A 143,320-nucleotide genomic window follows, 5' to 3' on the forward strand; every position below is an offset into this window, starting at 1 on the left:
AAGAACGAAGCTGACAGACCACAGAGGTGTAAGGTTTCACGGACATCCCAGACAAGGCAGGGCGGCAGAGGCGGGCTGTCAGCAGGGATGAGTTCAACAAGAGAAATGTCTTCACTATCTCAGAGACAAGGGGAGAAAATAAATGTTTGTAACAGTCTCTCTCCGTCTTCTTTATGTACATAATTAAATCGAGTAAAAAGCCCAAATGCTACCGTCCAATTTTTCTGATGAGTTTCAAAATCAAGCTCAAGGACATAGGACACAAAGGCACCAAGGGGTCATTTACTCCTCTTAGATAACTGAGTCTCTTCTCCTCTCTCTCTCTCTCTTTTTATTCTTAAGTCCTGTGCTGCTCCCTGAGGAGGTGGTTACTGGCATGCTGGAGCAGGGAGGGGTCTGGAAGCCTTATTTACCTGCCCCCTTCACCAGAGTCCCAGGGGCCTAGAGGCCTGCTCCCCTCCCCTAGGACAGGTGCCTTTGCTGAGAAAGGACACCCCATCCCTGCAACATAGCTCAAGTCCATTTACGTAGAATGAATGATTGAGATGACTGACATTTAACTTAGAGCCTCACTATGCAAAATTGCTCCCAAATTTAGGCCCTTGCTGAAGATGATTAAGGGCTCCCCAGATTTAAGTCATTAGCATTGTAAACTTTATTTTCAAGCCCACCAAAGATTATAGGACATTTGTGCTCCTCTTTCTTGTATTTTCAAAATCATAAAGCAAGTAAATACTATTTTTGTCATACAAACTTTTTTCAACACCTTAGTCTCAAATTCTACCACATAAGCAAACCATTTTTCTCCAAACACGATTGAAGAGAGTAATAAACTATGCATATTTCTCAACGGTTTTGTAAATTAGTAATATAAACTGTAGTTGATCCTCATGTGCCCTAAAGAGTACACAACTGCTGATCATACAGGGCAATGCTGCCTTTGACAATGACACACCCCCTCCATCCACATGCCCTAGGGAGAAAGAATAGCCTATTTGAAATGAGAGCTAATAATTTTTAAATGTTTGCCATGTGCCAGGGGTACTCTAATTGTTTTGCATAAACCACTCCCTTAATCTGCACAACACTAGCACTGGGTCCTACTCCCATTCTTTCTCAAGGATGAGGATAGGAAATGGTGCACCCAAAACATGAACCCAACCCATCCACACCAGAAAAACTCCTAACATACTACCCTCAAATTCCTAGTGTACCCTCTTTACACAATGGATTATTTTTAGAAGTTTACCTCTTTAATAATGACCATGAAAATGTACAAATTGGGACTTTGAAAACTCTAACTGAAAGATCTTTTCATTTATGAGAGTGGCCTCAATAAACTTCAAGATAATTAATAGGAATACGAAACATTCCAAGTAAAGCTCAACAAATCTCTGCTTAAAATAAAAGCTCAACAAGTCTCTGCCTTAGAAAATTCCCTTTAGGAATGCCTGGATGGCTCAGTCAGTTAAGCGTCTGCCTTTAGCCAAGGTCCTGATCACGGAGTCCTTGGATCAAGTCACACATCAGTCTCCTTGCTCAGCAGGGAGTCTGCTTCTCTCCCTCTCCCTCTGCTGCTCCCCCTGCTTGCGTGCGCTCGCTCTCTCTCTCTCTCTCTCTGGTAAATAAATAAATAAAATCTTTTTTAAAAAGAAAAGAAAGAGGGGTGCCTGGGTGGCTCAGTAGGTTAAGCCTCTGCCTTGGGCTCAGGTCATGATCCCAGGGTTCTGGGATCGAGCCCCGCATCTGGCTCTCTGCTCAGCGGGGAGCCTGCTTTCCACGCTGCTTGTCTCTCTGCTCACTTGTGAACTCTGTCTGTCAAATAAATAAAATCTTTTTTAAAAATAAAGAAAGGAAGGAAGGAAGGAAGGAAGGAAGAAAATTCACTTCAAAAAAGCTGTGTGCTCTACTGAAGAGGCAAAAGTCTTATCATTTCACATCCCTAGCCCTAGACGCTAAGTGAAATAACATTACTTACTTTGTTAAAGAATTATTTTCAGCTTTATTTAAGTATAATTGACAGATATAATCCTAAGATAGCTGAAGTGTACATCATGATGATTTGTGGAACATACACTCTATGAAAGAAAGATTTCGTCAAATTTTAATGATAAAAGTGTGAGGTATTGACTCCAAACTGGGCAGAGATTCTCAGATGATCTTAAAATAAATGATACCATATGCTATGTTTCTGTTTACATAATGTGATAGGTAAACTAAAATGAGAAACGGATATCTGTATTATGTAGAATGACAGCAGTGATCACCAGAGTAACAGCAGTGACTTGAATAGTGTCTCCCCTCAAAATTCATGTCCACCCTAAACTTCAGAATGTGACCTTATTTGGAAACAGGATCTTTGCAGATGAAATTGGTTGAAGATCTTAAAATTAAATCATCCTGGATTTCGGAATCTCAGCCCAATAACTGATGTCCTTACAAGAAGAGGAGGCACACAGAGAGAGACAGAGAAAACACCATGTGAAGACAGGTCTGCCGAGACAGGACTGATCCTGCCATGAGCCAAGGAGCATGGGGACCCAAAGAGGCAAGGAAGGATTCTTCCCAGGAGATTTTGAAGGGAGGGAGTGTAGTCCTGCCAACACCTTGATTTCAGACTTCTTGCCTCCAAAACTGTGAGAGAGTAAATTACTGTTGTTTTAAGCCACTGGGTCTATGGTGATTTGTTACAGTGCAGTTAACCAAACTAATACAGAGAAATAAAGGTGCAGTTACTATTTAACAGAATTCCTAAAGGCAGTTCTTCGGCTTTGTACTCACTGGGTCTCTCCTCTTTCATAACACACATGGATACCGATGGAAAAGAAACATCCCCTTTCAAAGGCAGAAACATTGGCTATAGACAAGAACAGCTAGCAAAGCAGAAGAGAGACCATTTGGATGAGAAAGAAAGCTCTGAGGGACCTCCATCTTTCAGGATCCTCCAGTCCTCAGTACAAGGGTTGGAATATTCACTTAATTATAAGCTGTCACTTTTGTTACTGTCCTGGGAGCACCAGCAGCCATAAAGCCAGCATCTTTCAATGAATGTCAATCTAGGGTGACACCCCATGGCTGTATGTCCTCCTAGAGATGCTGCCCAGCTCACCACCAACAAAAAGTGCCACCACCCGCCTTCTAGGGATAACTCGCCACCTAAAGTTGTTGAAACACAGCCCACCAAAATTAGAGTGGACACTCTAACAGCACAAGAAGGAAGGGGTGGTGGTGTGAAGGGGAAGACTTGCCCCCTCCTTGCCCCTAAAAAACTAGATCTAAACAGAGACAGTTTGGAAACACCCACTATCCCTACTACGTAAAATCCAAATCAAAAACTCTAAGTGGTAAATTTGACTGTATACAAATATCAAAATACATCTAAACAAAATTTAAAACAAATTGGAAATATTTACAAACCAAGTTTTCATATAGGAGACCTGAGTGTCACAGAACAGCGAAAGTTCTACAAAGATGGACACCAAGTGAAAAACTGGGCAAAAGACAGGGAAAAGCAAATAGCAAAGTCCAAAATGCCCCTAAAAATATTTTTTAAATGTTTCCTAGCAAAGATGTGAATAAAATTCAAGTGTCAACTTTTGACACTTGGGCAAACATCTTTTAAATAAACAAGATTAAAAGACTATCCCCATTGTTGGTTAAAGATTGGGAGACATTTGCCTAGAAGGCAAACTTTCATGTACTTTCAGAGAGCCTCAAAGTGGGCATTTCCTTTGATCCTTCAATTTTCCATGTAAGATTTATTCTAAGGAGTCAGGGGTGACGTCTGTTAATCTAAACATCAAACTGTGAGTTATTTTGCCAGAAAATGGATTTAGTCAGGGGTAACAAAGAATTGCAGCTTGGGACATTCAAGCCATGGCAAAACCTTAGACAAATCCAACAAACAAAGGAGAGGAACATGATTTTATGGAGAAGGAAGTTGGGAGGGATTCAAAAGTCCCTCTGAGAAAGCAAGAGTTCAGGGTGATGACTCTCTCATGACTTGAGTAACCAGGGTGGCCAGTTTCTTGTAGGAGAGGCCATGCACATCTTCCCGTCTTTGGCCCATAATTGATCATTCCTTCCTGTTGACACTCTTCTGTTGGGGAATCTGTAACCGACACTTCTGTTGGAGCCTGTAACTGAGTTGAATGACAAGGGCTTCCCCTTCTAGCCTCAGACCTACTTTAGCGACTTTTCCCTTTATTAATTTTCACACCTTAAATAGACTCACTTCTAGGGACATTGAACATGGCATTAATACATATGGGGGAGAGAAAAGGAGCAGAAGGCGGAGAGAAAGGAAAAGTAATATAAATGTTCATTAACTCTGCCTATGCAGTCGCTCAAAAGTCCTATGTAGTCATTAAAAATCACCTGCAATTCCATCATCTAGGTGGTTTTTAATTTTTCTTCGTAATTCGCTGTACATTCTAAATTCTATGCAACCAACATGCATTGCTTTGGGATGAGATTTTCTTTCCCCAAAGAAATTCATCTCTATGAAGAGAGATTAACGGGAGTGTTCTGCTGTCTGTTCCTTTCTTCTTCGGGAAGAGACGACGAGTCTATACCCGCCCACCTGGGTCCACCCCCTACCCCGGGAACCTGGCGTCTACACCTGCTCGCGCCGCCTGGCAGCCCACCGGGAGTTGGGTCCGCGCACCTCCCGGCAGGGAACCGGACAGACAGGCGCCCTGGGCTCGGATTCAGAACACCAGCAGGCGGGCGAGTGCGGCCGAGAGCGTGAAGGGACAGCTGCACGGCCGCGGGATCCGTTCGTTCGCCCCAGACGCGCCCGCGGCCGCCGTGGGCCGCGGGAGGTTCCGGAGCCGAGGTCGCCACGCTCAGCTCAGCAGTGCGCAAGCGCGCGGCCCTCGCCGCCCCGCCCCCCGGCTCGGCCGGTCCCAGCAGGCGCCGCGCGCGGGTTTCCAGAGCGACGCGCGGGACCGGGAGGCCGCGGGGTGGGCGCTGCCGCGGAGCCGCGCGGAGCAGGTAACGGCCCGGCCCGGCCCCAGGCAGAGCCTCCCGCTCAAGCGTCTGGGCCTCTCGGTGCCTCCGGCCACTCAGCCCTGGCCCCTGCCCGGCTCGGGCCGCGCCGCCTGGCTCTCCCTGGAGTCGGTAACGTAGCGGGGCCGCCGCCGCCTCTCCCGCAGAGCGCGCCCGCCCGGCCCGCACCGGGGGTCTCCGCCCTCGCCGCGCCGCCGGGGCCCCTGCGCACGCGGCCCGGCCGCCGGGGCGTTCTCGCAGGGGCGGCCCGCCGCGGCCCGGGGACCCACGGCCGCCGTCAGCGCCGCCCCCGGCCGCGGGCTCCGGCCGGGGCTTGGTGGGTGCGTGAGGCCGCTGTGCGGAGGCTCGCGCCTGCCCGCCCGCTTTGGCTTCGCTCTGCGTCTCTCCTTTTACTCTTCTGTATAGCGGCTCGGGTCCTTATCCCCAGCCCGAGAAGGGGTGAGTTCCCTGACATCTGCGGCGTGTCGTTTCCTGCCACCCGGTGCCAGCCGGGGACGTAAGGCCCGCGTTCCTGTGCTGCGCAGCCCGGAGCCCTGGTGTCTGCGCCCGCTGCCTGTGCATGCGTCCGGCCTCACCGGCTCCGAACCCTTCCGAGCGCCCGCGAGCCCGAGACGGGGGTCTCCAGCCCCGACCCCCTCCCAGAACCTCCGCCCCGGGCCCTCAGCAGCCTGACCCTCTCGACCCGTGGGTGTCTAAGGCTCGGCCTGACATTCCCGCCGACCCGTGCTGGCCACGCTTCGACCCACGGCGTTCCCCGAAGCCGCTCTCCGGGTGGTCTAGGCCTTGAGGTCCTCCTTGACCCCCGTGTTCCTGCCTCGCCGCATTCAGTCTGTCAGCACATCCCTCGCATCACACACACCCTGGACCGATGCACAGCCCCCCCACTTTCCCGCCAACCCCCACTCCTCACCCCGGCCCAGGCCACCGTCTGCCCCCGCCCGGATTGCTTCGGTAGCCGGCTGACTGCAGTGTGGACAGTCTGACTCTGTTCCCTTTCTCGGTCGTTGCCAGTGAATCAGGTTTCCTCGTGAGGATATGTGTTCCGTAGTTTACACAGATAAAGATAATTTTTAGTAGGTATGTTGAAGATTGCAGCTCTTAAACAGGTAGCCAGAGCTACATAAGTGTGGGAGTGTTAACAAGCTGAAAATGGAAAGATGCCCCTTAGCTTCCTTGGGTGTGTGACTGTCCCTGCATAGAACCTTGACAAGACCTTTTAAAACCATACAGAAGAGTAAAAGAATCCAGAGCCTCCGTCCAAGTGAGAAAAAGAAGACATGTAGGAATTTAGGTTCTGTCTACTCCCTACTCTTTGGTTTTTGGTTTTCTAGAGAAGCACCAAAAGAAGAAAATTGTAATGGAGACAAGTGATCAGCCCAGTGTTGGTCAATTTGACAGGGAGAGCCTGGGCGCCGGTACTCCAGTCAGTCCGTCCCAGAATGATGCAGGGTCCTTGTCTTCGGGGAGCTAATGGCCCGCACACACCTGTACCCCGCCAATCGCAAACCCCAGCTCCCATTTTTTCTTTTTCCATCAAGCGGAACCCCAGCTAACCAAAGTAGCATGGTGGGATCGCTGCAACTTGCAGAGGAGCTGTTTATCAACTTGCAAATCACGAACCTCCACTTCGCTCAGATTTAATCTCACACCTTTCCCTCACGCAGTCACTTCCTAGAGGAACTAAAGCCGTCTGATGGGAATCTGCTCAACCCCAGCTACCACAACTGCCAGCCTTACCTACAGCCATACCCATGTTATCCCCCCATCCAAAGCCACCCCTCCCTGTGCTTTGGAATCCCCCCCACTTGTCAAAAACCTATCGCTTTGCTATCAGCAGTCACCTGTTCCATCTCAACTGGCTCTTTACCTTGGCTTTTAAGCATACTCTTGTGTCCCATCACAAAAGAAAGAGGAAGAAAAGTCTCCATTTTCCAGCTATTGCTCAATCTCTCCTTCCCTTAGACAGGCAAACTTTTTTCTTTTTTTGAAGAATTGCCATCCTCCATGCGTCCATGTCTTTTTTTTTTTTTTTAATTTATTTGACAGAGAGAGATGACAAGCAGGCAGAGAGGCAGGCAGAGAGAGAGGAGGAAACAGGCTCCCTGCCGAGCAGAGAGCCGATGTGGGGCTCGATCCCAGGACCCTAAGATCACGACCAGAGCCAAAGGCAGCGGCTTAACCCACTTAGCCACCCAGGCGCCCCCATGCGTCCATGTCTTATGTCTCACCCCTTAACCCCCTCTGTTCTGCCTTCCACCCTCTTTTCTAACTAAAACAAAAACCACTGATCAGACATTTCCAGGGCTTGTCTTGCTCAGTCTCTCAGCAACATTTAAATTTGGCCACGCTGCTCCCATCTCTTAAAACACTGTCTTCCCTTGGCTTCTGAGCCCCCATCTGCCCTGCGTCTTTCTGCTTTTCCTGCTACCATGCTGGCTGGCTCGCTTTCCTTTTCTGGGCCCCTTTATGTTGCAGTTCCTCAGAGCCCAGTTCTCATCCGTTCTCTCTCTATGCCCCTCTTACTCTGACATAAAGCACAAATCCATGCCCACCACCTTTATACTCTGGACTCCCAACTTTTTCTCTCCAGCTTGACCCTCCTTTCTGAGCTGAAGCATATGTACAACTAGCAGAATGGCCTTGCCTCTGAATACCTCAGACACCAACTCCGTGTGCAGAAGACAAGTCTCCCACCACCCCTCCCAACCGGGACCTCTTCCACTGGCACCAAGGATTCCTCCTTAACCTTTTCCCTCACCCCTGCATCCAGCGGGTCACTGAGCCCTGGTGACATTGTCCCCTGTGCATCTTTCACTTCTCTTAATTGCCACTGGCACCTTAGTCCAAGCTGCCACCTTCTTTCTGCAGCCTTCTGAAATCCTCTCCTCCTTTCTTTATTCTGTTCTCCACACTGCAACCCAAGTAACCTTCAGGAAGCAGAACAAATTATATTATCTCTTCCCCAGCCAGCTCACTGCTCACTGCTCACTGCCAGCTCCCCGTTGTTCTTGGAGTGATGACCCAAATCATAAACCTGCCTCCTGTGGCACTGCAGCTGCTCACCTCCACCTACCTCTGGAGACTCATCGGGACCCCTGGACCCAGCCACGTGGGCCTCATCTACCCACCAGGCCTTGGAACTGCCCTCTCTCCATCCGCAATGTACTTCCTTCCCCTACTCCATTACTTTTCGGGTGGTTAGTTCCCACTGACCTGTCATATCTCTGTTCAGATGGCCCTTCCACAGAACTTCCAAGGTTGCCATCCTATGTTCACAGAATTGTATCTCTTTCCTCTGAAACACTTAGAACAGTCACTATGTGATTATTTTATTAACAGCATATAAGCTCCATGAAAAGAGAAGTGTTCGTATTCAAGACATCCCCCCATACCCCATACGGTTGCTGGCACTTAGAAAGCTCTCAAATATGTGTTGAAAGAATGAATGAAATGAACAAATTAATGTGTATGATAAGTGTAGGGTATTTTAGTACAATTTATTAGAATAGAATGAAATTCTAGGAAAAAATAGCAAGTCAAAAAATACATATTTTTTAAATTAAAAATATATATGTATGTATACATATATACATACATATGTGTGTGTGTGTGTGTATATATATATTTTTTTTTCTTTTTTTTTTTTTAATCCGGTCAACACTGAAAATTAGAAAGAAATGTGGCAGTGGCCAGGAGGGGGAGCTGAAATGCACACTTCTAGAAATTTAGCCCTAAACTCATTCAATTTTTGTGCGAGTCGCGTGGTATGTTGCACTTGCCTCCACTCGGCGGAAGCAGAGAGGCCCAGTGTCTCCTTTCTCATCGTCAAGGCAGTTCTTTGGAATACTCAGTCTGGTAATGAATTCAAGGTTTTTGTTGAAAATCAGTAAAATATATCAAGTTGTTAAATGACCAAACCTACATCACATGGCTCTAACCACCCTAACATAGAACATGGCACATTTTCATATTATCAGATAAAACTTGAACTCTGATATAGGTATATTTAATTCATGGATTTTTGTGATGGATGGCCTTTAGAAGTTATTGGGCACAATTAACTAACTTCAGATTTTGAACAGTTTGAGGCCAAACAGCTCGCTGTGCCGGAAGAGCTGACACTAACTCACACATCTGGCTACATGTGCCTTTTTTTTCCTTTTATAGTAAACTCCCCTTCCTCTTAAGCAGTGTTAATTCTTTTTTTTAAATTAACATATAATATATTGTTTGTTTCAGGGGTACAGGTCTGTGATTCATCGGTCTTAACAATTCATAACACTTACCATAGCACATGCCCTCCAATGTCCATCACGCAGCCACCCCATCCCCCCCACCCTCCCTTTGCCTCCAGCAACCCTAAGTTTGCTTCCTGAGATTAAGAGTCTTATGGTTTGTCTCCCTCTCTGGTTTCATCTTGTTTCATTTTTCCCTCCCTTCCCCGATGATCCTCTGTCTTGTTTCTCAAATTCTTCATGTCAGTGAAATCATATGATACTTGTCTTTCTCTGATTGACTTATTTTGCTTAGCATAATACCCTCTAGTTCCATCCATGTCACTGCAAATGACAAGATTTTGTTTTTGATGGCTGTGTAATATTCCTGTGTGTGTGTGTGTGTGTGTGTGTGTGTGTGTGTGTGTGTGTGTGTATGAGACGTATTTATCCATTCATCTGTTGATGGACATTTAGGCTCTTTTCATAGTTTGGTTATTGTGGACATTGCTGCTATAAACATTAGGGTGCACACACCCCTTCGGATCACTACATTTGTGTCTTTAGGGTAAATACCCAGTAGTGCAATAAGCAGTGTTAATTCTTAAACTTCCCTTCTTCAGTATTAGAATGACCAAATTTATGAAGCAAAAAATTAGAACACATAATCTTAAAAGTGGGTGTAATGCCTGAAATAGTGTTTTTGAAAACCCTTAAGATAGGTGATCGTTTCACCAATATGATACTATTTTTATAAGCTACAGGAAGAGCTTTTCTATTCATTTAATACTCTGCTTAATTTTGTGTCAAGGTGTCTGTGTTAAAGAGGTTTGTTAAAGAGCTCAGACCTTCCTTTGTACTATAGGAAGACCCTCAACCTGGATCTGGCCGCTGATTTCTCATGACGTGACTGTGGCCATGTTCCTGGCAGAAAGACCACTAAAATGACCCTGTGCCCTTCTCAGGCATGGGGAGGTATGTGCTGTCTACCTGTCCCATCACAGGGGTTGTGAACCTTGATGACCAGGTCAGAGTGGTATCTGGCGGGTTTCTCTACAAGGTCACCATCTTTCCCTTTCTCTTTGATTAGTAGGATGCCAAATTCTGTTCCTTATCAGTCTGACATTTACTGGCCTTTAACATCCATTGACAACCCTGCCCATCTCAGTTACCTCTGTAATAGTTGTCAAGTTGTCGCCTCTATTCCCACCACTCCTTGTTCGCTTATTAGTTGTTATCCTACCATAAGGAAGAACTTTCTCCTCTTTCCTCATCCATTTAGTTATTCATTATATCAGGATGGACTCCCAGATTCCTACTTTATTTTAGTAGGTTCTCATCTTGTATCTTCATTTATTTTGATGCTCAAATTGTCCTATATTTGACCAGTGAGAACTTTGTTAAGCTGACTTCTGTGTCCTTTGACACATATCAGTCTTCTCTTGGACTTCCCTTATCCCAGGCCTGGAGTTACTCATTCCTCCTAGGATCCTGATTCTTCTTAATGGAGAATGCTATTTTAGTAGAGTTTGGTGCTCAGTGTGCTCATTGTTACTGGGGGACCATTGCTTCGAGGCCCTCAGGGAGCAGAGTTAGGAAAAATACATACACATGTACACAGAGATCTATAACTGTTTCTGTCCATGTGTGTGTATTTTTAACCCACTATTCTTATTCCACTCAGGGCTATAAGTTTTGGTGGGTTTTTTTTTTTTTCCATGTAAGTAAAACTCTTGCAGGTGGAAATAAACTTGGCCTCCATAATTCTAAATATATTTCCTCAATTCACTTCTTTGCTCTGTGTAGTTAATTTCCCGACCTTGCCAGCTGGCTTTCAGCCTCTTTCCACGTCTTCTCCACCATCTCCCCCAACTCCCCTCCCCACCCCCATACATTTTTGTTTTCTCAGCCTCCAGGCCCACCTGCACCAAAGTGTCTGCACAAGGGTCAGCCCTCTTGCTTTTTCAAAATGTGCATCCTGAATGTTGGTGAGAGTCTGCTGTCTTCTCCAATTAGTTTTTCCAAAACCAGCAATCCCACCAATTACAAAGAGTTGGGTCATGTTTTTCCTGGATGTAGCCTGGGCGAGCATAGGCAAGAAGGTTTTGGGGAGCATTAAGTTACTTCTTGAAAACATTTGAACTCCCCCTCCTCTCTGAATTTTTGAAATTTGTAATAGTGCATTTGATTTATTTTCTAATAGCCTGCTCTTAGTCTCATTTTGGTTCGTGATGTTTTTGCAGATAATCTGTATTAGTCTCCTGTGTCTGCTGTAACAAACACACACTCAGTAGCTTAAAACAACACAAATCTATTCTCTTACAGTTCTGGGGATCAGAAGTCTGAAATGAGTCTTATGGGGCCAAAATTAAGGTGTCAGCGGGGGTGGTTCCTTCTGGAGGCTCCAGTGGTGAATCCATTCCCTGGCCATTTCCAGCTTCTAGAGAAGCCTGTAGGTGGCCTGTAACCCCTTCCTCTGTCTTCAAAGCCAACAGCAAAGTGGTTTTTTTTTTCTGACTCTGCTTCCTGCATCATACTGCTTCTTCTGACCAGCGCTTTTGGGGTCCTCACCCCTGTAGCCCTTGTGTTTACATCTGGCCCACATGGGTAATCTCCCCACCTCAAGGCCCTTCATCTGATTACTGCGAAGTCCTTTTTACTATACAAAAACGTTCTGGCCACAAGGTCTAGGGATTCACAGGTTCTGGGGATTAGGACATCATTAGGCTGGCCTAGTTGCCTTACTCAGCCCTACATGGTACCAAATGCAAGTCTTATATCTTAAAAACAGGATTTTAACTCCTTTCATGGCAGGTGATGGGCAGCCTACAGATACTGATTAGAAAATGAACATCTCAGGGCACCTGGGTGGTGCAGTCAATTAAGCGTCCAGCTCTTAGTTTCAGCTCAGGTCATGATCTCAGGGTCCTGGGATCAAGCCCCATGTTGGACTCTGCTTTCTGCATGGAGTCTGCTTGGGATTCTCTCTTCTCCCTCTGCATGAATCCCCCTCACTCTGTCCCTCTCTTTCTTTAAAATAAGTAAATCTCTATAAAGAAAAGAAATTAACATCTTTTAGGGTTTTTTACATACCGTACATGCAGAGATGCATTCTATTCTTTCATGTTTTACACTGTGCATTAGCAGTATTATTACTAATCATAGTCATAATGATATATTATCCAACCCTTTAATTTTTGCCATTCTGATGGATCAAACTGGAATCTAATAGTTTTCATTGCATTTCATTAATTAATTGAACATCTTTTTATATATTCCTGGTGTCTGTTTCCATATTGTGCTTGTTCTGTAATGTGTTTGTATACTTTTTCCATTTTACTAATGCATTATTATTACACTTCTTTGTAAATTAAGGAAATTAGCTCTTTGTCATATGTCTTGAAAATAGTTTTCCCATTTTCTCATGTGCCTTCCAACTTTGATTTGTTGTTGTTGTTGTTGTTGTTGTACAGAAGGTTTAAGGTTCTGTGCAGCTGCTTTTATTATGTCCTTTGATGGTTTGTTTCTAACATTTACATTTTCACTCCATCGGATACTTACTTTAGTGTAAGGAATACAGTAAGAATTTGCTTTTGGTTTGGTTTCCAGATGTCTGGCCTATCCCCCCCTCCCATCATTTATTAAATGTACTCTCTTCTCCACCTTTATCTTACACTAGATTTCACTACATATGTGCTTCTGTCTCGGAACTCTATTCTGGCACATGGCTCTGTCTCTTCAAGCACTACAAGCAGGCTGTTTTAGCATCTGGGCTTCTGTCTCTGCGTCTGACAGGGGTCATCCCTCCCAGTCATTCTTGTTCAAAATCCTTTGGACTCTCCCATATTTATTTTTCCAAAAGAATTTAGTGTCATTTTGTCAAATTTCAAAAAAATTACTCTTGGCATTTTATTAGGAGTATTTTGATTATGTAGATTAAAGTAGGGAGAATTTACAACTTTATCATCTGGGTCCTTATGTAAGAATACCATACATCTTTCTACTTATATAAATTTTTTATTTCTTTCAGTAGTTTTAAAGTTTTCTCTATATTATTTGTATTAAACCTGTATCAGATACTTTCAGATTCTTAGCTGATACAGTAAGTAGGATATTTTTACCTATTTTCTGAGTCATTTTCATTTGCATACAGAAAAGATTGATTTTTATGTCCACTTAATAACTATAAAACTGTAGTTTTTATTGAATGCTCTTTATGTTACAGTGTTTTATAGGGTTTTGTAAATATACAATCATGCCATCTGCACATGATAATAATTTGCCATTTCTTTTCAAGTGTTTATTCCTCTTATTTCTTTCTCACATCTAATTTCATTGTCTAACACCTCCAAAACAGTATTCACTAACAGAAGTAATAGTGGGCATCTTTATCTTAATCATCTTAGCAACATCAGTTAATGTTTTACTATTAAGCATGAAGCTAGCTTTTAAGTTTGAGATGTGTATTTGTTTATCATGTTGGGAAAGCATTTATTTAGGGCATCTTAAGTTGGGTCAGGAGTCATGAAAACTTTGTCAGGAGTAATAGATACGGAGATAGGAATTAAGCATAGAAGCAGCCTGACCATTAATTTATTTAATCAATGTTTATTGAACACCTACTATTTCGTGGGAACTCTTCTGGGCACTGAGCAGTAGACAAACAGTCAAAAGGCTGCAGTCATGAAACACACAATTCAGTGGGGCAGTCAGGCAGGAGATAAGCTAAATAACTATAATATGTATTATATCATATGAGATGTGCTATAGGGAAAAATAAAGTGGGAAAGGAAACAGCAGTGTTGAAGTATACAGCAATCCATAAACAAATGAGTATGTATAAATTAATACAGATTCAAAATGTTTAATATTCTTCTATATAAATGTTCATTTGTGAGATTTTGACATTTTCCTTTCATAATATTCTAGGTTTTTTTAAAATATATTCTTTCCTTAAAAAGAGACCAAAACATGTCAAAAAATACTGCCCTGGAAACTTCATAAATACTACAGTGTGACGAACCCTCAGCTCAGAACATATAGTTGATCTTCATACATCTTAGGAACGTTTGATAAAGGACAGCAGGTATGTATTAATTCATTTTAAAACATTTTAGCATATTTTTTGGTCTGCTTTTGTGAAAAAGCAGAATTGAAGGCAATGACACAAAAGTATAATTTCAGAGTGATTCAAATGTATATCTTGATCTTGAACATTCTTCTTTCTTTTTTTTTAAGATTTTATTTATTTATTTAGCAGAGAGAGAGAAATCAGAAGTAGGCAGAGAGGCAGGCAGAGAGAGAGAGGGAAGCAGGCTCCCTGCTGAGCGGAGAGCCTGATTCGGGACTCGATCCCAGGACCCTGAGATCATGACCTGAGCTGAAGGCAGAGACTTAACCGACTGAGCCACCCAGGTGCCCCAAACATTCTTCTTTCTAATTCTATAACTAAACAAACATGATACATGAATGTATTGTTCTGCTGGGCAGCCATCCCTTTTTGCAGTGCATTCCAGAAAAGCACATCATCAGCTGGATTACATTTTTTCAATTTAAACGGTGGTTTTTTTTTTTAAGATTTTATTTATTTATTTGACAGAGAGAGATCACAAGTAGATGGAGAGGCAGGTAGAGAGAGAGAGAGAGAGAGGGAAGCAGGCTCCCTGCTGAGCAGAGAGCTCGATGCGGGACTCGATCCCAGGACCCTGAGATCATGACCTGAGCCGAAGGCAGCGGCTTAACCCACTGAGCCACCCAGGCGCCCTTAAACGGTGTTTTTAATTGTGGGTTGTATTCATGAGTCATAACAACAAAGAAACCACTGTAAACCCTGTTATGATAGAAACAGTGCAATTATGCTTCAACGGTAATCAAACATCACTTTATACTATAAACACTCGTCAGTGTTCAAAATATAAATGTTGCCAAAATCTGAACTATACAACACCACAAACTGGAATATCAAAAACTAGTCTGCTCACTCTATAGTAAGCACTAATAACATAATTACTAACTACTTATTTTTAAAATCTTGAAGGTAGAGATTTGCTTTCTTCATAACGCCAGTGCCTGGTAGATACTAAATAAATGTTCTTTGGGGTGCCTGGGTGGCTCAGTTGGTTAAGCAGCTGCCTTCGGCTCACATCGTGATCCCAGAGTCCTGGAACTGAGCCCCACCTCAGTGTCCCTGCTCAGCAGGGAGTCTGATTCTCCCTCTCCCTCTGCCCCTCCCCCTGCTCATGTTTTCTCTCTCTCTCTCTCCTCTCTCCAATAAATGAAATTGGAAGGAAGGAAGGGAGGGAATATAGGAAAGAAAGAGGGAGGGAGGATGGGACATCTGAGTCACACTCAAGGGGAGGGGATTACACAAGGACATGAATATCAGGAAGTGGGAATCAGTGGGAGCCATCTTAGAAACCACCTTCCACACCGAGTACATTCCAAAGACAGCCTGAGAACGGTATGTGATGACCCCTTCTTCATCACTGGAGGCACTGAAATGCTCCAGTACGCCCTTCGGTGGAAAAGTGACAATGTGGAAGAATCACCTGATGGTTTCCCCCCGAATGAATGTCCACAGTCAGGTGATCATTATCATGACAACAGGAAGGGTCCTGATAACCAGTGAAGTGGACTTCCGGTCTTCCAGATGTACCTGACCACCTTTTCCTAAGCCAATACCGTAAACTGAATCTAACGAGCTTGATGTGATTTTTAAGAGAAGGATTCAGGAATAGAAATGGTTTGGGAAGTTAAAGCACAACTTCTTTGTTCTAACATCTAGTTCCTGCTTATACTGTACAAGGCAGATATCCACTGCCTGAGCCTGGGTGGAAAAAGGGTTTCCACGTGGATATTCCCTAGGCTTTCAGCAGGAGCCCCAAATGGACTTCTCTCATTTCCTGATTCTGCTTCTCCCCTTTATCTCTTCCCTCTCTCTCCTGATAACTTCTCCCTTCCCGTTTTTCCCCTCAAGATTTGCCTTACTTCCCTAGATAAATAATGGATAGAAGAGAACTTCCTTAGTCTGATAAAGGAAAACCTACAGTAACATCACACTTAATGGTGAAATACGGGACCCTTTCCTTCTCAGATCCAAAACAAGACAAGGACATCAACTCTTACCAACACTTGTAACCAACATTTTACTGGAGATTCTGGCCAACTAATCAGGCAAGAAAAAGAAATAAAAGGATCCATGTTAGGAAAGGAGAATTCAACTCTATTTACAGATAACATCATTATCTGTGATAGAATCTATAAAAAAGCTGCTAGAACCAGTAAACAAGGTTACATGATGCAACATCAATATGCAAATATCAATTGTATTTCTGTGTACTAGCAGCAAATAATTGGAAATTGAAATTAAAAGATAATACTACTTAACAATACCAGTATAATAGCAGCTATCATCCAACATATGAAATATTGGGGCACCTGGGTGACTCAGTTGGCTAAGCCTCTGCCTTCAGCTCAGGTCATGATCTCGGGCCCACAAGGGGCTCCCCATTCAGAAGGAGTCTGCTTCTCCTCCCCACTCATGCTTTCTCTCTCTCTCTCAAATAAGTAAATAAAAATCTTTTTAAAAATATGAAATATTTAGGGATAAATCTGAAAAAAGTGATGTAAGAGATCTATGTACCAAAAACAACAAAACATTGCTGAGAGGAACTAAAGATGGCCTAACAAGCCAGAGGTATGGCTTGACCATGGCTAGAAGACTCAATTTTGTCAAGTTATTTGTTCTCTGTGAATTTATCTATCAACTCAACATGATCCCAGTGACAATCCCATTTGACAATCCCAATTGACAAGCTGATTTTAACATCCCCATGGAAACTCAGAGGACCTGAGTAAAATAGCCAAACAACTTGGAGAACAAAGGACAGAGTTGGAGGACAAATGCTCTCACATTTCAAGATTAATTATAAAGCTGCAGCAACCAGAACAGTGTTGTATTGGTGTAAAGGTAGAGAACTAGAGGAGCAGAGCAGAAGAGAGAGCACAGAAATAGACCCACGTACAGACATCTCAGTTATAAAGATGCAGACGCAGTTTGGTGGGAAAGGGTTGGTCTCTTCAAGAAATGGTGCTAGAACAATTGATATCCTTATTTTAAAAATATGAACTTTCATCAATTTCTGATCCACCATAATTAACTCAAGATGGATCAAAGTAAAGCAAAACTATAAACTTTCTGGGAGAAAATCTTTGTGCCGTCCAGTTATGTAAAAATTTCTTAGCTGTAACACCAGAAGGATCATTCATAAAAAAACAAATTGGCAGTTGGGCTTCATCAAAATTAAAAACATCTTCAGAAACTTTTAAGGAGTGAAAACACAAGCCACAGTTTGGAGAAAGTATTTGCAAATGTACATCTAATTTTTCTACATATAGCTGCCCATATTTAAATAAATGGTGCTGGGAAAACTGGGCAGCTATATGTAGAAGAATGAAACTCGACCATTCTCTTACACCATACACAAAGATAAACTCAAAATGGATAAAAGATCTCAATGTGAGACAGGAATCCATCAGAATCCTAGAGGAGAATATAGGCAGTAATCTCTTCGATATCAACCACAGCAACTTCTTTCAAGATATGCCTCCAAAGGCAAAGGAAACAAAAGCAAAGATGAACTTTTGGGACTTCATCAAAATCAAAAGCTTTTGCACAGCCAAGGAAACAGTCAAGAAAACAAAGAGGCAACCCACAGAATGGGAGAAGATATTTGCAAATGACAGTGCAGAAAAAAGGTTGATATCCAGGATCTATAATGAACTCCTCAAACTCAACACACACAAAACAGACAGTCATATCAAAAAATGGGCAGAAGATATGGACAGACACTTCTCCAATAAAGACATACAAATGGCTATCAGACACATAAAAAAATGTTCATCATCACTAGCCATCAGGGAGATTCAAATTAAAACTACATTGAGATATCACCTTAACCAGTTAGAATGGCCAAAATTAGCCAGACAGGAAACAACATGTGTTGGAGGGGATGTGGAGAAAGGGGAACCCTCTTACACTGTTGGTGGGAATGCAAGTTGGTGCAGCCTCTTTGGGGAACAGTGTGGAGATTCCTCAAGAAATTAAAAATAGAACTTCCCTATGACCCTGCCATTGCACTCCTGGGTATTTACCCCAAAGATACAGATGGAGTGAAAAGAAGGGCCATCTGTACCCCAATGTTCATAGCAGCAATGGCCACGGTTGCCAAACTGTGGAAAGAACCAAGATGCCCTTCAGCGGACGAATGGATAAGGAAGATGTGGTCCATATACACTTTGGAGTATTATGCCTCCAGCAGAAAGGATGAATACCCAACTTTTGTAGCAACATGGACGGGACTGGAAGAGATTATGCTGAGTGAAATAAGTCAAGCAGAGAGAGTCAATTATCATATGGTTTCACTTATTGGTGGAGCATAACAAATATCATGGAGGACAAGGGGAGTTAGAGAGGAGAAGGGAGTTGGGGTAAATTGGAAGGGGAGGTGAACCATGAGAGACTATGGACTCTGAAAAACAATCTGAGGGTTTTGAAGGGGCAGGGGGTGGGAGACTGGGGTACGAGGTGGTGGGTATTATAGAGGGCACGGATTGCGTGGAGCACTGGGTGTGGTGCAAAAATAATGAATACTGTTGTGCTGAAAATAAAAAATAAATTTAAAATAAATGTACATCTAATAAAAGACTTAATGACCAGATTATAAAAGAGCTCTGAAAAGTCAACCATAAGAAAACAAGCAACACAATCGAAAAACAGACAAAAGAGTTGAACAGGCATTCCATCCACCCCCGAAAAAAGGAAGATGTTAGGATGGGAAATAAGCTCATGAAAAGATGTTCAATATTATTTGTCATTTGGGAAATTAAAATGAAAATCACATGGGATATCACTATACAGACCTATTAGGTTTTTAAAAAGAGTGACCATATCAAGTGTCAGCAGCAATGTGGAACAGCAGGAACTCTTAGACACTGCTGATGGGAATGCAAAATGGTACAGCCTCTTTGGAAAACAGTTTGGCAGTTTCTTAAGAAGTTAAACGTACACCTACCTTATGCTCCAGTCGTTCCATTCCAGGGTATTCACCCCAAAGGAAAGAAATCCTATGCCCATATGTAAGACTTGTGTATCAATGTTCATAGCAGTTTTATTTGTAATAGGCAAACAATGAAGAGAGCAGAAAGGTCCATCAGCAGGTGATGAGCAAACAAATTGTGGTAGAAGTCACACAATTGGATAGTACTCAGCACTTAAAAAAAAGAATGAATTCTTGATATACCTAGTAACTTGGATGAATCTCAAAATAATGACGCCAAGTTAAAGGATGCAAACCAAATAGAAGTGCAGACTGTATGATTCCATTCATATAAAACTGTGGGAAATGCAAACGGAAGGGGGCAAAATATAGTCAGTGGTTGTCTGAGGTAAAGGTGGGGAGCAGGGAGCATCAGGGGAGAGGAATGACATGGGGGCCGAGGGAAACTTCTGGAGACAATGGACGTGTCGACTCTCTGGATGTTGGTGTTCATCTCCCAAGTATATGCATGCGTCTATAACGATCAAATCAGAAACTTCAAATATGTGCAGTTTATCACATGTCATTTGCATACTGTATTTCTATATATGCAATAAAAGAGGTTTAAAAAATTGTATCCAAATGGCTTATGATTTAGTTTTCTTATGAAATATATGCTGTCAGTATGGCAACTATGTTGACCCATTGGATGCATTAAAAATGATCATTTAAGTGTTGGTGAATCACCTAATAAACTCATTCAAGTGCTGGTACCATTGCTACTGAAATGCTTAATATGAAACCATCCGGTCCCCATTTTTCTTATGATGTGTTTTTGTCCAAGACTACTGCTAATACTAAGAACAGTTATCTTTCTATTTATTATGGCAGAAGGAAGTACATAAGTTTACCTAAAAGCTGATATTAATAACACTGAAATTAAGAAGTCCTAGTAAACTCCACATTGTGGCTTCACTAGGTTGGAAACACTCTGTCTCAAAAGAACATAGCACCATGTAAAGCATTTATGACAACTTTTAAGTTTAGTAAATTCTAAAACATCTTACAGATATGGGTTGAAATCATAGTTTGTGTTTACGTCAGGCCCACAGAGATAATCTCCTGACCTCAGTCCCCTTCACCTGATCAATGCAAAGTCCCTTTTACCACCTAAAGTATTTGTGTCTTTTTAATTATGAGGCAGTGTAGATCAATGAACCCAGTAATTAATCTGAGTTACTTAATGTTTTTTATCAGTGAAATAGATTAGGTTATAGGTTATAATAGTGACCAACAGTAGACTGACTGTGCCTCGTACCATGTACTATAGGAATGTATTAAAGGGGCACCTGGGTGGCTCAGTTGGTTAGGCATCTGCCTTCAGCTCAGGTCATGGTCCTGGGGTCCTGGGATCGAGCCTCATGTCGGGTTCCCTTCTCCTTGGGGAGCCTGCTTCTCCCTTTCCCTCTGCCTCTGCCTGCTGCACCCCCTGCTTATGTGCTCACTTGCTCTCTCTCTGTCAAATAAATAATCTTAAAAAAAACCTGACATTACATCCACTAGATAATTGGTGACAATAAAGAATTTTCTATCCACCCATCCCACACACACACAAAAAAGATTTCTCTATAATAAGACCACATTTGCATCTCATGAAAACTATACCTATTGCATTAATGAGCAGGAAATATTAATAGACAATTTTGTTAATATGGCATCTTCTCATTGGGACATTTTTAATTTTATGAGATTATTTTTTCAAGCGTCTTAAAGGAGCTGCAGTTCAGTCTCCAAGCCATAGAGACCTTGCAAAATAGAGACTCACAGGAGACTGTGTACAGTGGGACAATTCAGCCATCAATAGAGGCTTATAGTTCTTTCAGATCTAAATGAGGAGGACAATAATTCTTCAGATGCACCTTCTTTTTTACAGCTAAACCTATAAAGCCCTCCATTAGAGTACATTTTAATCTAGTAGACTTGTTTTAAGAGTGAGATTGTTTAGAGATATTAAGGCTTATTTGGCTCCAGTGGATTTCCATTAGAATTTTTTCCTTTTTTTTTTTCCTGTGATATCAGTGTTTATTAAACAAAGAGACCAAGATGGCTAGCTCTCTGCTACATCAGACATGGGGCATCAAAACTCATTGTAGCCCTCTGGAAGCATGTGATTCAGAGGGAATATTTTTTTTTAATGTAGATGGAGTGGAGTATAAGCACGTCATCAACCCTCAACATTCTAATCCAAAACTGGAAAAAAATACTCCAGCGCCCTAACCTTCCATTCATCATCTCCTTGTTCCTGTCATGTCAGATTCTAAGTGAGTTGCACTGATTAATCTGAAAGATTACGGGATGAGTGATAATTTTCAATATAATCTCAGATTTGGGACTCAACACTATAGGTAAAACAAGAAAAGCTGAATAGTGAGTTTTTCCCATAGGCCTGTCACAGGGTTTGAAATAATGGAACATTTTAAGGTTACAGTGATACATAAATTGGGTCAAATGATGTCCATTTGGGGTCACGTAGCATGGCGTAGGTGAAAAAATTTTCAAGGCCTACAGACCTGGATTCAAAACTCACTTCTCCCAACTCTAGCTCTGTGACCTTGGACAGGTTATTTCAGAGCCTCAGTGCACTCATCTGTAAGATAGGGTTACTAGTACCCAATACACAGGACTGTCCTCATGATGAAGTAATCCACCATATGTAAGCTCTTACCTCTGTGCTGGCATAGAGCCTACCGCAGGGATGGTGGTGGTCATTATTCAAGCATTTACAAATCTGGATCATGTGGCAGCACTCTGCTAGGCCTGAAGTTACAACAGGAACAAGACAACCTCTGTCTTCAGGGAGCTTTCAGTCAAATGGCTTTAGTCAAGTAATTTTTCCCAGTAAAATAGTCAATGGGGAAATAGACTGACTTGTGTTTGCATCTCTCGCATAAAGACACAGGCAGGGCGCTGGAGAGTCCCAGCATTTGTCCCAGAAATACTTGTCCAAGAGGGAACTAGTATTCGTTGATTGCAAACTACATGATGGATACCGTGATGGGTATTTACAAACACTGTTTCATTTCTCCCTATAATAACCCCATGGAATCAGTGCTGTTATCACGTTGTGTAGATGGCCAAGCTCGCTTAACTAATTGACAGACTCGGGTTTGAACCCACGCTGGTATTCCTTCGTATTGTCACCTTGGATTGTGACACGCCCACTCCTGTAGCTATTGAACAATTTGTGACTGTAAATGAAACACAGTCTTGAATTAAGCCTGTATCCTATGATACTGGGATGGCTTTCTCAGAGGTGTGTTACAAGGAAGGAGGAGGGAATTTTTATAAGGCTTTAGAAGGGGAAGTCAGGCAAGAACAACTGGTCAAAAATTCTTCTCACAGATGAGCTTCTCGCAGTGATGTGGATTTATCAGGATGGATGGGGGAGGAAGTTCGGAGCTAAAGTCATGAGCAAGGAGGGGTGAGGAGGAACTCCTCCCAGGGACACGGACAGGCAAGGCTCTGAGGGCCAAAGGGAACATTTTTGGACCTTTGGAATTTCGTACACCAACATCTTGGTCTCTTCTTAACCATTTACAAATGTTCAAAAGTGAGGATCTTTGCCTGTTACACAGCAGAATGGGTCTGGAAAGATTGATTCTTTGCCTTAGGATGTGCGGTGTTTGCTGCTGTGATACTTAATGAAAAAATTCCTGACCTTGAAGGGGGAAAACATGAACAACTGTTTCACCCGTCTGAGCGTGTCCCCTTCACGTGGCCTGAGCCTGTCCCCTTCACATGGCCAGGAGTGGATGATGTGAACGCAGGATGTGGGAAGCAAAAACACTCATGAAAGATTAAGAGCAGTGTTAATGTTAGGAGGCTTATTGGGGCTAAGATTTCTGTAGTGGGGAGATGTTGAACCACCTCCTGTATTCCATGAGACAAGGAGAAAGTTTGAGAGTCAAGCCAAGGCAGAAAGAGGCAGAAACTGATTTACGGGAAAAAACCAAAAAACTCTTAGTAGAGGGCGCCTGGGTGGCTCAGTGGGTTAAAGCCTCTGCCTTCAGCTCAGGTCATGATCTCAGGGTCCTGGGATCGAGCCCCGCATCAGGCTTTCTGCTCAGCAGGGAGCCTGCTTCCCCCTCTCTCTGTCTGCCTCTCTGCCTACTTGTGATCTCTCTCTCTGTCAAATAAATAAAATCTTTAAAAAAAAAAAATAACTCTTAGTAGAGAGGATGTTAGATCCCTGTTGTGAAGGGTCTGATGGCAGCTAATTTCTCTTTTGCTTTCTTGATAAAACAGAAGAATTGAGGATATTAAGTGAACAGAAAGTAACCCTTGTAAAGCCCCTGGGAGCTGAGTTCCTTTGTTTCAAGTGCGTTGATGCAACATCCCCTGGCAGCATTACTGTGCCTTAGTGCAGGGACATTGCAGAGGGACGCGAAGCCATCTGGCGTGTAACCAAAGCCAGCCTTCTGGAGGGCCCACATTTGGGGTCCTTCTTGTTTGATTTCATATTGTCTCCATTTTAAATTCTCACTTCAGATAACTCAGGGCTTGCTTATCAACAGTATCCAAAGTCCGTGTACAAGGGCGCCAGGCTGCCTCAGTCAATGGAGCGCGCTACTCTTGATCTCAGGGTTGTGAGTTCGAGCCCCACATTGGGCATAGAGAAATTACTTAACAAAAAATCAAAAAAAAAATAGTTTGCGTATGTTGGAATCACTCTTTCTAAATTACCGTGGCTCAGGGCTATGTGAGAAGCTACGTGCAGCGGCTGTCCTGAGCGATCTCAGAGCTGGACTCACTGCACCTCAGAGAGCAGCTTTCCTGTGAAATTCGTGTTCTTGGGGAGTGTGCATTTAACTGTGGGCTGCCGGCTCTCCCAGGGCCCTTCAATCAGAAAGGAAGGAAGAAGTCTTGCTGACCTTTTGGGGCACATGTGGGAGAGCTTGAGTGAGAGACGCTGTCACCGACCTTTTTTGTCACACAAGTGGCTCAGCTTAGTCAAGTTCAATACTGCTGCCTAAGCTCTAAACCAAGAATTTAAAAATAGAGTGGAAGTAAAGTGCAGTAATCTATTTTTCACTGAATGTTAATTAAGCAGGGTGCCAAGAACAAAGGGCCGAAGATTTATTTTAGCTACATGGACCCTGAAATAGTGTGTGAAAGTTGCTTTGGGGAGTAATTCACTGAACTAAAACTTTCATGACCTAAACATTCCTGAAGATCTACTGTGTTTAAATCACCTTGTACAGTACTCAGTTTGAATCAAATCCACCCAAAATAAAAGAGACTCTGTCTAGGTCTTAATTAAATAAAGTTACTCCGCCATGGACTTCGGTTATAAGGACTTTGGACTATGTGGGATCTTTTGTCTCTGATGAGAAACTAGGATCACTTCATCAAATTTCATTTCCATATTCAGTTTTTAAACACAATTGTTTGAAGTCTGCTTTACTTTATTCTTACTTAATTCCTAAGAGTTTTTTTCACACTGAATATTTAAGTTTATAATAATTAGACAAACTGAGTTTTGATTTTTCCAAATCCATTATTTATAAAAGTCCAGTCTTTATGTAGCTGCAAATATAGGCAGTTCATTATTAAACAAATGTGAACTTTCCATTGGGTAGGTTGTCTTCAAAAAGCCTCCAATACTTGGATGATTTTCCCATGCAAATCAGCATGTTTTTCTGACTTCCTTCTGTCATCATGTAACATGTAATCAGAGAAGTTATTTTCATGTTATAATAGTCTAAATAAAGCACAGAAAGGAATGCAAATTTTTTAAAATTAAAATGTAAAAAAGCCTTATAATTATGGATCAAGTGTACATCCCTGGGACTCACTATTACTCTTATATTTAGAATGAATGTGAGCCCTAGAGAACTACTAGATTCATCAGTTGTATTCTATAATATATGTTTAATCTCAAAAGTGTAATTTCATCACTAATAAATAAAAGTGTGTGCATCTCCACAAATAATGTCTGGCTTTCCTCCGTGTTCCACCCACACCTACCAAGTACTGTCATTTTCTTCAAGGCAAAAAAAAAAAAAAAAGGCAACATTCTTAGAGAACGAGGATGTAATTCAGTAATTCATAAATTGTTGTCATTGTTGTTCTCTGATATGAACTTTATCTTCCACTGCCTGTGAGCATAATCTCACCAAAGTTCGGTCTCATAAATCTTATGCGGAGAAAACATAAAAGCCAAACTGAGATTTTTCCAGAAAATAACTTGAAAGGAATGTATTGTTTCCCTTTCCTAGTCCTCCATTTATAGTTAAGTATAATAAGGCATATGTTCATTTTAATGTCAGTAGCTATAAGTCTAAAAATACTTTTCTTCTGTCAGGTTGTTTACTATGTCTCTGCCTGGTCCAGCAGAAACAGACATAGACCGGCAGCTCCCCGGTGCGGCATTAGGACCCGGTAGGCTGGCCGCTGAGTGCGGGGGCAGCCCGGGCGCAGGTGACTGTCCCAGTGGCAGTCCCGGACACGCCTCCGATAGGAGTGTTGACTATAGCAGGTCCCAGTGTTCCTGCCGAAGTTTAAGTTCTCGCTGTGATTACTCAGAAGACTTTCTCTCTGAATGTTCAGAAACTGCTCTTAATAGAAATTATTTAGAGAAACCCGTGATAAAAGAGGAAAAGGACGAGAAGAAAAAGTACGTCTCTAAAATCTCCCAATCTAAAGGTAAGACGCAGTCTTTTCCAAGTAAGACCAAATTTCTGTTTCCAATAACATTTTTATTTAATGCGCTAGTATTTTAAGTAGACCACATTCCGTTTTATTATCCTCCCACATTTGAAATGTGTCTGTATAAGTGAACTTTTATAGAAGGAATTAGGAAATGGAGAAATTAAGAATCCTAACAAGACAGCAGGAAGTTAGGCTGAAAATGTAAAGCCTAGCCCTCTCGCCCATCTCACCCTCCTGGAGCCCACGAGTGAGGCTGGTTCCGTTTTTAGTTAACAGGTGGCCTCGTTACAGATACTTGGATCTCACTGGCTTCTTGCCTTTCATCTCAGCTGAAGAACCAATGTTTGAATTGCCAATGAAATGTAAAAACCTGTTTCAACACCCCAAGAAGATGGGCTTCAAGTGCGGTGAGGCAAAGGTCATCCTTTGAAACAGGGGTGGTTCCAAAGGCTGTTGGTAATGTCACTCCCTCGCAGACTGGCCGAGTACTGACACCATCCATTCCTAACTAACTGGAAGGAGCCTGGTGATATCCCTAACCTCACTCCCTGCCTCTCTGCCTGGACCGTGATGACTCCCTTCCGTTTTAGGCAATCCTGGGCTTATAAATACCCCTAATAGAGAAATAGCTGAAACGCTCTTCCACTGTGACCACCAGAGCTGCCCTCAGTCCACACCTAGAAAAGACGTTCGCATGTAATGCTATATGTGGAACACACCTACTGTCACCTTCACCCCGTATCTCCCACCCCCGGCCTCCTGTGACCAGGCGTGCCTAGGACTCCCTGTGCTACTTCTGAATCATGTTCAGGCTCCTTCTTCTCAGCTGTAGGGTAGGGATTCTTAATCTAAGACCCATGTCTGTGAGTCCCTTGAAAATCTTTGCATGTTTTTGTGTCTATTTACATTTTTAAATTTTTCTAGGGAGAAAGGACCCATGAGCTTCTACCAGATCCTCAAAAAGCTCAAAGCCCCTTCCCCAGAGAGGTGGGAGCCCTACACTCACAGGCAAAGGCCCACAGTAGGACATGAAAGGTCCAGTTCCTTCTCTCACCTAGGACTCTGTCAAAAGAAGTCTGTTGGTGGCCTTTGGAAGAGATTATCACAATAGAACCCATATCGTGGGTAGACTCCATGGTTATAATCTCTTATCCACATTTGTAATTTATAAAACTCTGAAAATCAAACATTTTCTATACCTGTGGCACCCAAACTGATTTGGCAACAAAAACCTGATTTGGACTAACATGAGACTGATCTTTATTCATTTCACTTAGTGTGAAGAGTCCCATATTTCACAAAAATATTCTTTGATTAAAGTCTGCTGTCCCCAACCCTACAGGGAGTACTATGGAAAACACTGTACATGCAGCAGAATAATAATAATAATAATAATAATTCAGAAACAGTCTGGCCCCAGGGTTTTATGACAGGGGTCATGGCTCTATACACTACATTTTATATCGATTCTGCACTTTTGTGGGGCTGCATGAAAAGCAGTTAACATTTATAAAACTATTTCTATAGGAACTGAACTGTGGGTTCTAAGTGCCTGATAACTTCTAAAAATTGTTTCCTCATTTATTCCACAATTCCCAGTCATAAAGAGTAGTTTAATCATTAGGCCAAATCTGCCTCATTGTATGAAATGAGATAGAAATTGTAAGAGATACTTAACTCTAGCAAACAAACTGAGGGTCGCTGGAGGTGGGTGGGGGATGGGGTAATGGGGGGATGGGCACTAAGGAGGGCACCTGACGGAATGAGCACTGGGTGTGTATGCAACCGATGAGTCACTACATTCTACCCTGAAATTAATAATACACTACACGTTAACTTAAAAACAAAAAAGAAATTGTTAATTTTGTCATTCTTACATGTGTAGGTTAGTGTAATGAGATACAAAATCATTAAGGACTAAACCCTGTTTCAACTTTCCATAACCTTAATTAGTATACAAATATGCATAATATGTAGTATGAATTTATTCTATATCACTCAAACACAAGTGGTGTATTTACCTTCTGAAGGGGACCAGTCTGGTTCATCCTCCCCCAAACACCCACTAAGGTAGGCAGAAGATGCAATCTCGGGCAGGTTTGGGGGGTGGAGGAGGGTGGGCACCCTTACACAGATGAGATCACCAGAGAAGGGTTCTGGTCCTTCATTCTCATCACTTATGTGCTCCTTGTCCAAGCACACTAAGAGGCTGATACTTCCTGTTTTCAAAGCACCCATACTCCGGATGCACATTTCCTCCTGGGGCCTTGGCCAGTGCTCCCAGGGCCACCAAGATTCGTCCCAGGCAGCCACTCCTTCTGACTCTGCCCTCCCATCATGTGAGTGTAGCATAAGACAGGGACAGAAGTCTCCACTGCCCACAGAACCCACCACCCGTCGTCCTTCTAGTCAGGGAAATCCCTCTCTCCACCAGGTCACACCACCCAAGAGTGTAAAATATTCTAAGCTGCGAGTCAGGCTTCCAAGTAGAACATGAAGGACCTGACACCCCTGTTGTAATCCAGCCCAACCCACATTGCCTGGGTCTGGGGCTCCCCTAGCCAGCACCCAAGGTATTAAATTGCCTGGTGTCCCAGTAGGTGTCCTAGAGTCAGCCCTCCACTTTCCAATTTTCAGTGTACTCAAAAACCTATTCCAAAATACTCAAATATCCAACCAGAGCCCTTACGAAATCATTCCTAGTGGGACTATAGTTGTAAAGCCAGTCCATCAATTATTGGTATGATGCGGATACTATGATCGTTGTCACCGTCTAGTCTGTCATAGTCACGACTGAAATGCTTTATCCCCGAAAGCATCCTGTTTCTGCTGGCTCACTTCCATCGCAGGCAGCACCCCCTTCCCACCACCCATACCAAACATGTTAAGCTGAGTCTCAGATGATGTGTGCACACTTGAGCCAATAGCTTAATGTTCGGACTCCAGTGACATTGGCCACTGAGTGCTTTCTCTCTCCGGGATGAAGACCATGTTTTTCTTAGATCCTAGAATCTAGTTTCAGTCTCTCTCAGAATGTGGATATAATAATACACACGCACACACACACATACACACAGACAGTGTGCACATATATGTACATAAGCGTCAAATGAATGCACGTGCGTATGGGACCTGGGTTCTCTGTCTCCCCACCCCCTAGCTGTGTGCCCACCGGTAAGTGACTTCACAAAGCATCGGTTTATTCATCTTTAAAAAGGGATAACACAGTGACGTTACATATACATTTGACATAGTCAGTGCAGTTATACAAGGTTGGTGCTCAGAAGTTGGGTGTAATATTATTTAGATACATTTTGTTTAAAATAGACTTCAGAATACAAGCCAACTAACTACTTCCTTTTAAGTCCAGTCCAAAGTAATGGGGAAAATTGTCTATGTTGGACTTACTGAGAGATGGACTATCCATACAATTCCTCTAAGCAGCTCAGTGGCTTTCTGGGTTTTTTTTTTTTTTAATATATGCGATCATCATATATAACACTGGATTCTAAGGTTGTTCTCGAATTTCTTTATAACATATTATCAGAAGGGTTATATCAGAAAGTCTACATAAAGCATTTAGTTTGATGCTTAACACACAGTAAACCCTTAGTAAATGATATCTATTATTATGGCTTTTAGTATAGCTTTAATAATGGAAATAAGCATAAGTTTTCCAAAGAAGACCTGGTTTTCAATCCATGCTGTGTGTCTTTGTGGTTATGGAACCTTGGACAAATGACTTACAGTCTTCAGCTGTTAAATAGACTCCTGCTGACCCTGAGTGAGGTATGAGGCATCCTGCATATGAAGTCCCTGCCCTAGAGCATGGCTATTCATTACATGTGTTCTTTCCCCCTCTAGTTTGCCTGTGTACGTGTGCACAGGTGCGGGGGTGGGGGAGGGGGGACACAAACGTGCATATCTGCCTCCGTATGCGTATTACTAGTAACAAACTGGATTGTCTGCTTACACAGGCCAGAAGGAAATCTCAGTTGAAAAAAAGCACACCTGGAATGCACCACATTTACATTCCCAAAACAATATGATTACCCAAAGAAGAGACGCTATGACTCACCGCATACTGTCAGCAAGGCTTCATAAGATTAAAGAGCTAAAAAACGAAGTAGGTGATATCCATCGTAAGTTGGAAGTCACAGTCCTAGAAAACCAGTTCTTGAAACAGCTTCAGCTTAGGCACTTGAAAGCTATAGGGAAATATGAGAATTCACAAAATAATCTACCTCAAATTATGGCAAAACATCAGAATGAAGTAAAAAATTTGAGGCAGCTACTTAGGAAATCCCAGGAAAAGGAAAGAAGTGCATCTCGGAAACTTCGAGAAGCTGACAATGAGCTGCTCAAGACTAAAGACGCCTTGCAGGCCCTGCAGAAGCTTTCTGAAGACAAAAACCTTGCAGAGAGAGAGGAACTTACTCAAAGACTGTCTGTTCTTACAACAAAAACGGAGGCAAATGACAAAAAAATACAGGTCTGTATTTCAGAGGCCTAGAAATTGTAATGTCCCAAAATGGACATGGAGAGGGTATATGTGCATCACGCTTATGCCTGTGCAGTGAAGTATTACTAGCTGCTTTGCTGCCAGGCCACACCAGTGATGCTGTCTAAGGAGGGGGTCGGGGCCAGGGGCAAGGGGAGATGTTCCTTCTGTGGTCCAGTGAGCTCATTCTGCGTCCGGGCTCATTTGTCTGGAAATGACCATTCTCTAAGCTTGTTGGTGTGCTGGAAAGGTTACTGGGTTGGTTTGGGTTGGGTTGGGTTGGGTTGGGCTGGGTAAAACCTCTGCGATGCTAACCTTCTACTTTAAATTGTTTATTAAAAGCCTACTTTCCTAAAAGCCTGCCCCCTGCGTCTCTCCCATCCCTCATATTCCCCGGTCAGTTGTCTTCTCACTACTGCCGACATTGTTGGTATGTTCGAAACAGAAGTGTTTCCCGGATAATGCTCCTGGGAACAGGGAGGGGAAAGGAACCACAATCATTGACATGAATGCATTGATCTTCCTGAAGGCACATGGTCATCAAAGGCTCAGGGACTGCACCATAAGGGATGATTTGGGAGAACACTCCGATTCTACTGAGAATTCTGCCAATGTTATGTTAGTCCTTGGTCTCTATGGACAGGCATAAATTTTTAAAATTTGTTAATACTTTATTATATGATGGTAAGAGACCAATTTTTTTATGAACTTGAAATAAGAACATATCAAGTTCATTTCATGTACTTTCTTATCGGTAATTTCCTCTTTGGTAAAAATCTTCCTCTACTTTTAAAGACAATTTTCTCCCATAAAATGAGCAGCCTCATTTTCAGTCATGTAATTTATAATCCAAAGTTCTATTATTTGACCTTCTAAGTAATATTGGACCCATCTTAGCATGTGTCTGTCAGGGAAAAATAAATGTATTTTTATCTCATCTACATATTTTGACATATATATGTTAAGTAGTTCATGTTTTATGTCTGTAACCAAAATCAAAAAGAATTCAAGAACTATCTTCTTATCAGATGCACTTGGTCATATGGGAAATTTTGTTTGGTTGTAGGGCATTTGGTGGTTGGAGAAAATGCTTATGAGCCACAACATGTAGTATTTTTTTTAAATGTTAATAGTTTGGGGACTGGAATTTTTAGGATTATTTCATCCTTCTAGCTTACCATATTGCCCACTTTTCTTTAATGAGAAAGTATTAATACTATAATGGGGGAAAAAAGAAAGAAAAGGCCTTTGGGCCAAGCCTTTGTCAAAGTCCAGACCAAAGAGTGCTGTGAAGTGTGTAAACCTGGTGATTCACAGACCTGTACCCCTGGGGATAAAAATATATGTTTATAAAAAATAAAAAATTAAAAAAAAAAAAGTCCAGACCAAAGAGTTCTGCAATAAAATTATCGTGCTGGAGAGGATGGAGAGGAGGTGCTCACAGACCTGTGACCCCTGAGTGCCGACGGCCGTGGTGCCGGCAGAGATCTCCTGGTCTTAGAATTCCTTCCTCCTTGAGGGGTTGGGGTGGTCTCTGCAGGAGCTTCCAGGGTCAGTCAGCTGAGACTCGAGCCCTTACGCCTGCCCTCCAGCAGCGGAGGCTTGACAGAGCTCCTGAGTTCACCTGCCACACTAGCAGATCTCCTCCATGTGAGCCCAGCCACTTGGGTTGAGTTTTAAAGATGGCATTGGTTTGGCTCCATAGCTCAGGGGTTAGAGCACTGGTCTTGTAAAGATGGCATTGGTTATATTTATTTGTTTTCAAGAAATGTTCAAAGGTCGTTTGTATTTTTAAATCAAATTCCAGAGGGTAAAAAAACATTAGGTTCAAAATATATTGATTCTCTAGAACTGGGATCTAGGGTTTTTTGGCTTTTGTGTCTGTGTGTGTAGTTACATTTAGTTCTAATATATGGCATGCACTGAAATTGTTAAAAATTCACACTTCTCAATAATGCAATTACTGCCATTACATTTGAAGTTTTTTTTAAACAATACTACATTGGTGACAGAAGAGTTGAAATATATACTGTTTTCAGAGCTTGGAAAAACAACTGAGGTTGAACAATAGAGCTTTTAATCGGCAGCTGGCCATTGAGACCCGGAAGACGGTAGCAGCTCAAGTAGCTACAAAGACCCTGCAAATGGAAGTAAAACGCCTTCAACAAAAACTTAAGGTACTTCTTTTAAAACAAAATATAACAAAATTTGGGAAATTTTGCTTCCCAAAAATATCAGAACTATTCTTTAAATCATTTAACTTCAAGAAGCTAAAAAAAAATCTATTTCTCAAATTAGCTTTTTGTCCCTACAATCATACAAACAGATAGAAGATCTGAAATTACTCGGATGAGTTCCCAGCCTGGTGAATGCATGCAGGAGGGAGAAAAATTAAAATCTCTCAGCGATTCCTCAACAAAACCCTATTAACATTCTCCTTCCATCCCATGAATTAATATTATTTTGTTTTGCTATCATTTTAATGGAAGCCAAACTAAGTTTTTTTTTTTTAATTACCTTTCATGATTAAAATAGGGTGAGTAATTGTAGTGGCCCACAGATTTATTTTAAAGTCTCTCTTGGAAATGTTTGCAAACCAGTTCTGTTTCATCTAGAAAAATGACATTACCTTTTATGATTCATGGTCATCCCTGGTCATGACCCCCTTGGGAATAGAAGGAATAGAAATAGAAATAGAAGGAATAGAAACTTTAAAGATGTTTTAAGTGTCCTGACTGCCTCGGTCACTATGGCTGCATAACATACTACTCCACAATTCAGTGGTGTAAGAAATGAGAATATTAATTCTGTTCACGAATCCACAGTCTGGGCAGGGCTTGCTGGAACGAGCTCACCTCTGCCACTCTTGGCATCAGGTAAGGTGGTTCAAAGATGGGCGCTGGAATTCTCGGAAGTCTCACAAATGTGTGTGCAGTTGGTGCCGACTGACAGCTGAGATCATGCCTGGGGTGTCAGCCAGAACCACCCACATGTGGTGTGGCTTCCTCACAACATGGCCGCTAGGCTCCAAGGAGAAGAGTGGAGAGATACAGACAGAGAACCAGTCACATAGCATCTCTTCCACCACATTCCCTTTGTCAAGGCAGTACAAGAGGAGGAGCAATGGCTTCTTGATGGGGAGTCACCAGGTTCTGGGAGAGTATGGGACCAGAAATGGGATCAGAAATATTGCTGAACCAATTTTAGAAAAATGCAGTCTGCCATATTAACATAAATCATTAATACCTGAGTTTGGGAGAGCATGGTCCCAAAGTTCAAAATTTCTGTTTCTGTACTTTGAAACTCATTTTCTTCTCTTTTCCTTTTTTTTTTTTTAAGATTTTATTTATTTTGGGGCAGGAGAGAGAGAGGGAGATGGCGAGCATGATCGGGGCAGTGGGGCAGAGGGAGTAGCAGACTCCCTGCCAAGCAGGGAGCCCAATGTGGGACTCAATCCCAGGACTCTGGGATCATGACCTGAGCTGAAGGCAGACACTTAACCAACTGAGCCATGCAGGTGCCCAGAAATTCATTTTCCAAGTCATCCAGCAACAATTCTAGACTCTGTTCCATTTCTAAAAGTAAGGAGATAGAATGTCAGTCTTCCACTCCCAAATGAGGTACTACACCTCCACCCTACATCCAGGCTACAAGCTCACCCCTATCAGTGTGGCATTGTCTATTAAGATAGTTTCCTGGGGCACCTGGGTGGCTCAGTCGGTTGAGCAGCTGCCTTCGGCTCAGGTGGTGATACCAGGTCCTGGGATCAAATCCCACATCGGGCTCCCTGCTTAGCGGAGCCTGCTTCTCCCTCTCCTACTTGTGCTCTCTCTCAATCTGTCAAATAAAGAAATAAAATTTTAAAAAAACTGTATTTCCTATCTTTTGGAAGCCATCTATCCTGATCTTAATATGGTTCTCCACCATGACCCAACTTCCCATTGAACTCTAACCTGATCGCCTCTGAGCTTGTGAGTAGTCTTTCCTATAAATATTCCCCAAACATTCCATGAGCATTCCTAAATGTGGGTTTTCCTTCTTATTGCCTCGCTTGATTAACTGATTGACCTCAACTACACAGGTATCTTGGATTGCGTTCTGAACCTGTTGTCTTTGATTTTGAGTCTGTGGAGGGCACCCCAGGCTTGAACATTTGTTCCAAGCCTGTGGGAAGACTGTCCTTCCCATGACTTCCTTTTGCCCCCAGCCAGCCCTGCACCAGCCACCTGTCAGTCAGCCGTTCTTACCCGCCTTCTTCCTGCTCTCTGCTGCTGAAGCACATACTCTGCCCTTCAAGGAGCCGGACCAAATCAAAAGAAATAACTGAATTTTCCAGATGATCAATGCTTGTCCCTCTGATCATTAAAAGCTTTCTTGTCTTAGCCAGTAGGGGTTAAAAAAAAAAAAGAAAGAAAAGAAAAGAAAGAAATCTAAGATTTCTACATAATATCCTTCTTAAACATAATATCCAGAATAAACTTGATCAATTTTTCATGGTAACAAACTGTCCCCATCACTGTTCTTTCTTGCTAAACGTACTGCTATCACAATGAGAAAGAAAGAAAAAGAGAAACATACTGTAACCTTTTTGCTCCCAGAAACCTAATTTCTAGAAAAGATTAATATTCTCCTATGTTTTCCTCTGATAGCACATTAATTTTATGATTAAAATAAATACAAACTCTGCCTTATCCAGTTCAGATGTGCAAAAATATATAATGTTTTTATTTTCTATAATAACTTTACTTCCTTACGAGCTCCATTCCCACAAGTAGGAGGTGAAAACAGGGACAGATACGGAGATTAAACAGAAGTTTGTCTCAGTCTGTTCCATTTAAAACCGGTCCTAGTATAGGTTGTCTCTGAGGCTTGCAGCAGCTTTCCCCAACCAAATCTCCCATTTCTCAGTGGAGATAGCATCTATGCGGAGCGGTGCACACTTTCTGTTGGTAAAAGGAGAAAGAGGCCCCTGACCCTCTGGGACCTCTATACCTAGTTCTACTGAGAACTGACTAGTCTTAACTAGCCAAGCCCACAGGATCTGTCTGGTGTCTACTGAATATGGCTGGTGAAACTCACAGCCTCTTCCCTGTGGGTCAAATCTTGGTGATCTTCATTTGTTGTCTGTTGATGCCAATGCCTTGAGAGCCATCTGTCGTCTGATCCTTGGCTAGAGCATCAATCCTAAAGTATGTGCTGTGGGATCACCTGGGTTGGTAATCTTGAGGACTGGGGAACCAGTTTCCTAGCTCTCCACGCAGCTCCCCTCTGTGGGGTCCCACTCCTTGTGGAAGTGAGGGAACCACTATCTTCGGCCCTTTGCCTGGACATTGCATTTTGCCTTTTCCACTTACCACTTGGCAATGCCATGTTACCCTAAGTCCACGCTAACCTGGGAGCCTGATGAAGAAGTTTGAGTCACCTGGGCCACACCAAGGTCTCCTGTGCCGAGAGTTTCCCAGACCTCAGAGTTGTTTCTTCACCCCCTTAATATTTCCGAGGGGCACAAGGAGACCAGAACCCTATCCAATCTCTCTCTCCCTCCCTCCCTGCCATCTCTGCCCCAACCCTCCCCTCGGCCTCTTCCTCCAGGCTTTCCTGTCTAGTCATGCAGTAGAAGACACCCTTCACTCAGATCCTCCTTTGATTGTGGTTTCGAATAAACTTGGTGGTCTTGAGTCTAACGGGCTTGCCTCTTGATGCATGTGTAAGAAGAGCGTTTGTGTTTGGTGCTTAATGAAACTTCCCTGTTTTCTTTCCCTCAACAAGCCAGGATTTCACACCTTTTGTTTTGCCAAGACTTTAAGAAGTCAATACTTTTGGGGCACCTGGGTGGCTCAGTCGGCTGATTGTCCGACTCTTGGTTTTGGCTCAGGTCGTGATCTCAGGGTCATGAACAGAGAGTCTGCGTGGGATTCTCTCTCCTTCTGCCCCTCCTGCTTGTGCTTATGCTTGCTCACACACTCTTTAAAATAAAAAAATCCTTAAAAAATAAAAATAATAAAATAAAAAGTCAATATTGAGATTTAAAGCTGAACAATAATGCCTTTGTTCTGGGTTTTACCCGCCTGCACGTACTGTCTAAATGCAGACCTGTCTAGTAGAACTTCCTGTGATGGTGGGAATGTTCTGCCTGCCCCACCAAACTGTGTGGTCACTAGCCACAAGCAGCTACTGAGCACTGGAAACATGAGTAATGTGACAGAAGACCGAACTGTTCATTTCATTTTAATTAGTTTAGATCACAACATGGCTAGTGGCTGTATTGGACCATGAGAAAAAAACCAGCAAACTTCACAGCACAGACCCTGGGGACAGAAAAAGTACAGTGAAAGAAGCTGGCTGGGGAGAGGGTGGTGGGGTTATAGACACTGGGGAGGGTATGTGCTATGGTGAGTGCTATGACGTGTGTAAACCTGATGATTCACAGACCTGTACCTCTGGGGCTAATAATACATTATATGTTAATTTAAAATTTTAATTTAAAGAAAAAGAAAAAGAAGCTGGCTCACAAAGCCCTCAGCAATATTGTCTCCGTCACAAAATCTGTTGCTGTTAAAAAGTACTTTTGGGGGGTGCCTGGATGGCTCAGATGGTTAAGTGTCTACCTTTGGCTCAGGTCATGACCTCCAGGTCCTGGGATTGAGCCCTATGTCAGGCTCCCTGCTCAAGGAAATTCTGCTTCTCCCTCTTCCTCTGCTTCTCCCATTTGCTGGTGCTCTTGCTCTTTCTCAAATGAATTAACAAAATCTTAAAAAAAAAAATACTTTTTGGTGTCAGGAATGATATAGAATGTTATGGCCGATTTCTGTTTCTGCTAGCATCTGCAGATTTTATTCAAAGAATACTGAGTCCACTAAAATTGTTTTATAGAAGAAATCAAGGCTGATAATAGCAAACATTTATAGAAAATTTGGTATTGTGGTTCTCTTTAGGAGAAGGATCGCGAGCTTGAAATTAGAAACATCTATACTAGTCGGATACTTAAAAATTTACATGACAAAGAAGATTATCCAAAAGGTACATTTTAATTACTTTTGGTCCAAATCTATTTTTAAGGATGTAGTTGTATTTTTCTACTTTATATCATGCAAATAATGGATATTTTAAAAATTGTCTTACTAGGTATTGAAACGTGTTGTGATTCTAGAAGAATAATGAGCTGTGGGACATGGTGGAACCAGTAGGCGGGCAAAGGCACGCTCCCCTGCCCCTCCAGCCTCTGCCAAGTGCCCACGTGTCCTCACTGCAGGCGGGCCAGGAGCCCCACTTTCCAGCTGGGAGCAAAATGTCTGCCAGACAGTGAACTGAGCACATCTGTTGGCCAGTGTGTGGGTTTTTAAAATCATCATTTAGGTACAATTTGCCTAAGTAAAATGCACCCATTTCCAGTGTGCATTTCGGCAGGTTTTGACAAAAGCTGCTATGCGTGTGACCAGCAGCCCGGTCAGTATAGAATCTCCCCGTCCTCCTGAGGCAAACACTGATTTCCTGTCAGAGCAGCTTCCTTCGCCCCCTCTGGAACTTCCTGAGTGGAGTCACAGCAGGTGCTCTTCTGTGTCGGCTTCTTCTGGTCAGACTAATGCTTTTGAGACTCACCCGTGTTGCTGCTGCCATCACTCGTTGGTACCTTTTCATTGCTGAGTAGTATTTTCCCTTCAAGACGGGTCATACTTATCCACCCCTCCCCCAAGATCTAACAGCATAAGACTCATCAAAAGAGCTACGATAGGAACACTCAGCCCTGGTTTGGTAGAAAAAGCCACTCCGTGCTTGCTTGGTTTTTGTTGCTGGGTTGTTGGTTTTTTAACTGAAATTCAATTAATTAACATATGGTATATTATTAGTTTCCGAGGTAGAGCTCAGTGATTCATTAGTCTTATATAACACCCAGTGTTCATTATCCCACACGCCCTCCTTAATGCCCATCACCCACTTACCCCTTCCCCCCACCCTCATCCCCTCCAGCAACCCTCGGTTGGTTTCTTATGATTAAGAGTATCTTGTGATTTTTCTCCCTCTCTGATTTCATCTTGTTTTACCTTTCCCTCTCTTCCCCTATGATCCTGTCTTGTTTCTTAAATTCCACGAGTGAGATAGAATTGTCTTTCTCTGATTGACTTATTTCACTTAGTATAATCCCCTCTAGTTCCATCCATGTCGTTGCAAATGGCAACATTTCATTCTTTTGATGGCTGAGTAGTATTCCATTGTGTATAAATAGGTCTTTATCCATTATCTGTTGATGGAAATCTGGGCTTTTTCCATAGTTTGGCTATTGTGGACATTGCTGCTATAAACATTCGGGTGCACGTGCCCCTTCGGATCACTACATTAGTGTCTTTGGAATAAATACCCAGTAGTGCGATTGCTGGGTCATAGGGTAGCTCTATTTTCAACTTTTTGAGGACCCTCCATGCTGTTTTCCAGAGTGGCTGCACCAACTTGCATTCCCACCAACAGTGTAGGAGGGTCCCCCTTTCTCCACATCCTCGACAACAGCTGTCATTTCCTGACTTGTTAATTGTAGCCGTTCTGACTGATGTGAGGTGGGATCTCACTGTGGTTTTGACTTGTATTTCCCTGGTGCCAAGTGATGTGGAGCATTTTTTCATGTGTCTATTGGCCATTTGGATGTCTTCTTTGAAGAAATGTCTGTTTGTTGTCTTCTGCCCATTTCTTTTATTATTATTATTATTATTATTATTATTAACATATAATGTAGTATTAGCCCCAGGGGTACAGGTCTGTGAATCATCAGTTCTGCCCATTTCTTGATTGAATTATTTGTTCTTTGGGTATTGTTTGGTAAGTTCTGTATAGATTTTAGATACTAGCCTTTCTCTGATAAGACATTTGCAAATACTTTCTCCCATTCTGTTCGTTGTCTTTTGGTTTTGTCAGCTGTTTCTTTTACTGTGCAAAAGCTGTTTAACTTGATAAAGTCCCAATGGTTCATTTTTGTTTTGTTTCCCTTGCCTTTGGAGACATGTCTAGCAAGTTTCTGCACCCAAGTCACAAAGGTTACTACCTGTGTCCTTCTCTGGGATTTTGATGGATTCCTGTCTCAAATTTAAGTCTTTCATCCATTTTGAGTCTATTTTTGGGTATGGTGTAAGGAAATGGTCCTTTTTATGTATGTGGTTGTCCAATTTTCCTAACACCATTTGTTGAAAAGACTTTTTTCCATTGGATATTCTTTCCTACTCTGTCAAGGATTAGTTGACTACAGTTTAAGGGTCCATTTCTGGGTTCTCCATTCTGTTCCACTGGCCTATGTGTCAGTTTTTGTGTCAGTACCACACTGTCTTGATGATTGCAGCTTTCTGATACAGCTTGAAGTCCAGAACTGTGATGCCACCAGTTTGATCTTCTTTTTCAACATTCCTTTGGCCATTCAGGGTCTTCTCCGGTTCCATACAAATTTTATGATTATTTGTTTCAGCTCTGTGGAAAAAGTTGATGCTGTTTTGATAGTGATTGCATTGAATGTGTAGATTGCTCTAGGTAACATAGACATGTTAACAATACGTGTTCTTCTAATCGAGGAGCATGGACTCGTTTTCCAGTTCTTTATGACTTCCTCAATTTTTTTCATGAGTGCTCTATAGTTTTCTAAGTACATATCCTTTGCCTACTTGGTTAGGTTTATTCCGAGCGATCTTAGGGGTTTTGGCGCAATTGTAAATGGGATCAACTCCTTAATTTCTCTTTCTTCTGTCTCATTGTTAGTGTATAGAAATGCAACTGATTTCTGTGACTTGATTTTATATCCTGCCACTTTGCTGAATTCCTGTATGAGCTCTAGCAATTTGGGGGTCAAGTGTTTTGGATTTTCTGTGTAGAGTATCATATCATCTGTCTCTGCGCTTACTTTTAAAGGCAACAACCTCAAACTTCCTTGCCTTCCTTTGTTTGCTTCTGCTTTGGATTCAGAATAATGGCCAGCAGAGATGGTCATACCAACCACAGAGTCATTTAAATGGGACCACACTTTGAGGAAACTGTAGATTTAGTGGCAGGCTCTAGCAACAGTAATCAGTCTAAGCTTTGGTAACTAAGGTCACTGCCACAGGAAGTCAGGAAGTCGCTGTGGCTCACTGCCTCTGGACTGAGGTCCGTGCAGGGTGTGTCCTCCAACAGAGCACCCTCCTAGCCTAAAGCCTCCTTGTTTTGGAGTCTAACACTGTGACACCCACAACCTTTGCAGTCCAAAATAAGACAAAACAGGTGAAATGGTAGGGGAAAAGGGAACTGACAAATGTTATCCATACATTGAAAAAAAAGTTTTATATGTCTGTACATTTCCTTACACTACAAACTTAAATGTTATTTTAGATCTAAAATCAATGTTGCTTCCACATGTGAAATGTTTCTGACATATAATGTACCTGTTCTATAGTTTCTTCAACCAAATCTGTACAAGCAGACAGAAGCTTTTCACTGACAAGTATGAAACACCAGGAAACCCAAAAATCAGAAGATGTTCCATCTTTGACAGCTAAGGTACAACAGATTTGAGTTCTTGCAGTGTCTGAACCTATCTTTGTGAAAACAGTATACACAGTCTCTTATTCCCCACGAAAAGCATTTGTATTCATTGAACAAAAAACAATTTAAAATTATGTATCCCCCCCAAAAAATGTGTTTTTGCTGCTTTTCAAAATTATAGGGTAAAAAGACAACTGGAAACATTGGTCAGAAAGAAAAATCAACTGAAATAACGTGTGCAATTCCGCACTCTATCAGCAAAGTTGCAAACCAAGAGGATTCCAAGAGCAAATATGAAGGTAATTTTAACCACTTTTAAAAGTTTCCTTTACTCTTACTTGATTTAAGTTATGAATTATTCTGTGTGTGTGTGTGTGTGTGTGAGAGAGAGAGAGAGAGAGAGAGAGAGAGAAAGTATACATAAGGGGACCCTGAGTGGCTCAGTTCATTAAGCCTCAGACTCTAGATTTTAGTTCAGGTCATGGTCCCAGTGTCCTGGGCTGGAGCCTTGCACTGGCCTCCCCACAGAGAGAGGAGAACCTGCTTCTCCCTCTCTGCAGCTCTCCCTGCTTGTGCTCTCTCTCCGTCAAATAAATAACATCTTTATTAAAAAATTAATAAAAGTACACATAAAACATATACACTGTAAAGCACTATTAGGAATGAACACCTCTGTAGCCACTACCATGCTTAAAAACTAGGACCTCACAGCGTTCCCAGAACACCTGGGCGCGCTCCCGAACCACAGCCCGCGCCCTCACCCACCAGAAATCACCACCACCTTCGGCTTTATGGACCTCGTTCCCTCCTTGTTCCTCACCACGCGCGTCCTTAAATTGTATGTTCAGTTTCGGCACACTGAGTAGCAAACCCAAACCCAGCTCAGTATGCGGCAGCGGCCCTGCTAACGAAGACTTTAAACGCAGACTCCAGGGAGAAGATGCAGAGACTCGGGCTTCAGCTTCCCTGGATGTCCCCAGCCAAATCAGGCTGCGGCGCACGGCGGCGAGAGCATCGCCTTCACTGGGCCGGGCAGGTCAGGCCAAGGACGCCGGGCGCCCAGGAGGTCTGCAGAGCGGGCATCTTGGTGCCAGGCCTCAGGGCTTCAGCCTCTGCCTCCAGCCCGGGCCCGTCCACCGGTGGCGCGCAGCTGTGGTGCTGGCACCTGCCCTTCCCCGCAGGCTCCTGCCGCCCGGTTCTCTGCGAAGACTTCTGGCTCCTAAGCCACGTGCTCCTCGTCGGTGCACGCGGTGGCGCGCGGAGAGCGCGCGGTCCCGCCAGCTGCCCGAGGATGGGTGCGCGCAAGGCTGGTGTGCGCGCCTTCACCGGACCCGGCGCGACGCGGCCGTCACACCTAGAAACTGGCCGGAAAGTCTAGGTTGGAGATCATTTACCTCCTGAATTTCATTATGTCTTTTAAAGATGTTGTGTATGTAGACGGAGTGGACACGCGAGTGCGGCTGGGGGCAGAGGGAGGGAGCGCATCTCGGGCAGAGCCCCGCGGAGCCGGACCGTGACTGACGGGAAATCCGGAGGCCGAGCCTGAGCCGACGCTGCCGCCGACGCCCGCGCCCTCCGGAATTTTGAAGCCCCCGCCCCGCGGCGTCCAAGTTCAACTACTGCCCACGGGAACATGCCCGCGCCCCACGGCCCGGCAACGCACGCACGCGCTGCGGCAAGTCCCCCCGGCCCCGGCCCCGGCCCCGGGCTCCCCGGCCGAGCGGGCGGGCTTCCGGAGAGGCCGTGCGCGGCCACCGCGTCAGCCGGGGTCTCCGGATACGCCCCAACGACACGAGCTGGGCGGGGCTCGCTGCGCGCCGCCGCGTCTGGGGCAGGAGCTGACGACTCGGCTCTCGGTTCCTGCTGGGGTCCGCGGTCTGCGGTCCGCGGAGCGGCTGGTCCGGGTCGGTCACTGTGCCGGGGAGCTTATCCCTTCGGCAACGACTGCTCCTGGAGCGCACACGGTGTCCGGCGGCTCCGGGCACCGCGGCTGCAGCAGCGACGACCAGACGTCGTCCTCGTGCGCTTCTGTTCCCGCGGGAAGGACGAACTCCGCATGAAACAAGGCGTGCAGCGCCTCTGAGCGCGGTGACGCTGTCGAGAAGGACACAGAGGGCAGGGCAGGGCGGCTACGGTGGGGCTGGGGGGGAGGAGCGACCGAGCGGACACCTGGGACACCTGCGACGGGCATTCCCGGCGAAGGGCGTGGGTCCTGGAGCCACAGCGCAGAGGGACTGAGTTTGAAAGTGACCAGGACGCGCGTCTTCCGTGCAGGTTTCCGCAGAAGGTGTGCACGTCTGTACCTGCAGCAGCCCTTCCTCGTAAGAGGCGAGGCTGAGGACAGGGTTTCCCAAGTGCTGGTAAGGAACGGAAAGGGTCACGTCCAAAAGACTTTTCATTTAACATCGGATGGTGACCCTCCCTCCCCGGTCAGTCCACACGTACTGCCCTGAGTTTATAATACCTTATAATATCTTATAATAGCTGCCCCGAGTCCCATGGACTGTGCATGCCATTTCTTTACCCCTGACCCCTTGACACACATGTAGGATGTTTCCTTGTTACCAAACTATGCTGCAGTTCACATCTTTATACCTATTCTTGTGTATTTTTATGAAGTTTGGTTCTAGAAGTGAAGTTGTTGGAGCTAAGAGTATGTTCACTTAAATTATGATAGGTACAGGGGTACCTAGCTGGCGAGGTCAGTTGCGCACCTGACTCTCGGTTTCAGCTCATGATCTCAGGGTGGTGAGACTGAGCCCTGGGTCAGGCTCCGCACAGCGGGGAGTCTGCTTGAGATTCTCTCCATCCCTCTGCCTCTGCCCCTCCTCGCCACCACCTGCCCCCCCCACCCCACCCCAATGCAGCATGCACGCTCTCGCTCTTTAAAAAAAAAAGTTAAAAAAATTTTTTGATAGCTCAAACTGCCATCCAAAAAAAAGCTTGTAGCAATTGACACACTCACCAATGGGGAACAAAAGTTCCAATTTCCCCATATTCTTCCCAAATCTAGAAACTATCTGCCAATGGGGGTGGGGGGGACTATCATTGTTTTAATGGGACTCTGTCGCCTAGCAGTGATGAGCATCCTCTGACAACTTCTTAGCAAATGCGTTTCTTTTGGCTTTGTAATTCTTATTTGGTATGTTCTAAGAAAGTAGGACATTTCAAGCTTGTTCCCAGCCCCTTCCCCTGTATTCTCCTGCGGAATGCAGGTTATGCTCATGTGCCTGTCCGATGTCAGTAAGTGTGCTCAGCATGCCCTCTCTTGAAATAGAAATCTGCTCATTTTAAAGACCACTAAGTAAACTATCTTTTGAATATAGATTTATCGAAGGAAGAGGAACATTTGGAAGAACCACCACCTCTGGAGAATACTGGAAGACAGAGAGAGAAGAAAGAAGATCAAGAAAAGAAAGCCACTCTAGTGAAAGAAGAAGAAGAACTATCACCAAAAAGAATTCAGGTAACTCATCCTGAACGGGAAGGCAAGTGGGAAGACGACGCGGGGAAAGAAAAGTTCAAAAGAAGTCTCCAAATAAACGACACGGACAAGACGCCTGGTAAAAATGCTGCTGCAAGTATCAAGATCCCCTTCAGACAGAGAAAGCATTACTCGTTCACAGACGCCATCGAGAACCTGCATCACGGGCTCCCTGCCTCTGGTGGGCCGGTCAGCGCGGGAGTGACGAGAGGCGGCATAGGCACCAGCAAGCCCCGCGGGAACGCAGAAGGCCTGAAGCCAGAACATTCTGTGAGCGGGTACGAACCCTCTTTTGGCCAGTCCTCCCGAACCAAATCAAAAGATGCTTTCAGAGATAAGAAAAACAGTCTGATGGAAGAACTCTTTGGGTCAGGCTATGTCTTTAAACATGACCAGACCAGCACGGCTGCTCAACAGGCTGACGAGACCCTGGAAAGTAAAAAGACGCACCATCTACCTCCCGGTCAGGCCTCCGCCAGCAACGCTTTCGGAGATTCTAAAGTAACTATGGTAAAGTCCATTAAGTCGTCTTCACCTACAGAAGGAAAAAGAAAAATAATTATTTGAATATAATCAATATCCTAATACATTCTGGCATCATATTCTCGTTCTTATGTGCCTTTAATCTCATAATGTTAGTGTGTGTCTGCGTGGGTTTCTGTCCTTGAACTGACTTTGGATAATTAAGGTTTTGTTATAACCTAATTTTTAAAACCCACTGTGTATTAGCCAATGACATTTCAAATATAAAACTATCTTTTTTCCCTATACCTGAAACATGTCCATTATCTTTTGGAAGACTGACTTATTCCATGGCTTTAATATTCTGTGAGACTCCATGACTCGTTAGTCCAAGTCAGTCAGCCAAGGGTCATACATCTCACATACGTAGGAATGTTCACAGCAATTGAATTGTGTTTTAACTAAAAAAACATGGAAGCAGTTTTGAAAGAGAAGATTCTATTTAAAAAAAAAAGGCACAGTGATTACCAACAGTTCTATGAAAATTATTTTTGAGTGTTCTCCAATTTAGCTAAACTGCCTTTGTGATGACTCTCTCCTTGTCTACACCTGAGATTCACTATTTTTATTTCTATTTGTTACATACCTATACCATGTCCTTTTTCCTGTTAATCTTGCCATAAAAGAGCACCAGGCATAGGAGTGTCCACTCCAGCGAGCTGCTCTATCCTAACACTCCATTGCACTGACAGCATCTCTTATCGGAACTAGACAGGGGCTTCACTCCCAGCACTAATCATTTTATTTACCTTTCATTTATTTTTAAGGGCAACTTATTTACAATGTGGACCATGCTATTTCCAAAGAGGTTTATGGATTGGTGTGTAATATGAGCACTTTAAAAAACTGAGAATAGTAAAATAAAACTTTTAAAAGAAAGTGAAAACAATGGTGGGAAAACAATTGTATTTAAAACCAAAGAGGAGATAAACACTGTAAGGGCCTAAGCTTTGATCTTTACGAAAGCCACAGAGGGGAACAGAGAAGGAAGGGGAGAAAGGGAAGGAGTGAGGAGAGTTAGGTGTCCCATAGGCTCTTAAGGTGATACACACAAATGCCCGTCAAGTGACATAAATGCCTGCCCTAAATTCTGAAGAAATTTACTAAAAGGATTTTTAAAAATGATATATAGAATAATATTCCAGTGTTGCAATGTCTACTTGCTTTATAGCAGAGTTAGGATTTTTCAAGGGATCTTTTCTTATGCCTACCCACAACAAGAGCATTAAAAAAAAAAAAAAAAAGAGCATAAATCATAAGGGTCTGACTCTAGATCTCAGCTGGGGTCTTGATCTCAGGGTTGTGAGTTCAAGCCCCACGTTGGTCTCCACACTGGGCATGGAGCCCACTTAAGAAAAGAAGAGAGATCTAGACTGGCAGTACCCCCAGGGCAGTAGAAATGCAAACTGTCTCTAGAAAAACCTGTCCTTGACCCAGGCCTCAAGAAATTCCCACAAGATAGTTAAAACAAAAATAAAAATAAACAACAACAACAACAAAAAACACCCACATACATGCAGTCCAAAAAATGATAAGACACAAGAAAACAATGTGCTAAGAGAACCAACAGGCACAACAGATATCAGGTTCAGATCTGCAAAGGCTCTACATGTTGGAATTATTATATATAGAAAATAAACACGTTTAAAGAAATAAAAAAGTTTCTGAAAATATGAATGAAAAGAACAAGAACTCAGCACATGTGACAAAACGTAAAAGACATACATATAATCATTTAATTTAAATTAACTCTACAGGGCACCTGGGTGGCTCAGTGGGTTAAAGCCTCTGCCTTCGGCTCGGGTCATGATCTTGGGGTCCTGGGATCGAGCCCCACATCGGGCTCTCTGCTCAGTGGGGAGTCTGCTTCCCCCCCCCCCCCCCCGCCTGTCTCTCTGCCTACTTGTGATCTCTCTGTCAAATAAATCTTTAAAAAAATAAAAAATAAAAAAATAAATTAACTCTATAACTGGGCTTCACAGCAGATGAACCCAGACTCGGAGAGCGGAAAGATCTGAAGAAATGATCAGCATCGGAGCAGAGAGAGCAGCGGAACGACGTGAGGGGAGTTTCACAGGCACGCACAGACGAAAAGGGCTGAACTAGTATGTAATCCGAGCTCTGAAGAAGAGAGAAGAGAGAGAGGAGCAGGGCTAAGTATCTAAAGAGATAAAGGGTGAAAAATACTGATTCAGAAACTCCAATAAATTCCAACAAAATAACTAGAAATAGAAGCAAAACGAAACTCGCACCTGGCTAGGCATGAAGACTGCCAAGCAGCTCCTCGAGGAAGGGAAAATCTTAAGACTGTAAGGGCCTGCCCCTCCCAGAGGAACTTGCTTGAGGACCCGGATGTAGGGGCGGGGCAGGCCAGGTGGAGATGTCCGTAGGGGCGGGGCAGGCCAGGTGGAGATGTCCAATCGGCGCGGGATGTGTATATCCACTAGGGTGAGTTGAGATCCGATTGGCCACCTGTATAGGGGTGGGGCTCAACCAACCGCATAAAGGTTGCTGTGGGAGGCTAGCAGGAGAGGAGGAGGGCTGTGAGGGGAGCAGAAGGTAGAGTCCACGGGAGCAGAAGAGTCGGCGGAGTGGAGGAGCTGTAACAGCTCTTGTAAGAGCTATAGCCGCCGCCTGCAGCCCCCAGCTGCCTGCAGCCCCACCTCTGGCGCCTGGAGCCGCCTGCAGCCTCCAGCCGCCTGCAGCTTCCAGCGGCCCCGCCTTCAGCAGCCCCGAGCTGCAGCCTCTGGCAGTTGCGCTGATGGCAGTCCCGAGACACCAGCAGTCCAGTGGTCAGCCGTCCCGACGCCTGGAGCCCCTAGACGCCAGCGGTCCCGAGACACCAGTGGTCCGGCGGCCCAGCAGTCAGTGGTCAGCGGTCCTGAGACACCAGCGGTCCAGCAGTCAGCGGTCCTGACGCCTGCAGCCCCTGGATGCCAGCGGTCCCGAGACGCCAGCAGCCCTGAGATGCCAACGGCCCCTAGCCGCCAGCAGCCTCACCGCAAAATGCCTCGCCACCCTGAGCCTCGAGCGGCCTTGTCCGCAGCGGTGGCTTCCTCTGGGTGGCAGCCTTGTCAGAGTGGCATTGTGGGGAGCAGAGTCTGTGTCATCCGGGTTGTCCTCCTTGTCATCATCTCTGTCATCATTGCCTCTTCGTCGTCCGGAGCAGCCTCGTCCGGGAAGCGGTCTTGTCCAGAATGGCCTCTTGGGAGAGGCCTTGTCTGGGGAGCGACCTCATGGAGCAGCGGCCTCATCTTGGGAGTGGCCTCTGCTTGGGAGCGGCTCCAATCATGGAGCGGCCTCATCTGCGGAGCAGCCTCATCTAGAGAAGCCTCGTCCGGAGCGGCCTTCTTGGGAGTGACCTTGTCGGGATCATCGTCATTGCCTTTTCGTAAGAGATAGCCCTGACCGGTCAGTTTGATTCTTGAGGCTTGGCGCGAAATAAAGTTTTGTTTGACCTTCGCTTTGTATCAGTCTCATTCCTTTGATCATGGACCCTAACAAAGACCAACCACGGAAAAAGGCAGCGTATTGTCAAAGGAACCACTGTACTCATCAGTCATGACAGTAAGGCAGAGAACAGTGGGCTGCCGACAGGACAGCCATGACCTAGAACCGCGCACCCTCCAGTATTATTCCAGAAGAAGGAAGAGGCAGGACACGTTTTCAGAGCCTCAATAATGCGAAGATCAGGTAACCTTTCTCTAAAGGGCCAGACAGTAATCATTTGGGCTTCACAGGCCACCTACCCTCTGGAACACCTTCACGATACCACTGGAAGGTGGAAACAGCCGCAGGCGATACACAAACAAACAGGCCTGGCCGAGTTTTTTTTGTTTTGTTTTGTTTTTTTATAAAGAATTTATTTATTTGACAGAGAGTGAGAGAAGGAGAGAGAGCACAAGTGGGGGGAGCAGCAGAGGGAGAGGGGGAAGCAGGCCCCCCGCTGAGCAGGGAGCCCGCTGTGGGACTCGATCCCAGCATCCTGGGATCATGACCTGAGCCAAAGGCAGAGGCTTAAGCAACTGAGCCACCCAGGTGCCCCAGGCCTGGCCGAGTTCTAATACCATGAACCAAGTGCAGCCTGCCGCCTCACTCCTGTTCGGACTGACAGACCTCAGGGAGAACTTGTTTGAGATAAAAGGTCTCTTGTGCGAGCGAGAGAGTGGTGAATGTGTAGTCCTAAACATCGCGGTTTTACACCATCTCTTGTGGGGTCACAGAGAGGGAACACAAGGCTGAGGCATCATACGTATGATGACAAGCACCTCGTGCATCGGGGGGAAGGACTGACATTCAAGTGTTGACTCACACTGCTGCAGAGGGGAGGAAAGCATTAGGCATGGACAAATTTCCTAGTGTTAAAACAAAAATTGAGTAACTTCAAAATTTAAGGGGGAGGACGGGGAAAAAAAAAAAAGGCAATCGTGAGATAACAGATAATACCTCCTGGCCTCTGCCCAGGCTCCCGGCACAGAGCTCTGAAACCCCAGTAACTCCCTGTGGTAAGAGCAGTCGGAGCACCTTTTGTTCTGGGTATTTGGTCTCTGACCTCTTCCTGACACAGGGCTCTGGAAACCCTGCTAATTTCCTAGGTGATGGGTACGTCTTTTGTTCTAAGAGGTGACTCCAGGTGGGCTCCTGGATAGGGGCTGGTCACCAGAAAGACCACACTGGGATTAGAAGGTTGGAACTTTCAGCCCCACCCCATACTCTTGAGTGGGGAGAAGGGCTGAAAGTGGAGTCGATGACCCCCGGATGCCCATCTGAGGAAGCCTCCATAAAATCCCAGCAGCATGGGGTTGGGAGAGCTTCTGGGTTGAACACATGAGGGTACCAGGAGAATGGCATCCCTGGAGATGGCGTGGAAGGTCCACGCCCCTTCCTACACACCTTGCCCTAAGGATCCCCTCCATGTGCTGGCTATCAGTCACTTATCATATCCTTTCGTCATAAACTGGTAAACGGAGGAACTGGCTTTTCTGAATTCCATGAGCTGCTCTGGCAAATTAATCAAACCTGAGGAAGAGGTCATGGGAACCTCTGATTTATAACTGGTTGGTCAGAAGCACAGCCTGGACTTCCTGGTAATGGGTAGCCCAGCAAATAAAAATGCACAAGATGCATTTTTAAGACAAAGATGTGAGTAAGACAGCCAATAACTCTAACCCAATGGACACATACAAGAAGACAACTTCAAACTTGTATTTTTTATCACAAATGGAGCATTTGCAAAAATTTTATCCTAATATATTTTCAAGTTGAGAAGAAATGGATAAATCCTACACTAATTTTCCTACATCAAGAAAAAATACAAAATAACCTCATAATCACTAAAGAAATTGAAATCTGTAGTTAATCTTTCAGTAAAAATAAGAGAAAACTCAAAGATTTTACCAGCAAATTCATCATATATTCAATATATGAATATTGAATATATGAATATTGAATATGAATATGATATTCATCATATATTCACTCGGACTTTGAACCTGTTCCAGAATATAGAAAAAAGAACACTCTCCAAGTCATTCTTACAAGACTGGCATAACCCTGATAACAAAACCAGATGAGGAAAAAGACAATAATGTCCACACTCAACACTTCTATTCCACCCTGTACTGGAGTTTCTGGCCAGAGAAATCAGGCAAAAATGAAATAAAAGGCATTGATTGGAAAAGAAGTAAAACTATCTCTATTTGCGGATGACATGATCTTGCATATAGAAAATCCTAAGGTATCCACTAAACTATTTATTGGAACCAATAAAATGAGGTTACAGAATATAAGATCAATATACAAAGATCAATTTCTATATAACAATTTCATTTAAAATAGCATCAAAAAATACTTATGAATAAATTTAACAAAAGAAACACAAAATATCATCTGAAAACTACAGGGCATTGTTGAAAGAAATTAAAGATCTAAATAGTTGGAAAGAGCCCATGCTCATGGATCAGAAGCCCTTACACTGTTAAGAAGGCAGTACTCCCAAGCTGACATATTCAACACAATCCCTACCACAATCCCAACTAACTTCTTTGTAGAAACTGAGATACAAATTCTAAAATTCATATGAAATTGCAAGAGACAGAGAACAGCCAAAACACTATTTAAGAAGAAACACAAAAGGGGCACCTGGGTGGCTCAGTGGGTTAAGCCTCTGCCTTTGGCTCAGGTCATGATCTCAGGGTCCTGGGATGGAGCCCCACATCGGGCTCTCTGCTCAGCAGGGAGCCTGCTTCCCCGCCCCCCCTCTCTCTGACTGTCTATCTGCCTACTTGTGATCTCTGTCAAATAAATAAATAAAATCTTAAAAAAAAAGAAAGAAACACAAAATTAGAGGATGCACATGTCCCAATTTTAAAACTTACTACAAAGCAACTGAAATCAAAATATTGTGGTATTGGTCTAAGTATAGACAAAGAGGTGGAGAGAATACAAGTGAGAGTCCAGAAATAAACCCATGTCTCTACAGTTCACTGATTTTTGACAAGGTTGCCTAGACCACTCAACTGGGAATATACAGTCTCAACAAATGGTGCTTAAAAAACTGAAGATCCACATACAAAAGAATAAAGTTGAAATCTTACTTCACTCTCTATACAAAAATCAATTCAAAGTAGGGGCACCTGGGTGGCTCAGTGGGTTAAGCCGCTGCCTTCAGCTCAGGTCATGATCCCAGGGTCCTGGGATCAAGCCCCACATCAGGATCTCTGCTTAGCAGGGAGCCTGCTTCCCCCTCGCTCTCTCTTTCTGTGTGCTGTTCTGCCTACTTGAGATCTGTCTCTCTGTGTCAAATAAATAAGTAAAATATTTTTTAAAAAATAATAAATAATAAAAATTAATTCAAAGTAAATAAAAGACTTAAGTGTAAAAGTTAAAACTATAAAACTCTTGAAGAAAACAAAGACATAAATCTCTGGGTGAGATTGGATTTGGCAATGGATTCTTAGATACGACACCAAAAGCACAAGCAACAACAAAAATATTGGCAAAAGCTACACGATATTCATTCAACTTAAGAATGAACTCTCAGGCACGAGTCAGTACTGAGTGTTGAAAGAGGGATGCGTACTCTTTACATTCCAAATACGCAAGCAGAAAAGTTAACCCACACAAGAGAGCCCCCAGAGAGGTTGGCATCCATACTAGTGTGCAAACCTGCAACACATACAGCTTTGAATCTGCTGACACCACTAAAGGCCTCTGTCCTGAAGGACTTATAAGAGAAGAACATCCTAGAAAATTCTTAAAACTGTTCAATGGTTAACACCTCAACTACAAAGAAAATACACTCCCTAGAAAAGACCTACATGGCCCTCGTGGAAAGCCGTTCTTTTCTAAGTTAAATCTTCCTGGGTATCAACTTAAGACATGCTGGGAGGGGAATAAAAATGCCTAAGGGACTGTCTCTGGCCCAAAGGCACTTGTAGCATCACTGAAAACCCTTTATCACACACACAAAAGCATCTAAAACATTAGAGATGAAACTACATGACAGGAGACCTCCCAAATCAATACAAAACTGGTTGACAAATGAGTCAAATAGATACTGTGTAAGATGTTCAGATGAGGAGGGGAAGAAAAAAGAAATCACTGTCATCTAAGGTGATTAGAGAGGGCTTCACACATTGCAAGGGAGGCTCAGCACACACAGACTGCAGGGGAGGCTTAGCACACACAGACAGCAGGAGAGGCTCAGCACACACAGACTGCAGGGGAGGCTCAGCACACACAGACTGCAGGGGAGGCTCAGCACACACAGACAGCAGGAGAGGCTCAGCACACACAGACTGCAGGGGAGGCTTAGCACACACAGACAGCAGGAGAGGCTCAGCACACACAGACAGCAGGAGAGGCTCAGCACACACAGACTGCAGGGGAGGCTCAGCACACACACAGACTGCAGGGGAGGCTCAGCACACACACAGACTGCAGGGGAGGCTCAGCACACACAGACAGCAGGAGAGGCTCAGCACACACAGACTGCAGGGGAGGCTCAGCACACACAGACAGCAGGAGAGGCTCAGCACACACAGACAGCAGGAGAGGCTCAGCACACACAGACTGCAGGGGAGGCTCAGCACACACACAGACAGCAGGAGAGGCTCAGCACACACAGACTGCAGGGGAGGCTTAGCACACACAGACAGCAGGAGAGGCTCAGCACACACAGACAGCAGGAGAGGCTCAGCACACACAGACTGCAGGGGAGGCTCAGCACACACAGACTGCAGGGGAGGCTCAGCACACACACAGACTGCAGGGGAAGCTCAGCACACACACAGACTGCAGGGGAGGCTCAGCACACACACAGACTGCAGGGGAGGCTCAGCACACACACAGAAGATGGGGTAACACAATGGTCAAGGGTCAGAAGAGCTCCTTTCCACTGTACCCCTTTCTGTAGCTTTTGAATCCAGTACTATGTTTATTACCTATTTAAAAACAAATAACAGGGACGCCTGGGTGGCTCAGTTGGTTGGGCAGCTGCCTTCGGCTCAGGTCATGATCCCAGCATCCTGGGATCGAGTCCCGCATCGGGCTCCTTGCTCGGCAGGGAGCCTGCTTCTTCCTCTGCCTCTGCCTGCCATTCTGTCTGCCTGTGCTCGCTCTCTCCCCCTCTCTCTCTCTGATAAATAAATAAAATCTTAAAAAAAATAAAAATAAAAATAAAAACAAATAACATTTTTGAAAAACCACAATGTAAAACATGAAGAACACTTACATGTCCATTGTCTCATCTTCGTCGACTGCTGCTACGTGTGGGAAGGTCCCCAGCTGTCAACTGTACGTCTTCTCCTCTAGCCTCAGAGAGCTTTGTCAAAACTCCTTGAGTGTTAACTGAAAGAATGGATCTTTAGGAGATCAAGAAGGGTCTTGGCAGGGAGACTGGACAAGGATTAGTGATCCAAGGATGTCCCTGGGTGGGCCCTGTGTGGCAACCAACCGTTCACTGCACACCCCACCCTTGATGCCGGCGGCTCACTCATGGTGGTAACACAGGGTGTCGTGCGTCTGGACCCCACAGCTTCCTTGTGCCACTGCCTTCACCTCATCAGGCAGCCTTCCCAGCCTGCGTGGCCCACGCAAACCCTCTGATGGTTTTGCGATGAATGCTCCTGTGACCTCTGTTCCACATCCTTTCTTAAAACTAAGTCAGCCTCGGCTGGAGACATTTGAATGAAGAGCCCGACCCACTCTGAGGATGAGAACTACGCACCACAGCACTCTGTCTCTCGTACAATTCATGGAATTAACAATGAGCTACTTATCAGATCAAGAGGGAACTCAAGAATACAAATAGGACCTTTGGAAAACCAGGGACAGAATGTAGCTCTACGGAGCTGCAGCCAACCGAGCTAACAGTTAAAGAAAGGCCTCTGTCACTTGTCACAGTTACAAACGTCATAGCAAGTAAGCGGCTGTAAGGAAGGAAGAGTCACACAAGCCCTTGCAAAAATTTTAATTAAAAAGAGTGTTTTACATGGGGAAACCAGACTTACTGTGGTGATCATTTCACAGTGTATACAAATATCAAATCACTATGTTATAGTCCTGAAACCAATACAATGTTATATGTTGATTAGAATTCAAAAAAAAAAAAAAGACAGTAAAAAAAAAGTGTTTTAAAAAATGTATCCACTCAAATTAATTTAGTCAGAAATCTTTGTTAACTTTGTTCCATTCTACAGAGCATAAATATTAAGTGCTTATAAAACACACTTCATCTGAAATGCTTTAAATATAAAACACAATTCAAGCCTCAAATAATGCATTACGATCTCATGACTACATTTATAAAACACAATGAAAAATTAACAACTTCAAATAAGTAGATAACACTATACAACGGTTCATCCCACAAATGATCCTTTAAACAGAGAGAAAAACCACACAAGCAATGTCAATTAGTGTTATTCTTTTAGTAGTACTATGGGAGACTTAAAATTCTGGTAGTGGTTTTAAAATTTAAATCACTTTCTAATCTGGAATAAAAATAGTGCAAAGTCTTTAAGGTACTTAAGTTAGAAAACTTTGATTCTCTGGTTGGCAATGTGACCTTTAAAGTATGCCAACGGTGCACCCCCCAATAAGTGGATGCCCAGGTGCCATCTTGTAACAAACCCGGGACTTGATGGCCAGGTCACACGTGTGAAAGCCCGGCCTTCCAGTTCGGTGACAAGTGTACAAAATCATGACTCTCGTATCTCACATGAAATCCAAGAACGCATTCAACAAAAAAACTAACCTGTGTGCTTTAGTTTCCTTACAAAAAAAATAGTATAAATCAGATTTTTAACCATCTCAGTGGAAATCCATTGTCTAAAATGTCATAGTTGCATTCGTCTTCTCTCAGCTGAAAGGGTGAAGCACGATCGCCACAACCTTGTTACAGACTAAAATCCAACAGGTAATTCCAACTCCACCTGGAAATGGAGAAGCTCACCGTAAGAGAGCACGCCTACGATCTGCCTGCATTTCTGCTACCTTTAATTTACAGGAAGTCAAGCGTTCTGCAGCAGTGCTCGGCTAAGGAAAACATGGTGTGTGCTTCCTCGATCAGAGTCAGCAGACATCCTACTGATGCACAGGGCTGCCTTCCTTCCTCAACAGGAACTCTGCAGGACAACTGCCAGAGCGATGTGCATTGTTACATACGATATTAACAAACAGGAAAACTACCTTATATGACTATTTGGTTTTCCTTCTTAAAAAAACCATTATAAACAGAGCAGCATCCACCCATGCCTTTCTGGCCCAGCTGGTGACGGAGAGACAGGAAGTCGGGCAGCAGGAGCGGCCAATGGCTCTCCACATGCCTGGAAGGGCGTCCTCGAGCTCTCCTAGTCAGCGGCACTGACAGCCCACCGGCGGGCAGTGGTGCCCACAAGGTTGGGTGGAAGCAGGGTGGAGGGTGTAGTGAAACCAGGATCTCTGAAGCAGTCACTCCTTTTCACTCAGTAATTCACCTCCAGCAACAGATCACAACCAAAGGCTGAGTGGCATGCAGCATTATTCCTGACAGTAAGAAATTAGGACCTAAATACTCTCTTCTATCAGGGGAATTAGTACATCATGATATATCCCAATGAACAGCAGCTATTCAAAATTCCTTAAAAGTTTACTGATATGGGAAAGGGTTTACAATATAAAGTAAAAAGGGGTCTAAAATTCTATGTACCAGGGCCCCTGGGTGGCTCAGTGGGTTAAGCCTCTGCCTTCAGCTCAAGTCATGATCTCAGGGTCCTGGGATCGAGCCCCACATCTGGCTCTCTGCTCAGCAAGGAAGCTGCTTCCCCCTCTCTCTTTGCCTGCCTCTCTGCCTACTCGTGATTTCTGTCTGTCAAAAAAATAAATAAAATCTTTTTTAAAAATAACAAATAAAATAAAATTGTACGTGCCAGATGATCTTAGTGGTATAAAATAAAAAGGAAAAAATAAAGAGTGGAAAATGTACCACAAAGTTAAGTGAGGTTAGCTATAGCTTATGAGATGTTTTTAAATTGTTCTTATATTTCTAATCATTCTACAATATGTACTTTTTTCAAAGATTTTTATTTATTTATTATTCATGTATTTATTTAAAATAAAGATTTTATTTATTTGCCTCTGCACACAAGCGGAGGCAGAGGGAGAGGGAGAAGCAGATGCCCCACTGAGCAGGTAGCCTGATGCGGGGCTCGATCCCAGGACCCCAAGATCATGACCTGAGCTGAAGGCAGATGCTTAACCCACTGAGCCACCCAGGCGTCTGATTATGTTCTACTTTTAACACCCAAAGGATATCATTACCTTTCAAAAATAAAAGAATGGCCAATAGCAGTAAATGCAGCAGAGAGGCCATGCAAAAGAAATGAAGAGGTCCCAGAACTTAGGACCTAGAGATCGGGGTTTCAACAACCAGGATATCAGACAAGGTACGGGACATTCTGTAAGCAGACCCAGACTAGCTCTGCTACTTAACATTTCGGTGACACTGGATAAGGCAAACAACTTCTCCAGACCTGTGTCTTCACTGTGAGCCTTGTGTGAGGCCAAGACCCAAAGGACTACTCACTAGTGAACGGATGAGCGTGGGTTCCTTCCCCCGTACCCCACATGTCTACAGAGGCCTAGCTGTACACTTCTGCTCTGGGCTCCAGAAAACTCTTACCTGCAACTCTAGTAGGAAATGCCACCAGGCGGTCCAGCGGCGTGATCCATTTGCTGGGCACCACAGCCACGGGGACAGAGTAGTACTTCCAGATGAGCGACACCATCAGGGCAGCCTGCGGGGACAGTGCGGATGAGTGCGACCACCTGCTGGCCACATGCCCAGTAATCCGAGACAGAGAAGAAACCGGCCAACACACTGAGACGCTCTGAGCCAATGACCTCAAGCCCCAGCAATGCAGTTCTTGCGGGACACAGACACATCCACACCGCCACCGACCTGCTAGCACCCCAAACAGGGTCTGATTAAAGACAGTTCACAGGACATCTAGAACAAACTGCTGCCAAGCCTTCTTACTGAAATGCCACTTTACTGTTTTAATCTGAATAATAAATATGCACTATTAATTAGCTGATATTAGCTGATAAACTAACCACAGTCTCCTATAACAAAAGTATTCTTTTCTCACTGAGCATCTCTTTTAAGTAGCCAGCCTATGATAAAGATACCTTATTAGTGACAACAGCAATCTCATGCCTAAAATCCTTGAAACAACAGTCCGTTCTCCACCCCCCCAACACACACACACACACAGTGCTGGCATCTGCGTGTGGACAGAGCCCTGTGAGTCTAAACAGTGGCAGCGAAGCAGAAGCATCCTTTCCGCTGCCTTCACCTGTCCCGTGCCTTGGAGAAGCCACTCAAATGATAAGACTTAAAAGAGGGAGTCTGGCTTCAATCCTGTCCCTGGGAAACCTAACCGATGTCAAAACGACAGGACCTCAGGTCGAGTGTACATCACTGAACCCAGACACCCTGGGCTTGCAGGGCTGACTCGAGGCCTTTGGTGCAGTGAGGACCACACGCAGCGCTGAAACCCAGAGTCACTGACAGCAGCCGCAAGCGTGGACACAGCATGGCCACGACCTCAGAGGAAAGCAGCAACAGAAGTAGCTCCCCAGGAACTCTCTTATCCCAGACGGGACCGCTGAGGACCAAGAGCACTGGACTGCAATGAGCACAGTGGGTCCTCACCTCGACAGTGAGCGGCAGTTTCCACGTCTGTGCGCCATGTAACAAGCAATGATCCTAACTGACCATCTTAGCAAATACAAAATCTAAAGAAGCTTCTCTCACTTCCCCCACAAGCTCCCCAAGCTGCACTGGAGTAACGGCACCACCCAAGCGTCCCAGAGAAGCTACGTCAGCATCCATGTGCTAAAAAACCCCAATGTTTCACAACTCAGGAGACAGACTCCCCTGGAACCCTCGTGCACTGCTGACGGGAACGCAAGCTGGTGCGGCCACTGAGCAAACAGTACGGAGGTTCCTCAGAAAGTTAAAAATAGAAATACCATAGGACCCAGTCATTCCACTACCAGATACTCACGCAAAGAAAACAAAACCAGTCCCTGGAGAAGACCCATGCACAGCTATGTTTACCGCAGCATTATGCACGGTCACCAAGACGGGGAAGCAGCCCGTGTCCATGACAGATGAACAGATAAGGATGAGGCTGTGTATTTATATATATTTACACACAGACACAGACACACACGCACACAGAACACTACTCAGCCACCAAAAGGGATGAGCTCTTGCTGTCTGTAACAACAGGGATGCATCCAGAAGGCACACCACTATGTGAAATAAGCGAGAGGGAGACAAACACCGGACCACTTCACTCCCATGCAGACTCTAAAACATGAAAGGAATAAATAAAAAGCAGAACTATGAATACAGAGAACGAACTGATGGCTGCCAGAGGGAAGAGAAATAGACGGATGGGGGAACTCATAAAGGGGACTAAGAGGTACAAAGTCCCAGCTCCAAAGTCAGTCAGTCATGGAGGTGAAAAGCATAGCAGAGGGACGCAGTCAGTCTCATCACAACACGCTGCGCCGTAAGGCGCGGGGATCGCAGTCATCCCGGTGAGCAAGGAGCAACGCAGAGAATTACTGACTCATTATGCTGTACACCTGAAACTCACAGGACACTGTATGTTAATTATATTTCAACTTAAAAACAGAGAGAGAGAAAGGCCTTCCTTCAGTCTGACTTATAAATGCACAGCGTTCAGTTCCATACTGGCAGGATCACGCAGCGCAGCCACAGAAAGTGGAAAAAGCCTGAACTCTTGGACCTGGATCCTGGTGGCCGCAGTTCTGGAGGACAGTCCATAACAACCTTAACGACCCCAGGTGACACAATAGGACACTTACTTGCAATACATAGAAGGCAACACTTATAACCCATTTTATCTTGGCCAACTGAGCTGTCCGAGCTTTCACTGAAAAAAAAAAACAGGATGAAATCATTCTATCAGTCCTGAAAATAAAGGAAAATACTCACAGACACAGAAATGTTATTCTCCTCCTATAAAATAGCTTCTAATCATGTTGTATGACATTTGTTCAGTATATTTAGAAAACAGAAAACAGAATTTCTTAAAAGCCACACATGATGCCATGCATTAAAACAGAACCACACACAGATTGTAAGATTTGAAGCTTTAATTTTGAACACCCTTAAAACTACCCGTCTACATCAGAGATTCTTTTTATAGTGTACTGACCAACAGGACTACATTTGCTCCCCAGGTCTCCCTGTCTACACTGTACGCTAACCCACATGTGGGAGCCTAGCTTGTCCTGGGCCTGTGGGGACGCGGGGGAGCTCTGCAGGTCTTACCAGCCTGGAGGCAGCTCTCTCTCAGTGCGCATTCGCAGCACACGGGTGGAAATGTCTTCGTCATAGAAGAGTGTTAGGGACAGTGGCCAACACAGCAATGAACAAGACCTGACAGTGACCGTGTCAGTCTATTCTCAGATAAGGACACTCTGGGCACATTTGTGAGTATCCACAAAAGCCCTTGGGCATCCACTATGACACTTGCTCTAGGCTTATCTCGAAAAGTGTTGAGGGGCACTTGGGTGGTTCAGTCAGTTAAGCGTTCCACTCAGGTCATGATCCCAGGTTCCTGGAATTGAGCCCTGCGAACTGCTCCCTGCTCAGTGGGGAGCCTGCTTCTCCCCCTGCCTTCCATTTCCCCTGCTTGTGCACCCTCTGTCCCTCTGACAATAAAATCTTTAAAAAAAAAAAGGGGGGGGGGAGTGTTGAATTTCAAAATGTCTACCTACAGAAATGAAAAAAAGCTCAGATCATGATCCCAGGGACCTGGGATCGAGTCCTGCATTGGGCTCCTTGCGCAGTGGGGAACGTGCTTCTCTCGCTGCCTCTGCCTGCCTCTCTGCCTGCTTGTGTGTACTCGCTTGCTCTCTCTCTGGCAAATAATTAAAAAATAAAAATAAATCTTTAAAGAAAAAAAGCTAAAAGGACGTTAGTTGTTTCTGTGTTTAGGAAAAAAAGGCTCACCGACAAAGAGACAATAATCATGACTACTGAGTTTCTCCTGGACAAACTCAGAAGTTCCTCTCAACATTTAGAACATCTAAGAATCAAAGCACATGTTCTACCAATCTTCACAGAAAGACTTCTCTATTCCTCAGCTCCCATGAAGCTTTCCGCACTACAGGTGAAACCAGTACCGTGAGTTTTAAGCTTATCCGTCATCTTGTTGATCTTCCTCTCCAGCCTGGCGTATCTGGCGAATTCATCCATCATGTTTACGGTGGAGAGCTCCTGCTTCATGTCCTGGATCTCTGCTCTCATCTGGGCCTCCTGCTCCGCATCCTTCTGCAGCAGCCTGGACATCTGGCAGAGTGGACAGCTGAGGTCAGCGCCTTCCCACAGGGGGACACCTCCCCCACCCCATCCTAGTGCTGCTGCTTCCAGATGGGCAGGCTGCTCTGGACCTGCACAGCCAGCCTCTGTGGCCTAGTTCTGCTGCTGCCCTCTGGGACCACCACAGACAAAAACGGCCTCCGATGTGAATCACCAGTCAAATTATACTTTTCCTTTTGCAGACATGCCCATGGATCACTCCAGCACAATGTCTGGATCTTTCACCGTAACGATAAAACTGTGATTATAAAACCAATTCTAGCCATCATTCAGGTAACAAGGACCACACATTCTCTAGTCCTGAATTAGGTAGGCAGAGGAAAAGGACAGTGCTAGTGAGGAGGGGGTAGCCCAGCCAGAGGACTTAAGCCCAAGCACCATCAGGAGGGCATTCCCATAGAGGGGCACCCTGGCAAGGGGGGATAGAGGCAAGCATGTGATATGAGCATCTCCAGAAAGGGCAGCCTGGCACAGGTGTCAGAGTAAGAGGCATACAGGATAAGAGGAAAGCACCCAGCCAACAGCAGAGTCAGAGTCCAAGTGGGACCAGCAGCCACTGGGGTGGGGAGGAGGAGGCCCCAGTGTAATTAATGCGAGATTAATTACAAAGGACTGATCAAATACAGTAAACACACTGAATATAATGGGAGCCTGTTTTCTCACTATCAGAACTGGGGGTTAGAAATATGGATGAGGAAGAACCAGAATAAATGCTGAAGTGTTGAATTAGAATCGGAGGCATGGGGGCGCCTGGGTGGCTCAGTGGGTTAAAGCCTCTGCCTTCAGCTCAGGCATGATCCCAGGGTCCTGGGATCGAGCTCTGCATTGGGCTCTCTGCTCATCAGGGAGCCTGCTTCCCCCGCTCTCTCTCTGCCTGCCTCTCTGCCTGCTAATGATCTCGGTCAAATAAATAAAAATCTTTAAAGAAAAAAAAAAAAAAAAGAATCGGAGGCATGGGTGTGAACTCGTGGTTTTTGGTAGATGGAGAAATATAGATGTAAATGTTTGTGAAAAAAGAGCCTCCAAAAGCCAGACCCCCACATGGGACGTCTCCTGATGCCCCCCATCCCCGCATACAATTGTGGGGACACCTGCCAGCTGGAGCCAAAGACAGATGGCAGTGGCCACCAGGTGGCGCCCGGCAGCAGGCCAGGATGCCTCAGCAATGTCGGACAGCAAGGGCAAGCGGGGATTGTGGGGGGCAGGGAACGGAGAAATCCTTCGGGACCCACCCCCAGCGAAGAGTGAACGTCCCACGGGGTCAGATGCGATGCAGCGAGAACACAGCATCCCTTCTGTGACACCGGACAAAGGTGTACGAAGGCTATCCTGCAAACTCCCTGCCCTTGCCATATTCAGAAACACCAGCCATACCATACCGGGAAGCCTTCCAGAGGAGAGATGCATCAAGTGTGTGCAATGCACAGTGCTGACCGGAACCCTTTGCTACAAAGGACCTTGCTTGGAACGGAGCAGGTCAGGAGGAAGGTTCCTGATGGCTAAGTTGTGGATAAGACACCTGTTTATACAGTAATGTGTCGGGGAATGCAGGGGCCCAGGTTGACAACTTGCTTTCAAGAAACAAAATCAGTTCTTTGTATTGTATGCACACCTTTTTGGCACATTAGTTTCAAAATTCTAGAAAACAGATTAATTTTTTAAAAAATGAAAGAGGATAACGTATATAAGTGTACTGGCACATAGCAAGTGCACAATAACCGGGTTCGTCCCTCGGCTTGGGGTCCCCTCTACACAACACAGCAGCACTTCAGATAGAGCTGGGAGCCACGCCCCGTCACCGGTGTCATGGGTGTCCCGGGCGTCTGCATAAGTGCGGGTTCCCAGGACAGCTTCTGAGGTAGCAGCCTTTAGCACCTACGCAATGAAGCCCTTCTCCAAGGAAGCGGGAAGCCCGCTTCTCCCCCTCCCCCTGCTCCTGTTCCTGTTCTTGGTGTCTCTGTGTCAAATAAATACAATCTTTAAAAAAAAAAAACTTTTTTGAAGATTTTATTTGACAAAAAGACAGAGATCGCAAGTAGGCAGAGAGGCAGGCAGAGAGAGAGGGAAGCAGGCTCACCACTGAGCAGAGAACCCGATGCAGGGCTCAGTCCTAGGACCCTGAGATCATGACCTGAGCTAAAGGCAGAGGCTTACCCCACTGGGCCACCCAGGCACCCCAAAAAAAAATTTTTTTAAGACCAAAGATGTTTACTCAGGACTAGGTGAGTGAGGGTGGGAAAATGAGCTGTGGAGAAGCTTAGAATCTTATGGTTAGGGCGCCTGGGTGGCTCAGTGGGTTAAACCACTGCCTTCGGCTCAGGTCATGATCTCAGGGTCCTGGGATCGAGTCCCGCATTGGGCTCTCTGCTCAGCAGGAAGCCTGCTTCCTCCTCTCTCTCTCTGCCTGCCTCTCTGCCTACTTGTGATCTCTCTCTGTCAAATAAATAAATAAAATCTTAAAAAAAAAAAAAAAGAATCTTATGGTTAAATTAGACAACTGTACTGCTTGGGAGGGAAAATGATTAAATTAGGTCTGCAAGTATCTGGAAGTATTTAAATTTGCAAATAGGTACCAATATTAATCCAAGACCTCCTTATAAGTGACAGTTAAAATGTACCAGAATTATGAATTAAATAGTAAAATCTAAAGGGATTTTAAGTGTTCTGAATATTAATTTTTCAAACAAAAATAAACCTCTGACCTCCTTATGTATTCAAAAGCACCTTCCAGAACCTTAAACCTCTCACTTGATAGAAACACATAAGCTTTGTGGGGTACAGCTTTTTCAAAGACCTGGAGACGGGTCCATAAAGAATCCTCAAGCAGAAAACGAGTTTTCCCAAAATTCTTATTAAGATGACAAGCAGTGGAAGACTCTAGAGAGAAAACAAGGGTAGGACCGATCCTCCTTGTCACCCTTGTCCCCCAGACACTGGCTGCCAGCCTGCATGAGCTCACAGTGTCCTACCAGACTCACCCTGAGATCCTGTCCAAGTCCCAAACCCCTTTCCGATTAGACAAAATGTTACGGTTTGAACTTGGAGTCACACCCGGGAAGAGTCAAACCCCACTCCGCCACTCAATGGCTGGCATCTGGACTAGACCCATCTGAAAATTAATTAAAGTATAATGACATTTAAGCCCAAAGGTTCGTCCCTCCTGGAACACAGGGGACACTAGGTGAATGACATGCTGGGGTGGCCTGCTTAGATGTGTTCCTAATACTGGCGACACACTGCTCATGCCGAGAAGGGACCGAGGCTCCGGCGAAGCTACAGACCCACACGAGGACTCGGAGTTAGGAGCCCTCCTCACGGCACTGGTCCCCCGCACCCGGATGACCCCACCCACGAGGTCCCGACTGCGCATGTGCACTCAACCTCCACTGCCCCAATTACCCCCACAAATAACATTCGGGGGCCATCCTCACGCCTGGTGGTCCCAGAAGGAACTCACCAGGCGACTGCTTTCAAAGAGGGGAGGGTCTCAGGAAGGCCCCTACGGCAGGAGGCAGGTCCTGCAGTGTCCGTCCCTGGCGTCCCTGGCGTCCCTGGCCTCCCTGGCTTCGGGGAGCCTGGGCCCCTAGAGGGAGAGGGAGGCGGCCACTTTTTAGACCAAAAAGTGAAGGCAATTTCCAAGTCATCAAATATGAAGGTGGTAGTCCCCCCCACAAACCAAATCCCAGAGGGCAACCTGCGTGGGGTCCATGCCCGGGGTTTGATGGGGGGAGCTGTTTAGCCCAGCGCAGCACCCACTCTCAGCCACGTTAGTCCTGGGGCGCCTGAGTGGGGCACCCGAGTAGTGCGCCTCCCTACACCCCGCCTCCCTCCAGCGTTCCCGGAGCGCATGCGCAGTGCACACAGCTCGCCGGGACACGCTCCGCCACTGCTAGGCCCGGGGCGCCTGCGCAGTACGCCTCCCTAGCCTCCACAGCGGCGCTCGCAGGGGCATCTCCGTCTCCCTCGTTCTCTGCCTTTGGTTGAAGAAAGTCCTGGTTCCCCTATTAAATGAGCTGGGCCCTCCCATCCATATGCCCTATGACCAGCTTGAAGAGAATTAAGAACTCTCAGGAAAAGTCCAACCAAGTCAACACAGGACTGGGAGTCCTCATCCCGGCCCCGACTCCACCGCAGTATTGAGCTGAGGTCCCCTCCCAGGACCCTGCAAGGCTTTGCTAGACAGAGGACTTGTGACACCTAAGAGACTGATTCAAGGGCTTCAACAGGCCTACCTGACTAACGGGATGGTGCGCCCCACCCCGCCCCGCCCCCCATTCCTACTGGCTGAGCGGAAAACGCTTCGGAAACACGGGAAGAACGCTGGATGCGATGTAGGAGGACATGGCCCATTCCCAGTCAAGCTTGGTTTCTCCTCAGGGGTCTTCCCCACTTAGGTCCGCCAAAAGGACCTGTAACAGGCAGCCTCTAATGGCCGTGAAAGAAAGGAGTTGGGGGAAATTGGAAGGGGAGATGAACCGTGAGAGACTATGGACTCTGAGAAACAATCTGAGGGTTTTGAAGGGGCGGGGGAGGGGTGGGAGGTTGGGGGAGCCTGGTGGTGGGTATTATGGAGGGCACGGATTCCATGGAGCACTGGGTGTGGTGCATAAACAATGAATTCTAGTACACTGAAAAGAAATTTTAAAAATTAAAAAAAAAAAAAAAGAAAGAAAAAGAACAGCGTCTTACCCTACTCAGGAGAAGAGCGTTCCATACGGCTTTACCCTGACCCTCACCACCAACCCAGTGCCCAGGTGGTACAGATCTCTGCTCCGGTAAGTATATGTGATGGCCCTGACAATGAGCGTTAGAACCAAGGGGAAACAGGTTCAAGAAAGCTAACTGTGTTGAGGTTACAGAGGTCATACATCCTGTGGAGGCAGCACAGAATGTGAACACGGTGCTTTTTCATCTAAATGAGTAACACCCAGGGACACAGCCTCATATGCATCCAGACTGCAGCAATAACCCCTGGTGAGTGTGTCCTAGCTGCCGAGCACCAGTGTGTTGGAAGCTTGGTTAAGGAGCAGGATGATGACAGCTCTTACTTACAGCCACTGCCATACCCCAAACACAGACTCCTCTCCCCCGGCCAAGAGGAAATTACGAACAATTCATGGAGGAATACCAAACTAACACAGCCTCTTTCAAAGAAGTCAAACTATCACTCTTTGCAGATGATATGATATTTTATGTGGAGAACCCAAAAGACTCCACTCCAAATCTGCTAGAACTCATGCAGGAATTCAGTTAAAGTGTCAGGATACGCCAACAACAAGACAGAAAGTGAAATTAAGGAGTCGATCGCATTTACAATTGCACCCAAAACCATAAGATACCTAGGAATAAACCTAACCAAAGAGGTGAAGAATCTGTACTCAGAAAACTATAAAGTACTCATGAAAGAAAGTGAGGAAGACACAAAGAAATGGAAAAATATTCCATGCTCATGTATTGGAAGAATAAGTATTGTGAAAATATCTATGCTACCTAAAGCAATCTACACATTTACTACAATCCCTATCAAAATACCATTTTTTTGTCAAAGAAATGGAAAAAATAATCCTAAAATTTATATAGAACCAGAAAAGATCTCGAATAGCCGGAGTAATATTGAAAAAGAAAGCCAAAGTTGGTGTTATCACAATTCCAGACTTCAAGCTCTATTACAAAGCTGTCATCATCAAGATAGTATGGTACTGGCACAAAAACGGACACACAGATCAGTGGAACAGAATGGAGAGCCCAGAAATAGACCCTCAACTCCATGGTCAACTAATCTCCTACAAAGCAGGAAAGAATGTCCAATGGAAAAAAGACAGTCTCTTCAACAAATGGTGTTGGGAAAATTGGACAGCCACATGCAGAAAAATGAAACTGGACCATTTCCTTACATTACACATCAAAACAGATGAAGGACCTCAATGTGAAACAGGAATCCATCAAAATCCTTGAGGACAACACAGGCAGCAACCTCTTCGACCTCAGCTGCAGCAACTTCTTCCTAGAAACATCACCAAAGGCAAGGGCAGCAAGGGCAAAAATTAACTACTGCAACTTCATCAAGATCAAAAGCTTTTGCACAGCAAAGGAAACAGTCAACCAAACCAAAAGACAACTGACAGAATGGGAGAAGATATTTGCAAATGACATATCAGATAAAGGGCTAGTATCCAAAATCTGTAAAGAACTTATCAAACTCAACACCCAAAGAACAAATAATCCAATAAAGAAATGGGCAGAGGACATGAACAGACATTTCTGCAAAGAAGACATCCAGATGGCAACACTTGAAAAAGTGTTCCACATCACTCAGCATCAAGGAAATACAAATCAAAACCACAATGAGGTATCACCTCACGCCAGTCAGAATGGCTAAAATTAACAAGTCAGGAAACGACAGATGCTGGCGAGGATGCGGAGAAAGGGGAACCTTCCTATACTGTTGGTGGGAATGCAAACTGGTGCAGCCACTCTGGAAAACAGCATGGAGGTTCCTCAAAAAGTTGAAAATAGAGCTATCCTATGACCCAGCTATAGCACTACTGGGTATTTACCCTAAAAATACAAATGTAGTGATCCAAAGAGGCACGTGTACCCAAATGCTTATAGCAGCAATGTCCATAATAGCCAAACTATGAAAGAACCTAGATGTCCATCTACAGATGGATAAAGAATATGTGGTATATATACACAATGGAATACTATGCAGCCATCAAAAGATTGAAATCTTGCCATCTGCAATGACGTGGGTGGAACCAAAGGGTATTATGCTGAGCAAAATAAGTCAATCAGAGAAAGGCAATTATCATATGATCTCCCTGATATGAGGAAGTTGAGAGGCAAAGTGGGGGTTTGGAGGGTAGGGAAGGAAATTAAAGGAAACAAAATGGGATCAGGAGGGAGACAAACCATAAGAGACTCTTAATCTCACAAAACAAACTAAGGGTTTCTGGAGGGAGGGGGGTAGGGAAAGGGTGGTGGGGTTATGGACATTGGGGATGGTATGTGCTACAGTGAGTGTTGTGAAGTGTGTAAACCTGGCGATTCACAGACCTGTACCCCTGGGGCTAATAATACATTATATGTTAATAAAAAATTAAAAATTAAAAAAAAAAACTAACACAGCCTCTTTGAGCAACTTAGTTTCTTACAGTTCCAATAAAGGTGAAATGGGATGGGGTATACAAGAAGAATCAAGGTGACAAAAAAGATGGGCAGGCAAACCACAGAACAGGAGAAAATATTTACAAATCATATACCCAGTAAGTAAACAACTCCTCACCCAACAACGACAACAAACCAAATACTCACTCACTCCCCACTCTGAACCCACAGAGGATGCCCTTCCCTTATGGACAAGCACCTGATGCCCCATTAAAAAGGGGGCAAAGGACTTGAACAGATATTTCTCCAAAGAAGATACACAGATGGCCAATAAGCACATAAAATCACTAATCATTAGGAAAATGCAATCAAAATCATAATAAAATCACACCTTGCCTCCATTGAGGATGACTGTTATCAAAACAAAACAAAACAAGACAGCAAGTGCTGGAACTTGTGGAAAAATTAGAACCTTGTACGTTGCTGGTGAGAATGCAAAATGGTGCAGCTGCTATGGAAAATGGTTGGGCAGTTTCTCCAGAAGTTGAAAATAGAATTACCATATGATCCAGTAATCCCACTTTGGATATTTACCCAAAAGTGCCAAAAGCAGAGACTCGAACAAGTATTTGCACACTAGTGTTCCAGCAGCATTATTCACAATAGCCAAAAGGTGGAAACAACCCCATGTCCATCAAAAGAAGAAAGGATAAACAAAATGTGGTATACATACACAATGAAATATTATTCAGCCTCAAAAAGGAAGGAAATCCTAACCCGTGCTACAACCATGGTCTACAGGGATAGACCCGGAAGGCATTATGCCGAATGAAAGAAGCCAGGCATAAAAGGAAAAATACCTACATGAGATAATCAGAGTAGTCAAATTCATTGAGACAGAAAGTAGAACTGTGGTTGCCAGGACTGAGTTGAAAGAAGAATAGGGACTTACTGTTTAATGGACAGAGCTTCAGTTTAGGAAGATGGAAAGTTTCTAGAGATGGACGGTGGTGATAGTCGCACAATAATGTAATGATTTAATGAAACTGAACTATATACCCAAAAATGGCTAAAATGGTAAATTTTAAGTTGTGTATTTTACCAAAATTTTATTTAAAAAGAGAAAAAAGATGGAGAAGCCAGTTCTTTCAGGGTCTTTTATGCAATGCTAAGTACTTGGGACATCATCTTAAAAACCTAGCAGTGTCAAAGGGGAATGAAGGGTTAAGAGAGAATTCCCCATGCCTTAGTTGGACAATGCAGGTAGTACAGTCCTTGAATAGAATCTTACAGGAAACAGGCACTCAATGAATACTGGTAGAATAAAGAAAGGAGAAATCCTGCCTAGTCTTAAATAATATCCCCTTCACACACACCACCATCACCACCACCAATGTAAATCAGGAAGTAAGAGCAGGGAGATTCCCCCAATTATGGCACGCAATTCCCCCAATTATGGCATTTTCCCCCAATAATGCCATGGCACGCACCCAGTCTTAAAGGTCTCCAGGTCTGTCAGACTCCCGCTGTAGGCGTAAAGGGGACGCCCTTAACCCCCACACACCTCATCAAACCTGCCTCCAATCCTATTACCAAGCTCCAAGAGGCAGAGGGACAAAACCAGGAGACTCACAACCAAGGATCAGTCTCCGCCCCAGTGGTCACTAACTGGATGCACAGTGACTCTCTGAGTCAGACTCCTCCTTTGAGGTAAAGGGACATGGGATGACATTCGCATTTTACAGCAGCTGACAACCGGCCACGAGGTAATGTACTCATGCCTACGCCAAGTGCACGAAGAGAGCTGCTCCCGGTGCCCTTTGCTCTCCTGGACACAGGAAGCGTGACACAGTGCCGAGATTCCGTCTACGCAGCCTCTGACCGCAAAAGTGGAGGCGGCTGCAGCCTGAGAGCCTTCCACCCGGGACCTGGCACGGCTGGCACGGCTGGCACGGCTGGCACTCCGGCACTCCATGCGGGAAGGCGGCGGCCTCCAGGAAGCCTGGACTCCGCGCTGCGCCAGGCGCTGGCCCCCAGCAACGAGGGCTGCGCGAAGCCTCCGCCGACCGGGAGATAACGGGAACGAGCGCGGCCGGCTGGCAGGGGGCACTGCGAGCTCCCGGCCTCAGGGCTGCTGCCCCGGGAAAACGCGGCCTGGTGTCGCCAGGTCATTCTTCCGCCCTCAGAATCGAGAAGTCCGGATGTGGGGAGTAAAGCTTTGCAACTTTTGGATGCTAGCAATTAACAAAAAGAAAAAAATCTTAAAATAGGACGGCCCAACCGGACACTTCTGCAGGCGCAGTCCGGCTCGCCGGGCACCGCGGCGGCCACCCACCGGCCCCGGGAAGGCCAGGCAGCCACTTACGAAGGAGGAGAAGGACGGGAGGAGGATCCTGAGGACATTGCACCCAAACACGAAGCTGAGCACCAGCAGCCACGCCCAGCGGTCGGCCTCCGCGCCGCTCATCCCGGATGCTCCCGGAGCTGCCCGCTCTGCTAAGGGAACTCCATGGGGACCACGCCGGCGCCCACGCCGCGCGGGCGCCTGCGCAGTGAAGCCCGGGGGGGTGGGGGCGCGCAGACGCGCCGGTGCGCCTGCGCACTGTGCTGCACTGGGCGGGGAGGCAAGACTGCTTCTTGGTCTTGGTGGACGCTTTCCGGGCAAATCTTGGCCTTTCCGGCTTCCGTAGCCTTTCACACCCTCCCCACCACCCCCCTGGCCGCCGCTTGGGTTGCCACCAGCTTCAGTTTTCGCGTAGCTGCGAGCCTTTTCTTATTATTACGTCATGAGTACTTACTTTAAATTGACTCGGTTTTATTCCTAGAGGAATTTATTTTAAAATAAGCCTCTCCATAAGTGGAAAACTACCGTAATTATAGTAGCAAGTGACTGTAAAACCTTTTTGTGGTTATATGTAAAATGTCTTAAGTTTACAATTCAAAACAAATCACTGAAATAAGTCTAAACAATTTACAAATCTCCATACCTAAAAAATAAGCATTAAACAGAAAGTACTGTTTACAAACCCACCTGTTTAGGTAGGTGAATCGAGGTTTTAGGGCAGAATAATCCCAATTCAAGTTTGCATATAGTAGATAAAGCAAAAGATTATTTAGCGGAGGCGCCTGGACCGCTCAGTGGTTAAGCCTCTGACTCTTGATTTGGCTCAGGTCAAGCTCTCAGGGTTGTGAAATCTGAACCCCACACTTAGCGTGGAGCCTACTTAGAATCTCTCCCTCTCTTGTTCGGCCCCGCCCCGCCGCCCCCCCCCCCATGTGTGTGCGCACAAGCCTGCTCTTTCTCTCTCTAAAGATAAAAAATAAATTAAAACTAAAGATGTTTAGCTTCCCCTGCTCTCAAGGTTGGATTTTGAGAACTAACTCTAATCAAATGAATCAAGGAACTGTGGTTCTACACTGTCTTCACAAAATGAGCAAACCAGGGGTGCCTGGGTGGTTCAGTGGGTTAAGCCTCTGCCTTGGGCTCAGGTCATGGTCTCAGGGTCCTGGGATCGAGCCCTGCATCCAGCCCCGCATCCAGCCCCGCATCCAGCCCCTCATCCAGCCCCACATCAAGCTCTCTGCTCAGCGGGGATCCTGCTTCCCTTCCTCTCTCTCTCTGCCTGCCTCTCTGCCTACTTGTGATCTCTCTGTGTGAAATAAGTAAATAAATTTAAAAAAAAAAAAAGACGAGTAAACCTTTTCCAATCTCTAAAAGTAGGGAAGTTTTCTTCCAGTCCAAGTTAGGACAGTTGCCTGGGAAACATGCTCCTGACAGGAAAGAAAGTGTTCCAGAGAATGATCAGTTTTTATAGGTTTATATGCCTTTTTACATCTTGTACAAGCTCAAAAGATTATAGATTAGCATATAGGCAGCAATCATGAGTTTTTTCACAGAGGAATTCCGGAAGCAGGAACATTGATCAATCGCTTAGGGACAAGATGGTTCTGCTATAGGCTACTTATTCACAAAGCGGATGTACAAGGCATGGGTGGAAGGCCATAAATCAAGTTTCTGGATTAAACAAAATTTATTTACAGTTGTGTTGACTGAGAAAGAAATCAGAAATGGCATTCCTTTTATACCAGGCCTTTAGAGTTTTTCATTCATCATTTCCCCTTTTCGATCTATTGACCGAAATCCAATCTTTAGACAGAAAGCATTTATGATCATTATTTTGCCCCTTGATGCCAGAGTAATTGCTTAGTTGCCCTGGGTCCTTGATGTCCCTCAACACTAGGCACCATGTAAGTCACCTAGGAGTCCGGGGAGGGGCGGGGCGGCAGGTGGTGGTGTTCAACAGTATGGCCTTTAACAGTGAATACTACAGCCAATATATATTTTTCAATCAGATTGAATTGTCATGCAAACATTGTATGTGTGCTTTGTAATGAATTTTTGCCTTTGCACTTTTGTAACATTCATAACATAAATACAAAAATAGCAATAAAAATCCGAGTAATAATATTTGAAGACCTAATGGGGACTAGATACAGAATTAGAAAGAAAAGAATCCCCCCAAAAAAATCCATTACAGGTATTTTATAATATTGAATTAACTTGAGTATCTATTTCCTTTATCTGTAGTTATTCGTGCCTTGTGATATGTTTGAGCTGACTGGCTTAAAATGTAATTAAATTTTCTGTGATTATATGTAACAATTTCTCTGCCCCGTAAGTTTCCATAGATATTACATCTTGTGGTGGTTTTAACTCTATCTCCCAAAACATTTGGTCATCAGTATTAATATTAGAATAATTTTTGTTAGAATCAGACCACTGTATTTGAGATAGAAAGTCAGTATTACACCATATAGGAGTAGAGTTATGATGAAAAGTACTCTAGTTACAAAATAAATCAAGGAGTATTACAGAGGTGGTTTTTGAAAAAATTATTTATTTGAGGGGCGCCTGGGTGGCTCAGTGGGTTAAAGCCTCTGCCTTCAGCTCAGGTCATGATCCCAGGGTCCAGGGATCGAGCCCTGCTCCGCAGGGAGTCTGCTTCCTCCTCTCTCTCTGCCTGCCTCTCTGCCTACTTGTGATCTCTGTCTGTCAAATAAATAAATAAAATCTTTAAAAAAAAAGAATCATTGTCTAATAAGGCCCATCTTTCTCCATGGGAAGAACTTTGGTGGTATTTATAATGGTTTCCATTCCCATTATGACAGTGAAATAAGTCTACTTAGCCATAAGTTTGGTACTAGTGCAGTAATTTAACATTTATGTGTATTTATGTACAAGGGTCTTTAATTATTTTCTGCAGATTAAGAGAGCTGTACATTTTGGGTTTCTGTGGTGAATAAAGAAGGCCATTGACCCATAGTTACCTCGGAATCTTCTGGGATGAATGGCAAATTTAGATTTAGGAGGTGGCTGAATTCACCAAGTCACTCCTAAAGTATCATCTTTGGTAGATGCCTATTGTTTGTTCTTATTATGTGTGAGGTTACTCTGTCCACAAAAACATAGTTTGTGAGTACACTGGGTAATCCGGCATGTTGGACAAGCTGCAGCTAAGTTTCTCCCTTTGTACCTGGGGATCTTTCTTCATACATTATCATCTAAGTTTATGGAGACAAAATGGTCAATCTGTTGAGTATTATATTTACTGCAGGTTAAATCTGTGTTAGGTAGCACTTCTTGAAAGGCTTTTCCTAGTAGAGGTACTTTATAAGCACCAGTGTAGCTAAAGGAACATTAGAGTAAGTCCAAGAGGTCATAAACATTTCATCTAAGTTCTCATCAAAATAAAATAGGTAATATTCAAAGTTATATTAGTTAAATCTGCAAGTAACCACAATATTTTATCAGGACATAATAAAGGGGAGGTGAAAGCAAACAAGTAGGTTTACTGTCTTCTAATATCACAATTTTTTAAGAAAAAAGATTAGAAAGACAAGCCTGGTCCCAAATCTTGGGAAATCAGTGTACACCAATGTCAACTACTCCTCATCCTAGTTTGTAGCTCAGATGTCTCTGATGATCCATCAGGGGCCCGCTAAACAATGAGGCACAAATATTTTGTCTATTTATGAGCTGTTGTGGTGATTTCATTACATCATTTACTTTTTCCAGTTTGCAGGGCTTCAGGAAAAAGGACAGTTTTAATTCTAAAATGATTCCAACTCAGAAAAGTAGGAGAAAAATCAAAGTGTTCATTTGAAGAGATGGAGCCAGGCATTGGAGGACACTAAAAGAACCCCAAATTGAGTTCTGTTTGTAATGAATAGTATTAAAATCTAATATCTACAAAAATGTGTTATTGAAAAATGTTCTTTCTACAATCAGTCTTATTTTTACCAAAGATAGCCAAATTATTACTAATCTCTTCACAAAATAAATCCAGTTCTAGTAAACCTTGCCTATTTATTTACATAAGCTCAGCAAGAATAGTGATTTACCATGTAGGGTTTTGATGGAAAATTTTTAAGATTTTTTATTTATTTGAAAGAGACTGAGCAAGAGAGAGAACATGAGCCAGGGGGAAAGAGCGGGGGGAGAGCGGGAAGCAGACTCCTTGCTGAGAGAGAGAAAGAACCCAGGACTCTGGGATCATGAGCCGGAGGCAGACATTTAACCAGCTGAGCCACTCAGGTGCCCCTGGTACTTTTTAATCAGGAATTTCAGATGGAACTTTTTTTTAATTTAATTTTATTTTTTCAGTGTTCCAAGATTCATTATTTATGCACCACACCCTGTGCTCCTTGCAATATGTGCCCTCCTTAATACCCACCACCATAGCTTCTCAAGGGCAGAAGCCAAACTAAATTCTTGCTGTCAGTGCCTGCATGGTTATAGATTTAGGTGAATTCCTCTTCTTGAGGTCCCCAAAATAACCTGAGGTTCCTGCGCCTGCCAGAAATTGACATCTTTACTCATCTGGTAAGGCTGCTGGGAACTCTGTAAGCAAGATAGAAGACCAGCATTTCCAAGGGATTTTATTGGCCCCCAAAAGTCAACCTTAGTTCCTTAAAGCTGTCTGGTCATATCTGAGTCTATGCATGTTTTTCTCGAATATGATATTCCAGTCAAAGTCTTGGTAAAATAACCAATGTTTCCAATGGTGTCTTGTTACAAGGAGAACAGATTCCTATTGAACTTATGCAAACAATTATAACTTCCCCAAAAGAAAGAATACTCACTGAGAGTTTCTGAATTTTGGAGGGTTTTAAATAGAGAGAAAAGATAAATGTTTCAATTTGTTCACAAAGGTGTATTTTATCATATTTCTGGAAGTCATAGGTATCTTAAGAGGAAAGGACTCCTTAAATCTGGAACAGTAGACTTTAAAGGACCAGTATTGTTTCTCTTGATCTCAGGGTTTTGAATTTAAGCTCCACATTGGTCTGCATGCTGGATATGGAGCCTACTTAAATTTTTTTTTTACTAAAATAAAAGACCGGTAATGTTTTAAACAAGAGTCATAAAAATTGTAATCATCTTCCTCAATTCATTCAATCCTATGTTATTAATTCTTGTTCTGTTTGAATGCAGTTTTCCCGCTACTTCTGGAAATTCTTACTTAGCTTAGTTTTATGATCTAAAAGACATCAGAAACCTGTGTTGGTCAAAAAGTCCTCTTTATGACTCTCATTAAAGATGAGACACATTTTCAAGAACCTCAGAACAATAATATAAGTGGCAAAAAGACTCAAAATATGCATGGTTTAAGATCTGATGAGAGTTCACTATAATGCAGTTGACAAAGAAATCCATTTGTGTCAGTGACACACAACATTTCAATAATTAGAATATCAAGTGGTGACCTTATGCCAGGACAAATTAAAATTTTACACATTTCATATAATTTCTAAAATAGTTACAGCATTTCAGGGTGTTCTGGTGGCTCCGTTGAGCATCTGACTCTTTTTGGGTTTGGTTCAGGTCATGATCTCAGCGTTGTGGGATTGAGCTCTGTGTCAGGCTCTATGCTCTGTGGGGAGTTTGCTTGGGATTCTCTCTCTTCCTCTTCCTCTGCCCCATTCACCCACTCACACACACACTCTCTCTCTCAAAATAAGTAAATCTTTAAAAATAGTTATAGTATTTGCCCATATAATATAACCTAAGAAGGTTTATCGTCATTTGTTTAACAATGCTTCCTATATGACGTAACACAGCAAGTAAGCAAGCCTAATTAGTGAAAAGGATTTCATTTAGGATTCAAATTTTTGGGAAGTTCTGTTAAAAACTTCAGATGATTTTAAAGCACATGGCTACATAGAATTACAGATCATTAAAGAACTTAATATTTAACTATCTATTTAACCAACATGACAATAAGAGATTCTAAAGGCAAATACAAGAGGCTATCAGCCATTAGCCAAACTTAGCACCTTTTAATACTGAAAAGTCTTAACTTTCCGAAGTAATCAAAGACCTGATAAAGACAAAGCATAGCAACTATGGGGTCTTTTTTTTGGGGGGGGGGGTAGATTAAAAAAAAACTTTGTTTATAAATTCTTATCAAGAGCAGACCAACAATCCAAGAAAACTTGGACTATTTAACAGAAAAAAAAGGCCAAATTTCAATCTTATATTAATGTACATTTAAAACTAATTCATTCCAATCTTAATTAATCCTAACCAAGCATAAAATTCGTTTCAGAAGATTTCCCTTCACAAACCTACAACTTTCTTTTTCATTCAGATTTTTGTCCTAAGCCTTCTCTCTCTAAATAACCAGTCTCATTTTAGGACAAAATTATTTTCCTTTCCCTCAACAAAAATATGTTCCCATTCCTCATATCTTTCTTATCAAAAACACATCTTACTTTCCTTACAATACAGAGTTGTTGTTGTTGTTGTTTATCATTTTCTAGCAGTCTCAAATACATTTATCAGAATTCTTAACACTGGGGTGTCTGGGTGGCTCAAGTCAGTTAAGCATCTGCCTTTGGCTCAAGTCATGATCCCAGGGTCCTCGGATCGATCCCCACATCAGGCTCCCTGCTCAAGGGAGAGTCTGCTTCTCTTCCTCCCTCTGCCTGCCTCTCCTCCTGCTTGTGCGCTCTCTCACTCTCTTTCTTTGTCAAATAAATAAAATATTTTTAAAAAAGAATTCTTAATGCTTAGAAACCTTGATTTCTAGTAAAAATTAAGTAGTAATCACTTGTGAGCTGTTACACCAGAATAGTTTACACAAGAACTGTATGAATATGTTTCATGATTTCTGACTAATGTGGTTTTTTAATACTACAACTTTCAGTAAAACACAAAACATGTTTACCAAACAGACCCAAGTATCCTGAGTTTGTCTGCAATAAGATGACAAAAGCAGACAAACCTACACTCAATAATCAATACTCTAGTATTCTATCTTGTTTGGCAAAGACCTAGATATCCAATGAATTCAACCCAATTTATCATTTAATTTAGCAAAACTCCAAAGTTTCAGGTTTCCTTTTTTTTTTTAATTTTTTTAATATTTTTTATTTATTTATTTGTCAGAGAGAGAGGAGCAAGAGTGAGCACAGGCAGACAGAGTGGCAGGCAGAGGCAGAGCGAGAAGCAGGCTCCCCGCCAAGCAAGGAGCCCATTGTGGGACTTAATCCCAGGACGCTGGGATCATAACCTAAGCTGAAGGCAGCTGCTTAACCAACTGAGCCACCCAGGCATCCCACGTTTCATGTTTCTAAAGATTTTGAAAGCTATAAAGCTTTTTATTTACTTACCCTATCTGCTCTTAACAACTACCCAGGAAAAGCTCATGAGAAAGACAAAATCAGCTAGTATTTGAAATCATTTTTTTCTGAACATGGCCCCAGAGATGACATGAGCTTATTTGACCGTTAATAGACCTTGTTAGAATAGAAGTGTTATGTTTAATGCAGATATCTCTAAAAACATCTCTTTTTAATTAAACCAACAAACTTAAACTACTTTTAATATGGAACATTTTTTCAGATCACATGAACATAAAAAACATTTGGGCTAGTCTCTATCTTTCTGAGTTGTAGAATGTTCGGGTTTTGCTTTGTTTTGTTTTTGTTCTTAATTTAAATACAATTAAATAGCATATAACGTAGTATTGGTTTCATAGGTAGAGGTCAGTAATTCATCAGTGCTATATAACACGCAGTGCTCACTACATCACAGACCCTCCTTAAAGTCCATCATCCAGTTATCCCATGCCCCCTTCTCTTCCAGCAACACTTAGTTTGTTTCCGATGATTTAGAGAAAGGGCTAGTATCCAAAAAAGAACTGACTGAACTCAACACCCAAAGAACAAATAATCCAATCAAGAAATGGGCAGAAGACATGAACAGACATTTCTTCATTTCTTATGGTTTATCTCTCTCTCTGATTTCATCTTCTTTTATTTTTTCCTCCCTTCCGTTATGATCCTCTGTCTTGTTTTTTAAATTCTACATATGAGTGAGATCATATGATAATTGTCTTTCTCTGACTGACTTATTTCAGTTAGCATAATACCATCTAGTTCCATCCAAGCCATTACAAATGGCAAGATTTCATTCTTTTGGTGGCTGAATAGTATTCCATTGTGTATATATAAGATGTCTTTATCCATTCATCTGTCGATGGACATCTGGGCTCTTTCCATAGTTTGGCTATTGTGGACACTGCTTCTATAAACACTGGAGTGCGTGTGCCCCTTCAGATCACTACATTTGTGTCTTTGGGATAAATCCCTAGTAGTGCAATTGCTAGGTGATAGAGTAGCTCTACTTTCAATTTTTTGAGGAAACTCCATACTGTTCTCCAGAGTGGCTACACCACCTCGCATTCCCATCAACAGTGTCAGAGGCTTCTCCTTTCTCCACATGTTTGCCAACCTCTGTCATTTCCTGACTTGTTAATTGTAGCCATTCTGACTGATGTGAGGTGGTATCTCACTGCGGTTTGACTTGTATTTCCCTGATGTCAAGTGATGTTGAGCATTTTTTCATGTGTCTATTGGCCATTTAAATGTCTTCTTTGAAGAAATGTCTGTTCATGTCTTCTGCCCATTTCTTGATTGGATTATTTGTTCTTTGGGTGTTGAGTTCAGTCAGTTCTTTATAGATTTTTGGATACTAGCCCTTTCTCTGATAAGACATTTGCAAATATTTTCTCCTATTCTGTTCATTGCCTTTTGGTTTTGTCAACTGCTTCCTTTACTGTGCAAAAGCTTTTTATCTTGATGAAGTCCCAATAGTTTATTTTTGTCTTTGTTTCCCTTGTCTTTGGAGACATGTCTAGCAAGAAGTTGCTCCAGCCAAGTCACAGAGGTTGCTGTCTGTATTCTCCTCTAGGATTTTGATGGATTCCTTTAGGTCTTCCACACTTAGGTCTTTCATCCATTTTGTGTCTGTTTTGGGGTATGATGTAAGGAAATGGTCCAGTTTCATTCTTAAGCATTTGGCTGTCCAATTTTCCCAACACCATTTATTGAAGAGAATGTCTTTTTTCTCTTGAATATTCTTTCCAGCTCTGTCAAAGATTAGTTGACCATAGAGTTGAAGGTCCATTTCTGGGTTCTCTATTCTGTTCCACTGACCAATGTGTCTGTTTTTGTGCCAGTACCATACTGTCTTGATGATTACAGCTTTCTGATACAGCTTGAAGTCCAGAATTGTGATGCCACCAGCTTTGTCTTCTTTTTCAACATTCCTTTGGCCAGGGTCTTTTCCTGGTTCCATACAAATTTTATGATTATTTGTTCGAGCTCTGTGGAAAAGTTGATGCTATCTTGATAGCGATTACATTGAATGTAGAGATTGCTCTAGGTAACATAGACATTTTAACAATATGTGTTCTTCTAATCCAAGAGCATGGAATGTTTTTCCATTTCTTTGTGACTTCCTCAATTTTTTGCATGAGTGTCCTATAGTTTTTTAGCACAGATCCTTCACCTCTTTGGTTAGGTTTATTCCTAGGTATCTTATAATTTTTGGTGCAATTGTAATTGGGATCAACTCCTTAATTTCTCTTTCTTCTGTTTCATTTTTAATGTATAGAAATGCTTTTCTATTTCTGTGCATCGATTTTATATCCTGACACTTTGTTGAATTCCTATAGGAGTTCTAGCAATTTGGGTTTTCCACATAAACTATCATGTAAATTGTGAAGAGCAAGTGTTTGACTTCTTTATTGATTGGGATGCATTTTATTTCTTTTTGTTTCTGATTGCTGAGTCTAGGATTTCTAGTTCTATGTTGAACAACAGTTGTGGGAATGGACATCCCTGCCATGTTCCTGACCTTAGAGAAAAAACTTTCAGTTTTTCCCCATTGAGAATGATATTCACTTTGGCCTTCTTGTGTATAACTTTTATGGTATTGAGGTATGTTCACTCTCTCCCTGTATTGCAGAGTTTTAATCAAGAAAGAATGCTGTAGTTTGTCAAATGCTTTTCTGCATCTTTTGAGAGGATTGTGTGGTTCTTATCCTCTCTTTTATTTATGTGGTTTATCACATTGATTGATTTGCAGATGTTGAACCACGCTTGCATCCCAGGAGTAAATTCCACTTGGTCATGGGGTGAATAATCCTTCTAATGTACTGGCAGAACCTCTTGGCTAGTATTTTGGTAAGAAACTTTGAATCCATGTTCATCAGGGATATTCACCTATAATTCTCCTTTTTGATGGGGTCTTTCTCTGGTTTGGGGATCAAGGTAATGCTGGCCTCATAGAATGTTTTGGAAGTTTGGAAGTTTTCCTTACATTTCTATTTTTTGAAAAAGCTTCAGTAGAAAAGGTATTATTTCTTCTTTAAATATTTGGTAGAATTCCCTTGGAAAGCCATCTGGCCCTGGACTCTTGTTTGTTAGGAGATTTTTTATTATTGTTTCAATTTCCTTGCTGGCTATGGGTCTGTCCAGGCTTTCTGTTCCTTTCTGTTTCCATTTTTGTAGTTTATATATCCCTAGGAATGCATCAATTTCTTTTTTTTTTTTTAAAGATTTTATTTATTTGACAGACAGAGATCACAAGTAGGCAGAGAGGCAGGTAGAAAGAGAGAGAGGAGGAAGCAGGCTCTCCGCGGAGCGGACAGCCCGATGTGGGGCTCGATCCCAGGACCCTGGGATCATGACCTGAGCCGAAGGCAGAGGCTTTAACCCACTGAGCCACCCAGGCGCCCCGCATCAATTTCTTCTAGATTGCCTAATTTGCTGGCATATAGTTGTTCATAATATGTTCTTATAATCATTTGTATTTCTTCAGTGCTGGTTATGATCTCTCCTCTTTCGTTCATAATTTTATTTCTTGGGTCCTTTCTCTTTTCTTTATGGAAATCTGGCCAGGAGTTTATCAATCTTATTCTTTCAAAGAACCAGCTCCTAATTTCATTGATCTGTTCTACTGTTCTTTTGGTTTCTGTTTCATTGATTTCTGCTCTTGTCTTTATTATTTCTCTTCTCCTGCTCAGTTTAGGCTTTATTTGCTGTTGTTTCTCCAGCTCCTTTAGGTGTGAGGTTAGGTTGTGTATTTGAGACCTTTTTTATTTCTTGAAAAAGGCTTGTGTTGCTATATACTTTCCCTCTTAGAACCACCTTTGCTTCATCACAAAGGTTTAAAATGGTTGTGTTTTCATTTTCATTTGTTTCCATGAATTTTCTAAATTCCTCTTTAATTTTCTGGTTGACCCATTCATTATTTAATAAGATGTTCTTTAGCTTCCATGTATTTGAGATCTTTCCAAATTTCCTCTTGTGTTTGAGTTCCCATTTCAAAGCATTGTGGTCCAAAAATAGGCAGGGAATGATTCCCAATCTTTTGGTACCAGTGGAGACCTGATTTATGACCCTGGATGTGATCTATTCTGGAGGATGTTCCATGTGCATGCAAGAAAAATATGTATTCTCTTGCTTCAGGATGGAATGTTCTGAATATATCTGTGAAGTCTATCTGGTACAGTGTCATTCAAAGCCCTATTCCTTGTTGATCTTCTATTTAGATGATCTATCACAGTGAGTGGGATATTAAAGCTTCCTACTATTATCGTATTATTATCAATGTGTTTCCTAAATTTTATTAATTGTCTTATATAATTGACTGCTCCTGTGTTGGAGCCTAAGTATTTACAATTATTAGATCTTCTTGTTGGATAGACCATTTAATTATGATATAGTGTCATTCTTCATCTCTTATTACAGTCTTTGGCTTAAAATCTAATTTGTCTGGGACACATGGGTGGCTCAGTTGGTTAAGCATCTGCCTCAGCTCAGGTCATGATCCCAGGGTCCTGGGATTGAGTCCCACATCGGGACTCCTGCTCAGTAGGAAGCCTGTTTCTCCCTATTCCCCCTACCCCGTGTCTCTGTCTCTCATGAATAAATAAATAAATGATCTTCTAAAAAAAAATCTTTTTTGTCTGATATAAGGATTGCCTCCCCAGCTTTCTTTTGATGTCCATCAGTATGATAAATGATTTCCACCCCCTCACTTTTAAAATGGAGGTGTCTTTGGATCTAAAATGAGTACAGATAGCATATCAACAGGTCTTCCTTTTTTAAGCAGTCTGATACCATGTGTCTTTTGATTGGGGCATTTAGCCAATTTACATTCAGAGTAACTACTGAAAGATGAATTTAGTGCCATTGTATTACCTATAAAGTCACAGTTTCTGTATATTGATTCTGCTCCTTTCTGGTGCATGTTACTTTTGGGCTCTCTGTTTGCTTGAAGGATCCCTTTTAATATTTCTTGTAGGGCTGGTTTGGTCATCACAAATTCTTTTTGTTTTTGTTTGTCCTGGAAGCTTTTTATCTCTCCTTCTGTTTTGAATAATAGTCTTGGTTTCTGTTTGCCCTAGAAGCTTTTTATCTCTCTTATTTTGAATGACATTCTAGCTGGATAAAATATTCTTGGCTGCATATTTTTTTCTCATTTAGCACCCTGAATATATCATGCCAGTCCTTTCTGGCCTACCAGGACTCTGCATAGGTCTGCTGCCAATCTAATGTTTCTACCCTTGTAGGTTATGAACCTCTTGTTCTGAGCTGCTTTCAGGATTTTCTCTTTGTCTCTGAGATTTGCAAGTTTCACTATGGTATGTCAGGGGGTTGACCTATTTTGAATGATTTTGAGGGGGGTTTTCTATATCTCTTGGACTTGGATGCCTGTTTCCTCCCCCAGATTAGGGAAGTTCTCCACTATAATTTACTTCAACATGCCTTCAGGCTCTCCCTCTCTCTTTCCTCTTCTAGGATCCCAATTATTCTAATATTATTTTGCTTCATTGTATCATTATCTCTGGAATTCTCCCTCCATAATCCAGTAGTTATGTCTCTTTTTCTTGGCTTTTTTATTCTCCATCATTTTGTCTTCTATACCACTAATTCTCTCTTTGCCTCATTTATCTTAGCAGTTAGAGCCTCCATTTTTTTATTGCATCTCATTATTAGCCTTTTTTATTTCAACTCAATTAGATCTCAGTTCTTTTATTTCTCCAGGAAGGGATTCTCTAGTGTCTTCTATGCTTTTGTCAAGCCCAGCTAGTATCTTTATAATTGTTATTATGAACTCTAGTTCCAACATCTTAATTATGTACATCCATACTGATTATGTCCCTGGCAGTCAGTACTGCCTCTTGTTCTCTTTTTTGTGGTGAGTTTTTCTCTCTTGTCATTCTGTCCAGAGAAGAACAGATGAACAAGAGAACAAAATACTAAAATGACAACATGACCCAGAGAAATATATACTAAACAAATAAAAAAAGACACAAAACCAGGGGGGGGAGGGATTTTTTTAAACTAACATATAATGTATTATTTATTTCAGGCATATGGGTTTGTGATTCATCAGTCTTATATAATACCCAGTGCTCATTATAACTCATACCCTCACTAATGTCCCTCACCCAGTTACCCCATCTCACCACTTCCCTCCTCTCCAGCAACCCTCAGTTTGTTTTCTAAGATTAAGAGTCTCTTATGGTTTTTCTCCCTTTCTGGTTTGATCTTATTTCATGAAAAAAAATTTTTTTTCAAAGAGAACGTAATCAGACAGATAAACTGAATAGAGTAATACACTGGATCCTGTGTGCATTTTGGCATGTTTGTTAGAAAACTAGATCCAAAAATTTAGAGAATGAAAAACTTATAAATGTACAGAAATAAAATTAAATACAATGAAAAGATAGAATGTAACTGTAAAAATGAAAAAAGACAAAAGAAGAAAAAAGGAATATAAATAGATGAAAAGAGCAAAGCAATACATGATATCCTGCATGTATTTCCATGTTTGTTTAAAGTCTCTATATCTCAAAAATTTAAGGAAAGAAAAACTTATATATATGCAAAAATAAAGTTAAATACATTGAATAGATAGGATGTAATTGCAAAGATGAAAATTTAAAAAGACTTTAACAGAACAAAAAAAAAAAAAAAAAAAGGAAGAAGAGGAAAGAAAAACCACTAGAGAATATGATTAGACAGGTGAAGAGAATATAGCCATACATTAGATTCTGGATGTATTTTGGTCTGTTAGAAGAAACTGCATCCCAAAAGTGTAAAGAAAGAAAAGCTTTTGTGTGTGTGTGTGTGTGTGTGTGTGTGTGTACACAAAAATAAAGTTAAATACAATGAAGGGATAGAATGTAACTGTAAAAATAAAAATTAAAAAACGTTTTTAAAGAGTTGATAAAATAAGGAATTGGTTGAAAAAGGAAAGGGGGGGGTTAAAATTGTGGGGGGAAAAACTGTGAACTCTATATGTTATATTCCCTGGAATTTTTCAGTTCACTATTATTGGTAAACTTGGTCTTGGCTTGATTTCCTTGCTGATTTCTGGGGGAGGGGCCTGTTGCTCTGATTCTCAAGTGCCTTTGCCCTGGACAGAGTTGCACCACCCTTGTCCGGGGCCAGGCTAACTAAACTGCCCTGGATTTCTCTATGTGGTTTTTGTTCCCTGAAGGTTTTCTGTGCTGCTTTAGAGGATGAGAATGTAAACGTTGGCCTCCCAATCTCTGGCCCTGGAGCCAAACCTAGGGACCCCACTCCTCAGTGCACCCTCAGGGAAAAGCAGTCAATCACGCCTGCCCCCCTGGGCTCCGTCCACACTTGATACTCACCCAGCCCATGACTGAACACTTCTATCACAGGCATGTGACCCCACTTGGAGTGTCCAAATGCTACAGACTCCTGTGGTACACTCCTGTTTTGCTCCTCCTGGGGAGGTAGGGGGGCCTCGCTGGTTCTGCCATTCGTTGAACTCTGCTTGGAGAGTAGTTGCCATGGTTCAGGGTTTAGGGCAACCCCAAGCTGAGATCTCTCCCCTGGGCTTGCTGATTGCAGTCAGCTTCCCCACTCCAATGCCTGGGAACTCTGCTACACTCGGGCATCCTGGTCTTCTCGTGATCCCAAGGATCCAGGGACCACACTGTCCCTCACAGGATTCCACTCCAACTTCGGTACTTGAGTGCCTTTCAGGCAGGAACACACCTCATGAAGCTGACTTGTAAAAGTTCTGATTTTGTGCTCTGCTGCTCTGTCACTTTCCAGTAGCTGATTCATGGAGGATCCCTCTCCGTGCAGTTTATCTTCCCGTATGTCACCTCAGATTCACTTCTCTGCATCTCCTACCTTGCAGAAAGTGCTCGCTTTTCTATTTGTAGAGTTGTAGCTATTCTTTTCTTCCATCTCAGGCTGAGTTTGCAGGTGTTCAGAATGATTTGATAGTTATCTAGCTGAACTCCTGGGACTAGACCAAACTAAGGTTTCTGACTCTTCTGCCATCTTAGACTCTCCCCTACTGAGGATGTCCAATTCTTATAAACACTTGTCTTCAAGCCAATTAGATAGAGCTCTTTTACAAATTAATTTTAGCAATACCATCCAGAGGTAGAAAAAAATCACATTTATAATGCACATGGACACATATACACAAACAAGATGCAAACAAAATCTAGCCTTTGTTTCTTTAATATTTGTGGAGAGGATATTAAAGACCCAATTTCCAAATATCTCTCTTTTATTAAGACAAATTGAATTGCAAGATAGCATTCTAATTATGGATCTGTGAATTACATCATTTCCCATTTTCCAATATAACAATATAACATAGCTTGTCCAAAGATGCCAAAAGCTATAGCAACAAATAAACCAAATGAGGCCCAGAACACTTCTGTGAGTATTGGTTCCTCTTGAAAGCCAAGGGCTTCACTGACTCAACCAAATAGCTTCCAACTTTCTGGTTGCTTAGTCTTATAGCCCACTTCCTCTAATTCTGTGCATAAGAAAACTAATTTTGGTTGGGTTGGGGGCACTCCTGGCTGACTTAGTCAGTAGAGTATGCAACTCTTTTTTTTTTAATTGTGTTATGTTAGTCACCATAAAATACATCATTAGTTTTTGATGCAGTGTTCCAAGATTCATTGTTTATGTACAACACCCAGTGCTCCATGCAATATATGCCCTCCTTAATACTCACAACCAGGCTGACCCATCCTGCCAACGCTCTCCCCTCTAAAACCCTCAGTTTGTTTCTCAGAGTCCACAGTCTCTCATGGTTCATCTCTCCCTCCTATTTCTCCCGATTCACTTCTCCTTTCCTTCTCCTAATGTCCTCCATGTTATTCCTTATGTTCCACAAGCAAGTGAAACCATATGATAATTGACTTTCTCTGCTTGACTTATTTAACTCAGCATCATCTCCTCCAGTCCCATCCATGTTGGTGCAAAATTTGGGTATTCATCCTTTCTGATGGCTAAGTAATATTCATTGTATATATGGACCACATCTTCTTTAACCATTCATCTATTGAAGGGCATCTCAGTTCTCTCCACAGTTTGGCTATTGTGGACATTGCTGCTATGAACATTGGAGTACATATGGCCCTTTTTTTCACTACATCTCTATCTTTGGGGTAAATAGCCAGTAGTGCAATTGCTGGGTCATAGGGTAGCTCTATTTTTAATTTTCACCAAGACAGGATGGTACTGGCACAAACACATAGTAAGCAACTATTGATCTATGGGGTGTAAATTCAAGCCCCACATTGGGTGTAGAGATTACTTAAAATAAAATAAAATCTTAAAAAAAAATTAATTTAAACACGTCAAAAGGACTCCATTTGGGCCATCTGAGACAAATTATCCTTAGTTAAATTTACCACTGAGGTACCTGGGTGGCTCAGTCAGCTGGGAGTCCAAATCTTGGTCTTAGCCCAGTTCTTGGTCTCAGGATCTTGATCTCAGGTTGTAAGATCAACCCTATGTAGTTAAAAAAAAAAAAATCTCCCCACTTGAGTAAGCACTTGCAAGTAGAGGCTCTAGCAGAGTTTCTATGGGTGGTTGTTGGTTTTCTGGGGGCTGCTTGGCTTTTAAAGCACAATTCCCTATTCATTTGGTTTCCATTCTGGCATAAGACTTGAGCAAAATCTAAGGCTGTTGAGTGTGATGGATCAAAAGGGTAGTGCTTGCATGTGTCACTTCCAAACAGCCATAATACACTCTCTTATGTGTCTCAGTTTCTCCCTGTGAGCTCTAAGACCATTGAGGGGCTGGGATGCCTGGGTGGCTCAATCAGTTAAGACTCTTGATCTCAGCTCAGATCTTGATCTCAGGGTTGTGGGTTCAAGCTCCATACCGGGCTCCATGCTGGGTGTGGAGCCTACTTAAAAAAAAAAAAAAAAAAAAAAAAGACCAATGGGTGGGACTCAAACACTGGGTGATTAATCCTTATGTGTGTGTCCCCAGATGAGCCAATCACTAATTACCTTATGAGATGGGAAATCCCTATGGGACCCCTACACATCTCAAGGAATACCCTCAGACACTTCCCCTCGGCTTTCTGCCACTTGAAAACACCTTTAGGCCAGAAGGAGCAAGTATCCCTTTTCTTTGGAGCTGAGTGATCCAGTCTCTCATATTTCTATCTAGAAATTTTACTCAAGCCTTATATTAATAACATCAACTAGTATAATGTCAAATTAAAACAACCTACCCATAAAAACAAACTTTCTAGATTATCCCAGCTGGATAACACTACTGGTGAGCCTTAACAGCTTGAATAAAAGTCAGGACTATTAAGTTGAGGTTGTCTGGATATCAACAGAACTCACCAGATACAACTGTGAGGTGCTAAGAAGCTAGAGGAGCCCCTGCTGATACTAAGCATCAGGCCCAGAGGACCCCCAGGTGTTTTCTCAGGCTAACTGCTCTGATATCCTGCCCACTCTGCCAAGAAATGCTGATGCTTTTCTCTTAAAGAGAAGAAAGGTTTCATTCAAGCCCAAGTTAGGGCAGCTGCCTGGGAAACACTCTTCACAGGGAGGGAAGTGCTCTGGAGAATGAATAGTATTTTCTGGGTTACATACTTTTCTTTTTACATCTTGTAAAAGCCCAAAACATTATATATTAGCATATAGGCAGTAATCAAGTCTTATATCACAAAGGAATGCAGGGAGTAGAAGTATTGATCAATATCTCAGGACAACATAGTTTTCCTTTAGGCTACTCATTCACAAAGCAGGTGTACAATGCATGGGTGGTTAGGCCATAAATCGGGCTTTGGTTTGAGCAAAGTTTATGTACAGCCATGCTGACTTAGAAAGAAATCTAAACTGGCATCCCTTGTGTATCAGGCCCTTAGAGAGCTCTTCTCTTATCACTGCAAATTTCTGCTTCAAGAAAATGTGAAGTATTCAATAGTGGTAGAGTGAATTCTTTCCATGGAATAGCACCTTGGCTGATAGGTGAAGCTGAACTGACCAAACTGAAAGACAGGCTTGGAGCTCATCTCTCCCCCTTTCCCTGCAGCTAGACCCTCTGAAGCTGCAGTCAGATGAACTACTGCCTCCTCTACTCATGAAAGACTTTGATGAATTAAGAGGGAGAAACCACCTCATGAAGTGATAACATCTACTCCTGCCTCCTCCTCCCTCCTCAGTGTCTGCCTTTCCGGCAAAAGAAGAGGGCATTACTTTTCCCCACAGCTACCATCCCACTACACTACCACATCCCCCAAGGAGGTGGATTTCTCCTGGAAATCAGTATAAATCATGCAAATAACTGGATTTGAAGTCCTGGTCAAGATACGGACTTTCAATTCTCTGATACCAACAGAGGTGATGGTACCAAAGATAAGCATCAAAGATCAAAGAGCCCTGTCTCATCAAAGATCAAAGAACCCTATGGTTAGGCATACAGGATGCCAAACCTTGGCAAATTTCAATGGCAATATTTACAACATTCCAAGGGCTAGATTAAAAGATGGTTTAAAACAGCAAAATTCAGCAAAAGAATCCTTCTCAACTTCAGGAAGATTAGAAATGGAATTGAGGGCAGATCAATAAGCAAGTCCTAGACCTGTTGCTCTACATGCTAAGTTGAGCAGTCGGGGAAACCAGTCAGGTAGTTGTGAATTCAGGCAAAAAGAGGAACAACCATTTAGAGAAGTACATGTTTGGAAATATAGGGCTTGAATTAATATTACAGTGAGAAATACAATCCAAAGACTAGAGCCAATAAGGTGAGGGTCTACTTTAAATAGTCAAAGCTGATTGCCAACTCAGGAACAGAGTGACGTTATTCATTCTGAGGAATATAATTCACATAGAGGAACTAAATCGTCATACATTAGATCTTACAGGTCTGTAATGAGGCAGATAACTCAGAAGTACCCTTTTCCTTAACTCAAAATGTGAGTCAAGTACAGCAATGGAAAAAAAAGAATCCAGTGGGTCACAGCTGTTACGAACTCCATCCAAGTATCACACTAGACTGTCAAGTTTAAAAAGGGGGGGAGGGCATTCAGCCTATAGAAAGTAAAGATTGGAATAGCATTACAAATGGGTCTCCATCCAGAGCAAGGTGCACAGAAAATACAAACACCATTGAAAGCAGCCATGGAGGCTTTTATCAAATCATTTCTTGTTCAGAACGCATAGTCCTGGAGCCTCTGACAATTCCTACTCATAGGACTTCAGAGAATGGGTTTAGCAACTTCTATATTCATAGATTTTATGTCAATTTTCAGCCAATTGTGACTGGGATTGAAGAAATAAGTTCTCTAATGGAAACCAAATCTTGGTCATAGATTCAAAAGAATGTCAGCAGTGACTGGAAATGTGCCCAGAACTTGAGTGACTTGGAGTCAGTTGTTCAGAGGCACCAGTGCAAGGGGGTTCCTCTTGAGACAGGCACACCCAGAAGGCAGCAATGAAAGCAAGGTAAAAGAAAGACTGCCTCAACTATTTCCAACATAGTGAGAACAGAGGAGATAGAGAAGTTACAATTTAGTAGAAACCGAACTTACCTACTCCTAACTTTGCCCATTTGGTTTTACTAAATGCTGATGATGGTAATGATGATATGATGGTGATGGTGATGAAGGTGATGATGGTGGTGGTTGTGAAGATGATGGTGATAGTGATGAAGATGCTGATGGTGGTTGTGATGATGATGATGCTGGTGGTGATGGTGATAGATGGTGGTGGTGATGACCGTGATGAAGATGATGACAATGGTGGTAGTGGTGGTGGTGATGGTGGGGATGATGATGATGGTGGTGGTGGTGGGGATGATGATGGTGGTGGGGGTGGTAGAGGTCACATATAGGGTTGAATCTAAGAGCAGACTGACAATCTTTCCAACAGGGACTAGCAGGACATCAGCACTCAGGTGAATTAAGTTAAATCTGCAGTGTTTGTTTTGGTGACTGGCACAAATCAAGCACAGGCAGTGACCTCAAATGCATAAATTTCATGACCTCATGGTGCTCAGTAGGTGCCAGAGACCACATGTGTCCTGTATGTTGGCAGCCTGCTTTAGGATCCAAGATAGCTAATGAGGAATGAAGTATCAAGATCTCCTGGAAAACTGCATTTCAGTGTAGCTGGTTACCCAACCAGTCTTGAGTGGGTGCACATGTCTGCATGTGTACCTGTGTGTTGGGAGATAATCAGATAGAAAAATGTGACAGCTTGTAATCTGAGCTAATTTGCTGTTTCTTCACTTGTTTAAAAAAAAAACTTATGTAAATGTAAATGTTTAATTTACAGTTTAATACTGTTTAATACTGTTAGATAGTGGTTGAATAACATTGTAAATGTACTAATGCCACTGGATATTATACTTCCAAATAGTTATTTGCGGGGCACCTGGGTGGCTCAGTCAGTTTAGCATCTGCCTTTGGCTGGGGTCATGATCCTAGCTAGGGTCCTGGGATCCAGTCCTGAGTCAGGCTCCCTGCTCATCAGGGAGTGTGCTTCTCTCTCCCTCTGCCTCTCCCCCTGCTTGTGTGCTCTCTCACTGTTGCTCTCTCTCTCAAATAAATAAATAAAATATTTTTTAAAAATAATTGCATGTTACGTGAACTTTACTTCAATTTAAGAAAAATATTGGTAGAGTCAAAAAACCTTTTAAATGTTCTTAAGTCTCTATAATATGCCCTTCTGAATATGCAAAATTTAGTAGCTTAAAAATATATTATTATTAGTAGTAGTGCAGTTAATTTCACTTACTTCTCAAATTTTCATAGGCTTTAGAATATGTCCAGAAGAAATGTATCTCTACATAAATCTTTCATTAACTTTCAAATTTTTTTTATTTTAAAACAAATGTGAACTGTGAAAAATTAAAAATGGAGTCAAGAGCCAGGCTCATCTATTTTTGCTAATAATGCTTTGTCTGGTTTCTCTGAATGGAAAGGAAAATGAGTAGACATTCAGATGGGAAGAATATTTTATATTATTTGGCTATAACGAAATGTTACATTAGGTTCCCTCTCCTCCCATTTTTTCTTTTTAAAGATTTTATTTATTTATTTGACAGAGAAGTAGGCAGAAAGGCAGGCAGAGACAGAGAGAGGAGGAAGCAAGCCCCCCCACCAAGCAGAGAGCCCAATGCGGGGCTCAATCCCAGGACCCTGAGATCATGACCTGAGCCGGAGGCAGAGGCTTCAATCCACTGAGCCACCCAGGCGCCCCTCCTCCCATTTTTTCTTTAATGAAAGTTACATCAAAGTGAAGTCTTATACTTCTGAGAAAGGACTCAGAAAAAAACATTTTTATTACAATAGACCCTTGAACAACACAGGGGCTAGGGGAGCTAACTCCCATGCAGTTGAAAATCCATGCATAACTTTTGACTCCCCCAAAACTTAACAACTAGTAGCCTATTGTTGCAGAAACCTTACCAGTAAAATAAACAGCCAATTAACACATATTCTGTATGTATGCATTTTTGTATGTATGTATGTGTGCTGCAACACACAGTGTCTCCAGAAGCCCAGTCTCTGGGCCCATGTGTCCAGGGAGCGAAGACAGAATGTAAGTTGTGGCAGGTGTGTATTATACACTGTACTCTTATGATCAAGTAATCTACAGAAAATTAAGAAAATCAGATGGAATAGAAAATACATTTACAGTACTCTACTGTATGTATTGAAAAAAATCTGCATATGGGTGGACCTGTGTAGTTCAAACCCATGTTGCTCCAGAGTCAAATGTATTTGAATAATGTAAAAGTATATATCAAAGAATATCAAATACATTCGAAGTATATCAAGTACATTAGACTCTGGAGCAACATGGGTTTGAACTACACAGTAGCATTAAGAGAACTCCTTTTTTCTTTTTTTTTTTTTTCTTTTTTGGCTTTTGGTTGTTATTCTGGCCAGCACTCCGAACCACAGATGTCGGGCAATGTCTAACCAAAGGAAACAGCTTCCTCCTGTTGGTTACAAATGGGGCATCCCTCAAACTGTTGTCAGCGGAACACATTCATACCACTGCTTCTGCCTTCAGAGTTCACAAAAGCCAGAGCAATCTTGAACTCTTTCATGTAACCTCATGAGTCAGGTATAAAAAGTGCCCCTGAACAATGAGGTAGAATATTTCTGCTGAAATCTCAAATGCTATGAAGCGGTGGTCCATTTGAGGAGGTGATTCTCTTTGGAAGCCACAGAAACTGAGTGATCAGAAGAGATTCAGGGAGTGTTCCTAAACTGAAAGTGTTCTCCCAAAACTCAAATATTGAAGGACCCCTGGGTGGCTCAGTCAGCTGAGCAGCTACCTTCGGTTCAGGTCATGATCTCAGGGTCCTGGATTGAGTCCTGCATTGGGCTCCCTGCTCAATGGGGAACCTGCTTCTCCCTCTGCCTCCTGCTCCTCCTGCTTATGCTCTCTTTCTCTTGGACAAATAAAGTTTTTTTAAAAATTCAAATGTTGAAACCTAATCCCCATTGGGATGATATTGGGGGGGAGGTTTGCGGAGGTGACTAGGTCATGGGGGTGGAGCCCTTGTGAATGGAATCAGTGTCCTTATAAAGAGACCCCAGAGAGCTACTTTCCCCTTTCTCCCCAGTGCAGGACACAGGGAGAACACAGCCATCTATGAACCAGGAAGCAGGTTCTCACCAAACATGGAAACTACCAAAGCCTTGATCTTGAACTTCCCAACCTCTAGAACTGCAAGAAATAAACGCCTATTGTTTATAAGCCATCCAGTCTATGGTATTTTGCTACAGCAGCCAGGACAGATTAAAAAGCTTACTTTCCATGTTTGGAAAGGCAAGACTCACCAGTGAGCAGAAGAGAATAACACGACCAATTTATAGCTGGCTTTGTGTTTTTTCTAAAATAGCAACGAGGACTTTGGACTGCCAAACAGGATGCTCAGAATAACAGTAATTCCAATGATCTTAGATCATAATAATTTATATAGTCGTGAAGCCATAAAGTTTGTAACCAGGTTAGAAATACACACTGCATGGTGACTTCTACAATGATGGGGCATCTCTGGGCTCTCTGTGTCCTGGCGTTTCTGGCCAACTCGTTCAGCATAGTCGCCACCAAAAGGTCTGCATGGGGCCCAACAGTTTTGCTCTCGTCTCCTTCCCTTGCATCTCACGCTTCCACACAGCTCGGATATCCAACAGAGCGGTGAACAGCAGGCATTCAGAGTTCTGACCATCATCTTTCTTGGACCTGCTCTTGCTCACACGCTCATCTTACACCTGCCACAACTTATATTCTGTCTTCGCTCCCTGGACACATGGGCCCAGAGACTGGGCTTCTGGAGACAGAGTGGTGCAGCACTGGACAGTGGGGGCTGGGATACATTCCCAGTTCTTCCCCTCCCCTCCCTTTCTAACTTCAACCTGTTTTTTGTCCTGACACTCACTGACACTGCCCCATCAGGACAGACAGTCATCATACGTTGTCGATGTAGGGTGAACTTTACAATCTCCATGTGACCTCTCCATGGTAAGCACACCTCTTCTTTCATCCCTCGCTGGGTGAATTGCCCCACATCCCCACAGCCTAGTCAACACACATGATTCTCAGTCCATTGCCCTCCATGTTCTTCCTAACAGAGCCCTTATTTTGCTCAGATATCCATTCCCTCCTCTCCCGGCCCTACCCCCAGCTCCAGGAGTGGGTCTGATTTGATCTAAGGGTGTCCCATGCCCCTTGCATGGGACCCAATTCTGCCTATGAAGTAAAGGCAATCGAGAGAGGGCTTCTGGGAAAAGAGACATTCTTTCTCTGGCTGTTATAAATCTGGCTGTGAGGTATGCAATTCCACTTCCAAGTAAGGATGAAGCCAACTTGGAAAGAGGTACAAGAAAAGAGAGAAAAGAACCTAGACTGCGATAACACATTAAGCTGCTGAATCTTCCAGTCCAGAACCATCCTGTCATGGGAGATGTCCATTTCCTTACTGCTTATGCTAACTGGGTTTCTATCACTCATAGTCAGTCTCTCTCCTCTCCCTAACCCTAGTCCCACTGAGAAGTCCTGTCCGTTCCCCCCTCCAACAAAAGATATCCCAAATCCCTCCTTCTGTGGATCTCCCCCACAACCAACATTCGTTGGCTAGACTGCTTTACAAGGTCTCATCTAGTCTCATGTCTTCTGGCAACAACAGAGTTCATGTGTTAACCTCTCATCCTGACCTCACCCCCACTGGGGAGCCCAGACCAGTGACCCCAGTTCCCACCGCAGCCCTTCATTGCTTCCTCCCTGCCTCACACATCCTCGCCACTGCTTGCTTCTCTACCCACACTTCCCTTCTTCAAACACACCAAGGCAGATTCTACCTCTGGACCTTTGTACGAGCTGCTTCCTCTGTCCTGAAGCCTTCTCCTTCAGAGCCACCGAAGGCACAGGATGTCTTACCCTTCACTTCTCTCCTCAGAGGCCCTCCCTGACTATACCATCGAGAGCAGCCCCACTCGGCATGCCTCTAGCATGTTCCATATTGTGGAACTTTTCCTTCCTTCAAGGCCCCATTGTTATGTGACAGTATCTCGTTTACTTCTTCACGATACTCCCACTAGAATGAGAGCACCACGAGGACAGGTGGCTTGACTCTTGTGTTCACAGCTGCATCCCCAGCACCTAGGACACCTGACACGGGGAAAGCAAACTGCTCACTCCTATTGATTTCACCCTCTCACTTTCCCTCGGAACCCTGCCTATCACCAGCAATCCTGCCTTAGATCAGGCTCGAGATTCTCCTCTCTAGAAATCCTAAATCACCCTGTACCCTCAACCAGCCTGCATGATTTTCCAAAATGGGGCATGTGGACCCCAGAGTGGAGTGCTGGTGAGGATACTTGTGCAGGTGTATACAAAGATCTTGAGGGTTCTGGAGGAATTTTTAAAATGATGTTTCCAGGGGTGCCTGGGTGGCTCAGTGGATTAAAGCCTCTGCCTTCGGCTCAGGTCATGATCCCAGGGTCCTGGGATCGAGCCCCACATGGGGCTCTCTGCTCAGCAGGGAGCCTGCTTCCCTTCCTCTCTGCCGGCCTCTCTGCCTACTTGCGATCTCTGTCAAATAAATAAATAAAATCTTTAAAAAAAAATGCTGTCTCCATGTGGTTATTCAACAGTCTGGACAATCCAGCAGCAATTCCAGCTTTGGTCAAGCACTGCCTAGTTCTAGTGCCTGTGTTGGGCATGTGTTTAGGATTAGCAAAAAGCGTTTCATAGGAAAAGCACCTATATGTACATGGTTATATGTTGCAGCATCCTTTGAAGGAGCAAAAGGCTGGACACGACTTGAAAGTCAAATCAATAGGGAATTGGTGTAAAAATGTTCAGTACATCTATACAGTGGAATACAATTTAGCGGTAAAAAGGAGGAGGAATTTGTTAAGTGCCAATAGGAAACAGACTCCATTAAGTGAAAAATGCAAGGTGCCAATCAGAGTAGAAAACAAGACGGACAGAAAGAATAGATTCACCTGCTTGTGTATGCACAGAATATTTCTGGAAGGGTACACAAAGAGCAGCATTTTTTTTTTTCCCATGGGAGAACTAGGTATATAGGAGTGCAGAAGTGGAACAGGGACTTCTCTGGAAATAAACTTTTACCCTTAGAATTTTGAAGCTCATAAATATTTCTTCCAAAAATATATGGAAATATAAAAAGTGGTGTCTATAATTATCATGTTTATACACAGGCATCACAAATTGAAATGCCTTTAGAGGCTATGCAGAAAATATGGGTGAGAAAATGTGGCAGGCCTAGGACCCTGGAAAACTGGATGAAGTGGCTGTTTACAAGTTACAAGGTCAAGTGAAGCGTGTGGGATGTGCACACGAAGGAACCTGGGAGAAGGTAAGGAGCTGACTGTACGTGCAATCATCCGATTTTGACATGTTGCTTTACAAAAATTGAAAATTTCATTGCTCATACATATCCAGAAATGTATGCCTACGTGCACAACTCAATTAATATTCACAAAGTGTTGGGGCACCTGGGTGGCTCAGTTGGTTAAGTGTCCAACTCTTGGTTTTGGCTCATGTCATGGAGTCAAGCCCTGTGTAGGCTCTGTTCTCCCTCTCCCTCCCTCCTTCTCTCTCTCAAATAAATAAGTAAAGTCTTAATAAACATAAAAATAAATAAGAGAGGGACTTGCATGGATAATGAAAGTATACAAAGAACAAAAAGATTTAAAAAGATATTCACAACGTGAACACAACAGTGCAACTCACATCCAGATCAAGAAACAGAGCATGACCAGCCCCCGAGTCTCTCTCACCCAGTCACCAGCTCCCTACCCCACCTCCAAAGAGGCACTACTATCCTGACCTCTAACGGACTAGATTCGTTTGTCTGCCTATGGAATCGCACTATGTGTTCTTTTGGATTTGGCATCTTGCTTTCCACACTGTATTTGTGAGATTCACGCACAGTGCTGTGTGTAACTGTAGATAGTTCTTTGTCGTGGCTGAGTCTTCCATTCATTCACCCACTCTCCTGTGGATGGGCATTTAGGTTGCTGCTGGTGGGGCCTGTGAAAATAGGTCAGCTATGAATACTCTACTTTGTGTCTTCTGGTGAACAGATGTAAACAATTTAGTTGGGTACATTTCTAGGAATGAATTACTGAGTCATAGAGTACTTGCTTACCTTAAAAAATGCCAAGTGGCTTCCTGTTGAGTTCCAGTTGTTCCATATGCTTACATGGGCCAATTAAAAAAATAATCTGGTCCAAAGAAAACATCATAGGCTACCAGTTTGCCACCTCTGGATCACTAAGTCTTTAATTGTCATGGGAGAAAGTTCTTTATAAGGTAATTTCAGATCTCAGCCCATCATTCCCTTCTTAAGACCTCGCAGTGTCTCCTTGAATAATGGCCGAATCCCTTTAGCCTGGCATCAAATGCTTTCTGCAGGTTGCCTTTCTCTTTTTGCCTCTTGTCACTGTTCATTCTCCATTTATCCATCACTGCCATTTAGCAGGCCCTGGAAAACTATCACATTTTAGTACCTCTGCATGCCCTGGTCTGTGCTGTCCCTCTGCCTGTAGCTTCCCGTTTTCCCTTGCTAGGACAATTTGGGTACCTTGTCTCTCCTCTAAACTACCACCCAGAGGGCTTGCCATCCATGTCCTGTCTGCTGTCTCTCTACCCCAGGGCCTAAACATATGTGCCGAAAACTCAGTCACTCTGATTTTTTTTTTTTTTTTTTGGTAACACAGGTGAGTGTGGCAATAAAAAAAAAAAAAAAGGATAAATTTTAATCTTCCCCCGCCCCCAGTAGTTCTCCACAGAAGCAACTCCTGCCACCACTTCCTTGTGAATTCTTCCCGAGTTACACAAGGAATGTATAACTTTATACTCAATATAGCTACGTTTTCAGTAGGCACCATGTAGAAAGTAAGGCAGAGATAGGGACTTGCCATGCTACACAGAAAGGTCAGGACAGGCCTCACTGAGAGGGTGATATCTGTGCTAAGACCCGAGGGAGGAAGAGAGCCACACTGGTCTGAGGCAGAAGGACAGCAGGTGCAAATGCCCGGAGAAGCAGGGTGTGCCTGGCCTGGTTGAGAACCGGAAAGTAGTGAAGCAGGAGGAGTATCGATGAAAATCTTTGAGCTGGGCCAAATTGCAGCGGGCTTTATTAGCCACTCTAGGACGTCAGACTGGCATGAATGAGCCGGGAAGACGCTAGTTATTGAGATGGGGAGGTGCAACACCTGACCCGCGGTCTTCGAAATTCACTTCCTCAGTGAAGAGCTGCCTCATCCTTCTTTGTCGTAGCTCACTATCACATATCCGAAGTCTCCACAGTTTATCCGGGCTCTCATATAAGGGACACTTGATCTGTTCCCTAGCTTTGGGACGCAAAGCATTCCAACGTTTCCTTCTTTCCAAGAATCCCAGCTGACAATTTTGATTAAAAACCTGTAAGTTCACACAACTCGTCCCTTTAAACGTGATTTTCTTCTTCAGTAAAGAAACTGGATAACGTGCGATCTCCCTAGTTCCGGTTCCTTGCTCACCTTCGCCCCCCCCCCCCAAGCCTGAGGCCCTTTTTCCACTTTAAAAAGGGGCTTAGGGGGCGCCTGGGTGTCTCAGTGGATTAAACCCTCTGCTTTCGCTCAGGTCATGATCCCAGGGTCCTGGGATCGAACCCCCCATCAGGCTCTCTGCTCAGCGGGGAGCTGGCGTCCCCCCCTCGCTCTCTGCCTACTTGTGATTTCTGTCAAATAAATACATAAAATCTTTAAAAAATAACAAAAAATAAAAAGGGGCTTTAGGTGAGCAAAAACGGATTGGGGCGGGTGGGGGTGCTTCCCGCTTCACTTCAACGCAGGAGAGATCAGCCCGCCCAGGGGTCTGCGAAAGGACACGTCCTGGGGACGGACGTTAGGGATCCGACCCTAAACAGAACATTTAGAGGCGGCGACACAGAAAGAGCGACGCACAGCAGCCACGCAGCCTAGAGCAGAGTCAAGACAGCCGCGAGCCCAGGAACGTCGCAAAGATCCGCGCCTGCGCAGTAGCTCCCGGCGCTGAGCCCGCGCGCTAGCTTTCCTTCCCACGACCTCCCCTCTGGCGCCTGCGCACAGGGATCCGCTTCCCGAAGGCCTGCGAAGCTGGGGCTCATAGATATAGACTTTCTTGCTGCTTGAGAAGGGAGCAGTTGGCTCGTACTTGAATCCATTGTCTCTCCCTTCCCCGTTTATTACGGCAACTATAAATGTCCCACCCCAACTCACTCCAGAAGGGAAGAACTCCGTCCCTGAGGCTCTCTGGGCGCTCGGGACGCCCAGGTAGCCAGGGAGGTTGTGGGTGGGGTCAGCCGGCTACCACGTGGCGGGACTCCGCCAATCGGCGCGCAGACCGCACTTTGCGGCTCGGCTTCAAACAAACTACGGAGAGGTGAGAGTGGCCTCTGGGGCCCCGCCCCCTCGCCTGGGTCTGGGGCCCCGCGAGACGGCGGGCGGGGGAGGGGGCGCCGGGAGCGGGGGCGGGGCGCAGTGGTCGAGTGACGGCCCGCATCACCTATTCCGGGCGCGGGCCGCGGCGCGGTGGGCCCCAGAGCCAATGGGCGGGGGCGGGGGGCGGGGGGCGGCCCGGCCGGCGGGGAGGGGGAGCTCGCGGCCGGGGGACGAGGGGGGAGGAGGGGGCGGGCTCCCAATCCGGTTCCATCCGGTTTTCCCACCGCCCCCGCGGCGGGTCGCAGCAGCTCGGGCGGCGGGAGGAGCGGCAGCGGCCAGGCAGCCCAGCTTCGCGAAGGCTCTCGGCGCGCCGCGGCCCGCAGGCACCCGGCACGCGCCCGCCCCGCCGCCACGATGCCCAAGAGGAAGGTGAGCCGCGGCCCGCACGCGCGCCCTCCGCCGCCCGGCCCGCCGCGGCCGCCCCGCGAGGCCTGAGTCCCGCCGCGCTGACGGCGGCGCAGGGCCGGACCAGGCGCCCCGGGACCCGCAGCGGCCGGGCGGGAGGGCGGGGCTGCGCGCCCGCGGCGGGCCGGGCGCGGCGTTCTGGAACGTTCGGCGGCCGAGGAGCCGGGTGGGCGATTCGAACGCGGCGGCGGGAAGCCGTGACGTCACGCGGCCGGGCATTGTTCTGGCGGGCGGGCGGGCGGGCGCGGGGCGCGCGGGCACTTTTGTCTGCGGGCCGCGGCCACTCGCGCTGTGCTTCCGTCCGCAGGTGAGCTCCGCCGAGGGCGCGGCGAAGGAGGAGGTAAGAGCCCGCGCCGCCGCCGGGGGGGGGGGTGTCCCGGGGCGCTTCGCCCCTCACGCGTCGCTCTTTCTCCTTCTCTCCCCTAAAGCCCAAGAGGAGGTCGGCGCGGCTGTCCGCGGTAAGTAGCGCGAGCCCCGCACCCCCGTCCCCTCCGCGCGGCCGTGCCCGCCGGACGCTCAGCGCTGCCCTTGCCTTTCAGAAGCCCGCGCCCGCGAAAGTGGAAGCGAAGCCCAAGAAGGCGGCAGCAAAGGTAGGCTCCGCGCTCGGGCGTGCGGGGCGTGCTGCGGGGCCGTCGGACCCCCGCGCGGGCTCTTTCCGCCTGGAGAGCCGCGTCCCAGGTCTCGACCCCAAGCTCTGGGTCCGATGGCCTCGCCTGAAACGTGCGAGGGTCTCCTGGTTTCCTGTTCGGATGCGGGCCCGCAGCCGCGCGTGACCGACTTCGGTGTGCGGCCCGCGTAGACGAGCGGTGGGAATGGATGCGGTGCTCGGGGGCGTGCGGGACAGCGTGGGTCGCGGCCGGAGCCGCCGGGGCTCGCGTGCGCGGCCCGGGGAGGGCTTCCCGGGTGGGTGTGTCCTGGTGCCGGGTCTCCGCGCTGCCCGCGAGGCCGCTCCGCTGTGCGGGTTCTGCGGAGGGCGCTCTCCTCGGAGGGCGCACTGGGGCAGGTGCCGGGTCGGTGTGTCCTGTGACTGCGCGCAACAGGACAAGACAGAAACGCTGTCCCTCGCCGCATCCCAGGGAACTCGGAGTTAACCCTAAACGCCGTTAGAGTTGTTTCCCTGGAACAGATTCACATCGCGCGGTCCGCATCGAAGGTCTCCGACACGAAGTTGTTCTTGCTTACGTGTAATGCTTGAAAACTTGTTGGGAAAGCGAAGTGTATGTAAACCACGGTAATTCTGATCCTTGGGGTGTAGCCCTGAAACCGTTCTCTGCAAAGCTCTCACGGTTTTCAGGGGGAAATTCGGGGTGTGATTAATTTCTGCGCACCTAAAACTTGAATGAGCGTTTGGTGTTCGACCCCGTCTCTGAAAGTACAGGTAGAGCTTAGCGCTGCAGAATCAAAGACCTTGTTTCCAGTTATTTGTTTTAAACATGCAGCAATGAATGTCAAACTCTTCAAAGGTTGGTAGGTTTTTTTTTTTTTTTTAAGGAGAAAGTTTTTTTGTTTGTTTTTTTTTTAACGTATTCAAAGGTATAGGGTAGTATGTTAACTTCTCACAACAAAAGATAAAGAGTTAAGAGTAAAACAGGAACTTTTCATGGAGGCCAAAAAAATTGCATATCTTGTTGCATAATGATGGAATGAACTATGTACTGTTATTACCCATCTTTTGGGGGGAGGGGTGTAATAAAACCATTGGATGAAGTACTGTGCCTGCTTCCCAATTTTCTTCCTTATTTACCACTTCCTATATTTTGATTTGTCCCGAAAACTTTTTGTAATGAAAATACTGTGATTTTTTTTTTTTTAAGATTTATTTATTTATTTGACAGAGAGAGATTACAAGTAGGCAGAGAGGCAGGCAGAGAGAGAGGAGGAAGCAGGCTCCCTGCTGAGCAGAGAGCCCGATGTGGGACTCGATCCCAGGACTCTGAGATCATGACCTGAGCCGAAGGCAGCGGCTTAACCCACTGAGCCACCCAGGCACCCGAAAATACTGTGATTTTATCCTCCGTTGGGTTTGGGATCAGGTATAATCGACACATTTCTTTTTCTGAGAGGTCAGCAGGTAAGTCTACATGTCAGTGTTCCTTGAGGAACAAATTTGTCAACTCAGTGTTGCCAAAGGGAAGTTGTGGAGTGGGAGCTTTGTTTTACCTGAGTTTCTGTAGTCCACCCTTCATAACCAACCTGATTTAAAGCCTTAATGGAAAGTAAATTTTTGATATTTATTGATTACGGTGTAGATGCGCTGTATTCAAAGTATATATATACACCACTATGAGATTATGACTTGTATAATTTCCTTAGTAGTATTTTGGGACTGAAATACACACATGTTGGGAAAACATGGATTTACTTTTTTTCATTTATCGTTTCTGTTATTAAAAGTGGTATTACTTCGCCCAGGTTGTTGCGTATTTTGTTTTCATATTTAAGGATTTACATTTTTATGCTATCCCCATAGTGGGTAGAAAACTAATCAGAAATTTGAAGAAATCTGATTATAGAAGAACATCTACAGAGGTGATTGTGACATTTCATAAATCCCATTGTGTGAGGAGTGTTATCCCAGATATGTTTGTTTTTGTAATTTGTAGTTGTTATTCTGGCTCAGTAAAGCATGCAACCCTCGATCTCGGGGTTGTAAATTTGAGCCCCACGTTAGCTGTAGAGCTCACTAAAAAATAATAATTATGATTCATTATAAAGATGGTGTATTATTAGTAGCTGTCATGTTTTTGTATATGGACAGCCATCATTGGTTCAAGAATACATTACTGTGCCGCTCCTCCCCCCTTAGCATTAAAGTATGAGGTCTACCTGCGTGTCTTTGTGGCTGTTTAACTCAAGTATTGGTCAGTACTGATAAGGGTCTTTGATGGAACTTACTGGTGACCTGACTTCATTTAGCTGTGGCTGTATTCTTTATTTACGAGAAACAAATGTTAAATGTTTAAACTTCTTCACCATTGATGGATAGTATCCAAAAACATTCCTAATGGTGCTTAACTGTGGCTTAAATTTTGGAAGTCTTTTATTATCATACTAATATGTGTGCTTTTCAGAGTCTTCCAACATGTAAATGAAAATGATAAACTCAAAATTGATCCTTTTAGCTCTTCATTACATGATATCAAGGGATTAGCTGTAGCAGGATAGTCAACCTGACCATTCCACATGGTGCTGTTTTCAGGTGAATGGTCTCACTGTGAGGGTGAATGTCTTGTCAGGACAGTGATTATTTGACAATTTGATTTTTATTCAGGCTTACGAGAACTTTGGGGACAGGTAGGGTTACAGTGGAAAGAGATTTCCTCCAACTACTCTTCCCCCTCATTGGTTCCGTCATGTGCAACTTGAGAGAGGAGTGGGTGATTGAGCAGGTGGGAGGAGGAGTGTGTCTCTGGCTTTAGGTTTACTCAAGGTAAGTCTAATGAGGCTTGATAGTGCGAGTACTGTTAACAGTACCGTTAGCGTTGTGCTGTCATCCTGACTAGTGGGGATGGACTTTCAGGTGTCTCTGGAAAAGAGGTGTCCTGTGACTCGGGCTGCTATGCAAGCTAGCGTTAACATGGCAGCTGTTGGGGACACTAGCAAGTGAGAAAACTAAGTGCTGAGTTGATGCTTAAAATACTCTCTTAACTGTATCCTAGGATAAATCTTCAGACAAAAAAGTGCAAACAAAGGGGAAAAGAGGAGCAAAGGGAAAACAGGCTGAAGTGGCTAACCAAGAAGCAAAAGAAGACTTACCTGCAGAAAACGGAGAAACTAAAAATGAGGAGGTCAGAAGTGTGTGTTACTGATTTGGACTCTGAACAGTAGATAATAAGTTACATATCTTTATAGAGCAGATTAAGACAGTCTTTGTTCATCAAAGTTTGTACAGCAACTCCCAGGTGAATAGAGAGGTGGTTTTAAGGATTAGATCATATTTGGAAATGTATATGTTGATTGCTGCTTCTTTAAATGAACAAGAAATTTTAATATGTTTAGAATTTCACCAGTAACAGATCGACTGTGCATGTTTACACAGGGTTCATTAATATTACTTGTGTGGATTTTCAAAAGGATTTAATTTGCTAAGTGATCTATTACTTTTTCTTCTTTGACTTAGAACCTCAGTACTTGTTTAAAGAAACGGGCTTTGTGTGTGTGTGACCTGTAGAACTGCTGTAATATTGCTTATCTGGATATTCAGAAATGTTTTGAATCCATTCCTTATTTGGTGGACTTTTTCCATTTCATTTTTTATAAGGAAGTCCAGTTTTCTTAAAGTGGCTGTTTTAGGACTAAATAACTTAGACCAAGTAAATAAAAAGACTTGATGTCTTTAATCTTTTTATCCTTTTAAGTTGTGAAAAGAAGACACGATCTTAAACAAGTAGGCTACACATTTTGATAAATAAGTTTTCATAGGCCTTTTTTTTTTTTAATCTTATAATGGTTAAATCTGGAAAGAAATAAATCAGAGTATTTTTAAAACTTTTGTATTTATAGATCAAATCTTAAAGCAACCAAGTACTTATTTCTAACTTGTGGAGTTTAACCAAAATTTATTTTAAATTGGTAGTTCTAACCATATACCATATATTATGTGATATTAAGATGAGATTACTAATCTTAGTTATTAGGGTAGAATTTGACCTTCTAATACACATTCTCACACTCCTATTATTCATGGTGATTGTGTTCTAGAAGGTGTAAGTACTGAACAGTTGTACATGGAGGAAATAAAGGGTTAGATTTTTGTGGCAATGTAACTTGTGCCTAAATGAAGCTCTGCAACACGTGTATTTTCTCCACTAGGGACACCACAACTTTCTTGCACTTAGTAGACCGTGTTATACTTGTCTAGTCAGCATCATTAAGAAGCACAAAAAAGATGTGAAATGTGTGGTACTAAACTACAAAAAAGGCACAAGTTCAGGACTAAAACAGCCACCCCAGCTGGGAGTGTACATGCTGAGGAACTCAGGAAAAAATGCTTTAAGTCCAAGGAAGTGCCGGGAGAATTGATTTTGGCGTTTACAAATAAATTTTAGTGAATAGGCAAATTTGCCAATACAGATTCTACATAGAATGAGGATCACCTGTATTTTCAAGACCTAATAATACTATATAAGTAAGACTATGTTGTGTTAAATGTTAAAGCTCTCAAAGATAATAACAATGACAAAGTAATCAAGTATTTGATTATTTCTTTTTCTTTGATTTGCAGAGTCCAGCATCGGATGAAGCAGGAGAGAAAGAAGCCAAGTCTGATTAGTATCACATAACATGTCTTATCAGTGGTCCCTGTCTCCCTTCTTGTACAATCCAGAGGAATATTTTTATCAACTATTTTGTAAATGCAAGTTTTTTAGTAGCTCTAGAAACATTTTTAAGAAGGAGGGAATCCCACCTCATCCCATTTTTTAAGTGTAAATGCTTTTTTTTAAGAGGTGAAATCATTTGCTGGTTGTTTATTTTTTGGTACAACCAGAAAATAGTGGGATATTGAATGTGGGAGGCTTTGATTGTCTTGGGTGTCAGCTCAACATTCCATAGATGGGGTAGTTTTTATATCCTGTAATACCAAGCATACTAAATGGCAATTTGGAGTCAGTTGTGCATTTAATATGTCTTGAATATTTTAAATTACTCCTTTTCCCATGTTGTTTTGGTAGAATTGTTGCCTAAAGAAAACCACTCCTAGATCTTGGCTCTCCCTGTCAGAATTCTTGTGCGCTCTGTAACATCTTGGTTGTGGTAGTTCAGTTTTCCTAGTAACTCTGTTAATGTGCTGTGCAAGATTGAAAATTTGAGTATGTAGTGTATATGATATTAAATTGTGAATGAATGGGACTTAACACTGTTAACAGTGTATCAGCATTTGAATCTGTTGGTACTTGATACACTGTTAAGGAAAAATTGTCTCCAAATTTTAAGCTGGAAGGTCACTGGAATAACTTTTAGAAAAGAATCACAACTACGTGATTTTCTTTTTTTTAGATTTTTGGTACGTACGTTAGGAATTGTGTACAAATTGAAATGTCTGTACTGATTCTCAGAACAACCAATAAAAACTCAGTTATGAAAAAATTTTGTGAAGCACATAGATCAAGTTCTGGCTTAAATTTCATTAAAAGAATAACCACATTTGTTTTCCCAGAGTTCTCTTAAAATCTGAAAGTGGAATATTCACTTTTTTTTTTAATACTTGAACAGTGTTACAACTACTGAATAAGCCAAAACTACATCTAGTGTGGTTTGTGTTTACATATTCCTTTTGAGATTTTCATACATACCGTACTTCCATTTTGCCATCTAAATAGTCGTCAGAGGTGGTGGTGGCCACCTGCACTGATAGGGCAAATGCAAACTCAGGGCCAGAGGAAGCACCAGGCCATGGTTACCGCTAAACAGGGAAAGACCTTGGAACTGTGTAAACCTCACTACTCTTAAAAATGTTATTTTGCGCTGGGATGATTTGTGGGTGGGGGATAAGAATGCTCTAGAAACGGGAGTCCTGAGGGATCACAACTCTGCAAAGGTGACCACAGGAATGGCTGCTTTGAGCAGACTTATTACAGGGGTGATGAAATGTGGCACCTCCAGTAAAATAGGATGTCAGTGGGAAAAGGATGCTGATTTGGGTTGAACTAATTCCCAAAGGCGGGCTGGCGGTGGTTACACTGTGGAGGGCCTGGAACCATGATAAATGCAGATTTGTCTCTTAATTTGTAAGTACAGACAGCATGGGGGTTTTGGATATATTAATTGGAGCATTGAACTGCAAACCTCCCCCCTTGTGTATGGATACTTTATACAGTTTTATTGTACTAGAATTTCCCTAGAACCTCTTTGGTATCAGCTAAAAGGGGTACCTAAGAACCAATGGGAAGAAATCTAGACTTAACCTGGCAGTGTTCATCTGTACTACCCAACCCTCAGTACCCCAAGGAACATTACCGTGATCATTGTTTACAGTCACAAGGTTTCCTCGATTGTTCTGAATCTATTGCTAGTAATAAAGAGATTTACTAGTGCTCTAAAAAATAGTATAACAAGGTTGGTTTTGTTTTTCTTATACATACCTAAGAGATGGGGTTTTTTTTTTTTTTTTTGTAGAAAATGGGAATGGAGGTACTTGTAGGTCCTACTTGTCTTGAGCATTACTCTTAGAAAAAAGTGAACCCTCACCTAGGTGTTTTCTTCAGCTATCAAAGGAAAACAGTTGTAAGAAAATAAACCACTTGAGGTCTGTTTTTTTTCCCTTGGTGTTCTAAGTAATCTCTACACCCAACATGGGGCTCTCAACCCCAAGATCAAGAGTCGGTTGCTCTACCAGCTGAGCCAGCATGTTTTCTAGACTCATTGCCTCTGAAAAATTTAATCTCTAAACAGTGAGTTCGGAGCAATGAAAACTGAATAAGAGTGCTTGAATGGGCATCAGACATCCTGAAAGGACAGGGAAGATAACTTTTTAATAATGATGCAAACAAATCACTCTAAAGTCTGTTAACTAGCAAAACCAGTAAATAACCTTTCACTCCCTTGGCTTGTCAGAGGCTGGATTTGACCTTCCAAATGTGGGTTAATCAGAGAACTAATAGTACTAGAACCTGCTGCCTAGTACCAGGACTCCTGCTGAGCATGGAGGCCCCAGAGAAAACAGGCTTGTAGCCCCGTTTGGGAAGCGTGTGACAAAATGCTTGTGGGCAGAGGGACAAGAATTAAGGAGACTGAGCTGGTACCGGGTAGAGAAATGCGTGTGTATGTATGTAATTGAAGTTCAGGACCAGTTTATACTCACTGGGGAAAAGAACAGGAAACGCAAAGCCAGTAACCACCATAATTCATTTACTAGGCAGAGCGACCCTGGTGTCCCTAGATGCAATTATTTTAGATATGTTGAAATTTTCTTCAGGTGTGCTTGGGTGTTCTTTTTTTGTAAAATAGTTTAGTATTTGCTTAATAATTCGTGTGGCTATACCAAAATTTGGCCATTACAGGCAGGTTGGGGGTTCCCCCCCCTTAAGGATATACTCAAAAGCATCACAGTGTACTGAACTCTCATGTTTGAGTCAGCCAATCCCAGTAGCCATCAAACCGTTGCTACTCTTGGCCATCCATAGTATTTTAAGTAAATAAGGCTGGATAGTTTTAAAAATAACATATGTAAGTAGGAAAACTACACAGGAAGCAAAAGTGTACATTAGTAGTAAAAATTGTTCCCAAAAATGTTCATTTATGAAGTTTTGCATATTTTGTCAGGGTTGGGTGGTGGATGCAGATGGCCTTGAACCAAGAAGCTGCTTAAAAAAAAAAAAAAGAAAGAAAAAAAGAAAAGAAATCATCCGACTAGGTCTGTCTTTTGAATCCATATTACTTTCCAGATGCTGACTGCACATTTTTTTTTATTTTCAGCATAACAGTATTCATTATTTTTGCACCACACCCAGTGCTCCATGCAATATGTGCCCTCCCTAATACCCACCACAAGGCTAACCCAAACTCCCACCCTCCACCCCTTCAAAACCCTCAGTTCCTCAGAGTCCACAGTCTCTCATGGCTCATCTCCCCTCCAATTTCCCCCAACTCCCTTCTCCTCTCCATCTCCCCTTGTCCTCCATGCTATTTGTTATGCTCCACAAATAAGTGAAACCATATGATAATTGACTCTCTCTGCTTGACTTATTTCACTCAGCATAACCTCTTCCAGTTCCGTCCATGTTGCTACAAAAGTTAGGTATTCATCCTTTCTGATGGAGGCATCATACTCCATAGTGTATATGGACCACATCTTCCTTATCCATTCGTCCATTGAAGGGCATCTTGGTTCTTTCCACAGTTTGGCGACCGTGGCCATTGCTGCTATAAACATTGGGGTACAGATGGCCCTTCTTTTCACTACATCTGTATCTATGGACCCTCAACTCTGGTCAAATAATCTTTGACAAAACAGGAAAAAATATACAGTGGAAAAAAGTCTCTTCAATAAATGATGCTGGGAAAACTGGGCAGCTATATGTAGAAGAATGAAACTCGACCATTCTCGACACCGTACACAAAGATAAACTCAAAATGGATAAAAGCCCTCAATGTGAGGCAGGAATCCATCAGAATCCTAGAGGAGAACATAGGCAGTAATCTCTTCGATATCAGCAACAGCAACTTCTTTCAAGATATGTCTCCAAAGGCAAAGGAAACAAAAGCGAAGATGAACTTTTGGGACTTCATCAAAATCAAAAGCTTTTGCACAGCCAAGGAAACAGTCAAGAAAACAAAGAGGCAACCCACAGAATGGGAGAAGATATTTGCAAATGACAGTACAGACAAAAGGTTGATATCCAGGATCTATAATGAACTCCTCATACTCAACACACACAAAACAGACAATATCAAAAAATGGGCAGAAGATATGGACAGACACTTCTCCAATGAAGACATACAAATGGCTACCAGACACATGAAAAAATGTTCATCATCACTAGCCATCAGGGAGATTGAAATTAAAACCACATTGAGATACCACCTTAAACCAGTTAGAATGGCCAAAATTAGCAAGACAGGAAACAACATGTGTTGGAGGGGATGTGGAGAAAGGGGAACCCTCTTTCACTGTTGGTGGGAATGCAAGTTGGTGCAGCCACTTTGGAGAATAGTGTGGAGATTCCTTAAGAAAGTAAAAATAGAAATTCCCTATGACCCTTCCATTGCACTACTGGGTATTCACACTGATTTTTAAAAGTAGGTGTTTGGGGGCACCTGGGTGGCTCAGTGGCTTAAAGCCTCTGCCTTCGGCTCAGGTCATGATCTCAGGGTCCTGGGATGGAGCCCGCCATCAGGCTCTCTGCTCAGCGGGGAGCCTGCTTCCCTCTCTCTCTCTTTCTGCCTATCTGCCTACTTGTGATCTCTGTCTGTCAAATAAATTTTTTAAAAATCTTAAAAAAAAAAAAAAAAGGTGTTTTGACGTCTCCTGAGGGCTTGGAAGTGTAAAGTGATGTGAAGTGTAAAGTGGCACCGGGAGAGAAGGGGCCACGCAGTACGGGACTGCAGCAGCTGCATGGTGCACTTGAAGACCCGGGTTAGGGTTAGTTGCAGCAGCTGCTATTCCCTTCTTGGTGGATGAAGGTGATTCCGCAACAAATGGGGCAAAAGATAGGTTGAATAGGGCTTAACTGAAGTGCTACTAAGGCCTTTCTCAGAGGGTCCTGAGGAGCTAAAGCAGCACCTGGCCGCCAGCGCCCAAGAGACATCTGTCTGATGCTCATCCTCCGTGATTTTCCCAGCTTGTGCTAACAAGATTCCTGGTGGACTTTTCCCCCCTTTACAACAACACAGGTTGTTCCGTAAAGTCTTGGAAAATGCATTTGATTTTTTTTTTTTTAAGATTTTATTTATTTATTTGACAGAGGTCACAAGTAGGCAGAGAGGCGGGGGTGGATGATGGCGCTAGCAGCTCCCCACTGAGCAGAGAGTCTGATGTGGAGCTCGATTCCAGAACCTCAGGACCATGACCTGACCCAAAGACAGAGGTTTTAACCCACTGAGCCACCTAGGTGCCCCCAAAATGCATTTGATTTAACTAAACCTTAAGTCGAGCCTTGAACGTGAGAGCCCCTAATCCTACCACCTGGCTGTGTTATCTTCCTAGAACGTGGCAGTATGTCTGTCCGTGTGTCCTTACATCCTTAACTGTAAGGATTACTGCTGCAGTTCAAGTGGAATTCATAACTCAGATATGTCAGTATTAAATTTTACCTCTAAAAGCCCTTTATGTTACCCACAGGAAGTTCAAGTTGAAAAATGGATAAAGACTAATGATGGGGCGCCTGGGTGGCTCAGTTGGTTAAGCAATGCCTTTGGCTCAGGTCACGGTCCCGGAGTCCCGGGATCAAGTCCCGCATCAGGCTCCCAGCTCCATGGGGAGTCTGCTTCTCCCTCTGACCTTCTCGCCTCTCATGCTCTCTCTCACTCTCTCTCAAATAAATAAAAAAAAATAAAAATCTTAAAAAAAAAAAAGACTAATGATGAATTCAAGTTATGTATAAAAAAATTTCTGTACACAAATCTGTTATGCATGAGTCAGAGGACGTGTTGCAAGGTTTGCACGCTTGGATGTCTCTGTGTAAGAACGTGGCGGCGTATTCAAATGTGCAAGTTGATCGTTTCTCCTGGTGCTGATTTGGGTTTTTTAAAAAATATATTTTTAGGAGTCCTAACTGTTGTAGCGTAACTTCTCACTCTTGACTTTACTTCTCCTTATCTCATTTATCATTGAAAGTAAAGTAAACTAAATATTAAATTCAGCAAATTTAATCGAGCTCACATGAGTCAAGTGGTCTCTTAGAAATCAGATTAATATATTCTGGGTATTTGGCAAGGGAGCACACTGCTCTTCGGAATTTCTGGGACTCAGAAGGGGTCTTGGTCAGGATCAAAAATGAGCATTTTTCTCTGTATAAGAAGAATAATAAGACTTTGCTGTAGGACATAAAAGATCTGAATAAATGAGAAAACAGGGTTCCTAAGAAGAGTCAACATTTAAGGATATTGATTCTTCTTACCTAAAAAAAATGTAATGCAATTCTGATGAGAATCCTGGTAAAATTTTCATTAGGAACTGGAAAGCTGATTCTAAAGACCACGGGGGCCAGAAGGGGTGGGGGGAATGCTCTTGATCTTGGAGTTGTGAATTCGAGCCCCATGTTGGGTGCAGAAATTACTTAATAATAAAATCTAAAAAAATTTTTTTAAAGACCATCAGAAAGAGAAAACTGTAAAACTAGCTAAAAATTTTTTGATAAAAGAATGTAAGAGAAGCCTTGTTCTATCAGGTATCAAAAGTTCCTATAAGACTACAGTAAGAAAAATAGTATGAGTTTGGAACAGAAACAGACACAAAGATCAATGAAACAGACAAGGTGAAACAGATTTAACATGATAGAGTGGCATTTCAAATCAAATGGAAAACACCATTCTAACAAGAGTCTCAGCCTAATCAGCTATCCATTTAGGAAAATGTAAATTAGACTCTACCTTGTATATATGGAGATAAATTTCAATAGATTTAAAAATCTAAATATAGAAAAACTCTAAGTACCAGAGGAAAGTGTAGGATAGTTGTATAATTACGAAGTAGACAGGCCTTCCTTTCTCTGCAAACTAAAAAAACCCAGAACCCATAAAGGAAAAGGCTGAATGAATATTTGATCTCATAACATTTTTAGTTTTTATGTGATTTTATTTGAACAAATGCCTGAGAAATGTTAGTTTGGGAGAAAATATTTGCAACATATATAATAAAGAAAAACCGTCCAAATCCTAGTCAATATCCAACAGAAGAAAAAGCAAATGGTATGAAAAAACAATTCAGAAGAAATTAAAATTTTTGTAATAGTTTTTTGGTGATAAAATACACATGGAATTTACCATTTCAACGATTTTTAAATGTACAGGTCCATGGTGTTTAACTACCTTTCCATTATTGTGCGAACATCACCACCTTCTGTCTCCATAACATATTAATCTTCATAAACTAAAGCTGTCCTGGGGCGCCTGGGTGGTTCAGTGGGTTAAGCCTCTGCCTTCAGCTCAGATCATGATCCCAGGGTCCTGGGATCGAGCCCCACATCGGGCTCTCTGCTCAGCAGGGAGCCTGCTTCCCTCTCTCTCTCTGCCTGCCTCTCTGCCTACTTGTGATCTGTCAAATAAATAAATAAAATCTTTATAAAAAAAAACAAAAACAAAACTAAAGCTATCCCCATGAGACACTGACTCCCCATCCTTCCTTCCCCCAGCCCCTGACATCTGCCATTCTGCTCTCCATCTCTATGGACCTGACTGCTCTAGGGACTTCATATAAGTGAAATGACCATAGCTGTCCTTTTGTGACTGGCTGATTGCACTTAGCATGTCTCCAGATTTCACCCATGTTGCAGCAGGTGTCAAAATGTCCTTCCTTTTCAAGGCTCAGTAATATCCCACTGCATGTGTAGATGGGCGCTTGGGTTGCTCCCATCTCTGGTCTATCGTGAATAATGCTGCTGTGAACACGAGTGTAAAAATATCTGGTTATGTCCCTGCTTTCAATTCTTTTAGCCCATATCCAACAGTGGAATTGGTGGATCATCTGGTAATTCTATGTTTAATTTTTTGAGGCATTATCATACCATTTCCACAGTGGCTCTAACATTTCACATTCCTGCCAGCTGTGCACAGGTTTCCAATTTCTCCACAGTTTTGTCAACATGGGCTATTTTCTTTAAAACATGTGTTTTTTTTTTTTAAGATTTTATTTGTTTATTTGACAGGGAGAGAACACAAGGAGGCAGAGCAGCAGGCAGGAGAGGGAGAAGCAGGGTTTCCGCTGAGCAGGGAGCTTGACGTGGGGCTCAATCCCAGGACTCTGGGATCGTGACCTGAGCTGAAGGCAGCCACTTAACCGACTGAACCACCCAGGTGCCCCTTTAAAACATGCTTTTTAACTGCATTAGAGAGGATTGCAAATAAAAACAATGGAGATATCATTTCTGCCTATTGGATTGGTAAAAATTTAAAGGAATGATGATATTTTCTGTCGGTAAGGATGGGAGCTAAAAGGTGTGCTTATCCATTTGCTGGGTGGCTGTGTCAATTGGAAATGACCTTTTTAGAGGGCAATTTGGTAGTACTTACCAAATTCAAATGAAGAGATCCTGGCGATAGTTAATTTTATATAGTAATGTGGCTGGTCCGCAGTGCCCACATGTGTTGTCGACCATTATCCTAGATGTTTCTGTGAAGGTGTCTGGGGTAAGATGAACATTTAAATTTGTGGACTTAGAGTAAAGTGGCTTGTCCTCCATAATGTGGGTGGGCCTCATCCAATCAGTTGAAGACCTGGAGAGAACAAAAAGACTGACCTTTCCAGAGCAAAGAGTTGGAATTCTGCAGCAGATGGCCTTTGGACTTGAACTGCAAGTTTTGGACCTGCCAGCCTCCATAAATCACATAAGCCAATTTCTTAAAATAAATTTATTTTTATTACATACCCTATTCTCTTTCTCTGAAGAACCCTGATTAATGGTTGACCTGATAATTTTGACCTAATAATTTATTTTCTAGGAGTCTACTCATGAGAAAATTATAATTGCATAAGGATATATGTGCAGGCACATTCCATGTAACATACTTTGTAGCGTGTCCACATATCCTTCAATAGGTTATATTACATCATCATTGATCCTTATTACGGAATAGCACTTAGCTAAAAAGCTGATAGACTTCTATAGGTTGACTTGAAAGAAAGTCCAGAACACATGGGTAAGTAATAAATGCTGGTTGCAGAACAGTATGCATAACATAATTCCGTTGTCCTGATGTAATTGTGAGCTTGGGAGGAAGACACTTGGAAAGTGTTAACTGTGCCTCCCCCAGGGGAGTATGATTCAAAGAGGAGAGGAGCAAGGGTTCAAGAGGGAATTTAACTTTTATTTACGTCTATATGATCTGAAGTTGTTAACATAAGCATAGAATAATTTTGTAAAAATTTTTATGACACCAAGGAATAGAAAAGAAATCCAGGTCAGAGTTTTCAGTTTAGAGCTGAGCTAAAGATTCTCCAAAAAATGATCAAGAGACCAGGGTTTCCATTTGAGGGCAAATTGGACACACCCTTCATGGGATCTGGAGGTCCTGACCCAAACTGCAGCTTTGAACCTTCTCTGGGGTGTTTACAATCCCCAGTCTTGACCTCCACCCATCAATGGCCAAGAATCAGAGTAGCGAGGTTGAGGGGCGCAGGATACCCAGCTCAGAACATGGCTGTGTTGCTGGTGATGTGAGATCACGTGTTCCAGCTGCAGCATCAACTTACTCATGCACTGAGGAAATTTCTGAAAAAAGATCTTGCAGGCAACTCTTAATGAACCATGCCTGGGCAGGTAAGAGGGGAGCAGCGTACTGCAGCCTGGTTGGTTACAAAACCACAACTTGCCATCCACATTTGCATATGAACGTCTCAACCGTCAGCTCTGTCTTGGCGCCTTTTGGAAGAAAGGTCTGGAAAGAATTCCTCAAGTATCCGTAAGCATGTTGTTGAAGAAGAGCTGGGATGTATACAAGGAGAGGAGGGCCACCTGACAAGAATCCATCCCAATCTCTTCCAGTCCTATGCTTACCCTCTCTCTGCTACCCTCGCCTAATCACCCCCCACCAAGAAATAGCCCTTCCACAGAGAAGTGCAGCCTCCATCGAGATTGATCTAGAGGTGTGAAAGGCCTGATGAGAATGAGATGAGGCATTTGAATCTCCAAAGATAAGTTTTTTTTTTAATCTTCAGGGGCACTTGGGTGGCTCAGTCGGTTAAGCATCTGCTTCCAGCTCAGGTCATGATCTCAGGGTCCTGGGATCAAGCCCTCCATCAGGCTCTCTGCTCAAGGGGAATCTGCTTCTCTCTCTCCCTCTCCCTCTCCTTCCCCCCACCCTTGGCCCCTCATGCTCCTTCTCTTTCCTTCTCAAATGAGTAAGAAAAAAAAAAATTAAACAAACAAACAAAAAAATAAAGTCTCCAGCTGGGTGCTCTAGAGGAGATACTTTTGAACTGCGGTCCTTTTTTATTGACTGTCTTGGAGATTTTTTGTTGATTTAGTCCCAGCTATGCCAGGAAGTACAGGAAATCAAATAATCAACAGTCCAAGATGCTTGATCATCCAGCTTTTTCCTCACATTGCATGAAAACTGATGCATCAGTGGGAAGGTCATTGGTAAGACAACAGTGTGCGATCAGGGAGGGAGAGTCTGTTCATTTGTTTATTCACATGAAGCCCAAGAGCTAGAGATACACCAGGGAACAGGCAAACTCCCTGCTCCCACGGAGCTTACCTCTTACTGTGGAGGCAAGAAAGAGACACATTAAAATATGCGTGTGATATAATTTTAGGAAGTCGGGTTATGAAGAAAGCTAAAGAAGGGTAAGAAGGTAGAAACTGGAGCGGTTTTATCTTGGGTAGGGAGTTCACAGAATGCTGTTTTGGGCCAGTGTCATTTCAGGACAGACAGGAACAGGAGAAGGAGCAGGTTTTGCAAAAGTCTGCAGGAAGAGTGTTCTGATCAGTGGAATGGCAAGTGCAAAGGCCCTGGGGTAGAAGTGAGTTGGGTTTAGCCAGGGAAGTGAGGCAGAGTAAACAGGGTTAGAGAAAGAAGCAGGGGCCAAGGAGAAGGACATAGGAACCGGATTATAAAGAATTTGGATGTGATGGGAAAGCACTGGACGGTTTTTAACAGGGAGTCAATGTGCTCTGGTTTACATTTTTAAAAGCTGACTCTAGCTGCTGAAATAAATTGCCACAATTTGGGGGGCTTGAAACAACACAAGGTTATTATCTTAATTTGGGGGGCCATTATTCTAGAGGTCAGAAGTCCAAGATGAATCTCATTGGCCTGGAGTCAATGTTCAGCCTTTTCTTCTGTGTTCCTTCTGGAGGCTCTAGGGGAGACATCTTTGCCTTTTCCAGCTGGTGGGGCCATCGGTATTCCCGGCTTTGTATGCCACCCCCTCCAACAGTCCCATCACTCTGTCCTCTGTTCCTGTCCCCACACCTCTTTCTCTGCCTAGGGTCCTCCTGCCTCCCTTTCATAAGGACTTTGGGGCCAGATGTTCCAGAATAATCTTCCTACCTCAAAGTCCAACCCCATCGGCCAAGTCCATTTGGCCACGTGACGTAACTGATCCGCAGGTTCTGAAGCTGCAGACAAGGACACTTTCAGCAGCCGTTATCTGCCTACTGGAGGATAAGAGTGCAACAGAGGGACATGCAGGAGGCCATGGCAATAGTCACCCTGGGAAGCCAGATGGCTTGTGCCTTGGAGGGCATGATGGGGGTGGGGTGTTCGGATTCGGGGTGCTTTGAATGATCCTGCCTCTCAGCGCTCCATTCCTCCTGAGTTCCTTTACTCTGCATTTTTAGGGTGAGATTGGCCTGGGGGTAGCTCTGCTCCAGGAGAGAAAGGACTCACTGGAGGCTTCCGCTCCTGCCAGCCCCCGTTTCCCAGGGTGTCTTCTGGCAGAAGATAAAGAGAATGGAATCTTGTTTCAAGAGAGTTGGAAAGCAGTAGACAATGAAACTTCACTCTCAGAACTGAAAACCGTCTTCATCTTAGTATTTTAAGATCCTGCCCCTAGATCCAGCTCATGGGGGCATGTTAAATTGTTCAACAAGTCTTCCTTTATCTGGAGACACAGATATTTTGATTTTATCTTGAAAAAAAAAAAAAACAAAATATAAGGTCTTCTTTCCTCCCTAATCTTGCCCAATGTGCTCGTTCTTGTTTCTAGGCCTTTCCTCAGGCTTTTTCTCCCACCCAGAATGCCCTCGATTTGCCTTGTCTGAATTCTACTCTTCTTTTAACATCATCCCTCTTCCAGGAAGCCTCCTTAGATTTTTCTAGTCCACTTCAAAGGCTATCTTTTTTGAAGTCTTACATTATAATCACCAATAATAATATCAAAGCTCCCACTCACTGTTCATCTCCTGTGTCTTTCACATGCTTTTAGTATATTACCTAAACTCAATTCTCAGGGGCACCCGGGTGGCTCAGTCGGTTAAGCTTCTGCCTTCAGCTCAGTTCGTGATCCCAGAATCCCAGGAATGAGCCCCACATTGGGCTCCCTACTCAGCGGGGAGTCTGCTTCTCCCTCTGCCTGATGCTTCCTCTACTTGTGCTCTCTCTCTCTTGCTCACTCTCTCTCTCAAATAAATAAAATCTTTAACAACAACAAAAAAATTCAGTTCTCACAAAACTCTACAAAAACAGAATCTTCTCCACATGATACTGAGAAAATTGCAGTACACACACTTTGAGTGACAAGCCAGAAAGCTGCATGGCTAGAATTTGAATTCAGTTTTACCCGGCTAAATTTCAGCCTTCCAGTGAAAAATAAGTCAAGTCTCCCCAGTTTGTGGTACCGTTTTTGTCCCAACATTTTATTATGATAGCTTCAAATATACAAAAAAGTTGACAAATATTTTTTAGGATCTTATTTATTTACTTGAGAGAGAGAGAGAGAGTGTGTGCACGTGAACTCGAGCGAGGGGAAGGGGTTGGGTAGAGGGAAAGAGAGAGGCAGACTCCGCACTGAGCAGGGAGCCTGATGCTCAGCTTGATCCCAGGACTGGAGAACATGACTTGAGCCCAAGGCAGACGCTTTCTGACTGAGCCACCCAGACACCCCCAAAGTAGAAAAAATTATAGAGAACACCGTAATAGTCCCCATGCAGATTCCATGATTTGTGTTTTCACTAAACCTGCTTTACTCCACATTGTTCCATCCCTCTTCCCACTCCTCTATCTAGCCATGAATTCATCTATTTCAAAGGAAGTCACAGACATCAGGGCACCCCCACCCCCAACATTTCAGCACGCACGTTAATGGTTAGAGCTCAGTGTTTGCTTACAGCTCTGTTTTTTCCTTTTGTGGTAAAATTTGCATCTGATGAAATTTACAAGTCTCAAGGGTACTGTTTGATGAGCTACACCTGTGGAACCCGGACCCCAGCAAGGTTTAGAGACTCATCATCACCCCAGGGGTGCCTTCGTGCCCCATCCACTCCTTCCTGGCCCTGACCAGTGGCCTTGCCATGGCTTTAGCTGTGACTGTTCTAGAACTTTATGTAAATGGAATCACAGGATAAATACTCTTCAGTCAGGCTTCTTTCACTCAGAATAACGTTTTTGAGATTCAACCATGTTATTGCACGATCAGTTGTTCATTCCTTGCTATTGCTGAGAACGAATCCAATGTGTGAGTACGCCATGATTCGTTCTTCTGTTCTTCCCCGGATGGAAGCTGGGATCTTCCTGTTTTTTGGCAGTATCCATAAAGCTGCAATGAACACTCCGGTACAAAGGTTTTGTGTGTGTGTGTGTGTGTGTGTGTGTGTGTGTGTGTGTACGTGTTTTCCTTTCTTTTGGATAAACGGGGAGCAATTTCGAGTTTCTGAGTTTCTGTAATTGTGGACTAGTTTGGAGATAGTATATTTTTAGAAAGGTAAAAATGTGGCTCTTATTATTAGGAAAATTATTTGTTTCAATCACTTGACCAAGAAAGGTCATCTTGTTCAAAGCCAGACCAGCATGGACACACACATGTTGAGTCCCTGTTGGTGGATCAGGCACTGTCAGGAGCTTTCTACACTCACAGCAGCAAGAACACCCAGCTCCTTGCTGAAAGGAACTGGTCTGCTTCTCAACCTCTTTATCCTCTGAAGTCAGAATAGCAACAGCACATAATAGACACTCAACAAATATGTGTTAAGCGAGTTAAATGAAAGATTTGCTGGGATACCTGGGTGGCTCAGCCAGTTAAGCATCTGCCTTGGACTCAGTCCATGATCCTGGAGTCCTGGGGCTGAGCCCCATGTGGAGTTTCCTGTTCAGTGGGGTCTGCTTTTCTCTCTGTCCCTCCCCCTGCTCCTTCTCTCTCTCTCTCTCTCTCTCTCTCAAATAAATAAATACAATCTTTTTCGAAAAGTTACTCAAGCAGATTTGGGAGAGACATGACCTAAATCACATACTTTAGGAACACTTGCCCAAACATGCTTTTAGATCTCCAGGGCCCTGGAGAATGACTATGATATTATAGTATGCTGCTGATCTAACCATTCTAGACATTCTAAGAATTGACTGAGGAATTCAGCAGTACCTCTTAAATTAAAAGTTAGTATTTCCCGTGTACCAGCAATGCCATTTTTAGTTTTTACCCTAAAGAAACTCCCCTAAGAGAGCACCAAGAGGGAAAGATGAAGATGATCATGACAGAAATGTTTGCAAGCGTGCAAATTGGTTAAGAGCCCAGTGTCTCTCCATAGGGGACTGGCCGGATAAGTTTCATCAAATCCTGCTTCACAGGCCTAAGACCCCTTTACATTGACCTGTAATATTTTTTTTAAGGATTTATTTATTTATTTGACAGACGGAGAGAGAGAGAACACAAGTAGGCAGAGAGGCAGGCAGAGAGAGAGAGAGAGGGAAGCAGGCTCCCCGCTGAGCAGAGAGCCTGATGCGGGGCTCGATCCCAGGACCCTGAGATCAAGAACTGAGCCGAAGGCAGAGGCTTAACCCACTGAGCCGCCCAGGCACCCTTGACCTGTAATATTAACATGAAAATAAAAACCTATACTCTTGGGGCGCCTGGGTGGCTCAGTGGGTTGGGCCGCTGCCTTCCGTTCGGGTCATGATCTCAGGGTCCACAGATCGAGTCCCGAGCCGGGCTCTCTGCTTGGTAGGGAGCCTGCTTCCCTCTTTCTCTCTCTGCCTGCCTCTCTATCTATTTGTGATCTCTCTCTGTCAAATAAATAAATAAATTCTTTAAAAAAAAAACAAAAACAAAAAACTTATACTTGTGTTGGGGGAGGAGGGATGAACAGGCAGAGCACAGAGGATTTCTAGGGCAGTGAAACTACTCTGTTTGGACCATAATGATGGTTAGTATATGTCATTATATATTTGTCCAAACTCACAGATAGTCCAACACCAAGAGAGACCCCTAATGTCAAGTATGGACTTTGGTTGATAATGACCTGTCACCATAGATTCATGGGCTGGGCCAAATGTGCCACTCTGGTGGGGGAGGCTGTGCCTGTAGAGCACAGGGGGTCATGGGGAATCTCTGCTACTTCTGCTTAACTTTGCTACAAATGGGAAAGTGCCCTAAGAAATTAAAATCAATTAAGAGAGATTTTTATAACCCCCAAACTTGTATTCTCCTACTCGAGTAAATTCCACCAAGAGCTGTGTGAGCTTTTCTCATAAACATATCAAGAAATCGTAACAAATGGAACATATTATATATGTAAAATTTGTGGGAGAAATCTTGGCTTAAAAAGTACACAACTAGCTATTTAGTTTCACAGGTTTTCAATAAGCAGTTGCCTTGTGAATGCACTTAATGCCACTGAGTTTAGACCAAAAATAGTTAAGATGGTACCTTTGTGTTCTGTATGTTTTATCACAGTGAACACCGCAAACAGTTGCTCTGGAATGAGGTGAGGGGACCTGACTGGGTGTCTTCTGCCCCAGGAAAGCTAATATAAAGCACATGATACTTCCCACTTTGATGAAATTCTTGGTTATAGGCACAGCCCTCCACCGTTTCTCACAGAAATCTCCACAGCCACTTTCCTCACTCCTAGCAGTAAAAACTAGAAGCAGATGTCCATCCGCAAGAGAATGGACGAAGAAAGGGGCATCCACCCCATGGCATATTAAACAGTACCTGAAAATGAGCGAGCCAAGCCATGATGACAAGGATGAACCCTAAGACACAGAGTGTACTTTAGGACACCTAAGACACCCCAAGGCAATGGCTGAGGGAGAACAGATTGGCAAAGAGAGCTGGGTTCTCCTTTGTTTGCTTCCAACCACCTACCCAGGTCACAGTTGTCCTTCTTTGTGCAGCTTCATGTCCACAGATGCTCCGTCTGTGGATGGCAACCTTGGCGCCTTTTGTGACGGCTGGGTTCCAGCTCGTTTCCTCCAATGGGAATGGCAGTAGGACAGCACAGGGCGAGAGGAGAGAATAGTTGGAATATTTCTTCCCAGTGCCTGTGCAGTGGCTGCAACAACTTCCACAGCTCCAGCTCCTCATCCCAGGGTCCAGCTCTCACTGGATCTGGTGACAGGTTTGCTCCCTGGCTGCATCAGACCTAGGGGGTAATGGCTTGCCACTGCTGCTAGTCTCTGGGACCCCCAATGTCCTTTGTTGGTTCCCTCAAGTCTTAGAAAAATATATTATTTATTTATTTCAGAGAGAATGAGCATAAGTGGGGGGAGGAGCAGAGGGTGAGGGAGAAGTGGACTCCCTGCTGAACAGGGAGCCCGACATCGGGCTTGATCCTGGGACTATGGGACCATGACCTGAGCTGAATGAGCCGCTTAATCGACTGAGCCACTTGTTCCCTTAATTTTGAGGGACAATTTAATTTTGACAACTTAATTCCCTTAATTTTGAGTGACAACTTGTAGCTCCTTCAATACAAACTCTTCCTTTGAACCCCAGAGTGGACTTGTGTTTTCTGGAGAGATCCCAGCTGATATCATCCATACACGGTATGATCCCGTTTTTACAAAGCTGAAGACCAAGGAAACTAAACTCTATTTTATTGCAGGAATGCTACATGTCCAGTAAAACTATGTACAAAGAGCAAAGCAAGTGTCTGATAAACACACAGTTCAGGCCAGTGGGTGCCTCTGGGGGCCAACCCAGGAATAAGATCCAGAGGGCAACGTCTACAAAGTTGATACTGTTCCAGTTCTTTCGTTGGATGATTCTTTACTGTGTTCAAGGGAGTTGACTTTGATATTGGGCTTCATAACTTACACATATTATTTTATGCAAATCAAATGTAAAAGTCAAGAGAGTATAGGGGGCAGATCTGCTAAAACATAAGAAAAAGAAAAAAATCTCGAAAGCAGAGGACGGAAATCAATGCCATAACGTAACGTCATGCAGTAAGATATTTGTTACAGCTCAGAGGCAGGACAAAAATGCTTTGGTCCATCTCTGGGCTATTTGATTTCCTGATATTTCCAGCCCCTTGCTACTTTAAAAAAAAAACATGTTTATTGTAAGATTTATATGCAATGAAATTCACTATTTTTAAGTGATTGGTTTGAGGAATTTTGCCAAACACATGCAGTCATGTAATCACTGAAGACACAGAATATTTCAAAAAGTCCCCTTGTGCTACTTAGTCAATCATCCCTCTTCCTGCCCTCAGCTCCTGGCGACCACTGATCTCTCTGCCCCTAGAGCCTGGCCTTTGCAGAATAGTCATATACTGTACACGGAAGCATTACCTATGTAACCTGTTGGTTCTGCTTCTTTCACTTAGTGCTCTTAGGGTTCTTCAAGGTTGTTGAGTGTCTGTCCAGTTTGTTCTTTTTTTTTTTTTTAAGATTCACTTATTTATTTGAGACAGAGAGAAGCAGGGGGAGGGGCAGAGGGAGAGAGAATCCCAAGCAGAGCCCCTGCTGAGCATGTAGCCCAGTGCAGGGCTCCATCTCAGAACCCCGAGCTCATGAGCTGAGCCAAGAGTCGGATGCTCAACCCAGGCGCCCCTCACCAGTTCACTCTTCTTTATCACGGACTGCATTATACGGCTGTACCCCCATTTGTTCATCCACTCATGAGTTGAAGCACATTTTGGATAGTTGTTTCCAGTTTTTATTTTTTATTTTCTTAAAGATTTGTATTTATTCATTTAACAGAGAGGGAGAGTACACGCAGGGAGAGCAGCAGGCAGAGTAGGAAGGAGAAGCAGGTTCTCTGCTGAGCCGGGAGCCGAATGTGGGGCTCGATCCCACGACCCTGGGATCATGGCCACGAGCGGAAGGCAGATGCTTAACTGAACTGAGCCGCCCAGGTGTCCCTGTTTCCAGTTTTTAAAGATTTCATCACTAAGGCCCTTATAAATACTCACATATAAGTTTTTGAGAGAAGATATATTTTCATGTTTTGAACTGGCATGAAAAAGCTGAGGCCAATGGTCCCCAAGACATTGGGGGTCCCCAAGACGCCCTTCAGTCTTGATGATTCACTGGAAGGACCCACAGGATTCAGAAAAACTGTTATACTCATGGTTCTATTTTATTACAGCAAAAGACAGATGAAAATCAGCAACAGGAAAGGCATGTAGGGTGGGCTCTGGGGAGAACCAGGCTCAAGCTTTCAGTTGTCCTTTCCCAGGCTCTCTGGTGGAGTCTCACAGATGGCCCTTAGTTCTTCCAGCACCACCGTGTGACAACACGTGAGAAGAGGTGCCAACCAGGGAAGCTCACCTAAGCCTCTATGTCCAGCATTTTTCATGGGGGTCAGTCATGTAGACATGCAGCCCCCAGGTGACTGACCTCAACCTCTCACACCCCAGGCCCCCAGAACTCAAGCTGATACAATTTGGCCAAAACCTCAGGTACACAAAAGAAAGTTAATCATAAATCATATTATTACCATACACTCTCTGGTGTTCACAGCTGCAGCATACCAACACACTCTGATCAGGCAGGGTATTCCGAAGACCCTGGAGGTTATCTCCCAGGACCTGGACCAAGGGCCAGTCCTAAAGACCTTCGAAATACAAATTTTGATCAGCCAGACCTGCTGAATTAACTCTTTCCTGAATATAAGTCTTTGTTTAATTTTATAAAAATTTGGGCGCCTGGGTGGCTCAGTGGGTTAAGCCACTGCCTTAGGCTCGGGTCGTGATCTCAGGGTCCCGGGATCGAGTCCCGCATTGGGCTCTCTGCTCAGCAGGGAGCCTGCTTCCCCCTCTCTCTCTCTGCCTGCCTCTCTGCCTACTTGTCATCTCTCTCTGTCAAATAAATAAATAAAATCTTTAAAAAAAATTTTATAAAAATTTGCCAGATTGGGGGTGCCTGGGTGGCTCAGAGGGTTATAGAAAATGCCAGCAAGGACGTAGGGCAACTCAATTTCTCATATATTGATGGTGGGAATACAAAATGATAGTCATTTTGAAATACAGTCTGGCAAATTCTTTTTAAGATTTTATTTATTTATTTGACAGAAAGAGATCACAAGTAGGCAGAGAGGCAGGCGGAGAGAGAGGAAGAAGCAGGCTCCCTGCTGAGCAGAGAGCCCGATGTGGGGCTCAATCACAGGACCCTCGGATCATGACCTGAGCTGAAGGCAGAGGCTTTAACCCACGCAGCCACCCAGGCGATGGTGATCTTCGGGGATTGCCTGCTTCCCCCTTTCTCTCTGCCTGCCTCTCTGCCTACTTGTAATCGCTGTCTGTCAAATAAATAAAATCTTTAAAAAAAAAGAATTTGCCTGACTGTATTTCAAAATGGCTGTATCATTTTATATTCCCACCATCAATATATGAGAAATTGAGTTGCCCTATGTCCTTGCTAGCATTTTCTCTAATTAATTTTTTTAAAAAATTCAGCCATGCTACTATGAGTGTAGTGGTATCCCACTCTGGTTTTAGTTCGAATTTCCTTAATGATCAGTGATGTTGAACATCTCTTTCTGTACTTCCTTTTTATTATTGGTGAAGTATCTGTTCACCCTTTTGTCTATTTAAAAAAATCGGTTGTTTGCTTACTTATCATTGACTTTCAAGTGTTCTTTATATATGCAGGATGTAAGTCCTGTATCAAACATAGGTTTCACAAATATTTCCTCTCAGTCTGTGGCTTCTCTTTTCATTTGACTAACAGTGTATTTCAAAGAGCAGAGCTTTTAAATTATGGTAACGTCTGGGGTGGCCCAATGATTGCAGTCATTAAGATGGCCCCAATGATTGATATTCTTTTTTTTTTTTAAAGATTTTATTTATTTATTTGTCAGGCATAGAGGGAGAGCGAGCGAGTGAGCACAGGCAGACAGAGAGGCAGGCAGAGGCAGAGGGAGAAGCAGGCTCCCTGCGGAGCAAGGAGCCCGATGCGGGACTCGATCCCAGGACGCTGGGATCATGACCTGAGCCGAAGGCAGCCGCTTAACCAACTGAGCCACCCAGGCGTCCCTGATTGATATTCTTGATATTCATGCTCTTGTGCAATCTTCTGTCCTTGAGAGTAAGCAGGATCTGTTACTTGCTTCTGTTTTTTGTTTTTTTTTTTAAGATTTATTTATTTATTTATTTATTTATTTTAGGGAAAGAGAGAGAGCATGAACAGGGTAGAGGGAGACAGGAAGACTCCCCACTGTGAGGGCAACCCAATGCAGGGCTTGATCCCAGGAACCTAAGATCAAGACCTGAACCTAAAACCAAGAGTTGGATGCTTAATGGACTAAGTCACCCAGGTGTCCCCTGTTACTTGCTTCTAATCAGTAGAATGCAGCAAAGGCAATGGGATAGCACTTTGGGATTATGTTACATAAGATTGTCATTTCTGCCTTGCTAGTAAACTCTCTTGCCTTCTTGGCAATGTAAAATTTGATGAAGCAAGAGGTTCTGTTGGAGACCCACGTGTGAAGAAACTGAGGACAGCCTCAGGCCAACAGCAGCAGCTAGGGACTGAAACTCTCTAACAAAAAGCCCTCCAGGAATTGAATCTGCCCTAAAACCACATGGGCCTGGAATCGATTCTTCCCCAGTTGTACCTTCAGATGAGACCCCAGCCATGGCCAACACTTTGATTGGAGCCTTGAAAGAGAAACTGTGAGACAGGATCTAGCTAAGCCAGACCTGGATTTCTGATCTACAGACACTGGTGAGATAATACATATGCATTGTTTTAAGCCACCAAGTTTTGGGATAATGTGTTATGCTGCAATCAATAATAAAAAGGTTGATTTATCAACTTTTTTTACTTATGGATAATACTTCTTATTTTATATGCATGAAATCTTTGCCTAACTGAATAATATAAAGACTTCCTGCCAAAAGGCTTATAGGTTCAGGTTTCTATTTAGGTCTTGTCCTCATTCTGTGTTCCTTTTTATTTATGGAGTGAGGTGTTTAGCATAGGGATGTCCAATTGCTGAAACAGTTGTTGTTTTTTTTTTTAAGATTTTATTTATTTATTTGACAGAGATCACAAGTAGGCAGAGAGGCAGGCAGAGAGAGAAGGGGAGGCAGGCTCCCCGATGAGCAGAGAACCCAATGTGGGGCTCAATCCCAGGACCCTGGGATCATGACCCGAGCCAAAGGCAGAGGCTTAATCCACTGAGCCACCCAGGCGCCCCTGAAGCACTGGTTTTGAAGGCTATCCTTTCTCCATTGAATTTCCTTTGCATCTTTGTCAAAAGCCAGTTGGCTGTATTTCTATGCATCTGCTTCTAGACTCTATTCTGCTTAATTGATTTCTGTGTCTATTCATCTGATCCCAGACTATCTCACTTACTCTAATTTATTTCATGAGGTTTTGAAATCAGGTAATATAAATCCTCCAACTTCCTTTTCTTCCTTTTTAAAAAAATATTTTATTTTTAGGGGTGCCTGGGTGACTCAGTCAGTTAAGCATCTGCCCTTAGCTCAGGTCATGACCCCAGAGTCCTGAGATTGAGCCCCGCATTGGGCTCCCTGTTCAGTGGAAGCCTGCTTCTCCTTCTCTCACTCCTCCTGCTTGTGTTCCCTCTCTTGCTATGTCTCTCTCTGCCACATGAATAAAATCTTTGAAAAAAATAAACACACAAATAAACAAATAAGTAAATAAATAAAATTTACTTTTAAGTCATCTCTACATCCAACGTGGGGCTTGAACTCACAACCCTAAGATCAAGAATCCCATGCTTTACCAACCAAGCAAGCCAGGAGCCCCCAACCTCCTTTTTCAAAATTGTTTTGGTTATTTTAGTTCCTTTGCTTTTACATATAAATTTTAGAATCAATTTGTCAATTTCTTTTTATTTTAAGATTTTATTTATTTATTTGAGAGAGAGAGAAAGAGAGAGCGATCACAAGTAGGCAGAGGCTGGCAAGAAGGCAGGGGAAAGCCGTCTACCTGCTGAGCAGGGAGGGAGCTCACTGGGTTTTCTTTTATAGGCACTAAGCCCATTCATGAGAGCTCCTCCCTCATGACCTAATCACCTCCCACAGTCGCTTTTCTAAACACCATCACATTGGGGTTAGGATTCTACATATAAATTCTGGGTGGGGACACACACATTCACTCTATTTTAGTAGTTTTCCCATATTTTGGCAAGTGTTTAATACACTACCCTATGGAATATTAAGCGATAGTCTGAATATGAAAAACATGGTAGATCTACTAAAACAGGAAGATTTAAAAAATATATTATTGAGCGAAACAAGCAAATTATTGCATGACTTTGATCTCAGGGTCCTGGGATCGAGTCCCACATCTGGCTCAGCAGAGAGCTTGTTTCTCCCTCCCACTCTGCTTGCTGCTCTCCCTGCTTGTACTCTCCCTCTCTGCTAAATGAATAAATAAAATTTAAAAAAATTCTAAAAAAAAATTATTGCATGATTTAATTTATGTTAAAAAAACAAGTTATCAGGGTGCCTGGGTGGCTCAGTGGGTTAAAGCCTCTGCCTTCGGCTTAGGTCATGCTGGGATCAAGTCCCGCATCTGGGTCTCTGCTCCGTGGGGAGACTGCTTCCCCCTCCTCTCTCTGCCTGCCTTTCTGCCTACTTGTGATCTCTGTCTGTCAAGTAAATAAATAAAATCTTTGAAAAAAACAAACAAAAACCAAGTTATCAGAGGCACCTTCATAGCTCAGTGGGTTAAGCCTCTGCCTTTGGCCCCGGTCGTGATCTCAGGGTCCTGGGATCGAGCCCCGCATTGGGCTCTCTGCTCAGCAGGGAGCCTGCTTCACCACCACCCCCACCTCTCTGCCTGCCTCTCTGCCTACGTGTGACCTCTCTGTCAAATAAACAAATAAAATTAAAAGCAAAAAACAAAATTAAAAAAAAAAATAAGTTATCAAATTTGGCATCACCCAAAATTATCCAAACTGCTATTGTACACCTCCTAATGTGAAGCAATGAAAACTAAATGGCATCACCTATAAGATATTCTTGTCCAGAATGTCCAACCTGAATCTAGTCATGAGGAATAATCCGACAAACTCAGATTATAAAACAGGTTAAGAACACAAAAGAAGACTCTTATGAAAAGTCAATGTCTAAGGGACACCTGGGTGGCACAGTCAGTTAAACATCTGACTTCAGATCAGGTCATAATCTTGGGGTCCTGGGATGGAATCCTGCATTGGGCTCCGTGCTCAGCGAGGAGTCTGCTTCTCCCTCTCTTTCTGCCCCTTCCCCTACTCATGCTCTCTCTTTCTCATATAAATAAATAAATAATAAAATAAAATAAAATCTCAAAAAAAAAGTCAGTGCATAAGGTCTAGGAGAGGAGATGCTTCTAAAGACCAAAGAGATAAATCCAAATGCAGTACATGAGACAAGACAGGATCCTAGATTAAAAAAAAAAAATATATATATATGTATGTATGTATCTATCTATATACACACATATACACACACTATACTTGGGGCTCCTGGCTTGCTTGGGTGGTAGAGCATGTGACTTTTAATCTCAGGGTTATGAGTTTGAACCCCACGTTGGGTGTAGTGATTACTTAAAAATAAAATCTTAAATATATACATATATACATATATATATATATATATGCTATACTTGACAATTTTAGGCAATTGGAGAAATTTGAATATACACTACTTGGTAGATAGCTTTGACAGAGTGTTTATTTTCCTGGGTGTGGTCATGGTATTATGATCATTTAGGACAATGTCCTTATCCTTTGTATATATATTGAATTATTTGTGGTGTTAAGCCCTGATGTGTGCATTTTCATCTCAAATGGCTCAGGAAAATAAATGCTCAAAAATAAGCCAATGCAGCATAAAGCCAACAACTAATGAACTACAGGAGGGTAAATTGGATATTTTGGTACCATTCTTCCAACTTTTCTATAGGCTTGAGAATGTTCAAAATAAGAAGCTGAGGTGGGGGGGGGGGATCAAAACAACAGAAAAAGAAGAGGAACATTACTTGGTTAATAAAACACAGCTATTCCTGTGTTTTGACACTGCTGAACTTGGCACTGCATGTATTTGGAATCTTGAAAGAGATGTTTTGAAAATGTGGTGGATAATTTTGCTGAGGCATCTAAATTTAGATTACAGGGTAACCATGGAGGAATATTTGCCCCTTGAATCAGGCGTTGACAAGGTATGATTTTGTTTGCCAAGATATACCTCTCCTACTACTGGCTAGAAGAAAACATTTTTCTTCTGCTAGTCATATTTTTTTTTTTAAGATTTTATTTATTTGACAGAGATCACAAATAGGCAGAGAGGCAGGCAGAGAGAGGGGGGAAGCAGGCTCCCTGCTGAGCAGAAAGCCCCATGTGGGGCTCGATCCCAGGACGCTGGGATCATGACCTGAGCTAAAGGCTGAGGCTTAACCCACTGAGCCACCCAGCCGCCCCTGTTGGTCATATTTGACTCTTACAGTACAACTATTCGAGATGACTTTCTTGCTTACCTAACAGGAGTTAGGATGGAAGGTGTCACTCTTCAGGAATGGAGGAGCGTGCAGAGGCCAGCGATCTGGGATCGTGATGGAAAACCATACAGACAGTGAGGTGCTGGCTTGGTCTTGGGGACACAGAAAGGACTAAAGAGCAGAACCTGGAACGATGTGTGGATGGAGCCAAAAGAAATGGCTCAGAAGAGAAAACAAAGGGTTTTATGGCCACGAGGAGCTTCAGGAATCAAGTGTCTGTTCATTGTTGATGATCCTAAAGACAGAAAAGCTCAGAGAAGAAAACAAGTAACTCTTGGGGCACGTGGGTGGCTCAGTCCATTGAGCATCCACGACTCTTGATTTCAGCTCAGATCATACTCTCAGGGTCGTAAGTTCCAGCCCCGAGCTGGGTGAGGAGCCTACATTAAAAAAAGAAAAGAAATGAGACGTCCCGCCGCACGGGTTAGCCTATAGGTCTTTAAATGTTTCCAGGCTGTTCTCTGTGCATTAACAACAGTGACGATGGCGCTGAGCAAATGTGTGCCACGTACAGGTTGAAGCAGCCACCCACGTTTTCTCAGTAGGTGCTCATGAAGACTGTAGGGAAACATCTCCCTTCTTACCTTTGACCAGTCACGTTTTCACTTGGCTTGCCCAAATGACCAGCCTTGGGGCGGGGGCGCAGTCAAGTCCCTGTCCTCTGACCACACAGAGATTTTGTAGAAAATGCTTAATTCTTTGTAAAGAGGGAAACATACACGCAATATTGTTTTATCAACTACTTTTTAAAAAAATAGGTCAAGGGGCACCTGGGTGGTTCAGTTGTTAACCATCTGCCTTCAACTCAGGTCATGATCCCCGGGGCCCTGAGCTCAAGCCCTGCACTGGTGTCCCTGCTCAGCAGAGAGCCTGCTTCTCCCTCTCCGACTCCCCTTGCTTATGTTCCTTCTCTCGTTGTCTCTTTCTCTGTCAAATAAATAAATTAAAAAAAAAAAAAGAAATGTTAAGTACAGTATGTATATTTACACTCTACAGAAATGGATACAATATGATTTTTTATAAAAGATTTATTTGACAGAGAGACAGTGAGAGAGGGAATGCAAGCAGGGGGAGTGGGAGAGGGAGAAGCAGGCTCCCCGCTGAACAGGGAGCCTGACACGGGGCTCAATCCTAGGACTCTGGGATCATGACCTGAGCCGAAGGCAGCCGAGCCACCCGGGCGCCCAAATTTGTGATGTTATCAAGTTTGTATGTAATAATCCTTTGACCATTTCAGAGAGCTAATTATCTTTATGAGTAAAATATAATTAAATCAAAACCACATTCTTAGAACATCTCAGTTAGTAATGGGATCAATGAACAATTTCAACAAAAACTGTGAGGTCTTTTATTCTAGGCATGGTGCCTAGAACATGTATTATTTCACTTAATTCTTATGCAAATCCAGTGTAATTATCATTTTAATTTTTCAGATGAAGTGAAAGAATTGTCCCCAATGTACAATTAGGTACAATCCTAAATCAAGTAGGAACTTTGTAATGTGCCAACCTGCTGAGCTGAACTGCATTTTCTAGAATTCTCCTCCTATATGTATCAGCTGGGGTGGGCTACAAAAGACATTTTGTACAAAGTTTCTTTGTTCTCATAAGAATCTTTGTGATTCCATGGGGCAAACTGACTGGTCCAGGACAGTCTTCCCATCTTGAGATCCTTAACTAAAGCCCATCTAAAAAGTCCATTCACAAATGGAGATTCACAAATTCTGAGGGTTAGGATGCAGAGGGCTCTGGTAAGCCTTGATTCTAACTACCACAGACACCATGAGATTTTTCCTTTTGTCTCTCTCTCTCTCTTTTTTTTTTTTTTTAAAGATTTATTTATTTATTTATTTGACAGAGAGAGAGAGATCACAAGTAGGCATAGAGGCAGGCAGAGAGAGAGAGAGGAGGAAGCAGGCTCCCCGCTGAGCAGAGAGCCCAATGCGGGACTCGATCCCAGGACCCTGAGATCATGACCTGAGCCGAAGGCAGCGGCTTAATCCACTGAGCCACCCAGGCGCCCCTCTCTCTCTCTTTTTAAAGATTTATTTTATTTTTTTTTAATTTTTATTTATTTTCAGCATAACAGTATTCATTGTTTTTGCACCACAACCAGTGATTTTGTTTATTTTAATTTGAGAGAGAGTAAGAGCGAGCTTGAGGGGGAGAAGGTCAGAGAGAGAAGCAAACTCCCCATGGAGTTGGGAGCCTGATATGGACTCGATCCCAAGGCTCTGGGATCATGACTCAAGCCAAAGGCAGTTGCTTAACCAACTGGGCCATCCAGGTGCCCCTCTTTTCTTTTAACATAAAGTTTTTATTGGAGTATAACATAGGCCCTAAGCATATGGCTCAATGAGTTCTTCACCAAGTGAATACATCCCAGGTTAAGAAAGAGAACTTATGGGGCGCCTGGGTGGCTCAGTGGGTTAAGCCGCTGCCTTCGGCTCAGGTCATGATCTTGGGGTCCTGGGATCGAGTCCCGCATCGGGCTCTCTGCTCGGCAGGGAGCCTGCTTCCCTCTCTCTCTCTCTCTGCCTGCCTCTCCATCTACTTGTGATTTCTCTCTGTCAAATAAATAAATAAAATCTTTAAAAAAAAAAAAAAAAAAAAAAAAAAAGAAAGAGAACTTATCTGAATTCCAGAAGTTTCCCTCCAGTCAGTATCCACCCTAAGGTAACTAACCACTATCCTAACAGTTTTTGTTTAAAGATTCTATTTACTTATTTGAGAGAGAGAGAAAGCATAGGTGGAGGGGGGATAGGGAGGTACAGAGGGTGAGGGAGAAGCAGACCTCTGCTGAGCAGGGAGCCCCACACTGGACTCTGTTCCAGGACCCTGGGATCATGACCTGAGCGAAAAGCAGATGCTTAACCAGCTGAGCCACCCAGGCGCCCCTGACCATTATCCTGACTTCGAATACCACAGGCCCATTTGCCTGGTTTTGAATGACTTATCACCGCAATAATACAGTATGCACTCTTTTCTGACTTCTTTGTTCAATCCTTATATATATGAGTCACTGATGTTGTACGTTCATCCCCATTCCCTATAGTTTATCATTATTATGAATGAATTCCAGTTCATCTATACATTCTGCGATTGATGAGCACTTGGTTGTTTCCGGTTTGGGGTTATTATGGATGGCTCGGTTATGAACATTCTTAGATGTATCTTTCGATGAACACGTGTTCATTTCTGTAGTGTACAGCTGAGAAGTGGGACAGGTTGGTCACCGGGTACGTACATGGTCAGCTTTAGCAGGAAGGGTGGAAGCCACAACCCTGCTCCACAACAGATCCCTTCCATTCTTTTTTTTTTTTTTTTTAAAGATTTTATTTTCAAGTAATCTCTACACCCAGAGTGAGGCTTAATCTCACAACCCTGAGATCCAGAGTTGCATACTCTTACCTACTGAACCAGCCAGGCACCTCATGGATTCCTCCTATTCTTAAGCCATTCCTGACCCTGGCCTTGATCCCTGGTGTCCCCCAGCCATGTGTCTCCTGCTGTATGCACCTGTCAACATTTATTTCTGGGTTATTTGCCATTGAGTAAACTTTTTACCCATGGGCTCAAACCATCGCCATCCTAATGAGACTACCCTGCAGTTACAATACTTGGGCAGTTGTAAGATTGAGAGAATTCAAAGTGACTGGTCATTACTTTCTTCTCTCTATATATAAAGATAAAAGAGAAAGCTGAAGAACGTATATCCCAGCAGTTCCAAAGTTACTAATTAGAAAGCATTAGCCATTGGCACCAAGATCTGGTTCAAGGTAAACTACATATTTCATTTATCTTGTCCTCATGAAATTGAGTTTCTGGATTATTTATCCAGAACATCTTGCAAAGTGCAAGATGTTCTCCTCTCGCATTCCGCTCTCTGCAAAGCCTTCATAATTAAATTCTGTGGTGCGTGCGACCTTTATGAGGTTAGATTTTGGCATAGCTTCTGCTATGGGCTTGTTGCAGGAAATTGTATCCTTTAGCCATTGTTGTTACCCAAAATGAGGCCACTCACAACAATTTTAAGGAACATACCCACTTTGTGATAATTCTTGTGGTCCTGGAGATTGTGTTAATTTTGCATTATGTCCTCTGTGTGAGCAGAATGAGTACAGAGCCTGGTTGGTAGGCCGGTTTCTGCTGCCTTAAGGGCCAGTTGGAAACCAACCCGTGTCTAACCCACTCAAAGTCCAGTTCTTCCAGAGAACAGGGTAGATCCTGTCTTCTGCTCTTCCCTAGCTGGAAAGATCTGCTGGGCACACGACTCCCAGCTCCAGGGGTCCTAGTCTTGGCAGGCACTCTCCAAGCTTTGGGTGCACATTCTCGCTGTTGGAACTCCTTCCCCCAGCTTTGCTTAGGCACTTCTGGGTGCCTTTGTATTAGTCTCCCAAGACTGGCTGGCCGGAACAAATACCATCTAGCCTAGCTCGGTAGGGGACAAGGTCAGGGTCAATCAAATATGGCTTGCAGCCAACATCCTCCTTCCTTGGAGCCCTTGAGGGAAGAAGTGGCTGGCTAGGAAGTTTGGGACTCTGAGTTCTCAACTCAAACATCATTGGAACTTCACCTCATTACCAACATTCGTATTTTAAACCTTTGGTGGCTTTTTTTTTTTTTTTAATTGATGATTTTGTGTTAAATTGTGGGTTACCCCCCCCCCGCCCCACCCTGCTCTAGGTCAGACTTGCCCATAAATAAAAAAGAGGGACCAGGAAGCTCTGTCCAGCTTGCACACAGGGGTTATTTCTGCAGTTAGGTGTCAAAAGTCATCCCAGGAATGGGAAGGCCTTGCGGTAGGCACTTAGCTATTGCGTAACTGGTGACCAGGGACTATTGCCCCAGTGAGATGACCCAGTGACCTTGGAGTGCTCCTTTCTTCCCCAGCCCCGCCTTCTTGGACTTTCGCTCCATCCTTTGTTCTCTCTTGGAGACTTCCTCTTGGGCCTGCTGGGTTTCCCTCCACTCCCAGCAGCTCCCAGACTCACCTCCCCGCCTCAGGCAAGGCCAGTTTTCTTGGCCTCCTCCTCTTCGTGACCCAGGCTGTGCTTGCTGGAGGGAGAGGTGGAGGCTCTGGCTGGCGACCGAGGATATGGGGGCGCTGTGTGTCCAGGGAGGAGGCAAAGGCCACGCCATGTCCAAAGGAAAGGCAGGACAGGATGTCCCATTCCCACAGAGGTCTGGCGATCTCCCTCAAGCAGCCTCCCTTCCTGCCTCCCAGCAAGCTCTTCCACACGCCCTTCCTCTCTCCAGGCTCTAGTTACTTTGCTCTGCCTTTGAGAGAATGCAGGAGGCCCTTCTTCTGTGGGGCCACTGTGTGTATGTGTGTGTGGGGGGAGGGGTGTAGAGAGGAAGAAAGCATTTCTGGTCTTGTTAGCTCCATTGCTGCGGGCCCGGACTTCAGGGGCCCGTCTCCAGGAATGTCCTGAGCCAAGAGGCTGCTGTGGGCTCTCCTCAGACTAAACCACCACACCATCCAAGAAGATTTATGAGGGAATGTTGAGAGCATAACCATCTCATATTTGAGGAACTGTTTAGTTGTTTTTTTTTTTTTAAACTATCCTACATATATTTAGTGTGTACCTGCCACACATCAGGCTTTGCTGTAGCTGTAGAGATACATCAGAGAGCAAAACACAACAAATCTCTTGACCTGCCTTCATGAAGTGGGAGGAGACGGGCACTAAACACAAATGACGAGCACATTTTAGAGCGCTTAGGTCAAGCGCTGCAGAGAAAAGGGAAGCAGGCAGGACAGAAGGGAAGAGCGACACAGAGCGAGGGTGAGTTGTACTGTGTTTAGGGTAGTCAGGGAGGGTCTCACTGAAAATGCAACCTCTGAGCCAAGACTTGTGTGAGGCGAGGAATTGAGCTGTGTGATTTTCTAGGGGAAGAATGTTCCTGGCAGAAAGAACAGCAAGTACAAAGGCCCTGAGGCAGTGGCGTGCCTGGAATGTCTGAGGACCATCAGGGTGGCCAACGCAGCTGGAACAGAGTGAGAAGAGGGAACAAAAAGGGTTTGAGAGGTCACAGAAGCACAGGACAGGCCAGATGATGGAGGCCTTGTAGGACTTGGGCTTCTCCTGAGTCAGATGGAACCATCAGAGGGTTTTGAGAAAAGAGGACAGACCTGCCCTAAGTTTTAACAGGACCCCTCCAGCTGCCTCTTGAAAATCAGCTGTTCCAGGATAAACAAAGAAGCAGGAAGACACTTAAGAGGTTGTTGTGCTTATTGAGATGAGAAGTGGCTATATCCTAGATATATTTGGAAGGTGGGTTCATCCGGGTTTACTGATGGATTGTGTGTGTGGTGAAGAGATAATTCGAGGCCACCGGAAAAGAGATTAACAAAGACCATAATGAGTTGGGAAGGGTTTTGTGAAGCAAGGAGTTAGGGATCCAGGTAGATCTCTCCAAGCTAGAGGACAAGATGTACGGAGACAAGGAAGAGGGAGGGGAGCAGAGGGTGGAGAACTGGAGGGCATGCTCTGGACTGTGCTCGAGTGCTGGCGTCCTCAAGGAGAGCTTGGGCGCCCACCAGAGCTCTGGAAGGAGAGAGAGGCATATCCCGCTGGGATAGCTAAGGAGAGCTGATGCCACAGTTTATGAGGGTATGGGCAGAGTTCAAATAAATCCATTAGGGACCCGAAAGCATGCCGGGCCCCCTCTAGCAGCTCCCATCTGACTCAGAAGAGAAGCCCAAGTCCTGAAGGGCCAGGGGAGGGCGGCTGTGAAAACCGAGAGAAGATCGCTGTATGGAGACACGGCTGTCCCACGTGAGCTGCGGCTTTCGTTCCAGAATCTGCAATCACCACCAACCTGTGGCTTGGCAGGAAAGACGCTGGGAAAACAGAAGCCACCCTCGCCCTCCTCCCACTCTTCCATCTCCGGCTGGGGCCTCTTAGGGCAAGACCCATTAGGAGCCAGAGGACACGGGAGCTCCCAGGAGGGTGCAGTCAGCGTTCCTGCGGATGCCCTGAGGGGAAAAGGGTGGGAAACCGACCATCCTACCCGGCTTCACAAAGGAAGCCTGGAGTTTGGGTCTAGGTGATAGGGAAGGAGACAGGTTGAATGGAGACTAAGTTAAGTTGTACTTGAGGAAGTATAAAAGTAATAATAGGAATAATTGGGTAGGGAGTCAAGGAGACCTTTGAGGAGACTCGCTGGTGACTGAGGGAATGGAGAAAAAAAATGATTTTTACATAATAGTATGATGTTGAGAGCTGGGCACTGTTCAGAGAGCTTTATAGACACTCTCTGAAATGCTTACAAGGAATTCATGCATTCTTGCTATCTCACATCATTAAATAAAACACGTAAATAGGTTAGTGCTGTCTACGATATAGACATATTCCCCAAATGTTATCGTAGTTAATTCCTATCTGAAAGATGATCAAAACCCAAGGAGGAATGCTGAGCCAGGGAGTTTGCTGAACTTGTAAGTGGCATTCAAAGACAGACATATTCTGATTCCAGCTCCCACGTTCCCAAGGTCTCTCTCGTCCAGTCACGCTGTGTTCTCTCCAACGCCCTGGGAAAAATTTCAAAAGAACTGGTGAGACTTGGACACAGACATGGACCAATGCCTGTGACGTGGGGACATGGAGGGAATGGAGCCAGTGACAGGGAGAGGCAGGCACTGCGGAGGGAAGGGGTAAATGTGGAAGCAATTTGCTGAAGGTGGCAGGGACGAGTAGCATTAAGGGGACAGCTGGTTGGTTTGGATTGAAAGGGAAGGAAAGGTCCTCAGGGAAAGAGGACACTGTAGGAAGTGGAGGAGGAGCCTCAGCAGGCAAAGTCTGCTGGTGACTGAGGTCTTGCCAAAAGCCAGTTACCTTCATTCTTCCCCCCCCCCCCCAGAGTCTTCTGGAAACCTATCAAGATACTAACTCTTCTACTCGTAGGGGATTTAGCTCACAGAAGCCCAGAAACCCATGATTACCACATACTGCCTTAGAGAAGGCTTCCAATACAATTTTTGTTGAACGAAATGATGTTTTTGTGTGCATCCGATTTCACTTCCGTGTCCTAATTTAGCTTTGTGGTATTGCCCGTCTGTAGGTCCAATGTCATCTACTTTATTATATTTCTCAAAACTCTGCTACTACTCTGTGTGGATGAACGGGGCTTCCTGGATGAGACGAAATTGTTACTGTACATTTGTGCAAACATACTGCTATTAGAATTCGAATTCTGTATACAGTTTTCTTTGCAAGGTGTCCACTGTTCACAGATCTCATTATTTCAAAGTTGCCCCTAACTCTGGTTTGCTCCCCATTTTCCAGATGTGCTTTTCACACGTTTCACACCTAGGGCTTCCCTAGGGCCAGCCTCAGCTTTTTCAGCTGGGAAGTGAGCATATTAATGGCATCTGACTAAGAATCAAGTGATGCTTATCCAGGAGAGGTGTTGGCTGCCAAGGACTAACACATTCTAGTTCTCTTCTAGTGGAGATGGTTGACAGCATTACAATGATGTCACCTGCTGTTAAGATCTTCTGGCCCCTGCTTATCTAGCAACTTTTCTAGAATTTGGCTCTCCATATAGCTTGCCCATGGTGCAACTCAAGTTATTTCCATTTACCCCAAAGCAAACTTTGTTTGCTTTTGGAGTGGTTTTGGTTCATCAGTTGGGGGAATAGATACATGGTTTATGCTTTGGAGTCTCCTGGCTGTCCCCCACTGTGGCGCTGCCAATGAGAGAGTCTATCTCCTTTTCCAGGTAGCAGAAGTGGGGATCACATCTGGGTCTCCGTCACTTGAGAGTTGAATGGGGAAGATATTCTGCCTCTTGTCAGAATCTTTGTTTCTCTTTCAAATCTACAAGCAACTGGATGGGCTTTTGCAAAGGAAAACTGTTCTTACTTCTGATGCCTTGTAATGGTTACCAGGCTGCCCATACTGGAATTGTAGTTTTGGACAATGACCAGAACTTGAGATATAAATTCTTATGTTTTGGAAGCTATCTTCTGCTTTTATGATATTGTGACAAAGTGAAATATGTTAGGCCCCCTAACTGGCTCAGTTGGTGGATCACGGGACTCTTGATCTTGGTGTTCTGAGTTTGAGGCCCACATTGGATATAGGGATTGCTTAAAGAGAAAATCTTTCAAAAACAAGTAAACAAAAAACCCAAACTGAAATAGGCAACTCCTGGGTTAACCTTTGAAAGTTTAAATCTTCCCTTATGCCTTTATCACTTGCTAACTTGGGTAATCTTTAGCATCAGATCATAGTGTCCCACAAATATCCACTGTAACTTCAAAATAAGTTGTGCTCATTTTAAGAAATGAGCTACAGCCTGTCTGTCCTTAATTGGTGGCACAACCTTGACCCACTAAGCCCCAAACTTGTGACTTTTGTGACTCTTGTCATTCCACTTCAACCCTAACTTGCTGACTTAACTCCATGTTTCTGATCCTGTCTCTGCGTCTTTGTCCTTATGTCTGTTGGCCTAATGCTTCTTCATTTCTTTCCTATTTAAATGGTCATCTAAGTAGTTTTCCTGCTTCTTGGTCCTAATACTCTTAAATCAATCCTAAAATTAAAAGTCCCTTCTTTGCTTAGAACCTTTTGATTGCTCCCAATTTTAACTTTTTTTCCTTTTAACTTCTTAGTGGGTCCCATCCATACCTCCAAAGTCACCCCAAATAGTCATACTACAGTTCCTCAAACTTGAAATGTTACTCATGTCTTGGCCCTTTGTCGTTCAGATGCTTGGAATCGTGTTCCTGACAGAAGTTGGGAAGGCTCAAACCTCTCTAACAACTCTCCCTCCCATAGGCAGATTGATGTGCTCTCTGCACAGTATTTGGTCATTATCTGCTCACATCTGTTTCTCCTAAAAGACACTTAGGTCTTTTGATGGCAAAGATGTGGCTTATTCTTTCTTTTTTTGTTTCCATCACTTGATGTCTGCCGAATTAACAGATTTAAGAACACATTACTGATGCAGTTGTCTGAACATGTTTGGGTTGTTCATTCACAGACATATGTAAGAACTTTTTTAAACCTGGTGTAAATAATTATAAAAAACTAGCACTGACGTGGTGCTTATTAATAGACACTGGGAACACATATTAACCCACAGGGTTGTGAACGCTCATAACCCTACGAAGCAAGCACAAATATGATTTACAGTTTACAGATGAGGGGAAACTGAGGCTCAGAGGCTAAGTGATTCATCTAATCGTGGCCCAAGACCCAGGGTCTGTGCCCCCTGAACCTGAGCTGAACCACGCGTTTAACCTCCACAGGCGGTGGGGGTTATCACACTGAGTAGGGATTAGAACGACGGTGTACACTCCGTGGAGAGTAGGGATTTTTTGCTTTGCTCACCGCTGTTCTTTTGGGCTCAAGAGAGGATGCTCTGGACACGCTGAGCGACGACCCCACTTAGGCCAGAAGCTAGCAGAGCAATTAAGAGAGGGCCAAGTCGTTGCCCACTGCTCCAGCTCCGAATCCCAATGACACACGGCTCCCCTCGTGTGTTCCCTCAAGTTTGCTGCTTCTCTCCCTGCGAACGGGCAGCTGCCCTCGGTCCTGCCCGCTTCCTCCCATCCCTGTTTCCCATCCGGCTAAGTCATCGCCGGCTCCAGGCTGCTTTCCCTGACTGGGGAGGTTTACATCCTCGGCGACGTTACTGCATTTTCCTTAACCCTTTCTGCGGCTGGACTGCTGGGCTCTCCCAGGCCGGCGGCTCCGTCCCATTCATCCTCCCGTCCCAGGGGACGGCTGCCGTGCCCTCCGAGACGCCGACCTGTCCGCGGACCCCTGGCCTCCCCGCAACCTGTGGCTTCCCCGCATCCGTCCTCCCCCCTCCCCGGGGAAAGCTTCGCGGGCCGACGTTCGCCGCTCTGCGGGTGCTGGACTCTCCGTTTTACGGGCCTCGCGTCCTCCAAGCGACCGATCTTTCGTGGGGGGCGGGGGGAGCACACCGGCCCCAGACGCCTGTCCGGGAAACGTCCCTTCCGAGAGCCCGAAGCGGGCGACCCCGCCAGACACGCTGCGCGTTCCGGACCCCCGGGGAGCGGCTTCGCTCCGGCCGGGCCCCGGGAACCTGCCCCCACCCCCGCCGCGGCCCCCGCAGGCCCCCGCCCCCGCGCGCCGCCCGACCTCCGCCCCAGCGCCCGCCCCGCCGCGAGCCCGGCCGCCGCGCCGCCGCCTCACAATGGCCGGGCGCCGCCTCACCGCGCGCAAGGATCCCGGCCACGCGCGCTCCCCGCCCCCACCCGCCGCCAGCCCGGGCCCGGGCCTTCGTCCACCCTCCACGTTCCCGTCGCGGCGCCCCTGACACTGGGGAGAAAGAGGCGCAGCCAGCCGCTCCGGTCGCGGCCCGGCCGACGGTCGGACGGGGTCGCCTGGCGGTCGCCGCGCGGGGACTACTTTCTCTCCCGCGGAGGGACTACTTCGCGGAGGCATCGGCGTGGCGGCGCGCACGGCATGGCGGCGGCGGCGGCGCGCCAGAGGTAGAGGGACGCCGGCCCGCACAGGCCTCGGCGCGGCCTACACGCTTCGCTCGTCCGCTCCCGCCCCGTGCCCCGCGCCCGGCCATGGCGGAGCCCTCGCCCGCCCGACGTCCGGTGCCCCTCATCGAGTCGGGTAAGACGCGCCGTCCGCGCCCTCCCCGCGCCGCCCCCGGCCTCGGCCGCGGCCCCCTCCCCGCCGCCGCGCCCGCTCTTGACCCGACTCCCCGTCTTCCCGCAGAGCTGTACTTCCTCATCGCCCGGTACCTGTCGGCCGGCCCGTGTCGGAGAGCCGCCCAGGTGAGTGCGGGCCCCGCGGGCGGCGGCGGCGGCGGCGGCGGCGGCCGCGTCCCGGCCCGGCCCCGCCGCCGCCTGGGGTCGCGGGTGGAGGGCGCCGGGCGCACCGGGTGCCCCCCGCCCCCCTAACTGCGCGTCTCGTCGGCTGCAGGTGCTGGTGCAGGAGCTGGAGCAGTACCAGGTCTGTGCTTCGTGGCGCCCGCCGCGCCCGCCCCGCCGCGTCCCCTCGTGCCCCCTCCCTACCCCGCCGGGGCCGCTCGCCCAGCTCCCCCCCCCCGGGCCCCCCCGCCGCCCCCTGCCCGGCCCCCCGCCCGGCCCCGCGCGGTGGTCACTCGTGTGCGTCTCGTGCCTTTGCAGTTGCTGCCGAAGAGGTTGGACTGGGAGGGCAACGAGCACAACAGGAGCTACGAGGAATTGGTGAGCTTTTTGACATTTCCATCCCGTGTTTCCGAGCACCCGCTCTCCGCCCCCTTGTCGGGGCTCCTGCTCTTGGGCCGAAGCGGCCGAGCTGTGCCTCGGGGGCGACCCCGGGAGAGCGGGACTCCTCGGCAGGTTTTGTTTTGTTTTGGGGCGGCCGGGTTTGTTTTGGGAGGAAACGGCCCGGGCGGGGGTGGGGGGCTGGCGGCTGGCGGGAGGTGGGGGCGACCCTGCGCCCCGGTTTGCGGTGGGGTGGGTCCCCAGGTGCTGCTGCCTTTGGTGAGTGCCGGGGGGCGCGCGTGCGCGCGGGCGGGGCTCCAGCCACTCAGCGAGCTGCTCTCATCCTTCTGTTTTCGTACCCGACTTGTAACTCGACCTCTGATTGGTCTTCCCTCTTTTGCCCCGCCCAGCTCCTCTAACCACTTGTTCCCTAGGAATAGAATCGTTGGTTTCTGAAAGGTGGAGAAATGTTCCTCTGTTTAGCGTGTTTTTCTTTCCCCTCTGCAGCGTCGTAAAAGTCCTGCTGCTGTGACAGTATGTCACTCCTCCAGTACTTTTGCCTCTCTAAACTGTACAGTCCTTGTTGAGTGCCTTAGAAAACGTACTTTGATGAATTTTTGTGTTGACCCTGCTGTACCAGGCTTAGCGCTGGCCCCAGCTCTGCGGCTTCTCCTTTAGGGGCACCGTTAGCGTAGAGTACACTTTGCATCGTTCCTTGTCCACTCTGGAGTTGCTTTCACAGTTCTAGAATTCGGTCTTGTGCACCGGATTGCCCTATGACATAAAACATTCTTTAGGAAAACATTTTTGCCAACTCGTGTGTTAGGAGAAAGGATTTTTGAGTTGCCAGGCTGTAGCCACATCTCGTAGGAGCAAAACACCCCCTACGTGATGTTTTATCGCAGTTCTAATACCTGTAATAGGATTTGGTAGTAGAATATGATCACTGTTCTTGGATTAAACAAAAGGACAAAAAAATAAATAAGGGGATTTTTCTTTTGTATATGAACGGTTAAGTATTATTGAGAAAGTCTGGAGAAAGGATTCTGTTTCAGTCATCAATTTTAATATTTATTGATGTAGTGGTTTTTTGAAGGAAACACTTAAAAGTGAATAGTATT

At 44.2% G+C, this 143,320-nt stretch overlaps 5 protein-coding genes across 17 annotated transcripts in view; 3 read left to right on the forward strand and 2 right to left on the reverse strand.

Annotated features, from left to right (window-relative positions):
- The first annotated feature begins 4,923 nt into the window (after positions 1-4,923).
- LCA5L (lebercilin LCA5 like) lies at positions 4,924-46,473 on the forward strand. 11 transcript variants are annotated; one of them, XR_014302441.1, is made up of 11 exons: positions 4,924-4,995; positions 14,154-14,310; positions 25,626-25,966; positions 26,242-26,379; positions 29,950-30,464; positions 32,513-32,650; positions 37,409-37,493; positions 37,599-37,804; positions 40,876-40,979; positions 41,146-41,263; positions 44,291-44,629. XR_014302441.1 is itself a non-coding variant. In XM_082697656.1 (11 exons), exons 4-11 carry the CDS (start codon positions 25,636-25,638, stop codon positions 45,013-45,015), a joined length of 2,154 nt encoding a protein of 717 aa, XP_082553782.1. In that variant the 5' UTR covers positions 4,940-5,121; positions 6,022-6,087; positions 14,154-14,310; positions 25,626-25,635; the 3' UTR covers positions 45,016-46,473. The 11 variants fall into 11 exon arrangements, 9 of the variants coding, with proteins under 9 accessions (XP_082553781.1, XP_082553788.1, XP_082553782.1 ...); XM_082697656.1 differs by lacking the exon at positions 37,599-37,804 and adding an exon at positions 6,022-6,087 and having other exon boundaries at positions 4,940-5,121; positions 44,291-46,473; XM_082697657.1 differs by lacking the exon at positions 37,599-37,804 and adding an exon at positions 6,022-6,087 and having other exon boundaries at positions 4,940-5,121; positions 14,186-14,310; positions 44,291-46,473.
- Positions 41,551-54,358, reverse strand: LOC309847492 (uncharacterized protein). Its single transcript, XM_082697840.1, has 2 exons — positions 53,705-54,358; positions 41,551-43,321 (listed from the first exon to the last, which is right to left on the reverse strand). Exons 1-2 carry the CDS (start codon positions 53,710-53,712, stop codon positions 42,874-42,876), a joined length of 456 nt encoding a protein of 151 aa, XP_082553966.1. The 5' UTR covers positions 53,713-54,358; the 3' UTR covers positions 41,551-42,873.
- Positions 54,359-54,427: 69 nt separating this feature from the next.
- GET1 (guided entry of tail-anchored proteins factor 1) lies at positions 54,428-70,549 on the reverse strand. Its single transcript, XM_082697796.1, has 5 exons — positions 70,350-70,549; positions 60,682-60,847; positions 59,356-59,423; positions 57,134-57,248; positions 54,428-55,406 (listed from the first exon to the last, which is right to left on the reverse strand). Exons 1-5 carry the CDS (start codon positions 70,449-70,451, stop codon positions 55,333-55,335), a joined length of 525 nt encoding a protein of 174 aa, XP_082553922.1. The 5' UTR covers positions 70,452-70,549; the 3' UTR covers positions 54,428-55,332.
- Positions 70,550-99,781: 29,232 nt separating this feature from the next.
- Positions 99,782-106,109, forward strand: HMGN1 (high mobility group nucleosome binding domain 1). 2 transcript variants are annotated; one of them, XM_082748377.1, is made up of 6 exons: positions 99,782-99,986; positions 100,330-100,362; positions 100,451-100,480; positions 100,562-100,612; positions 103,682-103,810; positions 105,247-106,109. In XM_082748377.1, exons 1-6 carry the CDS (start codon positions 99,972-99,974, stop codon positions 105,292-105,294), a joined length of 306 nt encoding a protein of 101 aa, XP_082604503.1. In that variant the 5' UTR covers positions 99,782-99,971; the 3' UTR covers positions 105,295-106,109. The 2 variants fall into 2 exon arrangements, with proteins under 2 accessions (XP_082604503.1, XP_082604504.1); XM_082748378.1 differs by having other exon boundaries at positions 99,819-99,986; positions 103,682-103,805; positions 105,245-106,109.
- A 35,153-nt stretch (positions 106,110-141,262) lies between these two features.
- The window catches only part of BRWD1 (bromodomain and WD repeat domain containing 1), a 113,884-nt gene continuing 111,826 nt past the window's right edge, over positions 141,263-143,320 (forward strand). Inside the window, exons 1-4 of one of the 2 annotated variants that reach the window (XM_082697629.1) lie at positions 141,263-141,621; positions 141,727-141,785; positions 141,934-141,963; positions 142,140-142,199. In XM_082697629.1, coding sequence (XP_082553755.1) covers positions 141,573-141,621; positions 141,727-141,785; positions 141,934-141,963; positions 142,140-142,199 — 198 coding nt within the window. In that variant the 5' untranslated portion in view covers positions 141,263-141,572. The remainder of the gene's footprint in view (positions 141,622-141,726; positions 141,786-141,933; positions 141,964-142,139; positions 142,200-143,320) is intronic. The other variant, XM_082697628.1, reaches the window with a different exon arrangement.

This window comes from Mustela nivalis (genome assembly GCF_964662115.1).
Source record: "Mustela nivalis genome assembly, chromosome: 1".
Classification (NCBI taxonomy): domain Eukaryota; kingdom Metazoa; phylum Chordata; class Mammalia; order Carnivora; family Mustelidae; genus Mustela; species Mustela nivalis.

Excerpts from the sequence above, each read along its gene's own strand:
- LCA5L (XM_082697655.1), top strand. The coding sequence starts at position 25,636 with ATGTCTCTGCCTGGTCCAGCAGAAACAGACATAGACCGGCAGCTCCCC. Across the intron at positions 30,465-32,512 it reads CAAATGACAAAAAAATACAG|AGCTTGGAAAAACAACTGAG; the intron begins GTCTGTATTTCA and ends TACTGTTTTCAG. Across the intron at positions 40,980-41,145 it reads TTCCATCTTTGACAGCTAAG|GGTAAAAAGACAACTGGAAA; the intron begins GTACAACAGATT and ends TCAAAATTATAG.
- GET1 (XM_082697796.1), bottom strand. The coding sequence starts at position 70,451 with ATGAGCGGCGCGGAGGCCGACCGCTGGGCGTGGCTGCTGGTGCTCAGC. Across the intron at positions 57,249-59,355 it reads TTGCCTTCTATGTATTGCAA|GCTGCCCTGATGGTGTCGCT; the intron begins GTAAGTGTCCTA and ends CTGTCCCCGCAG. Across the intron at positions 55,407-57,133 it reads ATTTCCTACTAGAGTTGCAG|GTGGAGTTGGAATTACCTGT; the intron begins GTAAGAGTTTTC and ends CTCCATTTCCAG.
- HMGN1 (XM_082748377.1), top strand. Across the intron at positions 100,481-100,561 it reads GGTCGGCGCGGCTGTCCGCG|AAGCCCGCGCCCGCGAAAGT; the intron begins GTAAGTAGCGCG and ends CTTGCCTTTCAG. Across the intron at positions 100,613-103,681 it reads CCAAGAAGGCGGCAGCAAAG|GATAAATCTTCAGACAAAAA; the intron begins GTAGGCTCCGCG and ends ACTGTATCCTAG.